This window comes from Silurus aristotelis, assembly GCF_946808225.1.
Source record: "Silurus aristotelis genome assembly, chromosome: 2".
Taxonomy (NCBI): domain Eukaryota; kingdom Metazoa; phylum Chordata; class Actinopteri; order Siluriformes; family Siluridae; genus Silurus; species Silurus aristotelis.
Window position 1 is genome coordinate 28,946,668 of NC_139575.1, and position 118,331 is coordinate 29,064,998.

The 118,331-nt window shown below is 37.7% G+C and overlaps 4 protein-coding genes and 2 long non-coding RNA genes across 6 annotated transcripts; 3 read left to right on the forward strand and 3 right to left on the reverse strand.

The window, feature by feature from the left end:
- The first annotated feature begins 24,049 nt into the window (after nt 1–24,049).
- rims4 (regulating synaptic membrane exocytosis 4) lies at nt 24,050–79,642 on the forward strand. The gene is made up of 6 exons (XM_083534440.1): nt 24,050–24,718; nt 57,175–57,313; nt 64,929–65,041; nt 65,594–65,695; nt 67,404–67,543; nt 79,415–79,642. Exons 1-6 carry the CDS (start codon nt 24,622–24,624, stop codon nt 79,631–79,633), a joined length of 810 nt encoding a protein of 269 aa, XP_083390566.1. The 5' UTR covers nt 24,050–24,621; the 3' UTR covers nt 79,634–79,642.
- A 2,978-nt stretch (nt 79,643–82,620) lies between these two features.
- On the forward strand, nt 82,621–85,581 carry LOC310736790. Its single transcript, XR_014536671.1, has 2 exons — nt 82,621–83,172; nt 84,781–85,581. It is a non-coding gene; the product is annotated as an uncharacterized lncRNA (long non-coding RNA).
- Nucleotides 85,582–87,465: 1,884 nt separating this feature from the next.
- Nucleotides 87,466–88,951, reverse strand: LOC310737217. Its single transcript, XR_014536783.1, has 2 exons — nt 88,220–88,951; nt 87,466–88,137 (listed from the first exon to the last, which is right to left on the reverse strand). It is a non-coding gene; the product is annotated as an uncharacterized lncRNA (long non-coding RNA).
- A 1,067-nt stretch (nt 88,952–90,018) lies between these two features.
- abraa (actin binding Rho activating protein a) lies at nt 90,019–92,309 on the reverse strand. Its single transcript, XM_083561437.1, has 2 exons — nt 91,682–92,309; nt 90,019–90,718 (listed from the first exon to the last, which is right to left on the reverse strand). The coding sequence occupies exons 1-2, from the start codon at nt 92,222–92,224 to the stop codon at nt 90,281–90,283; spliced, it is 981 nt and encodes a 326-aa protein (XP_083417563.1). The 5' UTR covers nt 92,225–92,309; the 3' UTR covers nt 90,019–90,280.
- Nucleotides 92,310–97,857: 5,548 nt separating this feature from the next.
- psmf1 (proteasome inhibitor subunit 1) lies at nt 97,858–104,948 on the forward strand. Its single transcript, XM_083534428.1, has 7 exons — nt 97,858–99,409; nt 100,297–100,449; nt 100,547–100,629; nt 100,956–101,138; nt 103,009–103,062; nt 103,212–103,370; nt 104,696–104,948. Exons 1-7 carry the CDS (start codon nt 99,281–99,283, stop codon nt 104,745–104,747), a joined length of 813 nt encoding a protein of 270 aa, XP_083390554.1. The 5' UTR covers nt 97,858–99,280; the 3' UTR covers nt 104,748–104,948.
- Nucleotides 104,949–113,312: 8,364 nt separating this feature from the next.
- Nucleotides 113,313–117,200, reverse strand: tmem74b (transmembrane protein 74B). The gene is made up of 2 exons (XM_083562180.1): nt 117,060–117,200; nt 113,313–114,156 (listed from the first exon to the last, which is right to left on the reverse strand). The coding sequence occupies exon 2, from the start codon at nt 114,101–114,103 to the stop codon at nt 113,441–113,443; it is 663 nt and encodes a 220-aa protein (XP_083418306.1). The 5' UTR covers nt 114,104–114,156; nt 117,060–117,200; the 3' UTR covers nt 113,313–113,440.
- Nucleotides 117,201–118,331: the final 1,131 nt, after the last annotated feature.

Here is a 118,331-nt window from a genome sequence, read left to right on the forward strand (position 1 = left end):
GTATCAAAACATTTCGCACGCACGCTTCAAGAGCAGAACTTCACTGGAAGATGACAAGAGACCAGGAAGAATTCAAAGAACTCAACCTGAAAAAATGTCGAAAACCATTTGGCAACTTCTGCATGATGACCATCGGACAACAATCCACATGATTTCATTTCCGCACCCACCCTCTCGCCAGCTTTGGCTTCTGAGGACCTGAAAGATGAAGATCCAGGTTAAAGGTCGCCGTTTTGACACCATTGCGGAGATCCAGCCTAAACTGCACAAGGTTAAAGCCAAATCATTACCATATACATTTGTACAAACTGCTGAGCTGGTGGCACTTACAAGAGCATATCAGCTGTCTAAAGGTAAAGCAGTAACTATTTACATCGATTCTAAGTATTCTTATGGTGTTATGCATGATTTTTGCAAAACATAGAAACAAAGACTTTTTAAAACAGCTGATGGAAAGCAAATGCTTTAGCAGATAAAGTAGCTAAGGAGGCAGCGCAACAGCCAGTAGATTTGGATATGATATACCCGAGCCTCAAGTGCTCTTTGATGACACATATCGCCATAAATATTAAATTACTTCAGAGAGTCAGTCTACAGAGGAAGACAAAATATTGGTCTTCTAGGTAATGCAAACCAGACACTGATGGTATCATTAGAGACGAGATGGAAAAATTGCAGTGCTTAAACTAGCCTTAATAGTGTTGTTGAAGCATTAAAATGGGATCAACTAAGATAAAGTAATACAAGCTATAGTTTCATTAGATTGTATTGCTGATGTAGACAAAACAACCAAGCTAGTGTTGGATTTGTTTTTGTGGCAAAATTACACACATACAATCTTATAACATAGTTGCTTGGATTTTCCTGAAGCACCTTTTCACCACCTGCAGATAGATTTCACAAATATGCCACCTGCAGACAAAACACAAACACAAATGGCCACACCCGCACTCCATAATCTAGTGGAAAATCATCCCAGAAAAGTGGAGGGACATATAAAAGCAATTTGGGCCTAAATGTGGAATGAGATGCTCAAAAAGCACATACCATACTTGACCAGGTGCCTGCAAACTTTTCATTTTTATTTGTATAAGTTGTGTAAGTGTAAGTTTGTCCCTGATGAGCAAGCCGGTGGCGACTGTGGCAAGGAAAAACTCCCTGAAATGGCATTAAAAGGAACCTTGAGAGGAACCAGACTCATGAGGGAACCCATCCTCATCTGGTGATCAGAAGCAAACTGTAATCCTGAGTCAGTGTAGCAAACTGTTGACGCAGATGCAGCATTTTTTTCTGGTTACCTCTGGATACCAAAACCGTAACCATGGTTATGTTCCCCTTCAGGAACTCAAGCTGTGTCAACAATGCTTTGGGAACGAGAGCCCAATCCTGCGAGACTGACCAGCCCCTGCCTAGTGTGGCTGGGCACATCTGGGAAAAAAGCACTGAGAAAAAGGACTCAGTGGGCAGGAGTGGCACTAAGGTCAAGGCTATAAAACCTGACAAAGATCAGAAGGGTGGACCAGCCCACAGCGTTGCAGATGTCCTGGAGGGACACTCCAAAGGACAAAGCCTTAGAGGCTGCCACACTCCAAGTCGAGTGAGCTCTGACCCCGAAAGGAGCGGGGAGACCAGAGGATTCATATAAAGAAGCAATAGCATCCACAATCCACCTGCTGAGCGTTCGTTTGTTCGTTGGAGACAGCTCCTTGGAGGGACATAGCAGACCAACAGCTGCTCCAACTTCCTCCACAGTTCCGTTCTGTGGACACAGTCAGTTTAGCTTTTCCTAGTCTGGGGCCTGAAATGGAGGAAAAAACAGTGCCTGAAACATAACAGGAAGGCACTGGAGTGAAATCCTGGCGAAGAAGGGGCCACAGAGAGGATTTGAAGCTCTCCTAATCTCTTGAGAGAGGAGTTGGCCAAGAAGAACACAGGGTTGACTGTAAGGAACCTCAAAGGCACCTCCGTCAATGGTTCAAAGGGAGGCCATTGACTGAGGAAACGTGACAGCGGAGGAAACGTGTCACCAGCGGGTTCTTACCCAGAGACTGCCCCGTGAGGGGGGGCATGATAAGCTGAAATGGTGGCTGAAATGGTAGCCATATAAACCTTCGGGGTGGAAGAAGTCAACCTCTTGGTAAACTGTTCTTGAAGGAATTTCAGTACTGGGCCAACCAAGCAGCTAACTGGATTTAAGTGGTGTAGAACAGGTGCCACCTCGGGGCGTACGACCTCCTCGTGGAAAAAGCTCTGGGCTGGATTGTATTGGACCTTGGTGGAGAGACCAGAGGCTAGGAGCTGTGCCCCCTCAGGGCAACTTGGAGGACTGTGCCTTCTGCCAGGGAGAGAAGATCCATTCTGAGAGGAATCCCCCAGGGAGGGTGTTTGAGAAGGTCTACCAGGTCTGCAAACCATTGCCTGCCTGGAAGAAAATTTGAAAATTCTTTAATGCTTGAAGCATGGCCATCATCTGTAGGCAATTGATATGCCATATCTTCCCCAGAGACCTTGGACAGCGCGGCCACTCAAATTCAAATGAAGTCTTCACACTTAAGAGGGGTTCCACTACAGCTGGCGATGCATATGGTTAAGACCCAAACTCACTGTATGCAGAGTAAAACATTATGCTTCCCCCTCTTCTGAGCAAACCTAAACTTGAAGAGTCCATGCAATTTATTCAGGAGAGATCGCTAAAATCATTGAGGCAGGGTATGTACTGTATTCAAACTCGACTAGAGGGATGCAACACAGCTGGCAGGGGCATGGTACTTGCCTTATTACTTGGTGTGCCACAACAATAAGTTCCAGTTGATGTTCAACTATTCCTTCAGACATCACAGCCTTGAATGATCAACTCCTCCCAGGTCCTGCTCTTGGCCATCATTTTTAGGAGCACTTCTAAGGTTCCAGACAGCATCTGGCTGCAGTGAGTTTAAGGGTATGTTTCATCCGGACCCCATACTGGTGACAGACAGGCCCTTTCTCCATTTCATTTGAATATCTCTGCAATGTGAGAACCCTACAGACATGTATTCAATTCAATTCAATTCAATTCAATTTAATTCAATTCAATTTTATTTGTATAGTGCTTTTTACAAAGGACATTGTAAAAATTGCAGCTTTACACAGATAAAGTGGTAATAAGTTTATATAAAAGAATGTGTAAGTTTATTGCCTATAAGTTAGTTCCTTTAATTGTTTATCCATGATGAGGAAGTCAGTGCCAAGGAAAAACTCCCTGAGGTGGTATGAGGAAGAAACCTTGAGAGGAACCAGACTCAAAAGGGAAACCCATCCTTATCTGAGTGGCACCAAATGTGTAGTAATAGGTGATTAAATGTAGTAGATTGTTGATAATAATGTTAGGCGCTGCCCAAGTGGCAGCCTGTTGCAGCAGCTCCCTTTAAGTTTGTACTTTTTAAATTTATTTTATGGTTTTCCGGCACTTTGTGTTCGGAGCGCTGTGTCGGACTAAAAGGAGACGTTACAGACCAATTCTCCTGTCCATCGTCATGGGAAATGTAAGATCTTTACCCAACAAGATGGATGAGCTAGAGGCTCTTACCCCGGCATCAGAGGGTATTCCGGGAATGTAGCATCCTGCTGTTTATGGAGTCATGGCTAAACAAGTTAACACCAGATACGACCGTGGCTCTGGATGGATTTGAACTACTGCGTGCAGACAGAACGATGAAGAGCGGTAAGAGTAAGGGAGGAGGACTGGCGGTGTTTGTGAATAATAGATGATGTAAACCTGGTCACATCATCATTAAAGAGCAGATCTGCTGTAAGGATATTGAGCTGTTAGCCGCTAGCATGAGGCCGTACTATCTGCCCAGGGGATTCTTGCATGTTATCGCGATATCTGCGTATATTCCCCCCTCTGCTGACCGTGAATCAGCATGTGATGTCCTGCATTCTGTTGTTAACAGACTGTTAACACAGAGTCCAAATGCCCTTCTCATTATCTTTGGAGATTTTAATCATGGCCCTCCACTCTGCCCACATTCACCCAGTATGTTTCATGCCACACCAGAGACAATAAAACACTGAATTTATTTTATGCAAACTAAAAGGAGGCTTATACATCAGCACCCCTCCCCCCTTGGGAAGATCGGATCACAACCTGGTCCATCTCCTACCTGTGTACAAACCCCTTGTATACAGGCAATCAGCTGCCTCCCGCACAGTGAGGACATGGTCTGATGAGACCAGTGAGGCTCTGAAAGACTGTTTTGAAATAACTATGTGGGAGGAATTGTGCAATCCACATGAGCCTTCACGAGCCACTTCACTAAGGTATTCTGCACCGCCACTGAAGGCCCTCACAACGGCGGATCAACTGTTTAATCTGCGCCAAGGGACTTCTCATTTGATGGATTACAGCCTCCGCTTCCGCACCTTAGCTGTCACCAGTGGCTGGAACGAAATCACACTCCTCGGGACTTACCGCCATGGGTTAATCCCGGACATTAAATTGGCGATGGGCATTTATGACGACGCACTGGGATTGGAGGCTTTTATTTAGCGGTCCATCCGCATCTCCCAGCGGCTGGCGGCCTTTCGATCTCTGGAGCCAAAACCTGCTCCTCCTCACATCATCTCTCCCGCTCCAGAGCCTGAACCCATGCAGGACGGATATCATCGGTCGTCGAGGAAGGAGAGAGCGTCGCCATGCGGCATCCTGGGGAGACCTTTAGGGCATGGCTGGGTGATCGGCCTGTTCCATCACAAGCAGATTCAGTTTCTCGCATTGGAGAACTCTATGGTGAGCATCATACTGGGCCGACCCTGGCTGTCTAAACACTTCCCCAAGTGCTCATGGGACCTCTGTGACATCCTCGAGTGGTTTCCCGGTGCAGGGAGCAGTGTCTACAGCACCTACCCTGTCCGTTTGCAAACCCAATCCCCCTGGCAGACACACTCGTGAAGAGGTCCACCAGCTCACCAAAGGTGGAGCTTTCCTTAGAGTACAAATCCTTCTTAGACGTGTTCAGTGAGCAGGCAGCAACCCGCCTGCCCCCCACCGCCTCTGGGACTGCACTATAGACCTGGTACCAGGAGCCAAGTTACCCAAGGGACGGGTTTACCCACTGTCATTTTCGGAGCAAGCATCGATGAAGGATTACATTCAACAGGCCCACCGGCAGGGCTTCATCGGCCCATCCTCTTCTCCCGCTTCTTTGTGGAAAAGAAGGGAGGGGGACTCTGGCCCTGCATCGACTATCCGAATCTAAATGCTTACATAGCTTAACTCCCGTATACGCTCCCTCTGGTCCCAGCCGCCCGGATCTTTATGAAACTGGATCTATGCAGTCGCCTGTCCATCTCGCCCTCGGTGTCCCAGACTTTCATGAATGAGGTGTTTAGACCGTTCTTCCACCGATTCTAATTGTCTACATTGATGACATCCTCATCTTGGAAAGACTTGGAAAGACTAAGGAACCATCACCTTTACCTCAACCTTCAAAAGTGAGTTTCACCAAACAGAGGTGCAGTTCCTGGGTTACATGATCAGCCTGTCGGGAATCCATATGGATGAGGGGAAGGTGAGGACAGTACGGGACTGGCCCCATCTGAGCACCACCAAGGAACTCTTCCTGGGGTTCGTTAATTTCTACCGGCGGTTAATCCAGGGCGGGGTTGGCCAACCCGCGGCTCTCGAGCCGCATGCGGCTCTTTGCCTGGTTTCATGCGGCTCTTACGTTCATATCGAATTTTGTGTTTGTGTTTTTTTTTTTTTGTGTGCATGAGTTTGAGTTCAATACGGTATTTTTAAGACTTAAATGATCTTGTCCCTACTGGGAAACTTTGCGGTATTTTCATCTCACGCACATGCGCATTTGATGAAAATACCGTAATGAACTCAAGCGAAGCGAACACGCACATTAAAAAAACACAAACACAAATTGCGATATGCAAATTGTTTACTTAGGCGGTGCACCCCTTTACAGTAATAACTGACCATAAGAACCTTCAGTGCCATACGAGAGGCCAATCAGTTGAACCCCAGGCAGGCAAGATGGGCGCTGTTCTTCACCCGCTTTCGTAACATCATCACTTACCGTCCAGGCTCGAAGAACGGCAAGGCAGATGCCGAACCACACCCCAGGATAAACCCAGCAGGTGCCCGGAGGGAAGGATGTTCATCACAGAGTCATGCCAGCAGGCCTTGCTCTAATCCATCCATGAAAGCCCCCGTTCCAGTCACCCGGGGAGAAGACAGACTCTCCTCCTGGCCCAAGCACGCTACTGGTGACCTGGCATTAACAGGGAGCTCCCTTGGTTCGTCCAAGGCTGCCCGGTCTGCACCATGTCAAAGACCCCAAGATACCTACCCGCAGGGAAGCTAGTCTGATAGAAAGACTTTGATCACCGAAAAAACACGGCCGAAACAGTTTGTTGTGATGACGCAAACAGAAAACGCTGCCTGCACGTGCTTGTCTGCGGTGTGGACGTATTTCAGTATATCTAAGAAAGACCCATGGATAGGCATTTGCAAAACATGTAATGCCGAAATTTCAAGAGGGGGTGCGTCTGCAAAAACTTTCTCCACGTCGGGTTTAATTTATCACCTGAAATCCAAACATCCGATCGCTATGCTGAATATGAGAGGAACGTGGCACAGAAAAGCAAAACTTTCCTCTTTTTCGGTTTTTGGTTTCGGCCAGACTCCCCAATTACACCCTATACAGTGCTTTTAACTTTTATACAACAATAAGGACACTTAATAATCCATATTTCTTTCTCCCTTTCACCCCTCTTCTCTCCCTTGTACTCTCTCTCTCTTTCTCATTCTCTCTCTCTCTCAGTTCATTTTAACATGTCCCTCTTGTCTACTCGGATCTGCCTGGTTCATCCTGGCACCCTGCCTTTGGATAGGTTTCTCTTGACTCTTGAGGCTGGTTTCTCTTAAGGTTTCTTCCTAATGCAATCACTTCCTTGTCACAGTTACCACTGGCTTGCTCATCAGGGAAAAACAAAAATCAAAACAAAAAAAGTTTTGGGAGAGGAATGTTGCCTCATATGTGTCTGATACAGGATTTTAGCTGCTTAACAGTTCTGTCCTTTGTTGTATTTTTGGTTTAATGATGTGCCAAATGTTTTTAAATTGTGAAAGGTCTAGACTGCAGGTGGGTCAGTTAAACACCCAGACAACTACAAAGTAATGCTGTTGCAATAGATGCTCTAAAACCTGTATATACCTGATCACTGATAACAAGCCAGATGGTCCCTCTACACTTTAGTACAGAGGACATAGTGTTGAAAAAGAAATGAAAATGTGTCTGTCCACAGAACAGTTTTCCACTTTGGCTCAGTACATTTCAAATAAACTTTGGCCCAGAGTGGATGGCAGCATTGCTGGATCGTGTTCACACATGCCTTCTTCTTCTTTGCTTAATAGAGGTTTAACCTGCATTTGTGGATGACATGGCAAACTGTGTTCATAGACGATGATTTCTGGAGGTGATAATGAGCATATAAACCCATCTTTCACCAAGCATAAGTTGGTGAAAGAAGCAGGCACATGCATGTCTCTTGTCAGGCAGGAAATTCTAATTCTCCCTCAACCTAAGCATGGTTGAGTTAGGCCAGACCTACATGGACTACTCTCTAGATAAAAGACCCAATGAAGTCAAAGGGCTTAGCAAGGGCTCAAGAGCAAGGATGTTAGATGAAGGGGTAGCCTTCAAAAAAAAAGAGGTCAGAAGAGTAAAAGTTTTTGCCTGATGAATAATTTCACTCATCAGTCATATGATATAGACAATCTTGTCTTCTTTCTGAGCATAAATAAATCCAATCATAGTCCAAGTTGAAGTCCCTGCTTGCACTCTGATCACACTGTACAGTGTGACCATTAACAATTAAATGATACTGTCCCCTTTTGCTCTTTAGACCTGCCTGATCCATCCTGATGCCTTATCTCTGCATGTAGTACTCTCCAACCGAATACCAGGCTTGTGAATGGAGGGCATGTCCGGGGGAAACAAGCGGCAAGAATCACACACCTGTGGGAATTTATCTAATCAGTGTTCTCTTTTGCAGTGAGCAGGGAAAAGGATAAGAGGAGTGAAAGAAGGGCATTCAGGATAGAAACACAGAGAGACGTGTGTGTGTGTGTGTGTGTGTGTGTGTTCGTGCGTGCCTGCTTGTGTGTATGTGTGAATGTGTGAAAGCGGAAGTATCCAATTAAATAAACCTGATTCTGACAAAACTGGTTGCTGCCCAACTGTTCTTCCTTCTACTGAATTGTCCTCTCTCCTACAAAACGTTTTTTTTTGCATATTTATTCACAATAGAAAATAGACTTTTAACTTAAGAAATGTTCCATTATTTTCAAAGTATAAGGACATTTTGAATTTGATGGCAATAACACAAAAAAAGTGCAGATCCATGTTTATCACTGTATGGTATCCCCTCTTCTATTAACATCTGGCAACTGCAGACAGCATGTCTGATTCATGTCTAATGCAGGATTCCTGCTACTCAACAGTCCTGGGTCTCCTTTTCTGTTTTTCATTTCATGATGTGCAGGATGCTTTTAACTGGTGAAAGATCTGAACTGTAGGCAACTATGAAGCTATGCTCTTGATAAAGATGTAGCATGCGGTTTAGTATTGTCTTGCTGAAAAAAGACGTCATCTGGATGGAAGCATATATTGCTCTAGAACCTTTCAGGATTGATTTAGCCTTTTCAATTGTGCAAGCTGCTCATTCCATAGGCACTAATGCACCCCTATATTATTCTGGATGTGTTTCTGAGCCCAAACAATGATTTTTGCAATTTTATGTTGAGAAACATTATTCTGAAATTGTTCCAGAATTTGTAGAATAATAGAAGCACTAAGCCCTCACTATTGTTTTAAATGACTTTTTCATTACTTTGAATGCACTTTTGTGTTAAAGATGTGGTAAGACAACCAGTTGGAAGTTACATTAGGTAATTTCTCTGCAAATCTTTATTTCACCAAAGGTCCTCTTCATTTTTGGACTCCTCTAGCTCCCAAAACTGCAGTGATCGTAGTGGCTCTCACAACATAAGAATTTAGTCTTAAACTGAATTTTCTTAAGGGGTCAAAGCCTGTGGTCTTCCTCACAAACCATGTTAATGACTATCCTCACCGGCTAAAAACAAAGCCATCAAGGACCCAGACCTTTAAACCTATATAGGGAAGATTCTGACTTTATTTGAAACTTGCACTAGGAACTTAGAACTTGCACTGGGTAAACAGTAAAACACATCAAATAATTCAGAGCAGTGTGAATTTTAAATGGTGGTTAGAAGCAAAAATAGAAAATTGGACTCAACCGACCAAAGGACCTTTTTCACTGATTTAATGTCCATTCCTTTTCTTAGTCCAAGTTTCTTCTGCTTGTTGTTCTTTTGAAGTAATTGTTTCTTTGCTGCAATTTGACCTGACCCACGCAGTCTCCTCTGAACAGCGGATGTTGAAATATGTATAAAATAACATTTGGGTTTTAATCTGAGGTGCTGAAAGAAGGTGGTTTCTCAGGCTGGTAATTCTAATAAACTCATTCTCTGCAGAGGGAGCTCTTGGTCCTCCTTTCCTGGAACGGTTATGAGAGCCTGTTTCATCAAGCATTTGATGATTTTGGCAACTGCAATTGGGGATACATTTAAAGTTCTTGAGATTTCTGGGGACTGACTGACCTAAGTAACAGTGTACTGTATTTTCTCTTTACTAAACTTCACACACACACACACACACACACACACACACACACACACACACACACACACACACACACACACACACACACACACACACACACACAACTGTGTGACTGATCTGTACAACCCGGACTCAACACACACTCGTACTCACTTCGCACACCCATGTTTTCAGTACCACTCACATTACATCACTTCATTACCATAAACTGTTTACATGCCGTTTTTGCAAATCTTTTCTGGATTGCTGCTATTTGCTCTTTTGCACAACATTTTGTTTACATTTTTGCTACTGTTCACTTTGTGTTTACTGGCAGAGCTATTTTGTGTTTTGTGTATTGTCTTGCACTGTCCTGTGTTGTCTTGCACTGTCTTGTGTTGTCTTTGCACTGTTTGCAACAGGTTGCACACATGCACGTTATGTGGTGAGGACACTTACTAGTCCTTAGCCCTGTGTTTTCTGTTTCTGTGATTGCTGTATGTAGCATCAGGGTTCTGGAGGAACGTTGTTTAATTTTACTGTGTACTGCGTCAGCTGTATATGGTTTAAATGACAATAAAAGCATCTTGACTTGACTTGTTTCTTGTCATAATATGGATTTGTACAGTAGTTGTAGTAGCAATAATAGGGGTATTGACTCTGTACCCACCCTTCCTCTGCACACGACAACTTATTGTCTAAAGCACATTAAGAAGCCAAGAAATGTCACAAATTACCTGATAAAAAGAAACACCTGTGAATTGAAAAACATTCCAGGTGACTACCTAATAAATCTGTTGAGAAAATTTCATGAGTTTACCAAGCTGTTATTTAAGATAAATGCAGCTCCTATGGACAATCCAAAATTAAATACATATTCTGGGTTGTTTAGTACATCATTTTTGTTATTTTAATTTTTGTTCACTACTTAATTCCACAGGTGTTTTTTATAGCTTGGATGCAGTATTAATGTATAATGTTGAAAATGATAAAAATAAAGAAAAAACACTGAAAGAAAAGGTGTGTCCTAATCTATTACTGGTTGTGTATAACTGTTGGATTTACAAGTTAGCATAACACACATCTTTACATTTTTTTTTTTGCTTGAGTATGTATGTTTGTGGTCTGGAATACACAACTGAATTTTTTATTTATATATGTATTTTATTTATATTTTTATATATATATATATATATATATATATATATATATATATATATATATATAAAATGCAATTATAAAATACACATTAATATACGTCAAATACAATTCTGTGTTTAGGATGCAATACTTCAGTAAACCAGTCGAAATTGGCTGTAAAAGTTTCCCTCTGACCAACCAATCAGAGGACGGAAAATGCTGACGCTATTCTGGGCCAGCTAGCTAAAGCTACAGCTTTAAAGAAACAGGCCAGTTGCTAATCTTCTCTATGGCCAAAGAGCCAGCAGTATTAACTTTGAAGGCCCTGGGCAGATTAGATTGACATATGGCAGCACACAGTGGCTGAAATCTGATTGGACAAAAAAAATCTAACGTCTACATACACGTACTGGAAGCAGTGCAAGAGAAAATGCCACAAAATGAAGAAAATAAACTGTTGGGAATAAATTCATACAATTTCATGGAACAAATATTAGAATTTAGGTTGTAAATGTAGGTCAGTGCTTCTGATAGTGTTTAGTCTAGCAGAGAAGGCTTTGCTGGCCCTGACCTCCCGCCACTGGTGTAAACTACTACCTCAACCTTTTCCCTAATATTTTTGATCTCATATCTTAGTTAACTTCATTACACATCTTTTTCCCATCCTCCAAAACTATTGTCTAATTTAATTTCCTGCATGTAATTTCCTTATCAGCCTCTCTGTGAGCTTTTGAGACTATTTTGAGCCATTTTTAAATCATGTATTTGTGTATGTGCAGTCTAGCTTCTTGCTTAGCTCTAGCATTGGATCATAGTCTTTGTATACTGTTTTTATTTTGTACTGAACATGGTTGTTTTGCTTACATCTTTTTTTTATTCTTATTTTGTCCTGGTTCAGTCTGTTTGCTGAATGCATGTTTTTTTGCATTCTTTTACCACATACAATGCAAACTATATTCCAATAGTATACAGTAAATAATGTGCATTTTTCCATGGACAACAAAAATAGTTTGAGTGAGTGCAAGTAAAGTTTTTCTGACCTCTAGGCCAAAAGGTGGCAAAAAAACACACATCCTTCACTTAAGTAGAAGTACAGATGCTTATGTTTAAAAAATACTTGGGTAAAAGTTGAAGTACTGACTATACTTTTTTTACTCAAGTTAAAGTAGAGAAGTTTGGGCTCTGACATGTACTTAAGTAAAAAGTAGCCATTACTACTTCCTTTAGTATTACTATTACTAGTGTCATGCTGGTAACTGGACGCCACGTCATATTAATTTTAGGGCTGTGAATCGATTAAAATATTTAATCGTGCTTTTGTAAATTTACCATAAATTAATAGTTTTCCATTTTTTTAATAATCTAATAAACATGGGCATGGACAAATATTGATGTAAAATGCATGTTTATTATTCGTGAAACCAAACTCAACATATAGCATGAAGACAAAATATTCTTGTAAACATTTTAAAGTAATAATGGTGTTTAAAACTACATAAATTATCAGGACTCCAAACTGAACCCTTGCTATGTTTACACACGGACATTTAATGATGCGATACCGGAGAAACTGCAACTCTTATAGTTTTCAAATGGATTACATAAACAGAAAATATTTCATTTTGATGTGAATTGGTTTATTTAAAAGTAGACATTTTGAGCTTTCTATACATATATTTATTATGTCTGTGAGGCAAATATTCACTGAAATTCAGGGTGTCTGTTTTCTTTACATTACAAAAGCACAAAGTTTTGTTTTCATTATGAGTGTGTACAAATAAAAGTAGACCCTTTACATATTCGGATGATGTGTTGCTCTTATCTGTATGATCAAAAATACTTTTTAAAATTGTTTATTATTTTTTTAACTTTTTTGTAATTTATGTTCGTTTCGGCGTTATGAGGAAAGAAATGCCACAAAACTTGCCGGTGCATTTGTCGACCCCCAAAGGGATAATTGTGTGCATCAAGGCGGATTTCAGTTTCAGTAAAACAAATGTTTACGGATTAATAATAATTTTTCGGTGGAGCTTATTATTTATTTATTTTTTTATATCTGAGCAAAGAAATGACATTGTGAATAAAAGTGTGTTGTGAAAAAGGTTTTAATTTTGCCTCTTTTATATTTATTTATTTATTTATTTATATCATAGGTGGGAAGTAACAAAGTACAAATACTTCGGTACTTTACTCAAGTAGATTTTTTGGTATCAGTACTTTACTTCACTATTTATTCTTTGGAAAGTATTAATTTAAGGTACATTTAAAACAGCGTGATTAAATATTTTAATTGATTGACAGCCCTAATATTAATTTGATGTGGCTTCTAGTTACCAGTGTGCCCAAACTTCTCTACTTTAACTTGAGTAAGAAAGTATAATCAGTACTTAAACTTTTACACGAGTATTTTTTAAACATGAGCATCTGTACTTCTACTTACAGTGAGGAAAATAAGTATTTGAACACCCTGCTATTTTGCAAGTTCTCCCACTTAGAAATCATGGAGGGGTCTGAAATTGTCATCGTAGGTGCATGTCCACTGTGAGAGACATAATCTAAAAAAAAAAAATCCAGAAATCACAATATATGATTTTTTAACTATTTATTTGTATGATACAGCTGCAAATAAGTATTTGAACACCTGAGAAAGTCAATGTTAATATTTGGTACAGTAGCCTTTGTTTGCAATTACAGAGGTCAAACATTTCCTGTAGTTTTTCACCAGGTTTGCACACACTGCAGGAGGGATTTTGGCCCACTCCTCCACACAGATCTTCTCTAGATCAGTCAGGTTTTTGGCCTGTCGCTGAGAAACACAAAGTTTGAGCTCCCTCCAAAGATTCTCTATTGGGTTTAGGTCTGGAGACTGGCTAGGCCACGCCAAAACCTTGATATGCTTCTTACAGAGCCACTCCTTGGTTATCCTGGCTGTGTGCTTCGGGTCATTGTCATGTTGGAAGACCCAGCTTCAAACCCATCTTCAATGCTCTAACTGAGGGAAGGAGGTTGTTTCCCAAAATCTCGCAATACATGGCCCCGGTCATCCTCTCCTTAATACAGTGCAGTCGACCTGTCCCATGTGCAGAAAAACACCCCCAAAGCATGATGCTACCACCCCCATGCTTCACAGTAGGGATGGTGTTCTTGGGATGATACTCATCAATCTTCTTCCTCCAAACACGTTTAGTGGATATGACCCAAAAGTTCTATTTTGGTCTCATCTGACCACATGACTTTCTCCCATGACTCCTCTGGATCATCCAAATGGTCATTGGCAAACTTAAGACGTGCCTAGACATGATGCTACCACCCCCATGCTTCACAGTAGGGATGGTGTTCTTGGGATGATACTCATCAATCTTCTTCCTCCAAACACGTTTAGTGGATATGACCCAAAAGTTCTATTTTGGTCTCATCTGACCACATGACTTTCTCCCATGACTCCTCTGGATCATCCAAATGGTCATTGGCAAACTTAAGACGTGCCTAGACATGTGCTGGTTTAAGGATCATTAGGATCATTGAGACCCCACGAGGTGAGATCTTGCATGGAGCCCCAGTCCGAGGGAGATTGACAGTCATGTTTAGCTTCTTCCATTTTCTAATGATTGCTCCAACAGTGGACCTTTTTTCACCAAGCTGTTTGGCAATTTCCCCGTAGCCCTTTCCAGCCTTGTGGAGGTGTACAATTTTGTCTCTAGTGTCTTTGGACAGCTCTTTGGTCTTGGCCATGTTAGTAGTTGGATTCTTACTGATTGTATGGCGAGGACAGGTGTCTTTATGCAGCTAACGACCTCAAACAGGTGCATCTAATTTAGGATAATAAATGTAGTGGAGGTGGACATTTTAAAGGCAAACTAACAGGTCTTTGAGGGTCAGAATTCAAGCTGATAGACAGGTGTTCAAATACTTATTTGCAGCTGTATCATACAAATAAATAGTTTAAAAATCATATATTGTGATTTCTGGATTTTTTTTTTTAGATTATGTCTCTCACAGTGGACATGCACCTACGATGACAATTTCAGACCCCTCCATAATTTCTAAGTAGGAGAACTTGCAAAATAGCAGGGTGTTCAAATACTTATTTTCCTCACTGTAAGTAAAGGATGTGTGTACTTATGCCACCTCTGATTTATATATTTCTTTTATAAAATTGGCCAAACAGATATACGTGCTGCATTCTTAGTCTTTTTCTTTCGGCTGCTCCCTTTAGGGGTCGCCACAGCGGATCATCCGTCTCCATACCACCCTGTCCTCTACACGATCATCACCCTATCAGAAACTCTCTTCACCTCCACTACACTCTTACTGTACTCTTCCTTCAGAATCACCCCTACACCATTTCTCTTTCCATCCACACCATGATAAAACAGTTTAAACCCACCTCCAATGTTTCTGGCCTTATTCCCTTTCCACTTAGTCTTCTGAACACACAACATATCTACCTTTCTCCTCTCCATCATATCAGCTATCTCTCCCTTTACCAGTCATAGTACCAACATTTAAAGTACCAACCCGAACTCCACTCTCCTACACTTCTCCTTTTCCTGTTGCCTCTGAAGACGGTTTCCTCCTCTCCTTCTCCTCCTTCATCCAACAGTAGCCCAAATTCCACCGGTACCCTGTTGGCTAACGATACTTGTGGCGGTCGTTGGTAACCTGGGCCTCGACCGATCCGGTATGAAATTCTTAATCATAACCCGCACATTCGATTTGGCACATGTTTTACGCTGGATGCCCTTCCTAACGCAACCATCCCCATTTATCCGGGCTTGGGACCGGCACAAAGAGTGCACTGGCTTGTGCCTCCCTAATGGCTGCATTAATTACGTTAATAAAACCAGCGCAGTTTAAAAAATGTATTTGCATTTTGACAGCCTTCATTAGTATATTAATACAAAACTAATAAAAAATGTTGTTACCTATTAAATGTATCCAGGCTGAACATCCACCATATAGAACACAAAAGATAATGATCAGGTGATAAGGAATGTCTCTGTTCTCAGTCATGTTTAGGCCGCTGACTCCCTCTGTCTCATCCATGTTAACCCTATACTTCTTGTTGCCTTCTGCCTGTTCATTGTTAGCTTCATAAACTAGTCTGCGTCTTTGGTGTCTAAGAGCCAGGAAATGATACACCAGTGGAAGATTAAAAAAGCGCAGGCTGATGGTCTGAAAACGGTGCGCAATGAGATGGAAAAAAATTTACATTTCACCAAATAGATTAAAACTAAAGTAATGTCTGGTTTAAATTTTTAAAAAGTAGAAAGTACAGATATAGTTTAAAAATGTATGAGTAATGAGTAGAAGTAAAAAGTAAAGTGAATTGAAAGATACCATAAACATATACTTGAGTACAGTAACTAGTAGTATTGTAAAAGTAAAGTATTTGTACTTCGTTACTTCGACCACTGCTCTAGGCATAGAAGGCATTGTATTTTGTGTCTAACAACAATCTTACATCTTAAGATCTACATTTCTTTGCTGTGAATCATTCTCCTAAAATGTAATTTAATAATTAAAATCAAATGCTTCTTCACAATGTAACTAATGCTATGTATATTTGTTTGTGTTGAGGATGAACAAACCAGGCTCTAGCTCAGTAAAATGTTTAATAATGAAGTAAGCAAAGACCTACTGTAAACAATCAGATGTCTTAATCACATCCCTAAAAGGCACAAACTCTATCTAATTTCTCTGCAATTTATTGTATTTTATTTAGGTTACTGCATGTTTTGTGTGAAATTTATATATAGATGTGCCTATAACTATGTCTGCATGTGCTCCACCTTCAAGCTGCACAGTATAACAGTGACCTTGGGGTTAATGCATATAAAGATTTAGAAATGCAGTCCTGTTATATGTTTAATTAACTCATGCCTATCTGTATTGTATTCACAATAATATAAATGAAAGTATTGCTTTGCTACATGCCTTCAGTACTAATTATGTGTCATGCTTAGAAAAATGATTTTAGACTGGAATTGGTCAGCTGAGCCCCACTTTCTATATTAATGATTAAGTGGCTGCTCCATTTTCTGTGAAACTAGGTTGGCATGTACTGGAAGCAACTGATCATGCTACTAAAATGGGTGCTTGGGAGCATGTGGTTGCAAATTGATTTTAACTCTTTCCTGAGGAGTCTGGTAAATGCTAAATAATTCTCTATAGTTTCCCACTTGAATCACTTAAATTCCAATTAGTTACACAAAATAGATTTTATAAGCTTTAGTATTATGCCAGAACATTTTATTATCCATCCTTGTCACTACCAACGAAAACCTCAACATCTTCAGCTCTGCTACCTCCAGCTCCACCTCCTGTATTTTACTCAATGCCACTGTCTCTAATCCATACAACATCGCAGGTCTCACCACAGACCTATAAACTTTCCCTTTCATTTTTGCAGATACCCTACTATCACAAATCACTCCTGTCACTCTTCTCCACCCACTCCACCCTGCCTGCACTCTTTTCTTCACTTCTCTAACACACTCTTCATTACTTTGCACTGTTGACCCCAGGTACCTGAATTCCTCCACCTTCTCCAGCTCTTCTCCCTGCAACCGCACAACTCCACTGCCCTCCCTCTCATTCACACACATGTATTCTGTCTTACTCCTACTGAGTTTCATTCCCCTTCTCTCCAGTGCATATCTCCACCTCTCCAGGCTCTTCTCAACCTGCTCCCCACTCTCACAACAAATCACAATATCATCCGCAAACATCATAGTCCAGGGAGACTCCTGTCTGACCTCGTCCGTCAACCTGTCCATCACCACTGCAAACAGGAAAGGGCTCAGGGCCGATCCTTGATGCAGTCCAACCTTCACCCTGAACCAGTCTGTCGTTCCTACTGCACACTTCACTGCCATCACACTGTCCTCATACATGTCCTGCACCACCCTCACATACTTCTCTGACACACCTGACTTCCTCATACAATTCCACAACTCCTCTCTTGGCACCCTGTCGTACGCCTTCTCTAAATCCACAAATACACAATGCAATTCCTTCTGTCCTTCTCTATACTTCTCCATCAACATTCTCAAAGCAAATAAGGCATCTGTTGTGCTCTTCCTCGGCATGAAACCATACTGTTGCTCACAGATGGTCACCTCTTCTCTCAGCCTGGCTTCCACTACTCTTTCCCATAACTTCATGGTGTGACTGATCAACTTAATTCCCCTGTAGTTACTGCAAGACTGTTTTGTTATAATTACCAATGAATAAAAAAGAGCAAATGTGTATTTTTAAAGACACACTGTATACATGTAAGATATTTGCAAAATAATGCCAAGTAAAAGCATTATTTTTATTTTTATATTTTGGCATGAATATAAGCCAAAACATTATCAGATTTTTACAAGTCCTAAAAGTAGACAATGTGACCCCAATCAAGAAAACGAGACAAAAATATTATATAAATATATTTTATAATTTTTTTTCAAAAAGTATCCAGTATATCCATATCTGTGAGTGGCTAAAGTATGTGAACTTCTAAGATTAGCAATTCATTTGAACATCAAAACATCATCTGTTTTCAATCAATATAATGACAACCAGGTTTTAGTGAATGCTATGTATTTTTTTAAGAATATGGATCTATCAAAGTCTGATCTTCACAACATATGTTTGTGGAAGTGTATCATGGCACAAACAATGTAACTTTTAGAGTGAACCACATGTTCAGTCCCATAAGCACCTTAACTCACCTTCACTCGCTTTCATTTCTTCAAAAAACAAACAAACAAAAAAAATCTGAAGTCTGAATACAGTGGTTGTGGAAAAAATAAACATATTACTATATTTCAGACAGGTCAAATTATTGGTCTGCATTAAACAAAGAAAACAACTTGCTTTGAGGAAGAAATATTGGCAGGAGAAATCTTGAATAATTTATATTGGAGATCATTTAAACGTTTTGTGAAATAAAATATTACAAAAACAACAGTAGAACTCACAGCTAGGTTTAATAGTGAAAGTAAGAGCATTCCCACACTCACAATGCAAAGATGCAAAGAAAGGGATTGGGACTAAACAGCTGTGTAGCCTTAAAAAAAAAAGCATCGTCAGTGAGGCTAAATGGAAAACAAGGCTTCAAATTGCTTGGGATAAAGCATAAAAATGGGAATCTGGAGCAATGGATGAAAGACGTCGTAGTCTGATCTGAATCCAGATTTACCCTGTTCAAGAGTAATAGGCGCATCAGAGTAAGTAGAGAGGTAGATTAAAGCAAAAGGCGGTCCAATGAAATATCAATGTGTCTTTTTTCCCCCAGACAGTGTATATTAAAATTTTTTAAATAGCATTAAAAATGTAAATGCAGTGTTCGCAGAGTTTTGTTAGTTTATTTGAGAAAAGGTATGGTGTATGAGTTTTTTTACCACTGCTATGCAGATGACACGCAACTCATCTTTTCTTTCCCTTCCTCAGATACCACAGCTTCTGCTCGGATCTCAGCATGCTTGAAAGACATATCTTCATGGATGAGTGCTCATCAAATAAAACTCAACCCCAGCAAAACAGAATTGCTGGTCATCCCATTTGATTTATCTCAACTCTTCATGACTCTCTGCTCTCCCCTTCAGCCACTGCTTGCAACCTTGGGGTAACTATGGACAATCAACTGTCCTTCTCATATGTCACTAATGTGGATTCAATCACTTCTGTCCACACAGGCTGCCCAGGTGCTTGTTCAGTCTCTTGTCATTTCAAGACTGGACTACTGCAACTCTCTGATGGCAGGCCTTCCTCTGAACACTATTCGTCCACTACAAATGATCCAAAACACAGCTGCACGACTTGTGTTCAACCTGCCCAAGTTCTCCCACACCACCCTACTGCTGTGCTCCCTTCACTGGCTTTCAGTAGCTGTACGTATCAGATTCAAAACACTGATGCGTGCCTTCAAGGCCAAAAATGAACCAGCACCATCTTACCTCAGAGAGCTTACCTGACTATTTTTAAGCGACGGTTAAAGACCTATCTCTTCCTGAAACACTTAAATAAGCAATTTCCAAGTTTGCTTTGTAGAATTCAAGAGTTATATTTATATTAAATTTTTAATCTAGCGTACCAGTGTAGATTTATTCATTGCTAGAGACTCAAAACATTTTTGTATGTCACTCTGGACAAAGGCATCTGCTAAATGCAAATGTAACTGCTTTAAAGCTTGCGATGTAAATAATTGTAAAGAATTAAATATACAATATGTATTTTTTGCTGAATAAGGTGTTATGATTTTCATTTACATGAGTTATTAGTTCATTTCTGATTTTGTTTGCATAAATACATTATTCATTAGAATATGATGCACACAGTAAGCGGGTGTGATTGACAAGAAAAAACAATATCCTTAGTTTAATTTTTGAATAGGGATTCTTTTGTAGGTTAGTAACCATGTACGATAAACAAATGGCCAAATTATGAAAATAAAATTGATAGGCAGTTAACTGGGTCTAACTGGTGCCCTTTGCACCATGTAGTGAAAAGGCACCACTTTGTGGCATACTAATTCCTTGTGGAGGGAGCTATATATTGGAGAATGGTCTCTATGAACTCAGTCGAAAGACCAGTTGCTAAGAGCCTTAATGGGAAACAGCCACAGCCTCCACAGCTCGGGGCGGGGTGAAGCAAAGTGCTCCCTGCCTTTGAATTCTCCCAGGGATGGTGTTCGAGAAGGTTTACCAGGTTGGCAAACCATGACCATGACTGGCTACCAGGAAGAGATGGACTCCATCCTAGCAAACTCTCTCCAGAACTCTTGGAGCAGCGTAACGGGGGACAAGCGTACAGGTGTCCATAGCAACCAGTCCGAGAGGGGCTAGGTAAGTAAGGGAAAACCAGAGGGGACAATGCAAGGTTTCTCAAGTCGCAAAGAGGTCCACTTGTGCTTTGTAAAACTTCCTCCATATCTGCTCCACCACATCCGGTCCCCAGGCCTTGGCCTTGAAAGGGCATTTGTTCCCTGGTTCAACTGCCGTCAGTGAGAGCAGCTTCCATAAGATGTGTTGTCTGTATGGATCAGCACATGATGGCCCCTTCGGTCTAAGAGGATATGTTTCAATGCTAGAAGCACTGCCAGCGTCTCCAGACAATTGATTTGCCACAAAAGATGGGCCCTCCACATAGACCTTGGGTGGAGAGGCCACTCATGACCACCCCTCAACCCGTGACTGAAGCGTCTTTTGTTAACATTATGCAATGACGAGGAGCCCCCAACACGGGGCTCTTTAACAGGAACCTGGGTTCTCTCCATATGTCTAAGGCCTGTAAGGCTCGCTGTGTGACCTTGATTGTGTGGAGGGGGTACCCTTCCCGGAGAACCTTTTGGTTCTGAGACACCACTGTAGGGGTTGCATGTATAGAAGAACAAGTGACACCACATTGGATACAGCTGCCATCAGACCCAGCAGTCTTTGGAACTGCTTTACAGTGAGTGATTGACCGTCTCTCACTTTCTTGACTGCCATGAAGATAAATTTGACTCGAGCAGGAGACAACTGTGCCCGCATAGTGGTCGAATCCCAAACTATTCCTTGATAGGTGGTTCTCTGTCCCAGAGAAAGTACACTTTTCTTGGCGTATAGTATTAACCGCAGTTCCTTCATGTTGGCAAAAAGAACATCTCGTTTTCGGGTCGCCAAGTGCTCTGATTGAGCCAGTATCGACCAATCATCGATATAGCCACATCCACACACTTCATGAAGGTGCGGGGTGAGAGCGCAAGGCCAAACGGAAGGAACTGATATTGGTAAGCTTTGGCCGCGAAAGCAAACCTCAGGAACATCCTGTGAGAAGGAAAGATGGGTTGGTGGAAGTGTGCATCCTTCAGATCTATAATGAGAAGCCAGTCTAAATTACTGATTTTAGACAAAACCTGTTTCAGTGTAAGCATCTTGACACTTAGCCTCATTAATAAGCAGTTTAGCTGACACAGATTCAAAATGGGACGCAGCCCCCATTCTTCTTGGGAACTATGAAGTACCGGCTGTAGAACCCGGAGTGGGGAACACCCCATTGAATCAAAGTGGATGAGACCTAAATTGAATTGTGTAGCCTCTTTCTACAATGCGCAGGAACCATGGAAACATGTTTGGCAGAAGCTTCCATGCTGCCAGATAGTTTCTTAAGCAGATCAGTCTCTCGGGACTAACCTCTAGTGTGCCGGAAGCAGCTTGAGCAATGGTGTTGCTGAACAGGCCAGTGGGCACTACGTCCAGGAGGATGGCTCTGCCCCTTTTAGAAAAATGGGACAGGGTCAACGAAATGTGCCTCTCCGCTGCTACCATGGTGCTGCAATGGACCAGCCTATGGCCCTAGTGGTCTCCTTGGTGGCCCTGAGAGCCAAGTCCATAGCTTGAAGCAGTGCTACAACATCGTCGTTTCTACTTTCTTCTCCCTCTTCTATCTCCTTTAGCAGGTCAGCCCGGTGGGCTTGCAGGATTGCCATGGTGTGCAGCCATCAGCCTGACCTGCCGCTGTATAGGCCTTGTCCACCAGAGCTGAGCAGGTCCAAAAAGGCTTGGTGGGTAGCATCGGGTCTTTCAGGGATGACGCAGCCCCTGGAAAGAGATAGCTGACCAGCGTCTCTTCAACCTGGGGCATCGTCTTATAACCACAGTTTTAGCCCCACTACATTTGAGTAAAAAGAAACGTTGGGGCCGAATATGGGTCACCTGACACTAGACACCCCTAGACACCTCAGTGTGCAGATCCGGGAAAAAAGGCAGGCCCCAGTGCGGAGGCAGTAATCTCTGTTGCAGAAAATGCTTGTCCAAATTATTTATAGGACGCTGTTCCTGACTTTCTGGTGGCCAAGCGATACTAAGCTTAGTCACAGCATGAGTTACAACCTCAAGTCCACGGGTTCATCCAATATGGTGCCCCCCATTCCCCTCCTCAGATGGAGAGAGGTGAAGCGGCGCACCCTCTTCACTGGAAAAAGAACCCACCAAAGAGCGGGCTTCCGAGCCCTGGGAAAAGGAGCTGGATATGGCAGATGAGGAAGAAAAAAGGGACAAGCCCGTTTTCATTCCCTCTGCCAGGTCCAATTGCAAAACCCCATGACCTCAAACGCTGCTTTGCCTTGGCAGGGCCAGAACCTTGAGGAACGCTAGCGAGAGCACCCTCCTCGAAAGCGGTTTGTGGAAGCGGAGTGTCCACAAGGACATGCATCCGCAGTGCGAACAATCGGCTCCCTATAGAGCCGATCGAGCATTCTCCACTCCCAGACAAGCTACACATAGCATGTGCTTTTATACTCCCTGGTCATAATGTCACGCTTTTTAGTTTGACTTATTACACACGTGGTTCAGACGTGGTTTGGTTTGTCCAACACATTCCACTGATGTCTGATTGAATTGAGATCTGGGGAATTTTGTGGCTTAGTCAAAACCTTAAATTATTGCAGGCCATGTGCTCACAGCAGCCATGCCATTAGGAAATACCTATGAATGTTACAATTCAAAGTAACTTCCACATGACTGGCATGATCCAAGTGACACAAATGACCTCAGCTGTTATTAGGAGGTAAAGATTCTTCACCAGCACCACCTTTTAGGTGTTTTTGGAACAGCACTCTGATGGCTCTGATGCTGTCCCATGTGCACTGTGTTCTGACAAATTTCTCTGGTTTTCAGCATTAACCTTTTAAAAATGTTTTGCTATTGTATCCCTTTTTAAGAGATAAGACCAGATAGGCAGGCTTTCTCTGCAATCTTATATCAATAATAATGCCCTTCCTCAAAACACTTTTGGTAGTTATTAGCCACTGCAAACCGAGAATACCCACAAACCTGTTGTTTTAGAGCTGCTCTGATAAAGACATCTAAGCATTTGAATTTAACTCTGGTTAAGGCCCCTTAAATTCCGATCCATTTCTCTCACCTTAAACACATTATCTTTGAGAACTGACTGTTCATTTGCTGCCTAATACATCCCACTCTTTGATAGGTGCTATTGGAAAGAGTTAATCAGTGTTATTCACCTTGCCTATAAATGTTTAAAGGTTATGGCTCATCGGCACACACACACACACACACACACATACACACACACAAATGTGTAGCGAGAGAGAGAGAGAGAGAAAGAGCGAATTGGATCTTGGATGTAAGATTCTTACACAGCCATAGCCCCAGACAACTCCCCCACCCTGGCATCTGTGCTGTGATTGGCCGCTACTCTCAATCCCAGCAAAAGCTATATGCACCTCCTCCCCTTTTGCCTCCACAAAGAGCTTGCTGCTGAATGAACTGAATCAAGCTTTTTGATCTCTCTATCGTTCAGTCTCAGTTTTTTCTACTACCCTCTCTCCATCCTTCTTTTGCTGTTTCGCCTCCTCCCTCTGATGAGCTGCCTCGTCATGCTATCCATTTATATCTCCAGCTTTCCAAGCAGAAAGGGATAAGCACAGATCAGCCTTAACATCAAAAACCAATAGATCATGCTGTCTACAACGACCATGGACATACTCCTGAAATGAGATTGCCTTCTATTTTTCCTGTTTTATTTCTCTATAACTCATCCTAAAGACATTCACTGGAGTGATAAAAACAACAGCATCTCGACCATCATTTTTTTGAAAGGAATTTTGGGATTGATTAGCCCAGTGGGAAAAAAGGAATTTTGTAATATTGATCCCATTTTTTGTGCTAAATTTTCCTTTTCTCCCCCTGTCTGCTGGCGAGGGAGCCGGTAGAAGTCTGCCAAAACGCCGCGTGCTGTGCTCCGCGTGAAGAATGCCCAGGCGCGCCTGCCCAAGCCGTCGGAAACGGCGCCCACGCCCGCCTCGGGACTCTATATGGAGCGCTCACAGAGCCGAATCAGTTTGTCGGCCTCATTTGAGGCTCTTGCAATCTACTTCCCCTGCATGAACTCCTTTGATGAGGATGATGGCGGTGAGTGTTTGTGTGTGTATGTATTTGGATGTGTGATTATGAACTGTAAACTTGAAACATCCCGAGATCTTGAAGGTCAGTTATTATGGTTAATGGTTAGTAAAATATAAAACCCAAATAGTAAAATATATGATGCCATTCCCCTGCATTCTTTGAGATTATTAATATTAAAAACAGCTGCAACTTAATATCACAAGTGCATCTCTTTAAACTCATTCTATTTCTAGTTAAACATGCACAATTAGCAGTTTATATAATATTCAGCATATGCTCAAAATCAGATGACACAGGCACTTATCATGTTTACCAAACACTTACCTAAATAAACATTCCTAAACATTCCTCCCTATTTAATTCTCACATGCCCAGTATACACTCTTTGCCTCATTTTAAAATACTGAGCAGAGAAATGAGACACTAAGTCTAGCCAGCAATCATTTCTGCACACACACACACACACACACACACACACACACACACACACACACACACACACACACACACACACACACACACACATAAATACACAGACTATGCCTATAGGTACCTGCTCTTCTCAAGATGACACATTTTACATAAGAATTCACATAATATTCTGTATAAATACACAAATGAACATATTTTATAATTAATATATGGCCTGTGAGTCACAACAAATCACCTATTTAGCCTTCTAATTTCTGAAACTATAAATAAAGGTATATACAGTAAATCAAAATATAGGTTTTAATATAGTTTTAGAACTCTTTCATCATATACGACACAACAAACATGTATACTTTTATTTTATATCTAGTGGTATGTTTCATAATCCTCGAAAATCAGTTTAGCAAGCCTTATCCTAGAGCAACTATATTTTAAATTATTAATTATTTTGCCACTGTTTCTGTAATGCAGAATTGAGAAGATACACTGAAAATTAGGGAACACTGTTCAAAAAACGTGAAACGATATTTACAAAGTATCTTTACATTGTTAATGTACATGAGCTAATAGTTTTTTATTTAGTTTATTTATAAATCATGGTTGAAGGAATAGTTCTTCAGTGTCTCATCATGCAAGACTTTTCTTCCTTCCTTCCTTCCTTCCTTCCTTCCTTCCTTCCTTCCTTCCTTCCTAACCCTTTATTACTTTTCTTTATTAATTTTATGACATTTCTCTCCTTTATATTTGTCCATTATGAATTATTTTTTGCAGGAGAAGACAAATAAGCCTGTTTCACTGTGTAGTCTTGTCCAAATGACCTCTTCAAATTATCACTGAATAAACCTTGGGCAGCAGCCATTTCAGATATATGCTGTCATTATGATATACAGTCCCCTACGAAACTTTTGGAACGACTGGACAGGTTTTTTTTTTAACCATGCTCCTAATAAATTATATAAACAAGTATCTTTACTATCTAATGTTTAGCCTTTAGTTACACCTATGAAGACTGCATTTTTTTTGTTAAAAAAGGATTAGACAACATAAAGATCAAAGAACTGATTTGGGGAGGAACGCAGCAAACACTAAATGGATGAGCTAAGGACAAGGAGTGCAGCTGATGACACACTCACCCACCCACCCACACACACACACACAGTGAAAACTGTGATAAAAAACCCAAAAACAACAATCAGTGACATCACCAACAATCTCCACAGGACAGGGGTGATTGTATTACATAAGATGAAACTACGCACTCATGATGCAGAACATACAAGCATATCTGTGTAGTATCAAGTAGTATCTGTTTGACTGGTACCACCTTCTCTCAGGGTAAGAGGTAAGTATACTTTGAGGCTTTTCTCTGTTCTGGTACCAAGGTGGTTTAATAAACTTTCCCTATATGTCCGAACATCGGAGTCCCTTGGCTATATTCAAGCGACGGATGAAGACCTACCTCTTCCTGTAACACTTAAACTGAAACTTTGACCAAGAGTTGTTTCCTGATTTATCTTAAGTTTGTAATCTAGTGTACTGGCATGGGTGAAGGTATGCTGCATGTTAGTCTTTCTCACGCTGCTGTAAAAGAATACTAAAATGGATTGCAATTTGTTACATTAATAAAAAATGTTAACCTCTAAACTTACTACAATTTGTAGATTTATTCATTGATAGAGACTTAAAGCACTTTTGTACGTCGTTCTGGACAAGGGCTTCTGCTAAATGGCAAAAATGTGAATGTAAATGTATGGAGGTAGTATACATATACAAAGTATGCAAGACTTTGGCTTGCATGGCTGCTTCTGGAACAGGTAGCAGTAAAATTAATTTGTTCACAGGAACAGGAGCTGTTATGTTTACAGTGAAACACAACAGAGGAATTTGAAAGAATGTTACAAACCTATACTATAAAAGCAGTCCTTATTACACAAATCTCTCATATGGCCACCTGGGGTGTTTTTATGTTGCCTTTATAATGTACCTTTAAATCTCATGATTACTATATATTTTATGAAACAAAGTTGAAATGGTGTTGGAGAAATTCTGAAAAGTAAATATTTGGGTTAGAAGTAAATTAAAGGGAAATGAATGATAAAATAAATGTAATTTTAATTTGAACTATCCCAATAACTTTTTGAGGACAAACCAAGGACATATAAAACAAAGGTATGACAATTATTTAAATCTCCCTTATTGTCTATGGTGGTTATGGCCCTAATGTGGTATGGCCATTTATGCATAGGCACTTGGAAGTGTGTACAACAGGGAGTGTAACATTTTTCTTCTACCAGTTCTTCCCAGTTTCAGAATGGCTTGATTTATTCCTCATTGACTGCATGTGGATTTATTAATTCTAACCAAGTGTAATCTTTAGAGGTGAAACTCAAAACTTAAACCAAAATATATTAATAGTTTAGAAAATAAATCTAACAAGGCACACCTGAACAACAAGAACCATATGTCAGTCACATGTTCCAATAATTTTTATGACTAGAAAAATGTTCAACGGACAGAAGGATCAGTGAAGGAAACAAATGAGGAAGATCCTAAACAGACGAGAGTTACAATAAACAATGCTCGAGGTAACTAGAGCATTTACAAGAATAGCTATGGAATTGGATAGAGGAACATGCGAAGATGGCTGATGTCCCAAAGATGGAAGTATGTTGACCGAGTATTATTGTTCACATGCTTTTCAAAAGTTATCAATAGAAAATGAGAAACTATTAAATTTTGACAAATTAGATTTGGTGCCAACCAAAACCTCTGTTTTGTCAATATTTAGTTTGAGAAAATTGCACGAGAAACAAGATTTAATCGTTGCAAAACTATTTTAAAAAAAGAGGGAAAAGAAGGATACAATTTGGCTTGGAGGACAAATAAAGCTGGGTGTCATCTACGTAGCAAAGAAAATGTATGCCATTGTAGGGTAACCCACCCAATAGCCCAACAACGATATCTACTGGCATGGGTAAAGGTATGCTGCATGTTAGTCTTTCTCACGCTGCTGTAAAAGAATACTAAAATGGATTGCAATTTGTTACATTAATAAAAAATGTTAACCTCTAAACTTACTACAATTTGTAATAAAGATTAACCTTGAATATATCTAAATCAAGCTGATCACCTTATGGGTTATATTTCTTCTTTAATTTTAATAGATTATTTTCAGCATTCCGTCTATAAATAAATCATTCATAATAGACAGGGAGTCGCTTAGAGCCTTGTGCTTGGCTAACTATACCTGCTCACAAATTGGCCAGTCCGAATCTTAGTCAAAGGATATAACCATAACCTTATATTCTTTAAGTAGGCTGCTCAATACTTGCTCATGCATAAAGAATAATTAATTTAGCCACTTTGTTATAACTTGCTAAGTCAGTGAGAGCCACTACACATTCTCATGGACACAAACTCGGCAGTCGGAATCTTACTCAGAGGATATAACCGTAAAATAATATTCTTTAAGTAGGCCTCTCAATGCTTGCTTATGCATAAAGAATAGTTGATTAAGTCACTTTGTCATATCTTTCCAAGTCAGTGATAGTCAGAAATCAGAAGGTTCCAGATGTTGTGCTCTGTGATCCATCCTTTCATTAGCCTTCTGTATGTACTATCCTGGTCATAGATTTACAGTAACACACCACTGCATAATCAACTGGATATAAATGTTTTCAGGAAATGTCAGAGTTAATCAAGAATTTTACATTTATTTGCCAGGCAATAATAAAAAAACAAATGTCAAATCTAAAACAAATAATATAAGAAAGTTACACAACATGATCAGCATAAACCCAAATAGTTTAGCAATGCAGTTTACAAAAAAATTGCTAAAGAGTCACTGTACATGGCAATAGAGACACACAGAGACTGTGTGGAAAGTTCAGACTACAGAACGCTTCCCTGAGTTTTTCGCCGAATCTCAAAGTAATAAAAGCTTTGCAACCCATTTCTTAGGACAGGAGGTGACCAAATACCACCTAAGGAAAAAACCAACACCTGATAAAGAGGTTCTCCAGGACAACCCTCACATCAGTAGGACAGAATTTTTATTATTGGTCTGTTCCACTGATATGGTTAATTTTCCAAGCGCAGTGAGACATTTAAAATGATACCAAACATGTAAAGGTAAAATTGATAAATTCCTAAAATGTGATAATTACAGTATTCAAGTATAGTAGCTTAAATTCTGGGAACTTCTAAGTTACCTTTCCATGACTTGGCCATATACCCAGGAGGGAAAGAGGGGGGCTTAAGGATGGGTAAGAGGGCAACTGAACAAATGTCTTTCTCTCCTCAGATTAAAGAGATCCTCTTCTCAGATTAGAAAGTTTATTGTTTTGTTACATGGCAGTTCTCGGGGTATGGCCTCATGAAGAGATATGACCATCCTAAAAATATGACCAAGAGATAGTAAGTAAATAATAAATAAAAGAGGGCCCAAAAGAGAGCCTTGGGGAACACCAGCAGTAAAAGATGAGGAGTATGATCTGAAATTTTTAGGTTGGACAAATTGAGTGTGCCCAGAGCGATACGATCTGAACCAGGTAAGAGGGACACCAGTAATACCTATAGAGCGTAATGTATCTTAAAGGACTTGATGGGAAATTGTATCAAAGGCAGCACTCAGATTGAGTAAGATAAATATAGGTAAGAGTCCAGAATCAGTTGTCATCAGCAGATCGTTAACAACTTTTCAAATTGCAGTCTCTGTACTATGCAATGGATGGAAACTGAAAACTATTGGAATTTTTCAAAACAGGTTTATTTTGAAAGATGTAAATGAATCTGAGAAGCAACAACCTTTTACCAAAATTTTTGAGAGAAAGGGTAAATTGGAAATTGGGTGAAAATGGGCAAATTATTAGGATTATATTACAAATGATCAGTGGCCAATTTCTTAATTTTTGGAGTTGTTACAGCAACCTTAAATGATGAAGGAACCACACAAGAAGTGAAAGAAGAGTGTATGATATCAGTTACTATACCAGATAGAACCTGCTGGTTCTGGTGTGAATGCTCCTATATCTACTTTTGGATGGAAGACATTTACTGTGCTTTACATTCACACACTGTGGAGCTGATATACCACATGTGACCGAGTTGGTTAGGATGCTTTCAATGATGCTATGCTTTAACGATAATTTCGAAAGCAATTTATAATCTTGGAGGACAGATGAACTTTAAGTGTTCTCAGGAAGTATTGTTGCACCTTCCTAACCAGAGCTTAAGTATTAGCTAAAGTATTGAGGATGGATTGGGCTGTAGTTAATGTCAACAGACTGCTACATTGACTCAGGACTACATTTCGCTTCTGATCACCATCACTGTAGCCCGCAACTTCGTATATCTGCTATAAATGGACATCCGGTGCAACCCAGATGAGGATGGGTTCCCTCTTGAATCTGGTTCCTCTCAAGGTTTCTTCCCTTTGCCATCTCTGGGGGTGTTTCCTTGCCACAGTTGCCACCGGCTTGCTCATCAGGGACAAACTTACTAATAAAGAACATATTCACTTTTAATCACCACATTATCTGTGTAAAGCTGCTTTGAGACAATGTTCATTGTTAAAAGAGCTATACAAATAAAAATGAATTCAATTGAATTATTCTTGTGCCAGGATAGATCCTCCCAAGAACTTAAAGACCTTCTCTACTTTTCTCAGAAGTAACAATGGGCTCTTTAGTCTTTTTAGTCATTTTATTGAGGGTGAGGTTGAAGGTGGAACACCATACTGCTAAGCTTTGGATCTTGTCCCTGTAGGCTGAATCATCATTTGTGCTGCTCTGGTCGACACCTGTGGTGTCATGTGTATACTTGATGAGGATGTTGGAGTTATTCAGTGTTGCATTATTATGGGTAAACAAGGAGTAAAGCAGTGGGCTCAGCACACAACCCTGTGGAATGAAAGTGTTTAGAATGAGGGTTAAAGACATGTGATTGCCCAACATTACAGACTGAGGTATTGCAGTTTAATTAACCATTGTAATTTTTTATATTGTTCCCTAAGGCAGTTAATCAAATTATAAAGTTGCCTGGAAAATTGTCTTTTTTTTTTTTCCCCACACCACTAAAGTAAAAGTAAGTAAACCTACTTTGTGTCATACCTAATCGTGAGGTAAGGTATGCAAAAACACAACTACTTTCTCATTACATTATAAAGAAGTTTTAAAACATGCACTATTTTTGTCCTGTTTTTGTTAAAACACACTAAGAATTTTCCTTGTACAAATTACATGTTTATCTTAAATTAAATAGAGGTGCAGATTTCTTGATAAGAGCACTGCAGTGCTCTGAAGTGTTAAAGCTTATTAAACTTTGTATGTTAACAAGTCTTATTTTGATTTTTGTACATAAAAAAATCCCATTTTCAACAAAGGTACAGTCTGCTGTTGAGACATGCTTATGTGGTGACAGTTGCAGTATGCATGTGTGGAAAGAGCACAGTACAACAAGAACACAAAGAAATAAACAAGAGAGGTCAGAGTGATTGATAATGGGTAGCTCTTAGCTACCTGGATATAGCAGAGGGCATGCAGACACCTATCTCTGCATCCTTGTATGTTGGTATGGTGTTTTTGCACCTGGCTGTTTAAAACTGTGAATGTTTCTGTGATGTTTTGTATTCTGCAAAAGGATACTTTTACACTACATTCTGTAGTGGATTGTTTGAAATTGATTTATCTAATTTTTTGCCTGGTCGGTAGATCGATTCTCTTACAATAGTCCTAACATTTTGGTTGTAAATTGTTTATAAAATATTGTTTCTATTGATTACATTATAAAGTGCATTTTAGCAGTGATCACAGTAATCACAGTAATCCACAAGTTTGGATTATAGTCCAAAATTTCTGACAATGGCAGACACAAGAACAGAATTACTGTAAATCAAAAGTTATGCTAGACAGATACACTGCCTGTCCAAAAAAAAAAAAAAAAAGTCACCACCTGGATTTAACTAAACAAATAGTTAAGAGTATCCTATTGAATAATTACTGCATGGATGATTATGTTTCAGCTGGCAACAAGTTATTTAACCCTAACTGATGCAATAAGTAGCTTCTCATTTCTTAAACAACCATGTCGGAAAACACATCCTGTGGTCGTGGAAAATATGTTAATCTGGTTTGAAAGGGTAAAATTATTGGCATGCATCAAGCAAAGAAAAAATCGAAGGACATTGCAAAAACAACAGTAGATCTCACGGCTATGTTTATTAGTGAAAGTAAGAGCATTTCCACATGCACAATGCGAAGGGGACTGAAGGGATTGGGACTAAGGCGCTGTGTAGCCTTACATCTGGGAATTGAGGAGATTTTTTTTGAGAGAGCAATAATGTTTCATTCATTGATAAACGAGGAAAATGCGAGAGAGAGAAGGTAAGCACATCATGTAGAAATGATGAAGCAGGAAGTGGATAGGATTAGTAAGGAGGAAGTGAGAGCAGCTATTAAGAGGATGAAGAGTGGAAAGTCAGTAGGACCAGATGACATGCCAGTAGAAGCATGGAGATGTTTAGGAGAGATGGCAGTGTAGTTTTTAACCAGATTGTTTAACAAAATTCTGGAAGGTAAGAGGATGCCTGAGGAATGGAGAAGGAGTGTGCTGGTACCGGTTTTTAAGAATAAGGGAGATGTGCAGATCTGCAGTAACTACAGGGGAATTAAGTTGATCAGTCACACCATGAAGTTATGGGAAAGAGTAGTGAAAGCCAGGCTGAGAGAAGAGGTGACCATCTGTGAGCAACAGTATAGTTTCATGCCGAAGAAGAGCACCACAGACACCTTATTTGTTTTGAGAATGTTGATGAAGAAGTACAGAGAAGGTCAGAAGGAGTTGCATTGTGTATTTGTGGATTTAGAGAAAGTGTACAACAGGGTGCCGAGAGAGGAGTTGTGCTATTGTAGGAGGAAGTCAGGTGTGTCAGAGAAGTATGTTAGGGCGGTGCAGGACATGTATGAGGACAGTGTGACAGCACTTAAGTGTGCAGTAGGAACAACAGACTAGTTCAAGGTGGAGGTTGGACTGCATCAAGGATCAGCCCTGAGCCCTTTCCTGTTTGCAGTGGTGATAGACAGGTTGACAGACAAGGTCAGACAGGAGTGTCAGTGGACTATGATGTTTGCGGATGATATCGTGATTTGTGGAGAGAGTAGGGAGCAGGTTGAGAAGAGCCTGGGGAGGCGGAGGTATGCGCTGGAGAGAAGGGGAATGAAAGTCAGTAGGAGTAAGACAGAGTACATGTGTGTGAATGAGAGGAAAGGCAGTGGAGTCGTGCCATTGCAGGGAGAAGAGGTGGAGAAGGTGGAGGAGTTCAGGTACCTGCGTTCAACAGTGCAGAGTAATGGAGAGTGTGTTAGAGAAGTGATGAAAAGAGTGCAGGCAGGGTGGAGTGGGTGGAGAAGAGTGGCAGAAGTTATTTGTTATAGAAGGGTATCTGCGAGAGTGAAAGGGAAAGTTTATAGGACTGTAGTGAGACCTGCGATGTTGTATGGTTTAAAGACAGTGGCATTGAGTAAAAAACAGGAGGTAAAGCCGGGGGTAGCAGAGTTAAAGATGTCAAGTTTTTTGTTGGGAATGACGAGGATGGACAGGATTAGAAATGGAGACAAGGTGAGGGAGGCGAGATTGAGATGGTTTGGACATGTGCAGAGGAGGGACATGGGTTATATCGGTAGGAGAATGCTGAGGATGGAGCTACCAGGAAGAAGGAAAAGAGGAAGTACAAGGAGGAGGTTCATGGATGTGGTGAAGGAAGACATGCAGGTAGTTAGTGTGACAGAGGCATATGTAGAGGACAGGGGGTTTAGGAGACGGATGATCCGCTGTGACGACCCCTAATGGCAGAAGCTGAAAGAAGAAGAAGAAGAAGAAGAAGAATGTTTCATTCTTCTTCTTCTTCTTCTGCTGAAAGAAGAAGAAAAAGAAGAAGAATGTTTCATTCATGTCTGATACAGGATTCTAGCTTCTTCATAAAAAAATTGTTTTTCCTGATGCAGAAAATGTTTTAGATTGAGAAAAAAGGACTGGACTACAGGCAACTCTTCTATTCTAAAGCCATGCTGCCTCAAATATGCAAGGCCTTTCCTGAAAAAGATGTCATATATTTACCTTTCAACATTGAAGGTACTGTTCCAAATGAATGCTGCCCATTCCATAGTCACTAATGCACCCCATACCATCAGAGATGCAGGTTTCTGAACTGAACGTGGATAACCAGCTAGAAGGTCCAATTCCTATTAAGTCTGGAGGATGGGTTGTGCATATTTTATATATATGTTTACATATTTATTTTATATATATTTAAAATAAAAAATATTTTATATATATATATATATATATATATATATATATATATATATATATATATATATATATATATATATATATATATATATATATATATATACATAATCAAAAAAAAATAAATCCAGAAATCACAATATATGATTTTTTAACTATTTATTTGTATGATACAGCTGCAAATAAGTATTTGAACACCTGTCTATCAGCTAGAATTCTGACCCTCAAAGACCTGTTAGTCTGCCTTTAAAATGTCCACCTCCACTACATTTATTATCCTAAATTAGATGCACCTGTTTGAGGTCGTTAGCTGCATAAAGACACCTGTCCACCCCATACAATCAGTAAGAATCCAACTACTAACATGGCCAAGACCAAAGAGCTGTCCAAAGACACTAGAGACAAAATTGTACACCTCCACAAGGCTGGAAAGGGCTACGGGGAAATTGCCAAGCAGCTTGGTGAAAAAAGGTCCACTGTTGGAGCAATCATTAGAAAATGGAAGAAGCTAAACATGACTGTCAATCTCCCTCAGACTGGGGCTCCATGCAAGATCTCACGTCGTGGGGTCTCAATGATCCTAAGGAAGGTGAGAAATCATCCCAGAACTACAAGGGAGGAGCTGGTCAATGACCTGAAAAGAGCTGGGACCACCTTTTCCAAGGTTACTGTTGGTAATACACTAAGACGTCATGGTTTGAAATCATGCATGGCACGGAAGGTTCCCCTGCTTAAACCAGCACATGTCCAGGCACGCCTTAAGTTTACCAATGACCATTTGGATGATCCAGAGTCATGGGAGAAAGTCATGTGGTCAGATGAGACCAAAATAGAACTTTTGGGTCATAATTCCACTAAACGTGTTTGGAGGAAGAAGAATGATGAGTACCATCCCAAGAACACCATCCCTGCTCTGAAGCATGGGGGTGGTAGCATCATGCTTTGGGGGTGTTTTTCTGCGCATGGGACATGCACCTACAAGATTATGTCTCTCACAGTGGACATGCACCTACGATGACAATTTCAGACCCCTCCATGATTTATAAGTGGGAGAACTTGCAAAATAGCAGGGTGTTCAAATACTTATTTTCCTCAATATATATATATATATATATATATATATATATATATATATATATATATATATATATATATATATATATAAGATTAATTTAACTACATTTTAACTTTTCATTAATAAAGTACAATCTGAGGACCCAGAGATCAAGGGCATCCAATATTGATTTTCATAATTGTCCCTTTCTCCAGATTCTCTGAATGTTTACATTATATTATCAGCTGTAGATGATAAGATATTCAAAGTCATTTGATCAGAACAAGGAACATTATCCTGAAATTGTTCCACAATTTGTAGACACAGCTTTTTCCCAGATTAATGAACCTCTGTGCATCTCTAATTCTGAGAGACTCTGTCTCTTTAAGATACACTTTTTATACCCAATCATGTTACTGATCTGTTGCCAAGTAACATTTACTTTTCCAGCCTTTTGTTGCCCACATTTTTTAAGAGAAACCTAAAGAGCTGGCCCCCAAATCCTGTCTGAGTTTGGCCAATGGTGCAACCTCTTTTCATGACCTGCTCATGTCAGGGGATGATGGAAAGGTCTACCAAGACAAGTTCTAGCAACTTGTCCTCAGAGAGCCTGTCTCAGTTTTCTAGCAGAAAAATGGTTGCCTCAATGTAATGCAACAATGTGCATACCATTTAATGGCTGCACCACTTGTTTTTCTACCTATTTAGCTATGTTTTATTGTTTTGGTCACATTTCTCTGGTGTATGTGTTTGGTTCGTTTATGTTATGTTACCACCCCTGTCTCGTTATTGGTCCACATGTCTCTCACTCACAGTTTCTCTCAATTTCTGTAATCATTTGTGTGTGTAAACTCCCATGTGTGTGCATCATGTTTTTGCAAAGTAAACTGTTTAGTTTACCAGTGATCACCAAGCCCTTTGTTTCTTGTGTAATGTGCAAAACAAGAACTTGTGCTCAAGAATGAGTCAGGGACTGTGGAATTCTGAGGTAGTAATACTGCCAGCTGCAACAATTTGCTACATAATTAGATTCTATAATAAAGCTAAAATAATTAGATTACGTTATAAACAAAAATAAACAAAATATTATTACTGGTAAAGAAATTATGTAAAGTGTTAATGTATAAATTGATTGTTCATGAGAGATCTCATATGTAGTCTTTCATATAAGCTACTATCATCAGATTTGCCTACGGTTATGTATTACTGCACTTGTAGGACCAGTAGCTAAAGCATTTAATTTGTTATTTTTAAATGGCAACAGATTTTAATGTCCAATAAGTTCTTAGCATAATATATTAACTGTTATATTTGTATTAAGTGTGGCATTTGTTGTTAGCATTAAATAAATGTTATTAATAGTATTTACAAGGACTTTACGCCTTGTACATCTCACTCATTCATGAATTTCTAATCAGGGAATCATGAGAGTGCCCCTCAAATCAAGCTTATGCTAGGAGCCAATAAGGCAACCCCAAAGTCAACTTCATACCAGGAGCCTATGAGGGCAAGGGCCAACCAAGCAGGCCTTCAGGTCAAAGCCATTGCAAAGGAAAACAAGGTGGCCTCTACAACTACATTCTACACAGGGGCCCCTAAAGTCAAGCTAATGTCATGGTCCTTCAAGGAGGCTCCTCATGTCAGGCTGATGCCAGAGGATGACAGATTGGTCACACCTAGCCATGCTCCAGTCAGGGGTCCAAGACCCATTCAAGCTTGATGCAAATAGCACTGCCACTTTACATAACCTGCCCACACCAGGGGATGGCAAGGAGGAGCACCTTTGGGGGGGTTTATGTGAAAGAGAATTTACATTTACATTTATGGCATTTGGAAGAGGCTCTGATGCAGAGTAACTACAATCTTATTTATACAACTGAGCAGATCAGAAATCCAACATCATGACTATTAAACTACCACTTACAATTTTGATATCTGAGCATAGGTAGGAAAAAATATGGTGGCCGAAAAGTGCAAAACACATTAACAAATCCGAAAACAAAATAACAAATGCAAAAACAAAACAACAAATGCAAAAACAAATTAACAAATCTGAAAACAAATTAACAAATTCAAAAACAATTTAACAAATTTTAAAACAAATGAACAAATCCGAAAACATTAACAAATCCGAAAACATTAACAAATCCAAAAACAAATGAACAAATTTAAAAACACATTAACAAATGCGAAAACACAACGACAAGTCAGACAAACCGGAAAAGGTAGGTATAGTTTGTGACTGGAAACTTACCCATCATTGGACCAGACACCTGTTATTCACCTGTATATCTTGACTGACAGGTGTCTTGTCCAATGATCTGTAAGTTTCCATTTACAGACTATACCTAACTTTTCCGGTTTGTCTAAATTTTGTCGTTGTGTTTTCGGATTTGTTAATGTGTTTCGTGCAACGATTCAGACAAACCGGAAAAGGTAGGTATAGTTTATGAATGGAAACTTACAGATATATCAGTCTGTGTATGATGAATCTATATAATATGAGTTTCACTTTTTCTAGTGAATTACTAAAATCAATCAATGTTTTGATGATATTCTAATTTATTGAAATGCACCTGTACACATACATTAATTAAACAGGAGGGATGGATGGATATGTATGACAGATATAGACAGAAGTACAGATTAAACTCACCCTGTATGATTCTGATTGTCATTAAATGTGTCCATGTCCTGGTATAAAAATGGAAAAATAAAATGGTATAAAGTGACGCTGTGCTAGTCCAGTCCTGTGTTAGAGTGGCTAAGTCTAGTGTTAAAGTTCCACTAGTGCAAGTATTGCAAATAATAGTGAATAATTGTAAAATATTATAAATATTGGTTGTGCAGCAAGGGAAGTGAGACAGAGAGAGAAGTCCAGGTGCTAGTTGCTGGGTGTTTCCTGGTTTACACTCTGAATATCCTGCAGGAAGAAGCGCCTCCTCATTCTCTCTGAGTTTTCTTTCAAGAAGTCGAAGCACTTCCCTGAACACAACAGAGAAAAGAGTCAATTGTTGGGTTGGCTGGGGTCCTTCACAATCTTCCTGTCCCTGGTCAGGCACCGCGTGCTTTGGATGTCCTTCAGGTTAGAGAGCTCGGTGCAGATGGTACGTTTAGCTGACTGCACCACCCTCTGGTGGGCTCACCTGTCTTTCATGGTGCTGTTCCCGAACCAGGAAGTGATGCTTCCGTCAGGAAGCTCTCAGTGGTGCAGGTGTAGAAAGTCTTTAGCACCTGAGAGGGTAGTTTCAATTCTTAGGGGTCTCAGATGGTTGCCGGGCCTTCTCCACCAGTGGTTTGATGTGACAGTACCATGACAGTTCCTGTGTGATGTGAACACCTAGAGGTCCACTCTCTTCACTGGGGTCCCGCTGATGTTTAGCGGTTGGTTAGGCTGGCGTTTCTTAAGGACAAGAAAAATGGTGGACTGTTTGAATAATGAGGGGACAAGAGACTGTTCCAGGAAGAGGAATATCTCAGTGAACACCGGTGCTAGTTGGTCAACGCAGGCTTTCAGAACCTGACCTGTAATACCATCTGGTCCTGCTGCCTTCCTGGTGTTCACTCTCCTGAATGCCCTCCTCACATCATGCTCTGAGATGGTAAGCGTGTTTACCTGTCAGGCTCTCTTAGAGTGCATGCTGTTTGTGCCGCTAACACCGCTAGCGTGGTTAGGTGCAGCCTCGAAGCGAGCGTAAAAAAGATGTTTAGCTCGTCTGCCAGAGAAGCATCCGCATTCAGCATTCTGGAAGATAGTGTTTTTATTCATGTAATGTTTCCAGCCCATCTCGTTGCTAATAAGGGAAAACAGAGAGATTCCAATGGATGATCAGACACAATTGAGCTAACAGAACATATATAGCAACTCAGATAACCACACTTTTAATTTTTAAAAGTTTATAAAATCTCAAATTCTATTTTTACCTAAGGATATTTAGGTTGAAGTATTGTACTTTGCTATCTACTTAACATGAACATACAGATTAGCGTCAGTTCAACAGCAAGACGAACATTTTCAGAGCTATAAATAATGTAAGAAACTCCTGACTCTAACTTGCCACAACACCCGTTTGTTTTTTTTTTCCTTACAGTACAGTGCAACCTCGATACTCGTGGGGGGTTACGTTCTATGACCCCTCGCGAGTAACAAAAAAGTTTTGACTCTCTCTTTTTGATGGTTCCTTCTCCAAGTGGAATTGTACATGTACTGTACTGTAAACTCAACAAAAATTGTGAATTACTTGTCATAAATGTTTTATTTACTACTTTAAATGAATAATACAATAATAAAATAGTTTTTCAAACATTTTTATGTAATTTATTAGTACAAACTCTGTTTTGAAATGTTCCTTCAAACATCGAGCCACTCGTGGCTTCTCGCAGAATATCAGAGTTACTCTTCTATCAAGTATCAAGGTTCCACTGTAGTTGAAAAATAGTTTTTGAGCTCATGATAATTTTAATGGATATCAATCAATGTTTGACTCATTAATATCATTCTATTAATAGATAAGTGTTCTCTGACAGCCACATCAAAATTAACAACTGGTGTTTTATGAGGTACTTATGATTTGTCAGTGTGTTTTATAGGATTCAAAGTATTGCAATCATGGATCAAAAAAATAATGAGTGGATAAGAAATTCAAAATAAATCGCACAAAACTTACAAGAATTGCACAAAAAATTTGCACACATTTAATAAAAAAAATGTTTTGTACACATATAATTTTTTTCTCTCAGTTATTGCCTCATGTGCTGCACTTGCACTTACAAATATTACAGTTTTTATTACAGAGGCAGGTTTAAGCATCATCATTGGTAGACTAGTTCTAGATTGACAGTTCTTCTAGCCAATTAATCAAAGAGGGTAGTTCATACAATATCACTCCAATGGTACTAATATTTTCTTTAACTTATAAAGGTGTGAAGATGGATAACCACAAATTCTCAAATTTCAGACAATCACAAGTAACCTACATAAAGATAACTTTAGTGGATAATAGATTCTGTGAATAGACACAAAATGTAAGATGAAATAATTAAACCAAATTAAAAAAAAAAAATTCACAAAACTGACATCTCAAAACAGACAAAATATCATGTCACCCACTAACAATATATTTATCTGAAATAACCTGTTATTATCTAGTTGTTTAATTTCTTTTATAAATTGTTTAGAAATGGGCATAACAGGCCCATTTATTTATACAGAATACAAATAAATTGTACTTTTAGAACCAATGTATATCTTATACAAAAATTACATCATATAATTCCAAACATTCTTGAAATGACCCCTGTCAGCCACAGCACAAAGTCACATTGGAGTGATGTCAGTGTTATCAATCTAGAATTAGATCTGGACCAATGATAATGCTTAAACTCATCCTAAGGCATAAAATAGAAATAGTATGTGGGAAAAAAATGCCTAAGCTTACAAAAAAATTATGGATTAAAAAAAGCATGAGTTTTGTGCAATATGTTTTAAATTTGTATTTAAATTTCTTAATTTACTCTCATTATTTGTAACTCCACTACTTTTGGCAGAATGCATGCCTTTAATTGCCACAATTTATTTCTTATAGCTCCTTTCAGCATGATAATGCACCAGGTGATAAAGCAAATGTAGTCTAATTCTAGTTGAACGTGGCACTGAGTTCTTCAGTGGTCGTTCATCTCAGTCTCTGGATCTAAATTCAATAGAATACCTAATATTTACATTTTGTGCAATTCTTGTCATGAAGAATTGAGGCTGATTAGAGGGCCCTTCAGTATAACTATGTGTCATGTAACATAAGGATATGTGGCTGTAAGTGCAAATAATATTTATTAAAAAGGTGCAAAAAATACAAACAGTACTTGATTAAGAAGAAGCAGATGATGGACTATAACCACAGAAGCTATCATGTAAGACAAATGTGACAAAAAGTATAAGGTGATATACAGTATCAGCATGGATGTGTGGAGTACGATTGTGTGTTTTAGTCTGGGTTGTACAGATCAGTACAGTGTACAGTGTGTGTGTGCGTGAGTTTTTCAGAAACCGTTTTAGTAGATCTTCTCAAGACACAATACAATAGAAATGAAACTTGGATATATTTTAGAGTATTTAATGTGCAAATTGTATAGCAGTACAGATTTACTCAACATACAGCCATTATTGTCTAAATAGCTGGCAACAAAAGTGAGTACACCCTAAGTGAGCATGTCAAAACTGTAGATATTTTGTGTGAGCTCCATTGTTATCAATCACTGCCTTTATCCTCCTGGCCATGGTATTCACCAAAGCTGCATAGGTTGTTGCTGGGATCCTTTTCCACTCCTCCATAATGACATCACGGAGCTGCTGGAAGTTATACACGTGGCGATTTTCTACCTTCCTCTTGAGTATGCCCCACTGGTGCTCAATAGGGTTCAGGTCTGGAGACATACTTGGACACTTTATCACGCTCACCTTCAGCTTCCTCAGTAAGGCAGTTGTCATCTTTGCAGTGTGTTTGTGGTTGTTATTATGTTGGCCCAGTTTCTGAAGGGTGGGCGTCTTGTTCTGCTTCAGAATGTCATAGTACATATTGGAATCCAGCAGGCAAATACATGGACATGTGGCTTTGCATGGTTAAACGACATACAGCTGTTATCACCGAGGGTGTACTCACTTTTGTTGCCAGTTATTTAGACAATAATGGCTGCATGTAGTTATTTTCAGATGACAGTAAATCAAAACTGCTATACAAGCTGCACATTGACTTCTCTTAAATATACCCAAGTTTCATTTCTATAGTATTGAGAAGATATACTAAAATGGCTGCTGATACTGTGTGTGTGTGTGCCAGCGTGTGCTATGAACAGGTGACAAGAAATAGGTGAGAGTGTTTAGTAACATGTGGACAATGTAGTTCGGGGCCATAATCCTGAAAGTTAAATAAAGTGACTAGTGAATGTACAGTATATTGGAACATCACTGCATCAACTAAAGTGAACTTGTATCAAATAACACAAAATCTCTGCCAAATTACACCTTTTAAGTTTAAAGCATGAAACGTATCAGTTGTGTCAGAGTTGAATCTTTTGCAACTCAAAAAAATCATCAAATTAATTACATTTTAATCAAGAATAGTGATCTGAAGAAATTGAAATCTCAATATGACAAAGTGGTGCAAAACCTAAAATATTCTGGATATATTAATGTTATAATGATTATACATGGTGCCAACTATAAATAGGTCACCCCCTCATTCTCTGTACCTAATTATAGTTCAGGCAGCGCCTGCTCATTTTTATCCATCTCCTCTTTTACCTAAATTTCTCACTTTTTCTGCTAAATTTAAATTAATAATTGCAAGTGGTATTAATGATATTTCAGTATTATCTTTTGAGTGCATGTTAAGTTTAGTATTTTTTGTTTTCTTTTGGATATACTGTAATTAGATAGAAAGGCATCTTACATACATACTGACAAACATATACATCAGTGGTCCCCAACCACCGGTCTGTGGGTGTCAGGCTGATGACGCGGAAGCGGAAATAACTCGAGCATTGTCTTTATTAAGCAGTACAACTCAAAAACACTCTTAAGCCGTGGCAAAAAAACCAAAAAGAATATCCGCTCAGGACGAGTAATCCACAACGCGAGTAGTGTTCAAACAGAAAATAAAACGAAAGCAAACCACCAACTGCAAAGAGTAGTCCGACGCGGAAACAGAGTCTGGAGCCAGAACTAGCGGGAAGACTAGCGGGAAGACTGGCGGGAAGACTGGCGGGAAGACTGGCGGGAAGACTGGCGGTCGCGGAATGATCAGCAGGACATTCAAGAACCGACAGCCTCTGATTCGAGACCGTGAGTTATTATAGTCTAGTCCATAACGAGCCACAGCTGTCGGTGATCATGGCCGGCAAAGGATAACGAGGCAACGTGACGGCTACTGAGGGGGGCGTGGCAGGGTGAATCTCTGACAGCGGCCGAGGGAGGGGTGGCAGGTTAATCCCTGACAGCGGCCGAGGGAGGCGTGGCAGGGGAATCCCTGACAGTGGGTCAATTGGTACCATTCCGCACAGAAAGAATACATATGTCAAGTCAAGTCAAGAGGCTTTTATTTTCATTTCTACTATTCACAGTGGTACACAGTACACAGTAAAAACGAGACAACGTTCCTCCGGAACCCTGGTGCTACACTAAACAACATAGAGCTACAACACAACACAAAGCTACATAAAGTGCATTGAGTGCAACCTAGTGCAAACAGTGCAGACAAAAAACAGTACAGACAGACAGTGCAGACAGACAACACGAGACAAGACAAAAAACAAATATAGCGCTGACCAGTAAACCTAAAGACCAGTAAACCTAAAAACTGAATATAACCAGAACAATGTAGTGCAAAAAACAGCAGCAGTCAAGAGGTGCAAAAAACAGCATGTAAACAGTATAGTATAATACAGTTAAAGGTGCAAAAAACTGCATGTAAACAGTATAATAAAGTGAAAGATGCAAAAAACAGCAGTTAGAGAGTGTAGTACGGTCAAGTATAAATAATAATAAATAAATGGTGGTGGAATGGATTGAGATGAGTAATGAGTGTGTGTTAAGTGTTTAGTCCAGGTTGTACAGTTCGGTAACACACATTTGAGTGAGTGTGTGTGTGAGTGAGTGTGTGTGAGTTCCGTTTCAGTTCTGTGTATTGAGAAGCCTGATGGCTTGAGAAAAGAAACTGTTGCACAGTCTTGATGTGGTGGCCCGAATGCTTCGGAACTGTTTTCCTAATGGCAGGAGAGTAAAAAGTGTATGTGACGGGTGTGTGTGGTCGTCCACAATGCTGTTTGCTTTGCGGATGCAACTTGTGGTGTAAATGTCCATGATAGAGGGAGAGAGACTCCGATGATCTTTTCAGCTGTCTTCACTATCCTCTGTAGGGTCTTGCGATCTGAGACAGTGCAATTCCCAAACCAGGCAGTGATGCAGCTGCTCAAGATGCTCTCAATGGTCCCTCTGTAGAACATGATCAGGATGGGGGGAGGGAGATGGGCTTTCCTTAGCCTTCTCAGGAAGTAGAGACGCTGCTGGGATTTATTCGTGTTGGAGCTGGTGTTAAGTGACCAGGTGAGGTTGTTTGCCAGATGAACACCAAGAAATTTGGTGCTCTTCACGATCTCCACTGAGGATCCATCAATAATCAGTGGAGATTGCTTGCTCTGTGCTTTCCTGAAGTCCACAACCATCTCTTTGGTTTTGTCAACGTTCAGAGACAGGTTGTTTGCTCCACACAAGGCTGTTAACCATTGCACCTCCTCTCTGTATGCTGACTCGTCGTTTTTGCTGATTAGACCCGCGCTTACTTCTGTTTTATTTATTATCTGATTCCAAACGATGTTTTATTTTGGAAAATTCCGGGATTCTCTCCGCCACATCTGTCTATGACTCACTCTTGAAGCATGTCATGATGCCTCGGTCACATGTTTTAACTCCATCCTCTACCTTCTTAAAGGGGCTGCTCCGGCCGCTAACACATAATACATTAATGCTAAATTTAAAACCCCAAGCTAGCAAAATGAACAAAAAACAACACAGTGGATTCACGTTTATTATTATATTTAGAAAAGACCAGTTTTTATGCTGGTCGTATCATTTTATTTTGTTGTATTTATTCGCTACACATTAAAGGCTGGTCCGTGAAAATATTGTCTGACATTAAACCAGTCCGTGGCACAAAAAAGTTTGGGGACCGCTAATATACATTTTTACTTCAGCATCTCATAGGAAATCGCTAAATGTTTTCAAGCGAGTTGATATCCAGCAATGTATTTATGTAATTGCTTAGACTAACAATGTTACCTGCACTAATAAAATCGGTTGTAAGTAATATAATTATTTTTATAAAAAACATTTTTAAATAAGTATTTTTTTAACTGATGTGTATTATCCCTGAAAAAAACGTGTTCCACCAATTAATTTTTTTCACTTTTTATTTACAATAATTGAATAACTTCACTCACGAATGGTTTGGATGACTGCCAGTAAGTACTGTTACTTTAAATGTCTGTCATAGCGAAAAACAGGTGATCAGGTTAAAAAACTGAATTTCATGTCAAGTGGAAAAAGCAAGCATAAAGTACCACAAATATTCCCCTAAAGTGTATGTTTTTTTTTTTAAGGATCTGTCCTACTACTGGAATCAATGGCTGATCACATATCCAAACAATATGTTGGAGTCCTTATAAAATGCAAATTTCTCCTTTAACAAACAGCATGTGTTGGAGTAAGCAATGGAGCACAGTACAAACATTCTGTACGTGGAGGTCTAAACTTTTTGAGTAGATCAGAATATCATCGATGTATACGATTACAAAGACAGTCAGCACATTCCAGAAAACTTATTCAGTCCATGATTCCATGAGTCCATACATTACTTGGTATTCACAGTCCCAGTGCCACCCTGGTGGTTTTCTATTCATCCACCTTCTTGATTCGAATGAGATTGTACGCACTGCAGAAGTCCAGTTTGAAAAAATTTCTGCCTTCCCTCAGGAGTTCAAGGGTGGAAAGTACTAGTGTTAGTGGACAGAGATAACGCACAGTAATGTCGTTCAGCCTGCGATAGTCTATGCATGGCCGTAAACCCCCATCGTTTTTTTCTACAAAGAAGAAATATGTGAAATATATTTTATTATAAATATTCATTCATTCATTTTCTCCCTCTTATCCGTAATTCGGGTCGCGGGGGCAGCAGTCTAAGCAGGCCCCCGCCTTCGACTGCTGCCCAATCCTCACAGCACCGTCCCTTACGGTCCCTCCTGCAGGTGGTGAGCCCACGGGAAGGCGGCCCCACGACACTCCGATGTCACGGACCTTGATATTTCCCTCGTAAGGGACTATTATAAATATAATATAATATAATATAAATATAAGTTAAAGGATGGATGAGTCCAGCTGTGAATGCCTCATCGATATACTCCTCCATGGCTTTGGTTTTAGGCACAGAAATGGGGGAGACCCTGCACCGGGGGGTGCAGAATTGGGAAACAGATTAATGGCGCAATCCCATTGTCTATGAGGCAGGAGAATAGAGGCCTTTTCACTGCTGAAATCCTCCTTCAAGTTGTGATACTCCATAGAAACCTGGGCAGTAACCTGAGATCTAGGGCTTTCCACTGAGGTAGAACGACAGGGAACGTGAGGTAGGAGTTCTAGGCAGTGTTCTTGGCATCTCAGTTGCATGCCTGCAGCCAGGGGAGTTCTAGAATGATTGGGGTGTATAGAGGAGGAGATAATGAACAGTATGAGTCTATCCACGTGAATAAAGTCCCACTTGAAATGTTATGCGGACAGTCAGATGAGTGATATATCCATCCCCGATAAGGCGGTCGTCTACTGCGGTAATTCGTAGAGGTGTGGTACATGGGACGGTTGTAATCTTCAGATCCAATGACTTGGTGATGAATTAAGTTGGCTGCAGATCCTGAGTCTATAAGATCAGAAAGCAAACGCTTACCAGCAGAACTGCTCATTGAATGGGAAATAGGAGACTAGAGAAACAAGGGGTAAGGTTTACCTAAATAGGCCATGAACAGCACTTGGCTGGGCAGTTGGTGCATCTGTGTCCCACTTCTTTGCAATAGAAGCATAACTGAAGGCGCTGTCTTTGCTGCCGCTCCACCAGGGAAACCCATGTCCTGCCCATTGGCATAGGCTCAGGGACACTGGAGCTTTTGTTGGGTGTAGCAGTGGCATAATAGGCTCGTGGGTAAAACTCACAGGTGCTCACCTGGTTTTGCAGTAGGTTGTCCAGTTGAATGGCTGTGGTGATGTACTTCGTTAATTAAGTACCGTTATTTCCGGACTATAAAGCTCACCCTTATATAAGCCGCACTGAATTTGACAAAGATTATTATTTTTAACATAAATAAGCCGCATCTGTCTACACTGAAATAAAATTAACTTTACACAGGCTTTAACGAAAGACACTAAATGCAATATGTTGCGCTTCTATTAGGAGCATAGCGGTATTTTGGGAATAGCCTGGCACTGCATTCCTATATGCCTTATATGATTTCTGTTGCAACTGGAGTTTTAGTGAGCTCTCCCTTCACCCAGACTCAACGTGTTACAATGGCTTGTATCTAAACAGTTGCCAACCAAGTAAGTCATTGTTCACTGTCTTCCTCCTTCCTTTCACAACTACAGTGGTACCTTGACCTACGAGTGCATTAATGTACGAGTTTTCCAAGGTACGAGCGGTCACTCTAGATTTTTTTGCTTTGTTACGCGATCAAAAAATTGAGGTACGAGCTCGAGATGCCGCTGCTAGATGGCGAAGCGAAGCCAGAAAGCGAAAATCTTTGACGAAAATTAAGATAAGCAAAGAAGAAAAAGTTAAAATTCTAAAGTTTAGGGATACGTAGTGTACAGAAGTGATAGTAAAAAAATAGTTTTCCCTCCTTTCGCCTCCGCTTATCGCCTCTATCACCATTTTAAGTATTTTCAATATGGAAAACTGATTTGATGTGCGAGCAAATTGAGATACGAGCTCGTCCATGGAACGAAAACTAGAAGGTCAAGGTACCACTGTATTTCTCTGGGGAGTTTATGTTTTGTCATCGTCGTGCGGTTTTTTCATTTCGGTTCAGAAAATTAATTGGTCTAATGTTATGTCGCTCAGTTTTTTGGCTTGACGTTTGTGAAACCGGGAAAACCCAGGAAAAATCCATATATTAGCCGCTTTGTTGTTTAAGCCATGGGGTTCAAAACGTGGGAAAAAAGTAGCGGCTTATAGTCCGAAAAATACGGTATTCTGGTCTCTACATGCCATCACCGCTTGCAAGGTGGGGTTAAGTCCCTCCCGAAACACTGCACAGAGTGCAAAGTCATTCAAGCCACTCTTGGCAGATAGGGGTATTCAAATACTTTTACAAACTTTTTACAAATTTACTTTTACGTGCTTTGTATACAAATACAAAGCCTGTACCTGCTGGGCATTGTCCCAAACTACTGAAGCCCAGTCCAGTGGTGTGAGAGTGAGAGAGCATTTAGCCATGGGTTGGTGTGAGAAATATAACTCTGAAATAAAAACCTGTGACAGTGTTCAAAAAAGCCATCAAATTTATCTGGTAATTTATTAGATTATATATAAAACATTGAAAGAAACTAAAGTGAACTACCATTACACATTTGACCAATTACAGTATTACAGTAAACAATCAAAGTAGGAATTATTTGGTTAAAACTTAGCTGCAACCTTTTGCAAATGAATCGGTTTCTATTTTATTCAACATTTGTCGAACATATTCTAGATATAATTATATTAAAAAGGATTATACATGGTGTCAATTACAAAAAAGGGACCCACTTATTCTTTTTACCAAATTATAGTGCAGACAGGTCGTCCTCATTTTGTGTCCATCTCCTCTAGTTTACATCAATGACATTTTAAACTATTCATCCAAGTCAGACAATGTAAAACATATGTGCCAAATTTCACCAGACAAAGTGGCATTTCTGGGCTACATTATGATTGCGCACGAGGTCACCAGTGACCAAGCCAAAGTGGTGGTGCAATTAAAAACTGGCCCATTGCAAGAACTGTCAAAAACAGTGAGCAATTCTCATCCAAAGCTTTAGCTCAGAAGCTCAACTATTATTGTCCCAACTATTTGGAAAGCCAACTAAGCTCATCTGGAACCTTACTGCAGAGCAAGCATCCATTAGAATTTGATTTGGAAACTGAATACCCAAGTGTGGTGTCTACTGGACACCCAAGTACTTACCAATCTCAACACCTGCTACAAAACAAATACTTGTACCCAGTATGGTCCAAAAGATTGTCCAAGTGATTTTTTTTTCTCAAAATGTGCTCAGAACTAAATCCTCCACACCACCTAAACCGCATGTTGTCTGATCCATCAGGATTTGTTGAACACCTATTCACTTATGTATTCCAGTTTTTTGCATTCCAGAGTAAAAAGTAAGTAATCAAGGGCCACAGTTCCTATCAAGAGTCTGGTTTATCTTCATAAAGAAATTAGTGGCAACTTTAAACTTGACATCTGGCTATCATCCCCAGGCTAATGGACCAATAAAGCAAGCCAACCAGAAAGTGAGGCACTTCCTGGGTGCTTTTTGGGTGTCAATGTTAAGGACTGGGCCCAATTCCTGCCCTGAACTAGACATGAAACTCACTACATCACTCTGCCACACAGCTAACCCTGTTTTAAGACATCACACCTATTTCTTTACCCAATGTTTGATAACAGCTAATTACTTTTTTTTACCCTAACCTTTCACTATAATGTTTACAGTTACCATTATACTGACTAGGCACATTTGTTACCTATTAAACACATGCTTACAGCTTACACATTAAAAAGGTTTATTCAACTAATACATGCTCAGTTTCATAGATGGTCTCTGTGGTTAGCATGCATTGATCTCCTGTTTGATACTTTCTTCTTGCACCAGTTTGCTTTAAGTTTTTAGATTCCTGTTTGACCTCTGTTATTCTGTTTGTTAAATTCTCAGACAAAACTATCCAGCACCACTTTTTCAGCATAAAATAAAAACTTAAAGAAACACTTCAGATTAGGTTTAAGATTATCGGCAGTCCTTGCTTTACTTTTTAGAAGTGCTAGTAAACAGCTCCAGTGTTTGTCACTATGAAACAAACATAAGAACCAATAACCAATTAAGAAATAACCAATGTTCAGTCAATGCTTGAAAATGTCAATACTGCTGTAGTATCTTATTAATCAGTGAAAAATGAAAACCCAATGCACAGTCAATATTTTTTTTTACCAGCAACTAACTACAATTGAGCAGGTAACTATGGAAAGCTAAAGTAATAAAATTTGTCATTTTGGTCTAAGCAATAGCTCATGGTAACTTTCAAATCTATATCGAATCAAGAGTGAATCAACCACATTTAAATCTATTTGGCAGACATTTTATTATGATTAATTTGTTGAGGAAATGAAGATGACAGGACAAAATGTGTTTTTTGTTGTTAACTTACAAAACATTGCAACCTGTAAGTAACCTCACAAACCTTAATGCTTTTCATACTTTTTGTGGCTTATTAATGTAAAAAAAAAAAAAAAGAAAAGAAATCAGCATACCACCAAAAGCAATAAGACACAGCTTGCATGTTGTACAGCTAATTTTAAAGTGAATACTAAATTTGGTTCCTATCAGCATCCAAAAACAGTCATAATCTTATGACTGTCATTTTTTATTAATGAAGTAAATGTGGACCATACTAGAAAAATTAAATATATCAGTTCTTAATTGAAACTAGAAGGCATTCATCTATTTCAGCAGAAGGATTCTGGATTCAAGCAACAAATTTGTATCTACTCTAATTATGACCAAACAAACTGCCAGTATCCTTGTTACACATTGTAAAAAAAAAATATTGAGCAGGCAACTTAAAATGCAAAATAATTTATCTCTGAGCAGAAAGTCTTTTCTCTCTCTTTCATCTGTGTGTTTAGAGATTTGCTGGCATGTCAGAAATTACAAGGAGACAGACAGAGGCATCTGTGGGTTCACACTGGCTTAATCTCCCATAGCAACCCCAGCATTTCAACTGTCATTCTGCTGCTGAAATGTTCTAGCCAAGACAGTAACTGATCATTATGAAGAGTGCATCCGAATGCAAGATGAAACAAAGGGGCTGAATTTTTTTAGATGTAGGCTAAATTGCTATACAATTTTGATTTTATTTTGTTCCTACTCGATAGAAACAGAGGAAATATCTGCGTGAGAGAAACATTTGAGAGATTAAGGTAAAAACAGTGAAATGCCTTGTTCATAAGAGAGGTTTGAGGAAATTGGCCAGATTGTTTCGAACTATCAAGAAAGATGTAGTAACTTAAATAAAGTTTGCAACCAAGGTGAGCACAAAAAGGATATAAGATTGTACAAAATGTGTTCTGCTTGCTTCTGCATGAAGGCTTTAAATTACTATTGCTGTATGTAAAGCTTGGTGTTAGGTTTGTTGGACAATTGCAAGGTACTTGATGATCCAAGTCAGGTGGTTTCCAAGTATAAGTATTTCCAGATTTTGGGGTTTTTTCATCATTTGCCAACCCTGGTGTGTGAGGATGTGGACGCAAGCCAAATTTTAGTTCTGGGCTTGCATTTTTTCTGTCTGTCCTTTTTACAGTAGCACACTTAAAAATTCAACAAAAATGGGTAATTTAACAGAAGCGATTTTGTCATGAACTGGCACCATGGTATTGTGTGTTGCAGGTTTAGCTAGCTATACCACTCTTTCTCTATCTAAAAATGACAGTCACTAAAAGCACAAAGAGACACAAATAAGTTGACTTGTGGAAATAAGACAAAGTCATAAGTGTTACTTACTGGTTTAATCTGCCTGCTCTCCATCTGTGAATGCGAACAGGTCAATTATGATGTTTACATTTTTACATATACCACAACATTATAATTTTGCCTTCAAAAGTGAACATGTATATTAAGTTTTGAACCTGGGTCATTCATAATAAAATTTTATTTCCACAATAGATAGACAACAAACCACTAAAACCACTGTAAATGGGGTTATAATGATGGGAATTTTTTAAAACCTTTAACTAAGCTATCATAATAAATTCAAGACATGGCATAAATAGTAACTTTTTTAACACAGACTAGTTAGCCAATGATTTTGCTGCTTAGTATTATTTGGGATGAGTGTTAAGGTCAGCTCCTCTGAATCCTTTTTAGGAGGATATATAGAGTTGCAGCCTGATAACAAATCTATTTGAATGATTGTAGTCTCATTAATCTACACTCATTACCCCATAAGAAAGGTATTCAGACCCTTTTCTACAACTACAACTTAGTTGAAGCACCCATGGCAACAATTACAGGCTTGAGTCTTTTTGTATTTGGGACACAATAAGCTTTGCACACCTGGTTTTTGGGGATTTTTTGGCATTCTTCATGGCAAATCCTCAAACTGGGTCACTGTGGAAAGGGACTGTTGGTGGACACTCACCTTAAGGTCTCTCCAGAGATCAGGTTGGGCCACTTGAGGTCATTTACAGAGTTGTCCCCAAGCCACTCCTGTGTTATCTAAGGGTTGTTGTCATGTAGGTTTGGCCAGCTCCAGTCACGTTCCACCTCGTGAAGATTATGGACTTTAAAGAAGTAGATGCCGAACTCGCAAACATCCCAAACCATCTAGAGACGTACCAGTGCCAATTGGATCCCACTACATGTGTGGATTTTGGACACTGGACCTCCTGGAGTGTTTAATGGCTCTGGCATGGAGAAGCTGTTGCTGGATCTGTGATGATCACAAATGTTGAGCTCAGTAGCTCCTACTTTTATACCAAAGACTGTAGAAAGAACATTTACTTATATTCTTATACTCCAGTACTCATGTTAGTTCTCTCTCTCCAGTGTTCTGTATTGTTGATTTATGATCAAACTCTTGATGTCACCCAAATGAGGATGGGTTCCCCTTTTGAGTCTGGTTTCTCTCAAGGTTTCTTCCTCATAACATCTGAAGGAGTTTTTCCTTGCCACAGTCACCACGGCTTGCTCATCAGGGATAAATGCACACCATTCACCTTGACTGTTGATTTCTGTAAAGCTGCTTTGAGACAATGTCTGTTGTGAAAAGCGCTATAGAAATAAATTTGACTTGAGTTGACATGTAGGAAGGTAAACCTTTGTCCCAGATTGAGGTCTGGAGCACTGTGGAACAGGTTTTTATTGAGGATATCTTTGTACTATGGAGGTAACAACACCTTCAGCTTGACTTTTGGGATGCATGATGGTGGCATCTGATGAGCGGTGCCTGATTTCCTCCAGACATAACATTTAGAATTGAGGCCAAACAGTTCAATCTTGGTTTCATCAGACCAAAGAATCTTGTTCCATGCAGTCAGAGTGCCTGTTGGCAAACTCCAAGTGGGCTTCCATGGCAGGTTTAAAAAACTATGTAAAGTTACAATGCTTTTAAAAATAGATGTGCTAATAGTTTATTTTTTTAACAATTAAAAATATATGCAGCAAATGAACATAGATAAATCCAAATTAAATCTATATTTGGTGTGACCACCCAAATAAAACAGCAACCAAAACAGTATTGGTTCTTCTAGGCATACATATTGTTGCAAACATCTTGGAGAACTGACCACAGATCTTTAATGAATGAAGGCTGCCTCAAATCTTTTTGTTACTCCATGCAATCCCAGACAGACTGGATGATGTTGAGATCAGGCCTTTTTGGGGGCCAAAACTATTACTTCCATGACTCCTTGTTTTTTTCTATTCTTAAGATAGTTCTTAATGACAATTGCTGTATATTTGCAGTTATTGTCATGCTGCAGAATACATTTGAGGCCAATCAGATGACTCCCTGATGGTATTGCATAATGGATAAGTATAGTGGGAGAAATACTTATTTGAGTCCCTTGCTGATTTTGTGAGTTTACCCACTTACAAAAAGAAATGAACTGTCTAAAATTTTTATTGTAGGTTTATTTTAACAGAGAGAGACAGAATATTTAAAAAAATCAGAAAAAAAACATTAAAAGATTATAAATCATTTGTATTTGATCGAGTAAAATAAGTATTTGATCCCATACCAATCAGCAAGAATTCTCCCACAGTCCCTTTAAGAAAGTACTCCTAATATCAACTCATTGTGTGTATTAAAGACATCCATCACAGAATCAACCTCTTCCATTTAAACCTCTCTACCACCATGGAAAAGACCAAATAGCTGTCAAAGGATGCCAGGGACAAGATTGTAGACCTGCACATGGCTGGAATGGGCTACAAGACTATCAGATTGTTGCCTTGGCCATATGTTTTTGGTCATTGTCATGCTTGAAGACCGACCTACGAGTTGATGACTCCAAAGCCTTCTCTGAATCATTCAGGTGTTTGTTGGCAAAATTCAGATGAGTGCATGTGCATTCTTAAGCAGAGAGACCTTGGTGTGTTACCAATGGTTTCTTGTTGTCTGTGGTCCAAGCTTCCTTGAGATAATTAACAAGCTCTTTCCATTTAATTCTGGGCTGATCCCTCATCTTTCTCAGAACCGCTTCTTGCTGATGGTCTTGTAGCCCATTCCAGCCCTATATACAGTGAGGAAAATAAGTATTTGAACACCCTGCTTTTTTGCAAGTTCTCCCACTTAGAAATCATGTAGGGGTCTGAAATTGTCATCGTAGGTGCATGTCCACTGTGAGAGACATAATCTAAAAAAGACAAAAATCCATAAATCACAATATATGATTTTTAAACTATTTATTTGTATGATACAGCTGCAAATAAGTATTTGAACACCTGTCTATCAGCTAGAATTCTGACCCTCAAAGACCTGTTAGTCTGCCTTTAAAATGTCCACCTCCACTACATTTATTATCCTAAATTAGATGCACCTGTTTGAGGTCGTTAGCTGCATAAAGACACCTGTCCACCCCATACAATCAGTACAAATCCAACTACTAACATGGCCAAGACCAAAGAGCTGTCCAAAACCACTAGAGACAAAATTGTACACCTCCACAAGGCTGGAAAGGGCTACGGGGAAATTGCCAAGCAGCTTGGTGAAAAAAGGTCACCTGTTGGAGCAATCATTAGAAAATGGAAGAAGCTAAACATGATTGTCAATCTCCCTCGGACTGGGGCTCCATGCAAGATCTCAGCCCAGAACTACACGGGAGGATCTGGTCAATGACCTGAAAAGAGCTGGGACCACCGTTTCCAAGGTTACTGTTGGTAATACACTAAGACGTCATGGTTTGAAATCATGCATGGAAGGTTCCCCTGCTTAAACCAGCACATGTCCAGGCACGTCTTGAGTTTGCCAATGACCATTTGGATGATTCATAGGAGTCATGGGAGAAAGTCATGTGGTCAGATGAGACCAAAATAGAACTTTTGGGTCATAATTCCACAAAACGTGTTTGGAGGAAGAAGAATGATAAGTACCATCCCAAGAACACCATCCCTACTGTGAAGCATGGGGGTGGTAGCATCATGCTTTGGGGGTGTTTTTCTGCACATGTGACAGGGCGACTGCACTGTATTAAGGAGAGGATGACCGGGGCCATGTATTGCGAGATTTTGGGGAACAGTTCTCCTAACTCTAACCTTCCCTCAGTTAGAGCATTGAAGATGGGTCAAGGCTGGGTCTTCCAACATGACAATGACCCAAAGCACACAGCCAGGATAACCAAGGAGTGGCTCTGTAAGAAGCATATCAAGGTTCTGGCGTGGCCTAGCCAGTCTCCAGACCTAAACCCAATAGAGAATCTTTGGAGGGAGCTCAAACTCCATGTTTCTCAGCGACAGGCCAGAAACCTGACTGATCTAGAGAAGATCTGTGTGGAGGAGTGGGCCAAAATTCGTCCTGCAGTGTGGGCAAACCTGGTGAAAAACTACAGGAAACGTTTGACCTCTGTAATTGCAAACAAAGGTTACTGTACCAAATAATAACATTGACTTTCTCAGGTGTTCAAATACTTATTTGCAGCTGTATCATACAAATAAATAGTTAAAAAATCATACATTGTGATTTCTGGATTTTTTTTTTAGATTATGTCTCTCACAGTGGACATGCACCTACGATGACAATTTCAGACCCCTCCATGATTTCTAAGTGGGAGAACTTGCAAAATAGCAGGGTGTTCAAATACTTATTTTCCTCACTATATATATATATATATATATATATATATATATATATATATATATATATATATACATACACACACACACACACACACACACACACACACACACACACACACACACACACATTTTTCTCTCTCTGTTAAAATAACGTTACCATATAAATTCTAGACTGTTCATTTTTTTTGTAAGTGAGTACATTTACAAAATCAGCAGGGAATCAAATAATCATTTCTCCCACTGTAACTGTGTGTATTTCTCAACATTGAGGACACCATTAATCCTGACAAAACTCCATTTGTAGAAATGCATCCCCAAACTTGCAAGGAACCATGATGATGGTATGGCTTTTTGGCTGCAATTCTTTGATGTAAACTAGAGTAATCCCCCGCTTTAGCGCAGTTTGAATCTCATGCCCCCAGGTTTTTCATAGAATTGCATTTGCCACATAACTAATTTGTTTTGCTGATTTTCCCAGTCTCTCGCGGATAACACAATAGACCAAAAAACTTATAGGAAATTGTTTTTATAGAGTTTTATGTTGAAATAATGAAATTTATTAATTAAAAAAACAATTATTAATTAAATAATATGAAGTAAAATGTTAATAAAGTACAGTACTGTATACATAAAATAGCATTTTTGGGGTGGCATTCGTGGTTTTAAATTTATTGCGGGCAGTTTTGGAATGTAACCACCACAATATATGGGGGATTACACTACTTCTGGCCAGACTCCTTCAGATTGTAAATTGGTATAACTGGGTTATACCAAGGTTTCTGGCAGTTGTTTGCTGATGGTCCTCAACATTGTACCTTTCTGCTTCTTTAAAAAAATCTTAAGCTCAAAAACAGCACATCTTAAAACCCCAGTTTGAAATCTTTGCAGGCGTAAAACCTTGCTGATGCAGTATAACTATCTTGTGTCTTTTTGCTGTGCTCAATCTTGCCATAGTCTTGCTATGTTTATTTTTAACATCCATTTTTTTTATATACAGTTCTTACAGCATCTCTATTTCTCTCTCAGAGACAGAAGGAAGGAGGTTGAAAAGCATCCAGAGGAGCACTGAGACAGGATTAGCTGTGGAAATGCCTAGTCGCACAGTTCGCCAAGCCAGCCATGAATCCATAGAAGAGAGTATGAACAGTTATGGTTCAGAGGGAAAGTGAGTATTAATATGCATCCCACAGCTCTAAGTGTAACACATTTTTTTATTTACAGTAGACAATAGACATCAAATATTATTACATAAGAATTAGTTACATGATTAATCATGACATTATGAATGTTCATTTGTTATTCATAGATTCATCACTAAATATTACTTCCATTCTGTTCTCCAGCAACCCATGATTGCTTCTGTTGATCCCACTGTAACCGTGTTGTCTTCTATTTAGGTGTTTTTGTTTTGTTGTATATTTTTACATAATCTGTGAGTTAAAGACTTTTTATACATTTACTTTCATGTTTTTCGAAAGTCCTACCATATGCTAACATTGCCAATATTGTTTGTACTTGACTGGGAACAATCAACATATCCTATGTTGCCTTCACTGTTTACATTGTTGCTGCACCACATGGATACTTAAAATTCTGAGGACATGCACAGGTAATGTGTCAGCTGAATATATGATACACAAGCAAGTCATATTAGTCATATTATTAAAGCTAAAGCTTTAATGACTTTGAAAAACAGATGGGTTTAAAAACTAAATGAACACAATTAGATTCACTAGAAAAACAAACCAAAGAAAAGATATGGACAAAGACAAGATTATGACTTATATATAAATGAATAATGATTCATTTAAAACCCACCTTGGGCTATGTGGAAATTGTTAGTATTAGCCTGCAGTGGGTCCACACGTGTTTTGTGTTTTTGCAGTTTATTCAACATGTCACTTGGTCTTCTTGTGATCTACACTTGTTATAAAAAAAAGGCCAATACCGGAATCTCCCATCACCTGCTTCTGTTTCATTTGCTTCTTCCTGATAGCTGTATTAGACAGTTTGCACTTTGCAAGTCAAGAAGACATTTATTGTCTTCAGTGTGCCTATAAGTAGATGATACTTTTTAAAGTAATATTCACATAAATGCAGAGACTCAAGGTTTCCCCGGAGAGGACAGGGGTCAGCATAAAGCTTTCAGTCTGCAGCTACACGGCCCCACCCAAGCAGCAACAGGAGAATGATTTGGACTGGCTTTAACTCTAATATATGAATGGAAGGGTGGATTCTCATAGACCTAGGGATGTTTAAGTTTAACCAGTGAAAGAATAAAGGTGCTTTTGTTAATGAAAGGACCCAGTTAGTGTGGCAAAAGTTGGAGTTAGTTTTAAGCAGGATGTTTTTGGAAGTTAGCCATACATTCTGACCAGGTTATTCAATGCAGGTGTCCGATGGCAGCCAGCAGGGCAAAAGGGTGGTCAAGCAATGCCATTCTCCTGGACAGAAAAGTCTTCATGAAACCAGACTGGTACATGATGGCAAAGTTAAAACATCCATAGAAAAGGGCCCAGCATGCTTATTAAGAATTCATCTGCTTGGCCAGGTAGGCTAGGTTGTGAGTACACAATGACAAGCTGTTTAGCTCTCTTGAACCAGTGCTGACTTGATGGCCATTCTTATTCTCTTCATTGTAGTTGCATTCAGAAGGGTTCAGGCAATGACATGAGTCTAGTGATAAGGTAGCATTTACAACTTACAATTACACTTATGGAATTTGGTAGATGCCCTTATCCAGAGTGACTTACATTTATTTTATTCATACAACTGAGTAACTATGAGTTCAAGGGCCTTTCTCAAGGGCCTGGGAGTGGCTGCTTGGTGTGACTGGGATGACTTTTGGGAGCCATAGTCCAATACCACTAAGCTACCACCCCCCCCCACTATACCCACGAAGATCGCGACATGTGTGAAAAGAAACGGTGGATACTGAGTGAAGGCAGGCTGGTTGGGGAAGTTCGGCAGTGAAGAAGATGGGGTAAACAAGAGAGGGGGAGGAGTTGCCTGTCCCCGTGTAGACCGCCAACTGGACTTCCCTGGATAGGCATGGCAAGCGAGGGAGTGTCTATTCCAAAAGGGACGCAGCAGCTGCAGCTGCGTTGGCATGGTCTCCTTCCATCCGTGGTGAATCTTCTCTGGCCATTTTTCATTACTCGCTTTGATTTTTGCACACACTCGCGGTTCTGGACTCCTTTCCTTGATGTCTGCCCGAGTCCTGGCATGCCTTTTTATTAATGTCTGCCTAAACACACTCGTGGATCAGCATGCCTTCCTCACCATCAGCCTGCGCTCAGAGTCACTGTCCGAAGACTCTTCCGCTTTCCTCTGTTTGGTGTGTCTCTCCCCTTCGAAGCTATTCCTTTTCTTCTTATAATTGGCATTGCTGGACTGAAAAAGAGTGCACTCATTAGTCTCATCACCTACACTCCACTTGCAAACCCCCAGCATATTAAAATATATGAAGATGAAACATTTTATACTAGGGGCTGGAATACTACTGAGACTTTGGTAAGACTAAAGCACCTGAATAGGTATTGAAAGTGGCCAAACGGGGTATTAACGTAAACTCAAACACACACCAACAGAAGGCAAGGAAGACAAACCTAGAAGAGAGAGGAGGGTAAACACAAGATGGTACAAGGGAACACCTGGAAAATAATCCCAGTTCTTGACAATGAGCCCTCAATATCTTTTCTTTTATCTACAAATAAAAGGTGTGAATGAACAATGATGCAGCAATGTTTTAGACTAGACTTAAACACTGAGACAATGCCAAAATGCTTAAGGGGCAGGTCCATAATTGTGGGGCTTAAAATAAAGTTTTGCCTCCTGTATAAATACTTCTTTATTTCAGCTATCAATTTATAGAGCCTGTACTCGATCTGGTGGTGGGGATAAAAGACCAAAAGTTCACGCTGGTACTGTATGCACAAGACTATTCAGTGCTTTATAGTTCATAAGTAGTAGTTTAGTCAAATTTCTATTTACACTGAACTACTATGTCACCTGCCCTTCCACTTTCAGGGCAGACCACAAGGCAGCCCTAAGAAAAGCGAGGGCCAAACTGTCCCCGGCCATCATAGAGGCAATGCATGCAAATGCCCAGAGAATACACAACTATATCACGGACAGAGTGCTTGGAGGATGTGCAAACCAATTCGTGAATATTCTTAGTTACATTTCAACATCTCTCTAAACAGGGCAGTTCCAACATGGCTTCAAGGACACTACCATGGACCCTTTGTTGAAGAGGCTCATTATGGGGCACATCAAGACCCTGCTGTCCCGTCACTGGACCCACTGCAGTGCGCTGAACCAATTATGCCATCTCCACCAAACTCCAACTAGTCAAATAAAAAATAAGGATGTACGAAAGCGTTATTTAGACTTCAGCTTAAAAATAAACACCACTATTCATCAGCATTAAATCAGGAAACTAAACCTGTTGGGCTTCAACAGGTTCCAGTCCCTCTGTAACTGGATCTTGTACTTTTGGACCTCATGCAGTCCAGATCGTGTACAGCACCTTCAACACCATCACACTGAGCACTGGGACCTCCCTAAGACTGTGTGCTCAGTCCCCTGCTGTTCACACTGCTGACTCACGACTGTGTAGAAATGCACAGGACTAACCACATTATCAAGTTTGCTGATGACATGACCATGATAGGACCAGGCACGAAAACAAAATGCAGCTTGTGATGAAGATATGTGTCCTGTCATCATGTATTTTTGATTATAATATATTATTAAAATAAGCAGATGACGATTCACATCAGCACCATTTGAAGATAGATAATTATCTACAGCCAGTTTATTCTGAGTTTTCTAACAGCATGTTGCATTAAAACTTTAAATTCACGTATATTTGATACTTTGAATCCAAAATGATTGACTCTACAATGACATTGCATCAGCAGTCGACTTTTAAAAGACTAATGAAAACGTAAAATTTTGTAAAATTGTAATATAAATTTTGCCTAGGGCCTCTAAATCTCTTTAACAGGCCCTGGGTTGAAATAACCATGAAAGACTTTTTGAATTGACTTGACTCTCTCTCTCTCTAACGCCCCCGCGTTATTCATGCTCTGAATCATGTGTAAAAAAAATACGGATAAGACCTCTCCAGCCTTCCCTGCCGTGCCGTGCTCCCGCACCCCAGGGAAAGCTCCCGCTGAGGCGGGTCTTTCTCCCGTTGCACGTGGCGAGGAGCTCCGGTTCTCTTCCTCTGAGGAGAGACAGTTTTTGGATGCTAGCAAGCCCGCAGGCTCCTCACAGCCGGCACTGTTCGAGGAGCTCCTGACAGGGACAGGGCTTTTCTGCTGGATGCCACGATAGCTACTTCTGGACTTTTTGGCATGGACAGGTTTCAGGAGTCGTCATCCCCTTTAACAAACAGGCAGTGGTGAAGCGGCCCTGACTATCGAAGTGCCCTGCTTCGATGCTCAGAGGGCCAGCCCCAAGGGGTTGGTTCCCCAAACGGATGCTTCAGCACAGGAGGCCACGCTGTTAGCCCTGCCACAAAATGTGCTTCAAGGCACAGCCTCCCTCCAGCAGGTGTCTCCCTCCATTTCTGCCTGAGGGATCACTGCGGGTGGGGGAGACCCGCCGCCTCTCTGGAGGTTCCAACGGCTGCAGGGCATTGCTCCAGCTGATCTGGGTGGGTCAGAGGCCGACCTCGGCGGTTGGTGGTTCCCCCCTTGGTCAGAGAGACAGGCTACTACGGCCGGTACTTTGTGGTTTTGCAGCTATTCTCACAGCAGTCGGGAGAGTAAGAGAAGGCAAACCACTCACTGTGCGGCAGTTCCAGAGGTTGTCAGTAACGCTGACAACAGATGTGTCCATCATGGGGTGGGGGGCGGTCATGACTGGCCGCTCCGCCCAAGGTCAGTGGGACGAGCTGCATCGTTCATGGCACATAAACTGCCTGGAGATGATGGCTGTGCTTATGGCACTCCGACACTTCGTCCGGTACCTGAGGGGTCACCACATGCTGGTCCGTGTGGACAACATGTCGGTGGTATTGCTTTCTGTCTCACCCCCTGTACAGGCTGGCGACCGGATCCTCCTGTGGTCTGAAGGGTAACTCCTCTCACTTCACATCCGGGGCTGGTTGAATTGGAAAGCGGACGCCCTTTCGAGGTAGGGGCCGAGGCCTGGGGAATAGAGGCTCCACCCCGAGGTGGTAGAGCAGGTATGGCAGAGATTTTACAGAGCCCAGGAAGAACTGTTTGCAATCCGGGAGACTTTGCACTGTCCTATCTGGTTCTCTCTTTCTCTCACCCAGGTGTGAACACCACGGGTTGGACCCAGTCAACTGTCCCGTTGGGTCAGTTTTGGAGTTCTTACACGAACAGGTTGCAAAAGGGTTGGCCCCGTCCACCTTGAAGGTTTACATGTCCGCTATAACGGCTTTTTGTACCCCGCCAGCAGGGCAGTCGCTAGGAAAACACTAGTTTCCTGCATGGCAACTGGAGGCTGAGGCCCGGGTTACGATCCAGAGTGCCTGTGTGGGATTTGGCCGTCATGCTGGCGGCTCTGTCTGAGCCCCCCTTCGAGCCTTTGGCCAAGTTGGCACTTAGGTACCTGTCGTTTAAGACGGCCTTCCTTTTGGCGATATCCTCCCTTAAAAGGATCAGGGATCTGCAGGCCTTGTCTGTGGCCCTGTCTCTCCTGGAGTTTACCCCTGGCATGGCCAGTGCGTTCCTCTAGAGCTGGGTATGTACCTAAGATCCCTACGGCTGCCTCACGACCTGTCGTGTTGCAGGCATGCTGCCCTGCTTCCTTCCTAATTCCAGACCAGGAGAAGCAGAATCGACTAAATCCAGTGTGAGCACTGGATACGTACCTCCACAGGACGAGTCCTTGGAGGAGGTCGGAGCAGCTGATTGTCGGCTATGGCCCTCATAGGAAATAGGTTTTCCTGCCATTAAGAAGACTCTCAGTAGATGGATTGTGGATGCGATTTCGGTTGGTTACGAGTCCTCTGGTCTTCTCACTCCGTTCAGAGTCAAGGTTCATTCGACCCAGAAAATGGTGGCCTCTACGGCCTGGTCTGCAGGGGTGCCCCTTTAGGATATATGTGACGCTGCGGGTTGGTCCACCACGTTGACCTTTGTCAGGTTTTACCACAGCGACATTGGAGCCACTTCCGGCTCCTCTGTCCTGCACACTGGTGTTGCCCAGACACTCTAGGCAGGGACTGGTCAGTATGGTGCGATGGTATACTTGTTCCCAAAGCATTTCGACGCAGCTTGAGTCTCTAGGTTACGGATGAGACCCAGCGTCTCGTTCCCTCAGGGAACTAGGGTTACATCCGTAACCTAGAGACGATAGATTTGATCTGTAATTGATATTACATAAATACAACATATTACATATAAACAGTTTTGCATTCAATTGCCTATAAGTAAACAGTTAATAACCTCGACAATGATTAAACTAAAATGAATTGACATTTACCTTGATGAGGATGAGTTCCCTTTTGAATCTGGTTCCTCAAGCATTCTTCCTCATACCATCTCACGGATTTTTTCCTGTCCACATAATTTTCTCTCTATGTCCTTTGTTAAAAGTGGATATATACCAAGGTGCATATATTAGGACTAAAACACATTTTAAAATGAGATGAGGTAAAGAGTTAAAACTGACTAAGTTTGCTATAATCAATTAAAATTTTAGAATTAGTTCAAGAGTGTGCCCTATTATGTTCAGATTAAACCTTAAATGGACACAACTGCAGTTGTAATGTCTTCTGGTTTGAATAAAATCAATAAATGAAAATGAATATTAAGTCTCAGACAATGTAACACTTTGAACACTTTGAATTTGTTTTGAATTTATTTTTGTGAATTTATGTCTAGGATAAATAAAGTGATCTATGTATTATCATTATAAATAATTGCAATTGCATCTTGTAATGTTACAAGGATATGGACAGATGCAAGTGCAACTAAAACCATTATCAAATCTCAGGCAGGGAAATCCTGGCACAATTCCTGCTTTGCCATTTAGATATTATTGTATTTGCGAGGACTAGCTTAATTCAGTGCTACATATTAATTTAAACTATCTAATCATTTCTACATTTGTGTTTAGCTCAGGGAACATTTACATTCCAGTCTTGTTTTTAAACCTACTACAATTATATATAAAGCATACAATGTTTTTGGAGCATTACCTGAACATATAGCAGTTTTGCTGTTCTGCTAACTTGAACACACTAATCAATATAGCTACTACTAAAGACAAAGGAAAATGGCAAAACATCCTCTACTAATCACAATAAAACAACTTAAATGTTTGCCAAGTTGAATTCTAAATACCTTAGGTGAAAATTAGTTATTAATTAGATAATTATGAATAATTTTTGAAATATATGAATGTGAGTGGCCTTTGCTTAGCAGTGTCCTTGAAAAAAAAGTTAAATGCAGCAGTTAAAACAAGGGTAATTCATAAAAAATAAAATATATAATAAAAAAAATTAAAAAAACATGATAAAATAATTTAAATAATAACATTTAAATGCAATGCTTAAGCAAAGGGATTAAAGCTCCAGCACCTCCCACAGATGATGTGGCTTTGCCTTTGAGTGTGGAAATTAACCCTCTCTGCTCCAGAGGCTCTGTGTCATGGTTGACCTCCTAACAAGCTGTGGTATATTTAAATAAAAAATAAAAAAAATAAAATAAAAAAAAGGTAATTGTGCTGTAATGTATGTGTGTATTATACAAATATATTAATACAGTAACATAAGCTTGTGCTTTCTCTTCTAGTTTAAATTATAGTGGCGTATGTTTGGCTTCAGATGCCCAGTTCGGTGATTTTTTGGATGGCATGGGTCCAGCACAGTTTGTGGGTAGACAGACATTGGCAACAACTTCAATGGGTAAGTTTTTAAAGTAATATAATTGTATGACAAAGAAAGCCAGACTATAAGTTACATTATTTGGCCAATAGTTTGTGGACACCTGTGGATCCCAATTCGTTACTAAAAAGCTGGAATCGTATAATAATATTATCATCTGTGCATTAAAATGCCGAGCTCCAAAATGACAACGGCTCTTTGCACAAAGATGTGCTAATGCTATTGTAATTAAATGGGCAAATCCCAGAAGCAATGCTCCTGTAAATTTTGCATGAAGTCTTTCCAGAAAAGCACATTATTTTAAGGCAAAAAAAAGTGGGTGCGATGGTCCAAGTGGGGTCCACAAACCTTTGGTTATATAGTGTATAAATCTTTTAAAGGAAACACAAGACAAAGTACACACAAAAACACACAAGCACATACACAAACAATAAAACTAACCGTGTAACTGGATGCAATATATTATATACTGTATAATAAGAAACAATAGTTATTAATCACCTCAACAAAACATTTGGGGGCCTTTGACGCTTAAGTGTATTTATACAGTGCATTTATGTGTGTGCATTTTAGGTGATGTTGAGATTGGGCTCATGGAAAGAAATGGACAGTTGGAGGTTGAGATCATTAAGGCTAGAGGACTCATCATGAAACCTGGTTCCAAAGGGCCTCCAGGTGACTATTTTAAAAAATCTGTTTTTTTTGTTTTGTTTTAAACAGATGAAGTAAAGTATTATTATTGCAAGATATATTAAATGAAATAGGAAGAGAAATCATTAGATTTTATAGACATATAACTTTAGGAAAACTTAAGTCACCATTTTCTTGCATTCACCTTCAACATAAATGATTTGTTGTCTTGTAATATAAAAAAAAAATGTGTGAGTCCCTAGAGTTCACATATTCAAACATTTTTTCTATGATCCCTACTTCCCAGTTTTTTAAGCGCTCAATCCCACACAAACTTGCTAGGACCAATGTATCAATAATCAATTTATTATTATTAACTGAAAAACAAATTTAATAAAATTAACAAACGAGCAGAAGGAAACGCAAATACAAAGGCAAATAAAGTGAACAGCAGCAAATATAACACAAAGTACAAAAAGTATTTACTACTTTTACAAATCCTTTGTTAAATTATCTAATGTACTGAAACCATAAATGTTTTCTGATTGTTGCATTAAAGCCTAACAAACAAAAAGCCGACCCAAATCATCTGCTTGCTAGGTCTGAAACGTTTGCTAGGTCTGCAATGTTTTTAATTATTTGTTGTATTAGATTCTTCATCTCACCTGTGTTGCCTTGCAGTTCTGCCCCACAATTTGACTACCTTTTCCCTAGAGCAGGGGTGTCAAACTTAGGCCAACGGGCCAAATCTGGCTTTGTTAGTGCGTTGGCGCATCAGTCGAGACCGCTGAAATTTACCCAGCGATTTAACGACTTTGAAGCCAAGAAATGCAGATTTGAACTGCTCAGTAATCCGTTTGTGGTTGACGTGGAAAACGCACCAACCAACCTCCAAATGGAGCTGATTTAACTCCAGTGTAGTGACACGCTCAAGTCAAAGTTCGACTCTGTGTGTGCTGCACAGTTTCCATGTTTCCTCCCTGACACACTGTTCCAACTCCGTGCCCAAGCTGCTCAAATGCTCTCTATGTTCGGCATCTCATATCTTTGTGAGCAACTGTTCTCTTTAACGAAGATGAACAAAACACCACTCAGGAGTCTCACTGATGATCACCTTTACTCAATTTTGAGGATTTCCTCGGCCTAAACCCAGACATGATACACTTGCATCTAAGAAGAGATGCAGGTATCTGTCTTCAACCAATCAGAGTAAATCAGAGTGTAGCAAACTGAGCTTGAATTAATGTTGTCTTTATGCACTTTTCCTACTCCAAGCCATGGACTGTTAATGGTTGAAAGATTGCTTTTTTTTAATTAAAGGAAAGTATTATTATTTTTGGTTTTGTTGTTGGCCTGTGAAAAAAGATTTACATTATAAAGCAATTCGAAAGTCCATAGATAGAGAGAGACATAATAAGAAAGGAATACCACTGATTTGTGTTTTATTTCAAATTTAATTTCTCATGTGTTTATATTTTTATATATTGTGTATATATTTGTGTATATATTAAACGTTGGTTGTTCCAGATTTAATGTTTATGCAAAAAAGTTTGTTTCCATATGAAAAGGTTTAACATTACACATCTAGAGAGAAGGGAAAACATGCACAATTGCAGTAATTTTTTCAATAAATATTGAGTTTGGCCCGCGACTTTGTCCCAGTTTTTAATTTTGGCCCACTGTGAATTTGAGTTTGACACCCCTGCCCTAGAGCCTTGTGTAACCCACACTTACATTTATTTTATATTTTCAGCGGCATACATAAAAGTGTACCTTCTGGAAAATGGAATATGCATAGCCAAAAAGAAAACGAAGTCTGTTCGGAAGTCATTGGATCCCCTCTACAACCAGGTCCTTGTATTCTCTGAAAGACCACAGGGAAAAGTTGTTCAGGTAACCAATATTAAAATGTGTGTGAAGTTATAGTTTTTTTGCAATGAAAAATATGTAGTATAAAATTCCTATTTCAGCCAGTGTTTGTAGGAAACTGAGTTTAATCCATTTTTAAATTAAAATATCAGACTGCAATAAATGATCGTCTAGGTAGTTTAACTGTTGTTATAGCATTACATAGCAATTGCAAAAATAATGTCTTTAGTGCTATTTCTGAACTATCTCATTAATGGAAATGAAATAATTTATTCCTGGTTAAAAAAAAAAACAAGCTTAATTAAAACAAAAGACACAAAGACAATACTTAAAAGAAAATACAATTTACATGATGTATTTGAAATGAAAGTATTGGATTAAAAGAAAGAGATTTTCCTTGGCCTTTGTCTAAGTGGCTCTGTTAGTAAACTTGAAGTTTGCACATAGTGAATCCTTACAAATATGTAAACCAATGAATAAAAGAAAAGGGAGTATTCAAAACAGAAAAAAAATAAAAATAAATTGTGAACTGAGGAGATTGCCCCTAGTACTTGCCAAGTTACATAGTTACACACATTTCCATAAATTAATCTGTTTTAAATACATTTAAACAGTGGTGGATGAAGTAAACAAACCATGTAAAATAGAGATATACTCAGTAACATTTTACCCCAGTAAAAGTAAAAGTGCTCCCTTTAAACTTTACTTTAAGTAAAAGTACAAAGGTATTTGCCTTCAAATGTACTTAAGTATCCAATGTACTACGATTTGTTATGGCTATAATGTCCTATTATCATTTTTGTCACAAGACTGTTGCTTAGTCAACTCAGTTTATGTGAAAAGACTCTAATGTTACTCTTAGCACACCAATCTATTAATGGGATAATATGAATTAGTCAAACACTGATTGATATCTATTAAAATCATCATGAGCCCAAAACCTTCTTTTTAATTACTTAAAAAAAGATCACGCTAATAAGGCCACGGGTGTTGTGGCAAGTCAGGAGTTTCTTTGATCATTTATTTCTCTCAAAATGTTCTGTTTGCTGTTAAACTGAGGTTGAACTGTATGTTTGTGTTACTGTAAGTAGATACCAGCAAGCACCAAACAAAAAAGACCACGCTCCACTCTGATTGGTGGTTTGCTGCATGCAGTTCAGGTTCACTTAAAAATAAAAAGGAATGACTGATTTCTCAAAATGTTGTTAAGTAAAAAGTAAGATATTGGACTTTGAAATGTAGTGAAGTTAAAGTAAAAGTCTCCAAAAATGAAAATACTTCAGTAAAGTACAAATACACGAAAAAGCTACTTAAGTACAGTAACGAATTACATTTACTGTCACTATTGTCCACTACCGCATTCAAAATGTTATTAATTGTTCTGAAAACCATTTCGTTTAAATTAGGCACATTTCTTAAGTAAGAATTGGTGAACTGTACATTCACAGACATGCTCCAGTTGTTGCCTAATCAAACAAATGAAAGCAAATGAAGGATCACAGAGTGATTAGGGCTACAGTGTAAATAGCAATTGTGCTATTTAAGACAATTTTGGGGGTCTTTGTGGTACAGTACAAATGACACTACTCCCTTACTCTTAGTAACAGCTCAAACTTTTTTTTTTATTACATTTGGCCCAGATTAGGCACAGACCCAAGACTCTACATGTCTGATGCAAATGTGGCACAAAATCTGGCCAAACGTCACACCTTCAAACCCTGTAGATGGGACCCAGATCCAGATGTGGCCCAGATCCTGGAGATTTATTTGCAAATCTGTGCTTAAAAAATGCTATATTTCTTCAAATAGTATTTTTCATATTTTATGGTTTAAATTGCATTTAATACTTGTAACAGATTATCATAGTTTATATATTATATTAGCTTACAAATATCATTAACACAAACTTTAATTCTCACTTTTAAATTTTATTACACTTTATCCAACTGACTATGACATGTGTGATGTATCGTTTTTTAAACCTGTAAGCGAACCTAGTGCAGCATGTGTCTGTAGTGATGCTGCTGTTAGCACACTAGAGGCTAAGGCGGATTTCAGGTTATTCCTCACAAGCCCTGCTCCTCCTCAGTCCTGCAAAAATTGCCCCAAAGCAGATTCATCTCCAGGCTGTTTCAACGGCAGTTTAGGCGGTTACCGATTTCAATAACAGCACACCATTCCAAGCCAATATTAGGTAATTACAGCTTAATTGTATTTTTAATAATGTATGCCACTCATTTAATCCTTCCTGGTAGCGCAAACAATAATGGTTCGAGACCTCGGAACTGGTGTCTTCAGCATCATGTGAAGTTCCTTTTCAACACTGTCAAGAATCCTTAACCCCATATCATCGCACCATGTTGCATAAAAGAGGAATTTAGAGACCTTGGCCAATGAGAAATCCATAACAAATACTTTAGACATAGATAAATTCATAAGGATTTTTGCCAAGGAAAACAGAAGACTAATGCTGTAGCTATATGGATGGATGGATGGATGGATGGATGGATGGATGAACAGAACAATAGCTATACAGAAAAAAAGGGGGGAAATGTAACTGATAAACAATGCAAATCAAGTTTCAGGTTGCTGTTGTTTATATAGTAATAAAAAAAAAGATAATTTAAAATAAATTAAAATAAAAAAGTGCCATAAAAGAAAAGTGGTTATATAATGTTCTGATACTGTTTTTGTTTAAGTACCTTATAAAAAAAAAAAAAAAAACATTTTAATTAAAAAAAAAAGAAAAAGTCTATAAAATTGGAAAATGGAGACTTATAGAATGTTTTGATTTGGTTTGGTTAGATTTTTTTTTTTCTAATTTTGTAAACATTAGTTATTGGGAGATCTGGATTAGGTGTTGGGGCCAATACCATTGATTGCCCACCCATTATTTTTATCAGCCCACCCTAATATAACTGCCTAGAAACATCCCTGTTTGTTTCAGATATTGTTTTTGCTCTACTGGAGTCTGTTTTTTTTTTTTTATTGCATAACCGTTGATGGTTTTTTTTTGTTTGTTATTTTTTTTTTTTTACCATGCTCTTGTCTCTTGATTTGGTTTTGTTTTCAATTGATATTAACACTTCTAAACTGAACTTGCTTTCACCTGTCCTCACATTACATGACAAGACATTCTTGTTAACGCATTTTAACCATCTCTTAGCCAAATAATTTGAGATATTTTCTGCCACCACATGCAATTTCCTGCAAGCATATCTTTTTATTATTATTTTTGTTAAGAAAATAACACTTAAAATAAGATGCAAAGTGTTATTTATGAATTACATTTTGCAAGCTATCTATTAGGTATAGAAAATTAATCTGGGAACTGTATAAGAACCATGATTGGGACAATCCAACACATAACTTTTGATGCTTATTTGATATTTACAAAAATGTCTGTCCAGATCTTATCTAAAATAATTGAAACAGAGCATAATAGGCCAATTGCAATTTGTGAGTTTACATTGAGCATTTGCTCTGGGTCATAATGCTTGAAGATTTTTTGGCCTCTCAAATGATTTTCAGAGTGCATGAGAAAATATAGGGATGTTTCCAGGTTGATTCCTAATATTTCCATTTGACTTAAACTTCTTAATAACTGCCCTGATGGGAGACTCTTTGCTACTTTTTTATACCCATTTCCAATTTTGAGAAGTAAAAAAAATAAAGATTTATAGCTAAAGATAGATCTTTAGCTATATTCATCTACTTATATTTTAAATATATTCATTTACATTTGTGGCATTTAGCAGACGCCCTTATCCAAAGCGACGTACAAAAGTGCTTTGATATTCTTATACTTTACATATATTTTCCTTATATGAATTTACAGGGATCACACATATACAGTACCAATCAAAATATTTGTATTATTTTCAACAGTTTACATTAATTAGACATCTGAACTATAAAATAACCCAGAATAAGTTTTTATATTTTCGATTCTTCAAAGTAGCCTTCTTTTATCTCAGCCAACCTCATGAGGTAGTCACCTGGAATGGTTTTCCAACAATCTTGAGGAGTTAACAGACATGTTGAGTACATGTTGGCTGGTTTTCCTTCATTCTCTGGTCCAACTCAACCCAAAACATCTGAATTGGATTCAGATTTGGTGATTGTAGAGGCCAGGTCATCTAATGCAGCACTCAATTACTCTTCTTCTTAGACAAATAGGTTTTTCATAACCTGGAGTTGTGTTTAGGGTCATTGTCCTGTTGGAAAACAAATTATAGTCCCATTAAGTGCAAACCATTCAATAATAAATTTTGACTTATTAGACTTTCCACTGATCTAATGTCCTTTTCTTGTATTTCCTGACCCAAACTGGTCTCTTCTGCTTGTTGTTCTTCTGGTGAAATGGTTTCCTTGCTACAATTTGTCCATAAAGGCATGACTTACGTAGTCTCCTCTGAAAAGTGGATATTGAAATATGTCTGCCATTTGAATTCTGAGAAGCATTTATGTTAATCAGAGGTTTTGCGGCTGGTAATTCTAATAAACGTATTCTCTGCAGCAGAGGTAGCTCTTGGTAGTTCCTGGGACGGTCTTAATGAGAGCTTTTTCCACCATAGTGCTTGATGGTTTTGGGGACTGAACTTGTAGATCCATTACTGTTCTTAAAGTAATGGTGGAGTTTCTTTTTTTTAAGTGTTTCTTGCCAGAATATAGATTTGTACAATAATTGTAATAGAACTAATAGGCTCTATACTCACCCTTTTCTTTTACAAATACATTTTTGTTGACAATTTTATGTCAGTTTTGACAAGGCACACCTGTGAATAGAAAACCATTCCAGGTGACTACCTCACTAATCTGATGAGAGAATGCCATGGGTTTGCCTATCAAAGCGAAATGTAGTTACTGGACAATATATATTGGACAAAATATAAAACCATATTCTTGGTTGATGAACACTTATTGTTTACTACACATATTCTTGGTTGTTGAACACTTATTGTTTACTACATAATTCCATACATATTATTTCATAGTTTGGGTCTTCATGTATTTTTGTATAAAACTAATAATACTAAAAAACATATTTTATTCTTATAATTAATTTTAGTTATTATTAATAATAATAATAATAATAATAATAATAATAATAATAATAATAATAATAATAATAATAATAGCCTTGGTAGTTTAATGATTCGTAGTTTAATTATATATATATATATACAGTGAGGAAAATAAGTATTTGAACACCCTGCTATTTTGCAAGTTCTCCCACTTAGAAATCATGGAGGGGTCTGAAATTGTCATCGTAGGTGCATGTCGACTGTGAGAGACATAATCTAAAAAAATAAAATCCAGAAATCACAATGTATAATTTTTTTAATATTTTTTTGTATGATACAGCTGCAAATAAGTATTTGAACACTTTAGAAAGTCAATATTAATATTTGGTACAGTAGCCTTTGTTTGCAATTACAGAGGTCGAACGTTTTCTGTAGTTTTTTACCAGGTTTGCATACACTGCAGGAGGGATTTTGGTTCACTCCTCCACACAGATCTTCTCTAGATCAGTCAGGTTTCTGGCCTGTCGCTGAGAAACACGGAGTTTGAGCTTCCTCCAAAGATTCTCTATTGGGTTTAGGTCTGGAGACTGGCTAGGCCATGCCAGAACCTTGATATGCTTCTTACAGAGCCACTCCTTGGTTATCCTGGCTGTGCGCTTCGGGTCATTGTCATGTTGGAAGACCCAGCCTCGACCCATCTTCAATGCTCTAACTGAGGGAACGAGGTTGTTCCCCAAAATCTCGCAATACATGGCCCCGGTCATCCTCTCTTTAATACAGTGCAGTCTCCCTCTCCCATGTGCAGAAAAACACCCCCAAAGCATGATGCTACCACCCCCATGCTTCACAGTAGGGATGGTGTTCTTGGGATGGTACTCATCATTCTTCTTCCTCCAAACACGTTTAGTGGAATTCTGACCCAAAAGTTCTATTTTGGTCTCATCTGACCACATGACTTTCTTCCATGACTCCTCTGGATCATCAAAATGGTCATTGGCAAACTTAAGACGTGCCTGGACATGTGCTGGTTTAAGCAGGGGAACCTTCCGCGCCATGCATGATTTCAAGCCATGACGTCTTAGTGTATTACCAACAGTAACCTTGGAAACGGTGGTCCCAGCTCTTTTCAGGTCATTGACCAGCTCCTCCCGTGTAGTTCTGGGCTGATTTCTCACCTTCATTAGGATCATTGAGACCCCACGAGGTGAGATCTTGCATGGAGGCCCAGTCCGAGGGAAATTGACAGTCATGTTTAGCTTCTTCCATTTTCTAATGATTGCTCCAACAGTGGACCTTTTTTCACCCAGCCTTGTGGAGGTGTACAATTTTGTCTCTAGTGTCTTTGGACAGCTCTTTGGTCTTGGCCATGTTAGTAGTTGGATTCTTACTGATTGTATGGGGTGGACAGGTGTCTTTATGCAGCTAACGACCTCAAACAGGTGCATCTAATTTTGGATAATAAATGTAGTGTAGGTGGACATTTTAAAGGCAGTCTAACAGGTCTTTGAGGTTTAGAATTCTAGCTGATAGACAGGTTTTCAAATACTTATTTGCAGCTGTATCATACAAATAAATAGTTTAAAAATCATATATTGTGATTTATGAAATTTTATTTTTAGATTATGTCTCTCACAGTGGACATGCACCTACGATGAAAATTTCAGACCCCTCCATGATTTCTAAGTGGGAGAACTTGCAAAATATAGCAGGGTGTTCAAATACTTATTTTCCTCACTGTATATATATATATATATATATATATATATATATATATATATATATATATATATATATATATATATATATATATATATATATATATATATATATACCGTAATTTCCGGACTATAAAGCGCACCCTTATATATACACTGAATTTTACAAATATTTTTATTTTTAACATAAATAAGCCGCACCTGTCTATAGACCCCTGCGGCACTCCAATCGAGGTCGCTCTAAACGCAGATTTGATGTTATTTACTTGTACACACTGATGTCGGTCACTCAAATAAGATCTTATCCAGTTTTGGGTGTGCTCAGAGAGACTATATTGATTTAATTTATTATAGAGTATCTGGTGATTAACAGTATCAAAAGCTGTACGCAGATCAAGGAAGTCCGCTCCCACCACTCTTCCCTGATCCACATATGCCCTGATAGTTTCCAAGAGGTAGCAACATGCAAAGTCTGTAGAGTATTTACGCCTGAAGCCAAATTGCATTGGATTTAAGAGAGCTTGTGATTCAAGTGGATGGTAAGTTGCTCCGCCACCGTCTTTTTTTTGAGTACTTTTGACACAGCTGGGAGAATGCTTATTGGACGGTAATTGTTCATGTCTTGTTTATTTCCAGACTTAAATATAGGGGTAACAATCGCAGATTTTAGAGCTGCTGGAAAAATACCCTCACTAATCGATTGATTGATCATTGTTGTCAACGGATCAGAGAGGATGTCCTTATATTGTTTTAGAAAAGAAGTATCAAGTCCATAAATATCTTTTGCTTTGCTGCTATTTAGCACCGTGATTATTTTTTCAACTTTAGTTTTAGTTATTGAGCTAAGATTAAAATCAGATTTGTCATTGATTATGAGAGGGGGATGAACAATTTGAAAATTCTGAACAGAATTTTGAACAATGTCTAAAATATATTCTTAAAAATTTTTTGCTATTGCAAAAAAATCATCAATAATTTTTCCATTAATATTGAGACAAATATTCTCACATTTTGACTTTTCATTTCCAATCAATTTATCAATAGTTTTCCATATTATTCTACTATTGCCTTGTGCATTTTTAATGATTTCAAGGAAAAAACTGGCTTTGGCCTTTCTAAGCTCGGCTGTAACTTTATTTCTTAGATTTGTAAAAGAAAATCGATCCAATGTTAGTCCTGATTTTAGAAATGTTTTCAGCGCCACATCTCGTTTTTTCATCATATCCCAAATAACCTTATTGAACCATGGCAAATTTCGTTTTGTATGTCGCTTTCTCTGCTTATTTTTTGTATATTTGTTTAAGAAAATTTACAGCTTTACTTTACAGCTAGCATAAGATCATGACAGCCCTGTTCACAAGATGGAGACTGAGGATTATGTCCTTTTTATTTTCTGATGCTTATTTCTAAGTTTCTTAGAAATTTAGAAATAACCCATAACACTGTTGCCAAGAAAAATAAAAAAGCACGAGTTTTGGAAACCTGTCTGTGCTTATATAATTTGTGTTGAAACTGGAGTTTTAGTGAGCTCTCCCTTCACCCAGACTCAACGCCCTACAAAGGCTTGTATCTAAACAGTAGCCTACCAAGTAAGTCATAGAAAGCCTCCTTCCTTTCACAACTACAGTGGTACCTTGACCTACGAGTGCATTAAAGTACGAGTTTTCCGAGGTACGAGCGGTCACTCGGTTGATTTTTTTGCTTTGTTACGTGAGCAAAAAATTGAGGTACAAGCTCGAGATGCCGCTGCTAGATGGCGAAGGCGAAGACAGAAATCGAAGATTGTGACGAAAATTAAGATAAGCAAAGAAGAAAAAGTTAAAATGTTAAAGTTTAGGGATATGTAGTGTACAGGCGTGATAGTAAAAATCGAGTTTTCCCTCCGCCGCCGCTTATCGCCTCTACCCCCCCTCCACACACACACACACACACACACACACACACACACACCCCACCGGCATTTTAGTTAGTCGTCTCATCTCCAAGGAAAATACACTGAATAAAACCTTATTATATTTTTACATACTCTTTCTATTATGTTTTTATACAAGATTTGTTATTTAGAAATGTATTTTTCAATTGAATAACATGAAACATAAAAACGCAGTGTCATTTTGAGGGTTGGAACGAATTAATGCCATCTTAAGTATTTTCAATATGGAAAACTGATTGGATGTGCGAGCAAATTGAGATACGAGCTCGTCCATGGAACGAATTAAACTCGTAGGTCAAGGTACCACTGTATTTCTCTGGGGAGTTTATCTTTTGTCATCGTCGTGCTGGAATGGTGAGGTGTGTGCGTGAGGTGAGGTGCGTTTTTTTCGTTTCCGTTTGGAAATTTCATTGGTCTAATGCTATGTCGCTCAGTTTTTTGGCTTGAAGTTTGCAAATCCGGGAAAATTATATACGGTGAAAAATATTATACGAAAAATACGGTGTGTGTGTATATATATATATATATATATATATATATATATATATATATATATATATATATATATATATATATATATACACACACCGTATTTTCCGTATAATATTTTTCACCGTATATAATTTAACTATTTATTATTGAAAAAAAGCCTCTTGACTTCACTTGTATACTTTGAATATACAGTACTGTGCAAAGGGAACTATAAAGACTATAACCAAGAGTATATGTAAACAAACACTATGTAGTGCAAAAACAGCAGTAGCAGCAGTCGAAAGGTGCAAAAACCAGCATGTAAACAGTGTAATATGGTTAAGTATAAATAATTAATAAATGGTGGTGGAATGGATTGAAATGAGTAATGAGTGTGTGTTAAGTTCAGGTTGTACAGTTTCAGTAACACACAGTTAAATGTGTGTGTGTGTGTGTGTGTGTGTGTGTGTGTGTGTGTGTGTGTGTGTGTGTGTGTGTGTGTGTGTTTGTGTGTGTGTGTGTGTGTGTATTAGTTCAGTTCTGTGTATTGAGAAGCCTGATGGCTTGCGGAAAAAAGCTTTTACACAGTCTGGATGTGACGGCCCGAATGCTTCAGAACCGTTTTCCTGATGGCAGGAGGGTGAAGAGTGCGTGTGACTGGTGTGTGGTGTCGTCCACAATGATTTTGGTTTTGCGGCTGCAGTGTGCGCTGTAAATGTCCATGATGGAGGGGAGAGAGACTCTGATGATCTTCTCAGCTGTCCTCACTATCCTCTGTAGGGACTTGCAATCCGAGACGGTGCAGTTCCCAAACCAGGCAGTGGTGCAGCTGCTCAGGATGCTCTCAATGGTCCCTCGGTAGAACATAGTAAGGATCGGGGAAGAGAGAGATCAGCTTTCCTCATACTTCTCAGGAAGTAGAGATGCTGCTGGGCTTTCTTGCTGATGGAGCTGGTGTTGAGTGACCAGGTGAGGTTATCTGCCAAATGAACACCAAGGAATTTGGTGCTCTTGATGATATCCACTGAGGATCCATCGATGATCAGTGGAGAATGGCTACTCTGTGCTCTCCTGAAGTTCACAACCATCTCTTTGGTTTTATCAATGTTCAGAGAAAGGTTGTTGGCTCCACACCAGGCTGTTAAATGGTGCACCTCCTCTTTGTATGCTGACTTGTCATTCTTGCTAATGAGACCCACCACGGTTGTGTCATCGGCGAACTTGACATTGTGGTTCGAGATGTGCATTGCTACACAGTCGTGAGTCAGCAGAGTGAACAGTAGGCTGAGCACACAGCCCTGAGGGGCCCCAATGCTCAGTGTGGTGGTGCTGGAGATGCAGACAGGAAGTCCAGGATCCAGTTGCAGAGGAAGGTGTTCAGGCCCAATAGGCTCAGCTTCAGAATCAGGTGCTGAGGGATGATTGTGTTGAATGCTGAGCTGAAGTCAATAAACAGCACATATATATATATATATATATATATATATATATATATATATATATATATATATATATATATATATATATATGTGTGTGCTGTTTCTATATATATATATATATATATATATATATATATATATATATATATATATATATATATATATATATATATATATATATATATATATATTCTATGAATCACCATGAAGTCTATCATTAACAAGTGGAGAAAATAGGGTACCATAATGATATTTCCAAGAACAGGAAATTGTTCAAAGGTTCTCTATTTTTTGCACAAAACCAGCAAACTCCTGTTTTATAGCTCACTAGATGACAAGCTTGTCAGCAACCAAAAGCAGGTATTTAGTCAACAAATGATTAGCTTCAGAAGAAGATGACAATTTTTTTTAATTTTCCAGTCAGAGCCCAGATATAAATTCTATTAAAAACTTCAGAAGAAGATGACAATTTTTTGGAATTGTCCAGTCAGAGCCCAGATTTAAATTCTATTAAAAACTTGTGAAATGACTAGAAGAGTATATCCCCATTGCAATATGATAAACCTGGAGCATTTTTTGCAAATAAAATAGAAATCTGTTGGTCAAGTCAAGAAGCTTTTATTGTAATTTTAACCATATATAGCTGACGCAGTACACAGCAAAATGAACCCTCCAGAACCCTGGTTCTACATTAAACAACATAAAGCTACATAATAGAAAACAATGAGCTAAATATTAAAGCTTTGTGTTGGTTGCTAGATTACAATAAAAAATGGGAAAAGGTTTGACATTACTTATGTTGATTTGTTGTTTTTACCTTACAAAACCATACATAATAACAGATGTATGTAAACATTTTATAATTATAAAAGATATCGTTTAAAACATTGCATAGTGCTGTGGTGCTGGTTCTACTTACAGGTGGCACTGGTTATAAAGGAAAGAAAGAAAAGGCATCCTGCCTTGGATACTTAAGTAGTTATTTTAGGGTGGCTGGCAAAGAAGCTTAAGAATCACAAAGCTTAAAGAACAATAAAAGATTGCATCAAAAGTCTTAATGTCCTAACAACATTACAGAATTTTCAATTACACAGTAAAATTTTTTTATTTTTTATATGTTATATTTCAACATAATCATTTAATTGTTATATATTTAGAAAGTCTCTTACATTTGGGCAAAATCCCTTTGTAATATATAAAATCTGATGTTGCAGTGTACCAAAAGTGAATTAAATTATGGTGGTGAATATTTTCTGGAGAGACTGTACATATGTGAAAACACTCAACATAAACATTATTGTGCTTCACAGGTCATTGTCTGGGGAAATTATGGCCGAATGGATCGTAAGTGCTTCATGGGTGTGGCCCGTATATTATTGGAGGAATTGGATTTGACAAGCATGGTGATTGGCTGGTACAAGCTTTTCCCAACCTCCTCTATGGTTGATCCTACTATGGCACCACTCATTCGCCACTCATCACAGCTCTCACTGGAGAGCACAGTTGGACCATGCTGTGAACGCTCATAAGACAAAGAACAAAGATTTTATTTTATTTTTTTCTGTAAGGGCTCTTAAGGCCCTTGACCTTAGAGTGCTGCTTGTGCATGACTGTAGCAGACATCTGGGGCCTACCAGAATACTTCAATTTTCAGAAATTAATCATACGAAGATGTGTTCCATTTTAATTGCACCTAAAACATGACCTAAGGACTGACTGACAATGAGTTTATAATTCACCATTTTTTAATTGGATTTACTTTATCTGCATTTCATCAGAGACCTCTATGTATTTTTTCAGAACATGAGCATGTCTTTTTTGGGCAGCATATGCGTAATTTGTCTTTGATTCTTTTTGGTTATTAAAATTCTAACTTTTTTGTGTTAAACACAGCAATACATCATTTTGTATAATGTCAAATTGTGTGAAAAAGTGCTAGAAAATGATAACACCACTTGGTTGCTAACATATGTTGCAGAAATTCTTATCACAAAAAATGGTTGATTAGACATAAGTTTTCTTGTGTTTGTTATTTTGGCTCACTTATACACTTTTTTCCTTTCATGAGAAAACTCTTGCCATTGCTCACAAAACAGAGGCTAACTCATTTATCAGGCATATACAGGATTTAAAAGGGAGACTTTAATTTTTGACCATTAGTTTTATTTTGACCAACAATTCCACATATGGAATGTTTGGTTGCTATGACTTTTTCACAAGCAAATAATATAGAAACATTAATGATTGTTTTCTTTGTTAATGTGTAAGAACTAAGAAATTAGCACCAGAATACCAGGAAAAGGTGTTCATGAAACGAATTTTAATAAATATCTGTCAGTGCTTTGGGTGATGGTCTAGATATGCACTTTATATAGGTTTCTTTCATAACCTCTTGTCAGGTGTGAGTGGGCCGATCAATATTATTATTAATGATATTATAATTATTATTTTAAACCTGTTGAAAATGCTGAATTTCATTAGCAATGTTGTAGCATTATATGGTAGCATAGGCATAAAAGGCTCTCTGGCTAACCAGAATCTAGAGTAAGTGGTTTCAAAAGACAAATCTCAGTACTAGCTGAATATGTAGCAGCTGAGTTATATAAATTAAACATTGAATATTATATTGCATTGCACTAAATTTATTTATTTATTTATTTATTTATTTATTTATTTATTTATTTATTTATTTATTTATTTATTTGTTTGTTTATTTATTATTTACAATGGTAATTATTCACAGTGTTAAAATAGAATTCTAAAGCTGGACAAGCAAAAAGAAAATGTTCAATATATAAGAAATTACTGTCTTAGTATTACATTCATTATGGGAGTAATTAAACCATTACATTAAAAGTTACATTAAGATGCTAGTTCCTTTTTAGAGTAATAATAATTTCATGTTAAGCAATAAGAAGTATATATGTATGTGTCTATATATACAGTACCAGATAAAAGTTTGGACACACCTACTTTCTTAGTGGTTTTGCTTTTTTTTTTGTTTACATTGTACATTAATTCTGTAGACATCCAAACTACTGTATGAAAGTACACATATAAAACTATGCAGTACACAAGGTGTTAAACAAACCAGATTTTGTTTTACGTTTTAGATTATCCAAAATATTTACATTTGGCTTTGATACCAGCTTGGCAAACTCATGGCATTCTCACGTCAGATTCACAAGGTAATCACCTAAAATGGTTTTCAATTCACAGGTGTTCCTTGCCAACAGTTAATTTACACCATTAGTTGTATTACAACTACTGTACAAATCCATATTATGGCAAGAAACACTCTGTTAAATAAAAAGACAGAACTTTAAATGTATCAAATTAAGTGCAAACGCTTAGCTCTCATGAAACCAAGAGTACCTCTGGTTTCATAGGTTTATTAAAATGACCAGCCACAGAAAACCTTATATTAAAATAAATGCTTCTTTAATTTCAAGTGGAAGACATATTTCAAAATACACTGCATGTGTCAGAACTTCATGGTCAAATTGCGGCAAGGAAACCATTACTTCAGATGAACAACAAGCAGAAGAGACTTGCTTGGACTAAGAAACACTAGAACTGCCATGTCAAACGTGCACAGGGAGAATTACTTAATTCGTAGTTCCCACTGTGAAGAATAAACCCTCATGCTTCACAGTGGGAACCACGAATTAAGAGGTTTGATGGTGTGGTGATGCTTTGCCGGTGACATTGTTGGTGATTTAGCCCAAATTGATGGCATACTAAAACAATGCATACTATAGCATTTTGCAGTGACATGCTATTTAATTTTGCCCTTAGTGGGCCAATAATTAGTTTTCCAAAAGGACAATGACCCCAAATACACCTCTAGGTTATCTAAGAGCTATTTGTTCAAGAAGAAGAGTGCTGGAGTGCTGCATCAGATGACCTGGCCATCACAATCTAAATTCAGTTCAAATAGTTTGGGATGAGTTGGATCGGAGAGTGAAGGAAATGCAACCAAAAAGCACTCAACACCTCTGGGAACTCCTTAAGATTGTTGAAAAACCTTTTCAGGTGACTACCTCATGAGGCTGACTGAGACAAAGACAAGAGTGTGCATAGCTGTCATCAAAGCAAAAGGTGGCTACTTTGAAGAATCCAAAATATAAAACATATTCTGGGATTTTGTTTACTACATAATTCCATATATGTTCTTCCATTGTTTGGATGTCTTCATTACTAATGTACAAACACTAAAGGAGAAGGTATCTCCAAACCTTTCACTCGTACTATATACAGTATATATATATATATATATATATATATATATATATGTGTGTGTGTGTGTGTGTGTGTGTGTGTGTGTGTGTGTGTGTGTGTTTGTGTGTGTGGACCTTTAGTGGATTTTTCCTATACTGTAAGTCAGCCAGTGTCCATAGATTAATTATAATTACAATAGATTTGTCTTAAATTTGTTTGTTTGGGAATCAATAGCCACAGTAAACCTGTGAATGTGTTCAATTCACTAAATAAAAATGAACAGCCATTTTGAGTTATATAAATAGGTTTTGCAAAGAGGATAATATTAGTTCACCATAATTACAAAATTTAATCTGGTATGAATGTTAGCTAATGCTTATATTCAGAAATATTTGCATACAACTCCAATGCAGAATGCAATGCAATGATTTGCCAGTCTCAATCACAATATTTTATTCACAATACAACATAGCATATCATAACATTTCAAATGAATAAATAGAAGAAATATACATTTTAACGGGAAAATATTTTGAATTTAATGATCACAACTCATCTCAAAAAGGGACAGGGCAATGATTACCACTGTGAACCATCCCCTCTGTCTTTACACATCTGCGAACTGAAGAGATCAATTTCGGGAGAGAAAATTTGTCCAGTTATTTTAATAAAATGTTTTTTTTTTTTTTTTTTTTTTTTTAGATGTGCAAAAACTGCAATCTGTTAATTTTATTATTATTATTTTTGGTCATTTTTCCAACTTTTTTTTAAAATTAGGGTTGTATTTGTTGTCTCACTTTAGAAGTATGTATATTTGTCAGTTACTTGGAGCAAGTATATATATACAGTGAGGAAAATAAGTATTTGAACACCCTTCTATTTTGCAAGTTCCCCCACTTAGAAATCATGGAGGGTCTGAAATTGTCATCGTAGGTGCATTTCCACTGTGAGAGACATAATCTAAAAAAAAAAATCCAGAAATCACAATATATGATTTTTAAACTATTTCTTTGTATGATACAGCTGCAAATAAGTATTTGAACACCTGTCTATCAGCTAGAATTCTGACCCTCAAAGACCTGTTAGTCTGCCTTTAAAATGTCCACCTCCACTACATTTATTATCCTAAATTAGATGCACCTGTTTGAGGTCGTTAGCTGCATAAAGACACCTGTACACCCCATACAATCAGTAAGAATCCAACTACTAACATGGCCAAGACCAAAGAGCTGTCCAAAGACACTAGAGACAAAATTGTACACCTCCACAAGGCTGGAAAGGGCTACGGGGAAATTGCCAAGCAGCTCGGTGAAAAAAGGTCCACTGTTGGAGCAATCATTAGGAAATGGAAGAAGCTAAACATGACTGTCAATCTGCCTCGGACTGGGGCTCCATGCAAGATATCACCTCGTGGGGTCTCAATGATCCTAAGGAAGGTGAGAAATCAACCCAGAACTACACGGTAGGAGCTGGTCAATGACCTGAAAAGAGCTGGGACCACCGTTTCCAAGGTTACTGTTGGTAATACACTAAGACGTCATGGTTTAAAATCATGCATGGCATGGAAGGTTCCCCTGCTTAAACCAGCATATGTCCAGGCACGTCTTAAGTTTGCCAATGACCATTTGGATGATCTAGAGGAGTCATGGGAGAAAGTCATGTGGTCAGATGCGACCAAAATAGAACTTTTGGGTCATAATTTCACTAAACGTGTTTGGAGGAAGAAGAATGATGAGTACCATCCCAAGAACACCATCCCTACTGTGAAGCATGGGGGTGGTAGCATCATGCTTTGGGGGTGTTTTTCTGCACATGGGACAGGGCGACTGCACTGTATTAAGGAGAGGATGACCGGGGCCATGTATTGCGAGATTTTGGGGAACAAGCTCCTTCCCTCAGTTAGAGTATTGAAGATGGGTCAAGGCTGGGTCTTCCAACGTGACAATGACCCGAAGCACACAGCCAGGATAACCAAGGAGTGGCTCTGTAAGAAGCATATCAAGGTTCTGGCGTGGCCTAGCCAGTCTCCAGACCGAAACCCAATAGAGAATCTTTGGGGGGAGCTCAAACTCCGTGGTTTCTCAGCGACAGGCCAGAAACCTGACTGATCTAGAGAAGATCTGTGTGGAGGAGTGGGCCAAAATCCCTCCTGCAGTGTGTGCAAACCTGGTGAAAAACTACAGGAAACGTTTGACCTCAAACAAATGCTACTGTACCAAATATTAACATTGACTTTCTCAGGTGTTCAAATACTTATTTGCAGCTGTATCATACAAATAAATAGTTTAAAAATCATACATTGTGATTTCTGGATTTTTTTTTTTTAGATTATGTCTCTCACAGTGGACATGCACCTACGATGACAATTTCAGACCACTCCATGATTTCTAAGTGGGAGAACTTGCAAAATAGCAGGGTGTTCAAATACTTATTTTCCTCACTGTATATTAAAAAGAAAATCCATGTCAGCTGAGATTAAGATTCAATATTGTAACTGCTTTTGTATGAAAATGAAAATGAATATGTATTTAACATATTAAATTATTACTAACCAACTAAAATTACTATCAAATTTTTTTTACATTTTAACTTAATAATTTCAGATTTTTATCAAATAATTTTATCTATCCTCATTTTTTTCACAGGTCAAGGTAATTGCATATACTTTATTGTGATGCATTTATTTGACGTAGAAAATAATGTAAGAATGTGTCTATGGATTGTAAACTTATCCACATTCGAAAATGGTTAAAAATGTGTTTAGAAACCAGGGTTAGCAAACAGCCTTAAATCCCAAGAAAGAATCATTCTTTATATTATCCTGACTATAATGCCTAAATAAATATTTGATCATTTTCTCTACAATAGTTTTTACAATAGTTTTTTAAATGTTTTTATTTTATCATTATATTTTTTTCTAATACAGAGTTAAGTAATCTTAAACTCAGATAAGTAATTAAGTAGGACATTTGACTGGAATGAAAACCTGCACCCACACTGGTGCTTTGCATATGAGTTTGCATTTCCCTGTTATAAAGCAAAGGTTTTGTTCCTTTTTTTGTTTTAGTTTTTTTGTTTTTTTTATAAAAGATTTTATACCTGAGCCTGATGGACTGGGGGTGTCAACTCATGATGCTGTGATTAGTTTATTTTATGTGTAGAAATTTCCTATTATTTATTTTATGTATTTGGTGAGTTGTTACTATATTAAAAAGCATTATGGAGAATAAAGAAGTTCACTCTAATTTACAAACTATATTTGTGTGGTTTAACGTTTTTAATTATTAAAGTGATCATAAACAAGTGATGTTTTTCTTTAAAGACGACACATCTAATTTGACTATCAAAAAATCAGAAGGCTGAACACAGCAACAAGACACAAGGTACTACATCAGCAAGGTCTTGTAAGAATGGTCAGATCTGTTCATGATCCCAGACCCCGAGAACTGTCATGCAACTTCATGAGGCCAGACCCCAAGAACTACCATGCAACAAAACAATAAACCTTCTAATCTGAGGAGAGGATCTCTTTGATCTGAGGAGAAAAAAGCCATCTGTTCAGCTGCCCAGTCACCTATCATTGAGCCCCCTCTTTCCCTCCTGGGGAGATGGCTGGGTCATGGAAAGGTGACTTAGAAGGTCCTGGAATTCAAGCTACTTTACTTGAATAATGTAATAATTACATTTCAGGAATGTATACATTTTACCTTCACATGTTTGGTATCATTTTAAAGGTCTCAGTGTGATTGGAAATATGATCTTAGTCCCATATCAGTAGAACAGACCTCAGGTTTGGGGAAATTCTGTCCTACTGACATAAGGGTTGCCCCAGAGAATATCCTTACCAGGTGGTCTAGGTGACATTTGGGTTTTTAGGTCACATCCTGTCCCAAGAAAGGGTTTGCAAAGCCACTTATCACTTTGAATTTGCAAGTGTTTACAATGGTTTGGGTATTTAAGGAAATTTGGAACTTCCCACACAGTCTCTGTGTGTCTCTATTGCCAGTTACAGTAACTCTTTAAAATTCTTTAGTTAAATGCATTGCTAAAATATTTGGTTTTATGCTGATCATGTTATGTAACTTTCTTCTATTATTTGTTTTAGATGTGACATTTGTTTAGTGATTATTGCCTGGCAAATAAATGTAAAATTCTTGATTAACTCCTGAAATCATTTAAATTTAGTTGATTATGTAGTCTGGTGTTACCGCTAATCTATGACTAGGATAGTACAAACTGAAGGCTCATGAACGGATGGAGCATAGAGCACAACGTCTGGGACCTTTTGATTTCTGACTATCACTGACTTAGCAAGTTATAACTAAGTGGCTAAATACATTATTCTTTACGAATGAGCAAGCATTCGGTGGCCTACTTAAAGAATATTAGTTTACCGTTATATCCTCGGACTGGCCAATGTGTCTCCGTGAGCAGGTATTGTTAGCCGAGCACAAGGCTAAGCGACTCCAGGAGCATAATGAATGATGCATTAAAAAGACAGAATGCTTAGAATAATCTATTAAAATTAAAGAAGAGGCACAACAAATAAGGTGATCAGCTTGAATAAGAGATATTTAAGTTAAATCTTTATTATAAATCGGAGTCAGATTAGAGGTTAAAATTGGACCCATGTAACAAAGTGCAATCGATTTGAGTAATCTTTTACAGCCGCACGAGAAAGATTAACACACAGCATACCTTCACCCACACCAGTGGATTTCGTCATTGGGCCATTGGGTGGGCACCCTACAGTCTCTCCCAGGCAAAGATTTAAAAGCAGACCGGGGTTTCTAGATGTGCTGTTTAAGATATTTTGAAAAAGCGCAAAAAATGGGCAATGTGTGGATCGTAGATGCAGTGTTCAGCCAAGGAAACTTTTTATGCAGCAGATGAAAGACATATCATGTTTACTTCTCTGTGACATTGTAAAATGTCCAGCAGTGCCATCAGCAAAGAACAGAAACCAGCGGGACCCAGGTACACCCGTCTACTGTCTGAAAATGTCTGGCCAAAGGTGGTCTTCATTAAAGAAATGCGGCCAAAAAATTATACCTCTGACATGGAAACAAGGCTAAGCGACTCAAATATGCACTCTAACAAAGCAAAGTTAAGAGATGCAGAAAAATTAGAGGGAGGGATCTGATTGGCCACAGATTTATTCTGCAGCAGAACCATGCCTCAAACATGCATCCAGTATTATCAAGAAAAATGCCATTCCTAAAGCAAGTATCCAAGTTAAAACAATTCAACAAGTCTCCTTTCACTGCAGCCAAAGCTGCACAACATACATCATCTCTAGCAGAAGCATCAATATAACCCTCATAAAATTACCTGTGCATTTATTCTGAAAGTTTTCATCGAGATTTGAAATGGTAAAGTATGTATTTTTTGCAAATTCTACAGAATAGAAAACACAAGTATAAATGGTTTATTAAACAACTGTTTTGAACTGTTTTAGCTGACCTTTTCTCACAATGTCCAGCTTTTTCTTCTTGAAAATGACCTTGTAAGTATATCTGCGGTTTGTTAGCTCTGACTAGTGCATTCTCTGAATATCCAATCAAAGGTAGTTGGGAGATTAGCGGTGTAAGAAAATATTAATACTAGCTATTATTTAATTATTTTGTTGTAACTATATCAAATGCACTATTGATTTATTTTGCTTATTAAAAATCATGCAATATTCTTGGCAGTTGTTTCATTTTGGGTGTATATCCTGACTGCTAGATAAATAGCAGTCTTCTAATCTCTGAATTTGACAGGAAGAACTAGCATAAGGGCCAACTCAAAATTGTATTGGTTAAAGCCACAGCTTCAAACATAATGTACTTTACACTACAGGCACCCACAATGCTAAATCTGAAGGCCTCGTGGCAGATCCCTTTGACCCTGACAATGCATGATGTGATGACTGAAATCGGATTTGATAGAAACTCCAACATAAACAGACAGTGCTATGAAATGAGGACAAGGGCATCTGCTAAATGCCACGAATTTAGATGTAAATAGACTATTATGAATAATTTAGTACATATTAATGAAGAAAAATTATATTAAAATGTAAGTCAGTGATTCTTATTAGGCCAGCAGAAAAAGTCTTGCTGGGCCAGACAGCTTGCCACTGTTATAACTACACTTAAAACTATGGCAGACAGACAGTGGAGCTTCAGACAAAGTTTAATACATTTGTGGAGCTTTCCAGAATTTTTTCAATATTGGCTGTCATGTTAGAAGTAGGAGGCTGATGCAAAAGCAGATTAAGAATGTGGTAGACAAATCTTATTGAGGACAATAAAAATATTAATAATAATACAGGTGTGGGGTCAGGCGATTCACAAAGAACCAAAACTAGAAAATGTACAAATAAAAATATGAAACACAAAGAGTAAGGCAAACTCAACATAGAGTACTACTTTGTGACCCAACAATAGAAACACTGGTGTATTAAAACACAAACTAATTACAGAGTAAATGTGTAGTTTAGGACAAAAGAGACAAAAGTGAAACTACTAACGACAGGACAGGGGTGGGATGTAACATGTTAACAAAAGATAAAAACCGAGACAAAGGAAATACTCTCCCAGCACTTCTATCCTTGAGGACATTTCCATCGCCCAATATCGAGTCCTGAGCAAATGGTGGCCAGCCCAATTTCTGTGAAGAACTACTGTAGCATTAATTACTTGAAAGGTTAATGTTGGCTATAGAACACATAGTAAAATGCAGATTGCTGCATAAAGGGCTGTGTAGCCGCAGACTAGGCAGAGTGCCCATGCTGACTGTCCATTCTGTTTTCAAGCACTGTGCACTGCCAAAAGAACTTGCAATGTTCATGTGAGTATCAAGACTGGGTGTGTATGTACCTTTAAAAGGAATGCACTATGACGGTATTTGTGACTAGTGACTAGTGCCATTGCAGCAGTATTCCCTTATGGCAGTGGCCTTCAGCAGGATAATGGACAATGTCCCACTAGGAAAACTTCCAGCAATAGTTTGAGAAACATGACAGAGGACCAGGTGTTGGCTTGGCCTTCAAATTTCTCAGATCTCAATCTGCATCGATGGTATGTGCTGGACAACAGTTAGATCCATTGAGGCCCTTTAAATAGCAATACACACTATTGAACTGAATATGATGTCCATTATTCAGAAATAAACTGTAGTATGTTCTTAAAAGATACATAGAAGAGTAAGCCACAGACCAAGTTTGTGGATATGAGTGAGTAATCACATATGAAGCTTACAGAATCAAGAAATAGCGCCATCATGAAGTGATCAGCAATAGTTGTAAATGCATTTACAAAAAATTTATTTTTTTCCATAGTAAACATAGAAAATTCTCTAAATTATTTTAAATTGTTGTCATGTACATAGTAATAAAATAAAAGTAAATACAATAAAAATAATATAAAAATAAAATAGTAATTGCACAATGACACATTCTTTGCACCTCTATAGTGGAGGGCACTTATAAACTTAACTGATGTCAGATGTTCAAGGACTGAATTTGTTTGTTTTTTGTTCATATTTAATGAAAACATTTTTTTTAAGTAAAACTGGTGCAGAACAGGACCAACTAAATAAAAAAAATATTAAGGGCAGAAACAAATAATAAACCCATTATCAATAGTCAAACATCTCGTGAGTGATTATTAGGTTGAACAAATGTCTAAATAGAATTCCCAGACCATGCTGGCAGTGCTGTCATTTTTAGTTTTCTTTACCTTCAATTTTCAAATTGTTTAAGTTTCAGTGAATAGTTATATGGTTCATAAAAACAAACAAACAAACACACCAACAAATTGATAAATAGATTAAAAAAACAATTAATAAATTTATAAATGAATGCATACATACATACATACATACATACATACATACATACATACATACATGCATACATACATACAAACATACATAAACAAAACCTGACCATTTAAGCATTCCATATTCATTTACACCAGCAGTCTTATTTGAACATTATCATCCTGTCCCTGCCATAGCATCTCACCCTCAAAGTCCACCATCTTATGTTTTCGGCAACGAAGCAAAATTCCCACTACCTTATCAGAGATCTTGGCATAGTGGTTAAAGAGTCGACCAAAAGTGACACAAATATGCCCATTCTTGTTCTTCTGTCCCATAATGCGGATTATATGGCACATCTCATCCATTTCCCGGTAGATATGTTTCTTGGCACGTTCCGCTCGCTCGGCTGTTTTGGAGCCCTCTTTAGGGTGTCCGTATCCCAATTCTCCCTTATGGAGTCTCACCACCATGGCATGATTATAATCAAAGTCCTCACTGAAAGGGTTGAGTTTTTGAGCCTCCACATGGTCTTCTGCAAATTTTTGCCACTTGTTCCTCAGGTCCCCAATTGTGGTCACCTTAATCTGAAATGTATAGAATTACAATACTTATCATGACATGTAAACATTTTGATGAACTAATAAGACAGTTCAGGTTAACAGTGTGTATACACAAAGTTATTCAATCTCAGTTTTCACAAATTTCATATTGTTGTACATTTCTTTGGCAGGTCAGTGAGGCCACCTACATCATTTTTATTTTCTTTTTAAAAAAATATTTCTAGCACATTCACTATTTTACTCTCTGAGTGAAATTGCTTATTCATGTTGAAGTAGGGTACCATAAATACTCTATATCCACAAAAATATGTTTTTAAAACTGTACTGTTTTTAAAACAATAATACTGTCTTTATTGCATTTGCTATAAATGTGGTACTTTATAAAATAATAATGTAAGCTTAATTTAGGACCAAATAACGTTGGAAAATTCCACCATGTATGTAAAGTTTCAATGTCATAGCTCATGTTGCATTTCTTTGTCACAGCAGACATGTTTATTATTTGGCCACAAAAATTGCAACTTATGAATTAGCTATATAACTTAGTTCCCACAGGATTACATTTGAAGAGTCCCAGAAACAGAGCCCCATCCTTATAAACACTGCTACAAAGTATTCTTGGCCATAACAACACTATTCTTTTTAACTATTTCATTTAAATGACAGTATAGCTTTCCAACTACTGATGCGCATAAGGGAATATGTAACATGAAATTAGAGATGCATTTTCCAGTATGGCTAAGTGACACTTAACTTAATTGACTACAACCATGTGTTATACTTTTGAATGTCAAATGTAAAAAGGGAAATGCAATGTACATACAGTTGACAATGATATTGGTCTAAAATAAACCACAATGATAAAAATTAATGTCATTCACTATCTTTTTATTAAACAAGTACTTAATAATATTGGCAGCATTTTTCTCTAGTTACACAACTAGACTCATGTGGAAAAAATGGTAAATTGACAAAAATGTAATGTACCTTTGGCCTGTTAATAGGCTTGTTCTTTTTCACTTCAGTTTGATCGCTGTCACTTTGAGCTGCATCTTCTTCTAGGCCACTATCGTCTGCATTTAAGCTGCTGCTACATGACCACATTTTTTGTTCTTTTTTCTGTCCAACTGTCTTCCCACCATAGTGGTGTTTTCTGTTGAGAGAATTATTGCCTGGGATGATTATTGGCTCTCCTGGGGCAGCCTGATGGATTTTGATTTCCTTTTTGATGCAGCTCACCAGATGATTGTTTTCCTTGCAGTCTTTTGCCATGTCTTTTTCCACAATGCCATTCTTAATCTTACAGTCCTCACTCACTTGATTATCGACTGTGAAATCACAAGGTGTGACCAGTATCTTGCTCCTCACTGTTTTCTTCACTTTTTCTTCTGGAACAAAGGCGTCTGGCAACCGGCTTGAAGGAATGGTGTCTTGTTTTCCTTTCCCCTTGGACAGATTGGTGCTAGCTACCTTGATCTTCCTTACATGCCTGCTGAAAGATTGACAGTCCTGAGTAGTCATTATACTCATTATTAATTCACTGCTGGGGTTGGTGTTCACAAGAGTATTGAAGTTTAAGCCTCTGTGGTATGGGATGTCTATGACAAGGGGGGAGTCACAGTTTTAATACGACACACAAAAGGAAGTGTTTTAGTGGTGGGAGGTGCAACATTCCTTTAATGCACATGGTGATCTAAAAAAAAATTAGAACATTTTCCCCTTAGGGGCAATTAAACAACAGGTTATCGGCCTAAGACAATTTAAGACAATCTAATAATTATTTGATAAGAGTAATTAGCCTGACGCCTACCCACTTTCTCCACCCAACAAAAAACAACGTTTTTGCCTCCTTAGATTATTGTATACATATATAGGATGCTATTGAGCACTTATGTTATTATTAAACAGCAAGACGTTACATACTTATATGACCGTGGAAATATTATGTCAGTGCTACATAAATAAATATTTACTGGTCCCCAGAAACAGTCAGACACTTATGGACACACAAGAATTTTTCAAGGTGATACTCAATTCAATTCATTTTTATTTGTATACCGCTTTTTAACAATGAACATTGTCTCAAAGCAGCTTTACACAGATAATGTGGTGATTAAAAGTGAATATGTTCTTTATAAGTAAGTTTGTCCCTGATGAGCAAGCCAGTGGCGACTGATACTCTAGGCCATTACATGTTGCTTTTTTAGCAGCCTGTGAGATAATCTATTTTTGCTGCTTGGCTGTTGCTGGACATGTTCATGACTCTGTTGATTGATACACAGGCCTGTTCTGAAGGCATGTTCCAGGCTATTTTAAATATGAGTCACACAGAGTAAATCTAGAATGAGCCATGGTCTTACATCAGGTCTATTACATTAACTCTACAAATTAATACTGCAGCTGTACTGTATTAATAAAACTTGTGATTAAAACTAAAACATAATATTTACTCAGTATCACACTAGAGTTATTCTTAAGACAACTACAATAAAAACATTTTTTAATTATTATTTGTTGGCTCATTTGTCTTGGTAAGAAACGTTTTTCTCTCAAAAATTCTGTTTTGAAAATTTGTAACAATTAATTATTTTTGTTGTTGTTGTTATTGTTGTTGTTGTTATTCACTCATTCCTAAGACTCAAGGTAACATAGCTTAAGCTGAGTCTTGACACAGGAGAAGGATGAGCAGCCACAAATGTTCTGAAGGGTGGCACTAAAATATATAGCCTACATTCAGTCTGGTCTTAAAACCTATTTGTGCCAGTATTGGTGGATCTGAAATTGTGAGCAAGGGTTTGGGTTTAGGTATTATTTGACCTCAGTAAGATTAAAATACAGGGAATGTTGAAAAGTTTATTAAAAAAAATAATTGCATGACTTGATATGAGCTTAGCTGTAGATTTGTCGTGAAAGAAAATGTGTTTGGCTAAAGAGGAAATCATATATGATATGATGAAAATGAGAGGCAGGACACGATTTATGCATCTCAGTTTAATGTCCAACAGAATAAGAATGTTGATAGTACAAGAATAAACCTAAAAGACGACACCATTAGTAATTCTAGTGCAGTCTCTGTATTTACAGAGCATATATTTGCCTCTCAAATGAAAAATACCTTCATACTACCATACTTCACTCTGGACAGAAAAAGCAAGTAAAAAATAGAAACTGGTCTTAAATTAGAAAGTTAATTAGGGCTATTTTTGAGAACTAAAGGAACAACTCTGTCTAGTAACTTAAAAAGGTTAAAGATGGGACAGAATAAGATTTTTTGACATGGTAAGAGATAGGAGGGTAAAATAATATGTAACTTTTAAATGACCATTAAAGTTATTTCTATATATATTTACATATTTTCATACTTATCTAATGCTTCCATCTAAATTGTCAGTTTATATGTAATATGTAATATATGTAATGGATGGATGGAAGTATTTTTTTAAGTTTTGAATTTTAGATTTCTTTAATTCTATAAGAAGACTTATCTTTCATAACCATGACTACGCTCAGATATAGCTATCATGCGCATGAAATTTTCAGGTTGCTGCCAAGTTTTTAGTATCATTAGCATATCAGCAGAGATTTACTAAAACAGTTTAACTAAGAGAACAGACAATGTGGAATTTCTGACGTGTTATAATAGGACAACGCCTATTTGACCAGATAGTGATCAACACTCAGTAATGTAAATATTGTCATTTGATTATATTTAACACCTTAACAGTATTTGTATATTGCAATATGCAAATAGATATAGGAGTTAGCAAAAAACTAATGAAAGCTAAAATTTGTCAGAGCAGATCTCTCCCTCATATCTGTATGCGCAAGAGGTTTTCTTGGTAATGTTAGATTAGTAGTATAACTCATCCATAAAGTGTCTCATCCTATTATGTGTTACATACATCACAACTTTACTGTTATTCTAATCACGTGATGCTTACAAAAAGATTAAAACTGATTTGTCTAAATAGTATCTACTTCATATTTTTTGTATAAAATCAAATATTGACAAGGAGACCTACTGAATGCAACAGTTCTCTAAAAATGTAAAGAGAACTGGATTTTAAAAATGAAACAGGAAGTAGCCTGCTTTTGGAATAGCATGAATTTTCCATGCAGTCAAAATAAAGAAAATGTACATGAAGGTAAAGATCAAGAACTATGGCCTGTGTCATGATAAAAATGAAGCGAGAGCGGTAAATTCCAAAAAAGGGCAATATTGGTAATTTATTGGTAGTTTGGTGCATTTTAACAAAGTTGTTAAGCAGGAACAGTGTACAGTAAATAGTTATGAAATATATATGAAAATGAATTGTGATCAGAGAAATTATTCATGTAAACAGCGAGAATGAAAATACTTTATTTAAAATAAACACACAAAAGCCCTCATGTTAAGAGATGCCTTCTAAAACCTGACAGGAACTAATGAAGTTTCAACATGTTTATCAGATATACAAAGAGAGTTTGAGACTTTGCCTATAAATAACAGACTGACCCACACACACTAGTATGCTATCTGCAACACCATGATATCATTCAATGACATCATTTTAACTTAGTTCTTCCATTATATTTGATGCACCCTCATGACTCCTACTTCCTATTTCATTTCCATAAATCAATCACAATGTTTTGCACAAGGTTAAAATAATTCGCCAAAAATAGAATTTTAACAGTTTATTGTACACTGTACTAAATGTATTTTTAACTTTCTGTTGGAACAAAATTGTGTACAATTTTAGTCAAAGTGCAAAAAAAATTACTGCAGGATTTTTTTTCCTAAATATTCTTAGAAGGTCATATTTAAATTTGGTGACCAAATTTCAAAAGTCACATTAATATTATGCTAGGCACATATCTGCAGAGATTCAGAGGTTGACTCAGATTTTTTGGGCCCCTTTTTTGCGATTATGTTAATTATCTATTATGCTTTCAAGGTTTCAATATACTGAATTGTCAGAAATGTCAGAAAAATAGTTTTTTGCAGCATCAAGAACACTGCCTTGAAAAAAAACATCTAATAGAAGTCTAATGTATTACCACTTTATTGCTGCATAAATAATGATCTTTGCAACCATATACACAAATCTGGTTTAATCCTACAGTATGGCTTCCACCCTTGTTATTTGGAAATTTCTTAAAATAGCCCTTAATTTAGCATATCTAGTATTTTGCATCATTTATATGGTTGTTTATATTTTGTAGTTCATCTCATATTAATTAGCTATTTTGTGTTGTCAACACAGAGCCCTGGTAATGTGAGGCAAAATGTGAATTTTATAATGTTAGAAACTACACAATACATTTTTTAATCAAATAAATTTTTTACCATGAGGCAAAAACTGGGATTTCCTCTTAGAGCAGTCATGCAATAAGACCCTAAGGCATATAGTCAAACAAAAGAATGTAGTAGATGGTCAGCTAATTTAGCCGAATTTATATTAAGGATAGGTCATATATAGTGATGCAGGACAATTAAATTAAGGATAAGACAACCTAGTTGTTGATCTCAAAATGCCATGGGTAACCTTTGCTTCACATGACTCACCATAATCCGATGACTGGGCATTTTGTCAGGATAAAACACTAACCTGTATTGGCTTATTTTTATCAACATTTTTACTATTGTTCACAGGTCGTGTGCGGCATTTCACGAATGTCAGCTGATTAAATTACTGGTCACTACAAAATATTTATTTCCCTCATTTGGCCATTAGAAGGCTCATGCGAGGATATTGCTTTTTGTTAGTCCTGGGGGTTTATGATAGACAATAACCTAGAAGCCATGCCTCTTCTTAATATCTCTGTGTGTTTCAAAGGTGCTTTTCTGCTCTTCTATCTCCCATTGTTGGTATACCAAAAGATCTTGACTGAAAAGGACACTGCATTCAGGCCACAGACATTTCTCAGGTTGTACAAATTATTAGGGGGTTAAATCAGCTCCTACCAATGTGTACTATCCATGTTTGTAAGTTTGTTCACAATTTCTTGTTAAATTTGATGAGTGCATTAAGCCTCTATTATTTGCAGCATAAAAAGGTCCTGCATTCCACTGGATCCAAGGATTCCACTGCAGATTCCCAAAAATTTTTTTTGAATCACATAAAACTATAAATAGCCATAGATAGATAGATAGATAGATAGATAGATAGATAGATAGATAGATAGATAGATAGATAGATAGATAGATAGATAGATAGATAGATAGATAGATAGATAGATAGATACCACCCAATAATCCTAACAACATAAGAACAATTATTAAAAGAAACATTAAAGTATACTCCAGTTATACTTCAGTTCAGTTTTTATTACATTAGGAATTTCCTAAAATACATAGAATTGCCATTTGCTATAATGTGTAATGAATGTTGAGGTAGAGCATTTTATCTAAGAGGAAGTGAATCAAGGTGAGAGAATTGCAGATGATGTCTGATTTGATGCTAGAAATAGCTTAGATGTGATAGCCTAGATTTCTTTTTTACTCTCTCCAGAGATAAGAAAAGAGCATGTGCTGAGGGAAAGAGTAAAAAAAAGATTTAGGTCGGTCAGACAGACAGAAGGGGGTGTAGGGGGGATAGTTTCTGCTTTTTTTGTGCCCCTTAAGTAATAGCTGTTAAAAGTAAAGAGACAAAGAGGTTATGGGTTTGGAAACTTTCTCATTAGTGAAGAAAGATTGAATGTCCTTAATTTACAGTATGTCATCAGCTGCTTGGAGGATTCACATATTTAAAATGTAATTGTGTTGTTGCAGACTGTTTTTTTGTACATATGACAATAAACGATTGAGTCTTGAATATTTTTCATGTCCATTCGCAGGGCACAGTTGGTCAAATACAATAAAATAATTTTTGAAAACTATCAACAGCTAAAAAAATTATTTAATAGAGGCCCAAAACCATATGGAAAACTAAGTAGTTTTTACACTCGGTTAAATACAGAACTTCAATAATCAGTATTATCTAACAAAATAACACAAATATGCAAATTCAATTCCATTTTCATTTTATCTTAGAAGGTTTAATCAAATGTTTATGGTCCCTATTACTTTCACAAAGAATGTATTAAATGTATCCACTAGAGGGAGATCAAGCACTATAGCCTGTGTTTAAAAGTTTGATGAGCTCATCGTCTTCTTTTACATATGACTCCAGTTTTGTCAAGTCACACTGAACTGCTGCCATACTTTGATTACTTGCATATGCTCACTTAAATTAATGTTTAAATATACAAGTTTTCATTTTACTTAAAAAAATTATTTTACAAATAACTGTACACTAGACATTGTTACAAAAATCCTCAAGTTGCATGTAAGGTAAGATTTATGCAGGAACTGGATCAGGTCTGACTCACCCCATGGACTTTGCATGAAACTTACTTTTACATTTTTAGTATGTGGCAGATATGCTTGTCCAGAAAGATCTACAGAAATGCTGTAAAGTCTATGTCAATGTATATCCTGACACTATTTCAATATATAACAGACAAAGAATAAATTTGTCTTAAAAGAAATCTGGGAAATTTTGAAGGCGAAATCAGCACCGTGAACACTGCCATATTTCCACCATGAGCAATTTTTGCAGTGTGTGATAGCACATTATCCTGCTAAAAGTGCTTGAAACTATTAGGCAAAATTCTGGCCATAAAGTGGTCTACATGGTCTGCAACAGAGTTTAGGTAAGTGGTATATGTAAAATGTATAACCTTATGAATGCCAAGTGCCACAGTTTTTTAGCAGAACATTGCTTAGACCATGCCAAATGGCTATGCCTTTGTTCCCCATATGCTTCAATAAGTCTTGAATGCCCAAGAGCCTTTCACTGGGTATACAGGTTATCCTTCCATGGACCCCTTTTGGTACAGTAGGTACTATAACCACTGCATGCTGGGAACACATCACAAAACCTTCTGATTTAGAGATACTTTCCCCCAGTTGTCTAGCCATTATGTTTGTCAGAGTTGCTCTGATCCTTACGCTTGGCTTGTTTCCTGCTTCCAACAAACCCACTTTTGTTTACTTGTTGCTTAATATATCAAACTCCGTAAAAGGTGTCACTGTAATTAGTTGTTTAGTCTTATTCACTTTTAATGTTGTCATTTTATTTCTGATTGGTGTATACAAACACTAGGACTGACACTGCTAGGAAGAAAAAGAATCAAACATGGAATTCATGTTACCATAAACCAACCGTTTTTCTACATTCTTATTGCATTATTTATTGACATTGTATGTATGCGTCCTTTTAAGACTAGTAAGATGGGTATGGTTTAGATAAGAGGATTCTTTAAATGCTTTCTTGAAATTACATTGCTTCAGTCAATTAAACACGGAACAAATTAAGTAAAAACATTAGCTTTGACAATTTTTTTTTTAATTCTACATCTACGTAAATAATGAAAAAAAAATGTATAAGACAAAATGTTTAAACGTATTTAAAAATTTTGTACGAGATGCGAACAGGGCGGAACGTTCAGTTTGTTACTAGTTTTCCTTCCGAACACAGTTTCCTAACGGACTAATGTTAGACCTGGTGCAAAAAACGACCAAACAGTTTTGTTTTCGTTTTCCTTGAACTGTGCAAAGCCATGGCCGGACTCGAGCTGTTATATACATGCGTAGCGAGTTCTATAACATCTCCTCAAGATGCGGCTGTCTGTTTTATTCACTGGGAAATTGTGAAGAGTGGATATAAATGCCTAGGAACCGGAGATGAGGTGAGGAAATAAATTGCACTGTCACAACAGAATGTAAACATACGTCACAGTATTTGCCGGTATCTTTGTTTTATTGTGTCGTTTTATTGTGGAAACATTGCTTAGATGGCTAAATTGTTTAATAGTTTATAATTTATGTATCGATAACTTGATGTCTCTAGACGTTGGCTATACAGCTAATTTAAGTTAATGTGCAAAACAGTTTTATTTGTTTTATATTATGATTTTCCTCACATATTAATATGATGTAACTAAACTGCTAAGGAGAAATAAGTATAACATCGAATAGAAGAAATGCTTGTTGAATCTGGGCATGACAGTGTGATGTGGACTTGGTACCTTGACAAGTATATTTTACTCAACTGACTGGAGTTTATATATATATATATATATATATATATATATATATATATATATATATATATATATATATATATAAACTGTTATTTAATATGTAGTGAAGTGTCACAGTCATTCTCACTTCCAAAGCTGAAATTTTCATTGCATATTTATAACTAGAACAGATTATTTATTGTTTATATCTAAATTTATATCAATTTGCCAATTAAGCTTCATTTTCATTTGAAATGAATTGCAACACCCAGCAGCTTTTTTTTGGATAGCAAGTCTAAATAAATATCTTTATTACACAGTAATATTAAAGCAACAAAAACGTGAAAAGTCAAATCTTCAGATCAGACATGGGATCTAGGCAAAGACCTCTTTTGATCAGAGTTAATTTTTCAGTTCACTTTACTAAACATTACTGAAACATAATTTCATTATATGGGTCACTTTCAGACCTCTTGATTACAGGAAGATTGATCAGTTTATGCAAGCTGATTGTATATAAAATAGAACCTCACACGTCTCTTTCAATCCTACAGCCCATTCCTGGAGAGAAGAAGTCAGAGTTGCTTCCTGCATCTTGGAACACAAACAAGGAGCTTCACACACTGAGATACAGATCAAATGATGACAAGTCCAACCTGCTTCTTAAAGCCATCACAGTTGATTCCAGCTTGATTTTCAACTTAATGGTAAATGCTGATTTGTATGAAGGCTGTGTGATTCTTGATATTGCATTGATACAAGCAGTTATTATTCTCTTGACATAATTTTCTTTTTTTGTGGCAGGATTCAGCTACAGACAAAGTCACAGACCTGACAGTAAATGTTAGTGATTATGTAAATGAAGCAAGCCTACAGTCATTCGAAGGGTTGGTAAAAAAATGAATAATATTCATATCCTTTACTCTTATATTCACCTAATGGCAGCTGTGTATTCCCCCGGCATGTGTGGAACTGTAGCTTAAGTGGTGCACTAGAGTCATGCCCACACAGCAGCTTTCCTGTAAGAACAGTTTTGCTTTTACTAGAGAATGTAGAATGAGCAAAGCAGATAATGAAAGTTAATTATTTATCTTGGCTTGTAAAGTGATGCATATGCCATCAGCAAATTATAAATATAATTACAACAATTATAAGAAAATATTAAGCATGGTATAGTATGCTTATTCTCTCTAAAACCTTGTAATTTTCTTAGTGTGTACAAGCACACAGAAGATTTGGTTAGGAGGATGAAATCATCACTGTTACCTGCAGTGAAAGAAGAGGGAAGTGTGAGAAAAGAAAGGAAAGACAGATTCAAAGACTCACAGTCCCAGTCAGACCGTGATCCCTTGCGGATACCTTCCAGGGGTCCACCCGCTTCGTATACCCCAAACTGGTGAGTAATTTAATTTCAATGCAATATATTACAATTAACAACAATCTCTCTGTGATATTTAAATTATTGGAGTCTTGGTTACTTGAGATTTATGAATGTATGCAGAAGAACCTGTGTTTTAATGGTGCATTTTTCATAAAATTATTTTCTAAACATCCATATCATACACTTAGTAAAAACACCTGCAGAAGTGGTAAAGGGTCAGTAATGCCCGTGGCCACCAATAAACAGAGAAAACTAAATAGTGCTATATGCACTGATATATATTGTTTATACTGGTGGAAATGTAAATCTTTTAACATTCCTGTGGTTTATGAATGTTACTGTGGTGCTCAAATGTCTGTGAACCCTTTAGAATGTTCTATAATTTCTGCATAAATATGACCCAACATCTTTAGATTTTCACACCTAAAAGTCATAAAAGTAGACCAAGTACACCAAGTCAAACAAATGAGACAAATATTACACTTGGTCATTTATTTATTGAGAAAAAAATATCCAATATTCCATATCTGTGAGTGTCAAAAATATGTGAACCTTTACCTTCAGTATCTGATGTGACCCCCTTGTGCAGTAATAACTTCAAGTAAACATTTCCAGTAACTATTGGTCACTGCTGAACAACGGCTTGGAGGAATTATAATCAATTTCTCAGTACAGAGCAGCTTCCACTCTGGGATGATGGTAGGTTTCCTCACCTGAACTGCTTGCTTCAGGTCCTTCCATTACATTTCAGTTGAATTAAGATCAGGACTTTGGCACTCTAACCATTCTTTGGTAGAATGACTTGGAGGGGATTGCTTGGGGTCGTTCTCTTGCTGTATGACCCATTTTTCCTTGAGTTTCACTTCACAAACAGATGTCCTGACATTTTCCTTTAGAATTTGCTGGTATAATTCTGGATTCATTGTTCCATCAATGATGGCAAGCCGTCCGTTTGGGGTGATCCTTTTTAGATGGCCACTCCTGGTAAGGGTAAGAATGATCTTAATTTCTGTCTGTCTGAATATGATTTTGTGAGTTCAAAGTTTTTAGAGATGGTTTTATAACCTTTTCCAGGTTGATGAGCAACAACTATTTTTCCGAGGTCCTCAGAAATCTCCTTTGTTCATGCTATGATACACTCCGCAAACATGTGTTGTGCAGATCAGACATTTATAGATCTCTGGTTTTAAATAAAACAAGGAACTTATTGAAACCCTTAGACTCACTAAAACAGATGGACTTTCACATACTTTTGTCACTTACAGATATGTAATATTTGATAATTTTTCTTAATAAATAAATGAACTGTAATATGTTTCTTATTTGTTTGACTGAATAATGATTTGGGTCATATCTATGCAGAATTACTGGGAAAAAAAGGGTTCACAAACTTTTAGCCACCAATGTATGTGACACCGATGTAGTGGCCTGGGCAATCGGCATCTCTTTCGGGTAGCACAGAAGAGTGCCTCCTCAGTGCTGAGTGTTGAGATATTGTGACCGGTCTTGGCTTTCTCATATTGCTTAGTACACAACAACTAATACAAATTGATGCATTAGTTCAGTCTGTTCTAATGCCCAAAAGGCCTATGCCAACCCTTTCAAAGGGGACTTTAATTAATGGAAGCGGTTGCAATGGCACTTTGGAGTGACCCATCCAGCCCATCTGGTACCAAGGTCTATGCCACCATCAAAGTCACAGCTATCATACTTTGTCTTCATTCTTCATGTTTGATGTAAAAATCACCATGAGCAGTATCTTCATGATCCTTTTAAATTGCTTTACTGCTGCATGATTGTCTGATAACAGCACTAAGTGTTACTAGCGGCAATAGTGTTCCTAATAAAGTGGATTATAAACACCTCTGAATAAATGCCTTTTCAGGACAGACCCACTGAATCCATTTGCTGCAGGAAGGGCTGACCTTGATCCCTTTAGGTGGGTAGTTTGTTCCATAGTCCTGTTCTCTAGGCCTGTTTTCTGTGTGTCTTGTGACGTATGGTCCTGAGCTGAATGTTTTTTTTCTTGGCTATGGAATACAAAAGTACAAATAAGTAAAAATGACTGTACTTAAACACTTGTTACAGTGGGACAACAGAAGGCATGATTATGGATCCATTGCGAGCAGGCTTCCCTCGTTCTGGCTTTGACCCTTCAAGTGGCATACCTGGAGTCCTTCCTCCAGGTGCTGTACCCCCTGGAGCCCGCTTTGACCCGTTTGGACCAATTGGCAGACACAGACCTGGGTAAAACTAGCAAAATATTACTTGATTATAATTGTTAACAATCAAATAATAGCTAAATATATACAGGATAACTATTGGTCCTTAAAGACTTAATTAAAAACCTATTATATGGCCTTCACAAACTATTCATTAATAGGAAAATGTGGATAATTTCTATTTTATATATTTGTAAAAAAAAACAATTATAGATTTTTCTATATGTTTACTGAAATAGGAACATACACTATACAGCCAAAAATTTATGGACACCTGACCATCATGCTTAAATGTTGTCGAATGTGGAACATGCGGATCATCAATACGGATGATCCGCTGTGGCGACCCCTAATGGGAGAAGCTGAAAGAAAGTTTTAGTTTCCCCTATGCTATTAAAATAAAACCTCTCTTCTAGGAGTTTTTATGTGGCTTTGGGGATTTGCCCATTCAGTCACAAGAGGATTCGTGAGGTCAGGCACTGATCTCAGGCTCAGACCACTGGGGTGCAATTGAAAACTCAAATGAAGTGGAATGAGCGCATATATATACGTACAGAAATGAAAATGAATCGGTGTCCATTATTATTTAATCCACATTTGATAAAAATCGAATACAGATTTTTAGATTAAACAGAAAAAATACACTAATAAAACAAATCAAGATGGCATGAATACATTTGTTGGTATCCATAAAATACATAAAATTGCCAAAATGTAGCGAACGCCTGGTAATGAGTATGGCTTTTTGAGCATTGCATTCCACATTTGGTCACAATTTGCTCTTATAATTCCCTCCACTATTCTTGGAAAATGTTTTTACTAGATTTTGGAGTGTGCTTTTGAGATTGTTATGTTTATCAGACATTTGGGTCTCAGTAAAATCAGGTTCTGATGTAGGGTGAGTAGGCCTGGGGTGCATACATCCAAAAGGTGTTTAGTAGGGTTAATATCAGAGCTCTACAGCAGTAAGTTCAAGTAAATGCAAAATTTTATTATTCCGCACCAAGCACATTCTATACAATTGTGTGCCTCCAGCTTTGGTAACAGTTTGAAGAAATACAACATATTGCAGGAAAGGTCAGATGTCCTGATACTTTTGTCCATATAGTGTTTATATAAATAATGAACTAGATGGCTAAAATTTCTGAAAATTCACCCAACATAACTCACTTTATTAAACAAAAATGATTTCAGCACCGATATAAAAGAGCTTAACATGTGCAGCTACAATGATGCTTATGTTCAAACACTAACTGAATTTATAACTTTTAAGGCAATTTAATTTTAAAGTTGGTTTATTTGCTTTATAATTTAATGTTTTAATCTTTTTTTTCCATTTAATTATTTCAGGCCAGACCCTGATCACCTGCCCCCACCTAACTATGATGACATGTTCATGTAGATTATACATGCTGGTTCTCCCAGGACAACTACACATCTTGCTACCTTTAGGTTTTGCTGTGTTGATCCTGCTATTAAGATATTTTCTCCCAAGTTTGCATTAAAAAATTTTGTTCAATAAAATAGGTGGGTGAGTACCGCAATTGGAATGTGAGTTAATGTAAAAATATCATTGTCCCAATTAAACTATATTGAGACACTAGACATTTTTCAGTTATTTGTATAGTGGGCATAAGAAGATGTAACGGAAATCAATGCCACCAGTGGTCAGTCTCATTTTCAATTTTAGTCAGATAAATAACAACATTGTGGTGCATCCAGTGAATGACTCTGCAATTCATGCACTAGTATCTTTATCTCTAGAGTCATTGTTAAATAACAGGGAACTTTCACTAACTGAAACTGATGACGCTTGTTTGGTGAATAAAATGGAACAATATCACAAAGTTGCAAAGTGTGTAACATTCTCATTAAGAAGTGACAAGTGACCGGGAACAATTAATTTTCTCTGGACAGATTGACATGATTCCTCTGACCAACCCTAAGGTGTACATGAGCTAATGTTTATAAAGTTCCCACTACAAAAATTGTTTTTTTACTTAATTAGTTCAATGTTTATTGTTTGTCTTGCATAATTCAGCCATGGGGAAGAAGGAGAGAGGCCTCTGGATTTGGACTGAGACTGTTGAATCAATTGTGTTCTTCACTACAAGATTTTAAACTGTGTTATTCTGATCATTACATATATTTGTTGGTTTGTATCAAGAGTACTTGAATTCTATAGATAGATACAAGAAGAATACAGCAATTTTGAATGTTGCCTAGAAACATATTGGTTTATCTGTAATGGTCTAAAAAAAACAAAACAACATTAAACATGACACACTGAAAAGATTATTTCTTCATTTAGATTTTTTATTTATTTATTATACTCAAGCCACTTTACTATGAATGTCTGTACCCATGCACATTCATTGAATTAAAATCATAAAATACATAAAGGTCAGGTGCTTCAGCGACAGGCTCACAGAATCTAGACAGTTCAAGATTAGACCAGGAGAATCTACCAATCTTCTATTGTCTAGTTTCAGGGATCCTGTCTCCACTGTTGCCTTCTTAAAGATCTCAATGCTGTTTGATTGACTGGTTTTAACTAATAGCTAGCATTAGCAGTTCAATCTTTTTATGAATATCACTTTAAACTCTTATTAGGTTAGCTCATGTTAGCTAGATGTTTAACTGCAACGATTTAGAATGCAGTCAGGTGCATAAAAAGTGGTACACAATTGTATTGGATGTCTTTTGATGTGGTACCCTTAAACTTTTCCTTCACTTGAATTAGTAGGCACAAACCTGTTCCAGCATGTCATTGTGCACAACACAAGCTCCATGAAGATATTTTTTAAATGGTTTGGAGTGGAAGAGCTTGAGTGGCCTGCTGTGGAGCGCAGATCTCAACCCTAATCAACGCCTTTTGGGTTCAATAGGAATGCTGCCCACACCCCAGGCCTCCTCACCCTAAATCAGTAGCTCACTTCACTAACGGTAACTAAATGAGCATCTTCCAAAAAAGAGAAAGTCATTAAATCTGGAAGAATGTGAAATGAGATGTTTTTAAAAGGCACACATTAATCATATGGTCAGGTGTCCTCAAACTTCTATCCATAAATTGTAAGTGTTCAAATAAATTCAATAAATAGGATGTTTTTGTTATAACTTCTCTTTGAGCAATTACCGCATTTTCCGGTCTATAAGCCGCTACTTTTTTCCCCACGCTTTGAACCCCGCGGCTTAAACAACGAAAGCCTTCGTTTCACAAGCTTCAAGCCAAAAAAAACTGATCCCCATAACATTAGACTAATGAAATTGCCGAACGGGTTCAGGTGAACCAATGAAATTCTTTATATTAAATCAGATGCGCTCCCACTGAATCGGGCCGCACCACATAATAAATATGGATGATGTTCCTCTGACGTTTGACCTGCTGCTCACTCGGACTGTCTACACGAAATGCGAATCATTCATCACGCTGAAAACAACAGGGCATGAAAAACGCACTTCATCTGTGTTCTGAGCTGCACGGCATCGGGAGAAAAGCTTCACTGATGGTGATTTTTAAACGCACGACGATGCCAAAAGAAAAACTCCTGAGAGAAATAGTTGTGAAAGGAAGGAGGAAGACAGTGAACAATTACTTTCTTGGTAGGTTACTGTTTAGATACAAGCCGTGTTACAGGCACTGCCTTTTGTTAAAGCCTGTGTAAAGTTCATTAGTTTCAATGTAGGTGCCTGCGGCTTATAGACAGGTGCAGCTTATTTATGTTCAAAATAAAAATCTTTGTAAAATTCAGTGGGTGCGGCTTATATTTGCGCTTAATAGTCCGGAAATTACGGTAAAAAAAATGTGTGCTCTTGCAACCCATGATAAATAACCACTAACATGCATTTTAGTTTTCTTTTTTCTCCCCAAACCAATCATTTATAATTATTGCTTATGCTGTGTCAGGTGGGGTAACAAAGTTCTATTTACCTCTTTCCATATGCATGAACTAACAAATGACCCTCTCAAAGTATTGGAATGTCAAGTCCAATTTTCTTTTTAGCCACTGTAGACATTGGGTTTAAGTATTAGACAATAAATCAGAACTTTTACATTAAATATCCTGATATATTTACATCTAGATGTATTAAACCACTAAAAACATGGCAAACCCTTTGAGACAGATATTTAACTCACTTTAAGTATAAGATTTAATATTTGATAAAATTTCCCTCGCTTGCCATAACTACATGAAACTGGTAAACAACTGACATCACCAAACTCATTATTTTGTGATGATTTTCCATGCTTACACCAAAGTTGGTCCCTGTTTTTGATATTTTTAGATTTTGGGAGGTAAGATGCATTCTCAGTAGGGTCTGGTAATTGACTTGAGACTCGCAATAAGAGAAACATGAGAAACCAAGCCATAACACTACCATGCTTGATTGATAAACTTGTATGAATTTATCAGATTTTTTTTCCACCATAAATCTCATAATGCCCAAAAGTGAAAGTTTGGTATTGTTGGGGATTCAACTTTTGACCTTCTCATAAGCACTGAGCCACCACTTCCACTGTGTTTTTCTGCTTAAATGAATTTGAAGGCAAGGGGGTCATTTCTATAGAACTGTCCTTCATTTTCAGAATGAATACAAATGAACGGCATCCCTGATTTATCTACATAGTTTTTCATGAAGAATTATTAAATAACTAGAACCTGTAAATCCTGTTAGCTGGAGTAATGGTATAACCCCCTATTCCAATAGACAATACATTTCTGAATGATTAATCTTTAGTATTGCAACACAAGTTACACCTTGACATAAGCAATAATCACAAAGTGTAATGATCCACTTTAATAATAATAAAAATAAAATTAACTTTTATTCCATCCAAACCATCATTAAATCAAAGGATTATATGTTCTTTAAAAGTACAGGTTACAGATCCCAATTATACAACTCAAAATACACATGCTTTTGCTCTTCTTGCATCATCATGCTTTAGGTACTGCTTTGCTGTGTTCCTTTTAGAACATAAGTTTAAAAAATAGTCTGCGTCACTTGCAGATTATGTAGGCTATAGTGTTTTAGCAAAAACCCAAAGACAGACTGCTTGATCGTGTACGTGAGTTAAACATGGATTGAATATCATCTTAATGTCTGAAAGTATACTGCCTTGTGTCTGTTTGCAGGAAAAAAAATACTTAAAATCTATACAGTGACTCAAAGCCTTAACCACTGCCCCACACTTAAATGTGCATCGTGTACTTCAACTATCATGCCTTTCCTAGATTTAATATATTCACAATCCTTGGGTTAATGTTTTCCATTATTTAATATACCTGATTCAGTGTTTCAGCTACTCCATGGTCTTCATGTGGTTAATAAGCTTCTCAGTGTTGTGCAAAATTGATAAGAACAAGGATTTGCTAGATTTATTAGAAATCAATGATTTCATAAGATTTTGCTTTTGTAAATTACTAAGAACTTTCCGTTGTAAGACTATGCAGCAATAATGGGTGATAGCGCAGGCAGCTAAGAGGAATTCACTCTGGAAACAATAATATAAACTACACCATAAAAATGAAATCAATCACACTTAATGATAACGTACTTTACCCATTATTCAGAATATTATACCAAATTTTTTGGACATTCCATCTAAAGATGATCAAAATCCACTAGATTAAACATTTTTATCAAACTATACTTATGCTATGAATAATAGTGATTTGACATCAGTCCCTAAATATTTTGGCTATTCTACATCTATATAAAGGGTAGACAGTTGCAGTCTGTACCCGGCTCTTGGCCTCAAGAAATATGGTGGTTGTCTCTGGTTAAGAAGAATGATAGAGAGAGATAGAAGTAACATTCACCCAAGCTTTTTATTTGATTTAACAACAGCATGATTGGCTGACTGAATAGTTACATGAATGTACATCTACCTTACATGTGTATGAATGTAGCCCATGTGCTGCAATTCATAGCTTGTGTGTTGAGTGTGAACCACATTGTAGACCATTACGGGACAGGGACTACCACAGGACCAATTCTGGCCTAATATATCTCTTTAATTAAATGTGTCTAATAAAGCATCCAGTAACAATACACAAAATTCAGTTTTGGTTTTCCTAGTACACTCATGCCAGTGCTATGCACAGTCATGCCTTCGCTGAGAATTAATGCTGTGCTGAAAATGGTCACCCAAATTATATCTGTATAGTAGATCTCTTGGGAATCTAGCAGTTTATGGTATTAACGAAACACTTACTCTTTTCATAAAACATCAGCTACAGATACATTTCTCTTTAATAGGAACATTTAGATGCATATCTATTCATTGACATACACTGAGAGATATATAGTTTTTTCACACTTATTAGAAACAAAAAAAGGAATGTAATTAGTACACATACGTTGATTTATATTATTCAGTGTAATATCTAAAATACACAAACAACGTGTTAAAATGTCATCTTGTGAAGATTTTTTTTCTTTGAAGTGTAAACAAAAACAATCATTATATTATACTCTGATTAACTAGTTGTATAAATGGTATTCTACTGTGTATAAAAATTTATATGAATCATCTGTACATTCACATATTTAATTGCCGAATGTTATAATTGACAAATGACACAGAATCACTGTGCCATACAGAAAATGTGAAATGTGTAATATTTTAATCTTGTATAAACACTGTAGAAGAAATCCCTTTTCAAACAGACAAACTGTCTCCATATTACCATTGTCATATTACTGTTTTCATTTTAAGCACAAATACTATAGACATTTAGCATTAATATATTTGAGGTCTCTGATAACTGGATTTAATTTTCATTGTATCTGCTTAATGCTTTACATTTCGAAAAGTATTACATCGAACAAATGCAACTATTTGGAAAAGGGAATGGTTAGAACATTTTTAGGCAGATTTGTTAAAAGTTTCTCGGTTAAATTTTCTCACAATTTATCAAAATAATCTAAATATACCGTGTTCTTATATTTTCAGTAGGTATTTCTTTCTGTAATAAGCATATTTATTCATGTTTCAGAATCACAGCACATCAATACATTGGCAACATATCACATTCCTAGTTCAAAGAACAATAAAAACTGTAGTCTTTTCTGTGGCTATAAAAGACAAGGAGTTCGTGATCAGATTAAATCATTCACTAGAAAAACCGAGCTCAAGTAGAGACACATTATTTTTGGTTTAAAATATTACTCAAGGAAATAAACCATGTAAGACATTCTATGTAATGAATGTGTCCTAAAATGAACCATTTCTAGCTGATGTTTTCTCTCTGAGCATCCATGACAGTGTTCTGGTAATGGAATAACTGTAAAAAATTAATTATACTAAAGGGTTTGTTTCTCAAAACATTTAAAAGGTTTTGCTGTGCTATTTTAAGTGTGATTTTTCTGTTTTGCAGGACGGATTTCTGATTTGACAATTTATACATTCATGCACTTGCAGAAGAGGTGCTCCTCATTTAAGCTTGAGATTAGAGATGTCCTTGGACAATCCTGTGCTTCTTTACCTGCAGCATGACTATAAACTAAAATTAGAATTGCTGCCACAAAGAATATATATATATATATATATATATATATATATATATATATATATATATATATATATATATATATATATATATATATATGTCAAAAGGGGTAGAAAATTATATATATATATATATATATATATATATATATATATATATATATATATATATATATATATATATGTCAAAAGGGGTAGAAAATTATATATATATATATATATATATATATATATATATATATATATATATATATATATATATATATATACAGTGGAACCCGGTGATGTCGATGTCCTAGGGGGTCGCCAAAAAGCATCGAGATAACCGATGATCGAGATAAACGAAAATCAATATGGCGGCAGTATATTAACGTGCTTGAAATTTCTTTATGTACATGATGTGCGTTAATAAATGAGAATGTGCATGCACGTGTTTTTATAGTTTTTTTTTTACACAACAGTGTTGCCGCGATTTGTTTGATGAAGTCATGCTATAAAAATGTACATGTACATTGTTAACTGTCAGGGATCCCCCTGTCACGCCCCCTTCAGCAGGTGCTTTCTCGGCCGCTTTCTCTGAAGCTCCCGGCTTCAATCGCGCACATATGGTGCTCGTTTAGCATCATCACCAGCTCCTATTTAAACTTCCACACTCTCACCGTCCGTTATTGTTGGTATATGTTGGTTCACGGCGGTCATTGTTATCGCGCATGCGTATCCCGGTACGGGCCTTCCCACCGGCACTCTCTCAACGGCTGCGCTTACCCCCCCACCCCCGATCCAGCCGGTGTTCATTCTATGCTTTTGCTGCTCATCCCACGTTCTCCCGTGTGCTGTTCAGCGCCGCGCTTCTACTTTCGCCTCCCGTTCATCGCATAACATTTAACAACAAAAGGCATATGTGCACTAACTAACAGCAGAGATTCACCAGTATACAATACAACACCTGTAGCAGCTGTAAGTCTTGATTTTTCCCCAACTTTCGCGAGTTCTTCTGCGGCTGCACAGCGCCGATCGACATAACTGACGTTAAATGGTAAATCTTTCCCCCTTGTGCTCGAGATATCAGGGTTCGGCGACATAAAAAAGTCGACATAACCGATAAAAAATGCTTAGACAAAGCGAGAATTTGGTGGTTCCACTTCAAAAACGTCGACTTAATAGGGTTGTCGAATTAACCGAGGTCGAGATAAGCGGGTTCCACTGTGTGTGTGTGTGTGTGTGTGTGTGTGTGTGTGTGTGTGTGTGTGTATATATATGTGTGTGTGTGTGTGTGTGTGTATATATATATATATATATATATATATATATATATATATATATATATATATATATATATATATATATATATTCTAATTTCTACCCCTCTTGATTGTATTCCTTTTTTGTGCCTTTTTGTGTTACTTTCTTTTAAACTATAGCACCATTGTATATGTAATCATTCTTTAAAATTGATCAAATCACTTCTGTGCATCATTGTCAAAATGCTTGGTATATGTAACTTCTTTAGAAAAACTTATTTTATTCCATTCTGTTTTTGCTGAGCATGAACGTGGTGTTCTTTTTAAAAATAAAATGAAAATTTAAAAACAATTGCAATTAATAAAACATTCTGGCCATAATCAAAATACCTCTATATTTGTGTGCTAAATTAAATACACCATCTCAAAGCTGGTTCTATTTATTTAACATCATTACTCAATTTTGGTTATCTTCGGTTCTTACTGCCAAACATAACTGCTTATTTATCTTTTATTTAAGTCTCCATAATGGCAAGTAGTTACTACATTGCTATTTAAAAGCAGGTTATGGCTGTATTTTCATCAGAATTGATTCTTTATGTATAGTATATTTGTATAGTGATGTTGGACATTGTTACTTTTGTGATAACTGCTTTGTGAAATATACTATGTTTACAAGTGAGTTATGTATTTCTTTTACATATAAAATTTGTGTATTCATATAAGACCATGTATAATGCACAAGCTCCAATTGGTTACATTCATATGCACTACTGTATATGTTAAAGCCTTCACTATAACAAATTAAAACCCACAATGTATAATAAGCAGTCCTATCCTAATTCACAAGCCTTATACAGAGAATATAATGGTTTAAGGCAACATTGTAAGTGAAGTGTATCAGACTGTTTTCTTTCAGGACCACACCAATGCAGGATTTGGCCTTCTATGTAATTTAACAAACCTATTTCAAATACCAATACCAGTTACCAATGCTTTATAACTTCTATAAGCTGATTTTTGTATGGTGGAAGAAGGAAAAACCTAATCTCTGTAAGGCCAAGGCACTCCTGCACCGTTCATGTATTCAGTGTTCTTGTTTTCTTTTCCAGAGTAATCTTAGCCATCCAATATTAATTTAAGATTCAAGAGTGGATTAAACCCTTTTAAATTGGGCAAGACTCACCAATATATAGACTGCAGAAGCCAGTATTTGGTACCGTTTATATCATAAACTGTCATTTAATGTACACATGTTTATAATAGACTTACGGTCTATAGGAAGTAAGAAGCCATATGGGATTCGGCTATTTGAGTGGCAGGCACTGTAAACTTGTGCTACTGAGTTTGCCTTAAATGTTGAATTCCTTCAGCACTCTCGTTACAAGCACCTGTGCTAGAATCACAATCCATGATAGGTTCTCTTCCATTTCCGGATGCTAATTGTCCCATCCTCATGTTTATAGAGCCATATGATTTCATAGGTCTCCTTAAGATGGCAAAACTTCTGTGGTGATAAAGCTCACCTTTGCATAGAGAAACCATTAAGAGAATGGACAGGAGCATCCCACCTAGAGTAAGTAAGCCAAGTCCAGCAATGATGCACTTATCAAGGTGAGTGCCGAGCTGTGCGTAGTACATTTCCAACTTTTCCATCTGCCGTGCTGTAACCTGGTCTGGATTGATTCGAGCCTCCCTTGGTATGGCATAGGCAATGATGACTAAAGCTATTCCACTGACGAGGAATACCAATGCCAACATGAAGCTGTAATCCACAGAGCGTTCTTCATACACTGCTTCTTGTTCTTCGTCTGAGTGAACATCTCCTTGAGGAATTTGATGACTATTTCCACCTCCACTATGAGTGGAAACATGTTGACCTGTCTTGGAATTAACAACGCATACACGGGCTTCATGTTCTTCATCACAGTAAGAAGTGTTTTCAATACCATGTCCCGAGCAGCTGAGCTCATGGAGCTCCACGCCATTTACACACTCCATCCACACTTAATTTGTATGCTCATGATGATTAAACACAGGGCTTTCAGTTGTAGCTGAAAACAAAAAAATCTAATTATTTACATAGCATGTATTGCTGAACAGATTGTTAAACAGTTTATGAATGCAATGATATTGAACTTGTATCAAATTTAAAAAATGCAGAGGTGGATACATCCAAAAATGTACTAGCTGCAATCAGTGGAGTATCCTAATGATAGATGTGTAAATTTCTTCTACTGTTGACAGAAAGCAGCTTTGGATTCAATGATCATAATTCTCATATGAATATCAGTGACACATAATCAGTTACACAGGTTGAGGTGCATCATCAATACAAATCATCCTGCCATTTTTTTGTATTTTATTTCAATGATCCAGCTTTTGTTAAATAGGAAAAAAATAAGATAAACTGTATGCGTCTTATTCCCTGAAATATGGGCCTTTTAAATGTTGGCAGTTTTTAGATGATAACACAACAGTTCAAGGGGCCACACAGTATGACAGAAATAGATGTAAACTTTGATGAATGAAACATCAATCTCTACTTCCATCACTCTATTTAATCTGGGGTTATTAGCAGCCGCATACAGACATTTTGCTGATAATTTTATTTCATGTTTCACATTTGCAGTCATTCTTTATACAAGTATCAGCCAATGAAGTTATAAAATTGCACTGATCTTAAAGGTTTTTTTTGTGTGTGTGTGTTTGTTTTAATTACATTTCTGACATTCTATAAATCATTTAAGATCAAACATTGTATGGTGAATGCAAATTTAAGCTTTGGCACCAACTCAACATAAAAAATGGCTAATCTTCTAAAGAGCACTACATCATTTGCTACATACTACATCAGGTGCTAGGTTCATACTTGTCAGGATTAAGGCCCTGGGTTAAATTTTTCCATTAGCCACTGCACCTCCAAGTCACAAGTCAAATACTTCACTTATCACCCACACCTACTCCCTAGTTCACTTTATTATTGTCACTATTTTAGCTTCGGCTTAAAAGCAAATATATCATTATAAAAGCTAATTTACCGTTAAAAGCTTTAGTTTTCCTTTTTATAGGAAATGTGTCGTTTTCCTTTTTGTTTTGTGTTTTCGAAAAATATTGTGTGAAAAAATAAATCTATATCTACCAACATTTTTTAGTTTTACACCCACCAGGTATAAAATTATGACTGGGTGATATCAGTGTTATTCACTCAATGAATAACACAAAACATCTATTTATTATGGCACCTGTTAGTGGTTGGGCTATTTTAGGCTGCAAGTGAACATTTTGTACTTAAAGTTGAAGTTTTAGAAGAAGGAAAAATGGGCAAGTGTTGGGATTTGAGCGAGTTTGACAAGGGCCAAATTGTTATGGCTAGATGACGGGGTCATAGAATCTTCAAAACTGCAGCTCTTATGGTGTTTTTTCTGGTCTGCAGTAGTCAGTATCTATTAAAAGCGGTCCAAAGAAGGAACAATGGTGAACCGGTGACAGGGTCATGGGCGGCCAAAGCTCAGTGATGCACGTGGGGAGCAAAGGCTGGCCTGGGTTGTCCGATCCAACAGACAATCTACTGTAGTTCAAATTGCTGAAGATACTAATACTGTTCATTCTTGACAAGTCAGGACTGTTTTGGCAGCAAAAAGGGGACCAACAGAATATTAGGCAGGTGGTATTAATGCTATGCCTGGTCGGTGAATATGGTTACTTTTAAGTGAAAATAGAGGGGCAATATAAATTTAATAGCTGGAATTCCTAAAAGGTTAATGCAATATTCGATTTCCTTGAATTCTGAATCTACACCAAGTTGCTTAATTCCTAATCCATTTTCATGGTATACAGAGCCAAATTTACACACATTGTGTCACTGTCCTAATAATTATATACCTGACTATATATGCAATATGTCAACACATGTATTCTGTCAGGTAATAACTGCCTTGTCTATGAACAGCAAGTGATAAATATGCTCTTTAAAAGAATATATTGAATTCCATGGGTTTCTTTTAAAGAGAAAAAAGTATGTATCACTATATACTTAAGAGTAGAATGCTCATTACCATTACTGATTGACATTTTTTTGCAGTAAAATCTCAAGACATTCTATAAAACATCTATTATCTATATCAATCTTTACAAAATATCATTTTCTGCAATATCATAATTGTCTCTGCAATATCATACACTTCATTGATTCACTCTTATCCTGGTCTGTCCTTATCCTGGAAGGCTCTGGAACCATCACAACACTGACCAGAATATGATGCCAGACTGTATTTGGTATGTCATACAACCTGGATGGTATGTCAAATCATCACAGCATACCCTTGCACACAAATGTTCACACTGATTGACATCTAGGGGCATAATGTACCCAATCCACCTACCACTATGTTTTTGAGAGATTGGAAGTAACCGGAGAGCCTGGAAGAAACCTACACAGCCAGAAGAATTATGTACAAATATGTATAACTGGTGATGCTGGTTTTTAGCTTTATAGCCAGTATAAGGCATGTCAAAGGCTTTTGGCCTGTATTCACATATATTATAACCACAATCTACTTTTCATTCCATTTTTCCAATGCAACAAGAGGGATTCTTTGCTGTTACTGATGTTACTGATGTTAGTAGTGAATTAAGCTTTAAGCCAAAGTAACTTGAAAATGTACTACTCCTCTGTGTTTAACCATGTGTAAAAAAGCACGTGGTTTAAGAATCGATCTGCTAGTTTAAATGTAATGTGCAGTTGGGTCGTTGTAAGAGGTTTATTCATGAAGCAAAAAATACTGGGAAAAAATATCTACAAGGCACTGTGACCTTGTTCTGGGCACTAACCTTCCTTTTGCGCATTTGTGGACAATGGCGATTTCATAAATGCTTATATGTACTAATAACGTTCCTAGGAGACAGGAAACATTGGTGAGATTTATGGTTGTGATATGGGGAGTATTTTACCTACCTTCTTGTGTTGATGAGCGCCAATCACACAGCATTGTTAAGGGATGCTGAGCGTTGCGGGGGGGGGAGGGGCCTCCGGGAACCAAGTGACCATGCGCGAACCAGCATATTACATTTACGTTCTTTAATCAGGACACTCAGAAAAAAGAGACACTTTGGTTCATTTAAAGCAACGACGAAACCGAGCAGCAATTTTGATGTTGGATGTAATTGTGAGCGAGGGCCAGCGGTGCTGTTAATGACGCGTTACACCCTTCGGTCTCAACCAAATGCGTCGGAACAAAAGGGTTGCTTGGTGTTTCTATTGCTGTCTATTACAAATTCCTGACTACTGAAAGCATAGCCAAAGTGTAACACTCACACGAACTGTTCTATTACATTTCAGCTCGATGCTGTAAAATTGCATTCAACACCGCTTTTGCTTTCCTGTGCACCCCTTCAATTCTCCCTTCATTCATTCACCCGCTTCTCAGTGGATAAACATAAACATTACTGTAAACGCTTGGAATTGTAAATTTTGTAGAAAATACGTTAATATTCATGTAGAAAATAAATTTCTGAAACAAAATGGTTTTAAATTAAGTCGTAATTGGTGTTATTTTTTAAATGTGAATTAAAATAAAGTATAACAAAAAGAAAACCATGTCAAATATGAAAACATATATATTTGTTTGATTTAAACAAACAAACAAAGAAAAGTACAACTAAATATATTAATTCATACCAATAAAAAAATTCCCTTTTCCTCAAACAGAAAAAAAGGGAAGAAAAATGAAAAGTAGAATCGAATTGCATACAATATGGCTTTACTTGTATGGTTTATTTACGTATGGTTTGTGCATTTTTTATATAATGAGTTATTGGCTGTGGGAAGCATGAGACCTTTGAAATTTAAATGCAATTTAGACTCAAAACATTCATTTACACATTTTATATTTATAGCAGGCAGCTTTTTTCAGAGCAATTTACAGAAGTGATTTCAAGTCTCTGTCAATAAATACATCATGAAAGTGGCTAGAAATCAGTCTTAAACTTTGTTGGCGAGGTAATATAGTTAGAAAAGCACACAAAAAGCAACATTTCCTAGAGCCATAAAGATAAAATTAGAAGGGTTTTTTTTTTCAAGAATGCTGTTTATATCTTGTATTGTTTGATTTAGAATTTTCAAAAATAAACTTCAAAGAAAACCTAATTGAAGTCTGCATACTGCTTAGTATGTAATAATTACACATTAAAATCATTTCATTTGACTCTCTGCATAAATCCTTATGAG

Coding starts and splice junctions, on each gene's coding strand:
- rims4 (XM_083534440.1), top strand. CDS start 24,622: ATGGAGCGCTCACAGAGCCGAATCAGTTTGTCGGCCTCATTTGAGGCT. Junction 65,042..65,593: donor ATTGGCAACAACTTCAATGG/GTAAGTTTTTAA, acceptor TGTGCATTTTAG/GTGATGTTGAGATTGGGCTC. Junction 67,544..79,414: donor CACAGGGAAAAGTTGTTCAG/GTAACCAATATT, acceptor TGTGCTTCACAG/GTCATTGTCTGGGGAAATTA.
- abraa (XM_083561437.1), bottom strand. CDS start 92,224: ATGAGTATAATGACTACTCAGGACTGTCAATCTTTCAGCAGGCATGTA. Junction 90,719..91,681: donor AGCCTATTAACAGGCCAAAG/GTACATTACATT, acceptor TATACATTTCAG/ATTAAGGTGACCACAATTGG.
- psmf1 (XM_083534428.1), top strand. CDS start 99,281: ATGGCCGGACTCGAGCTGTTATATACATGCGTAGCGAGTTCTATAACA. Junction 103,063..103,211: donor GCTGACCTTGATCCCTTTAG/GTGGGTAGTTTG, acceptor CACTTGTTACAG/TGGGACAACAGAAGGCATGA. Junction 103,371..104,695: donor ATTGGCAGACACAGACCTGG/GTAAAACTAGCA, acceptor TAATTATTTCAG/GCCAGACCCTGATCACCTGC.
- tmem74b (XM_083562180.1), bottom strand. CDS start 114,103: ATGGAGTGTGTAAATGGCGTGGAGCTCCATGAGCTCAGCTGCTCGGGA.